The following is a 144179-nucleotide window of genomic DNA, read 5'->3' as shown; positions in this document are numbered from 1 at the left end:
TCGAGATGATGCGCTTGAATGTTTATGAGCTATCATATAATTTTATCAAAAACATATTTTTAATATATGTATATTTTTTTATTTGCAATCTTGGTTTTTATTCTTTGTTTTAGTGACGGCACTTGTATCTTTTAGTTTTTAAATGGGTAAGCTACTTCAATTGAACTAGTTATTCTAAAGGGTATGTTCAGCATATGACCCTTTACATAGGCGTTATCTATGGTTACATAGAGTGTATTTGGTTTCAATAATTCTTTGAGATTGATATTCCCAATATAAATAAGGGGTGAACTAAATGCACCTCCTTTTTTATTTTTCGTACCCCTCTTTCCAAAATATGAGTTTAAAAATTGTCAATTTCACCCCCTAAAAATCCTTTTTTTTTATAATAGATGCGAAAGTTAGGGACTGTGAAACCAATGCTAAATTTATTTTATTTTAATAAACATTTTGTATACATATAATCGAAAATAGATAGCCATTTACATCACTATATTTTTATAACAAATATATGTTTAATACTCGATTAAACATCACTATATTTTTATAACAAATATATGTTTAATACTCGATTAATACAAGAGCTTAGAATTCTGATTACAACTTTTGTTCACTGTGAATTCATAAAAAAATATAAAAAAACATTATCATTTACTGTGAGAACCATAGTTACACCTTAATTATCGTAAATATATGATCTTTATTATGATCAAAGAAAAAGGAAAAATATGTAGTAATACAATCTTTTAGAATGAGAATGAAGACTCTGTATATTTGCATCAACTATTCTAGTCATATACTATTCTAGTCATATACTCATGGCTGATTTAATAGTTTTTTTTTTTTTTTTTTAAATTAAGATGAATAATGAAGACCTAAAGTTTTAGAACACAACACACACACACACAACATATATATATATATATATATATATATATATATATATATATATATATATATATAGAGTAAGGTTAACATACAAAAAGCCTTATCATACATCACGTAGGAGATAATGGTAACCGTTGGATCAGGGGTATAATCACGCATGGGACCACATGGGACCACATAATCACGCATGGGACCACATAATCACGCATGGGACTATAATCACGCACGTTCTATGATAATAACGCACGTTATATTTTTTGTCATGTATGTTAATGTAGGTTAAGCCCTGAAGTACATTATACTTTCTCTCTCTATATATATATAGGATAAGGATCATGTGAGAAGTGATAGGCTAGTTGAGAAACTTGAGAAGCATTCTGGACCACACATTTTTCTAAGCCTTTCGTAATATACCCATATGTATAGTTTAAAATTGACTATATACATATGTGTATAACTCAATATACATATATGTATATAGTCAATTTTAAACTATACATATGTGTATATTACGAAAGGCTTAGAAAAATGTGTGGTCCAGAATGCTTCTCAAGTTTCTCATATAGGGTGGACTTCTCTTAGGATCCCTACCCTATATATATATATTTCAAATTATGATGAATAACGAAGACCTAAAGTTTTAGAACACAGCATATATTAAAATTGTTTACAAAGAATTATTTTGGTCATGGTTGGGGAATGGACCTGTACGTTCCATATATACTCAAAAATTCAAATTATAGAAAGTAGATAAATCCTTAAAAAAGTTTGAGACGTTTCCTAATGTAATTTTATAAAAATCAGAAAACAAAAGATCTGATTGTATTTTTTTAAAACTTCAGGGGGGGAGTACAAACAGTAAAAATAAGAATAACGGAGGTACATTTAGCAACACCCTATAAATAAGAGCACAAGCATATTTACAGGAGGTAATTACAGAGATTGACTATTGTCTATATATACAACTTTGACTAAATTTAAATATATGCATTTAAATATTATTTACGAGTAGGTGTCGTTATACGCCCCCGCAAGATGGAGGTTCCATCGGAGACTCCAATATTGGATCGCAAGGATAAAAACGGAGCTCTTGAAAGAGGTTTTGTAAGCACATCTGCTAGTTGGTCGGTAGTGTTAATATTATGAACTTTTAAGGTACCCGCAGTCACTTGTTCACGTACAAAATGATAATCTAAAGCGACATGTTTCATGCGCGAGTGATACATCGGATTGGCACAGAGGTAGGTTGCGCCTGTATTATCACAGTAGAGCCGAGGAGGACCTTTAATTGATAAACCAAGTTCCCTTAGCATATTTTGTACCCATAGTAGTTCAGCCGCCGCATTTGCAAGAGCCTTATACTCCGCTTCTGTAGAGGACCGGGAAACCGATTTTTGTCGGGTTGATTTCCATGATATTATGTTGGACCCAAGATACAAAATATAGGGTGTGATCGATCGACCAGCAGTGAAGACCCCTCCCCAATCGGAGTCAGAAAAGGCATTTAGCTCCATAGACGACTTTTTGTTTAAGAAAAGACCATGATATAATGTACCCTTAAGATAACGAAGCAATCGTTTGAGGGCTTGCCAATGAGTTTGTGTCAGAGAGTGCATGAATTGTGACAATCGATTCACCGCAAATGAGATATCGGGTCGTGTAAAAGCAAGGTACTATAACGAACCAACAAGTTTGCAGTACAGTGTTGGATCAACCCGTGGGGTACCATCATCGAGGGTGAGTGTTTCTGAGGAACTCAAAGGTGTAGTGACTATTTTAGCACCATCCATGCGATGGAGAGTGATGAGATCAAGTATGTGTCGATGTTGTGAGAGGAACAAACCATTGGTGGTTGGAATGATCTCAATACCAAGAAAGTGACTAGGGTATCCCAGATCTTTAATGGAGAACCACTTTGCAAGAGTAGTGACAAACTGATCAATGAACGGGGGGTGATTGCCGGTAAGAATAATGTCATCAACGTACACCATGAAGTAACAAGTAACACCTTCACGATTATAAATAAAGAGTGAAGCATCGGCAAGCGACTTGTGAAAACCCGACTCAAGAAGAAAGGACGTGAGAGCTATGTACCATGCTCGTGGAGCTTGTTTAAGCCCGTAGAGCGATTTTTTGAGCTTACAAATATAGTTCGGGTATTAAGGATGAACATAACCCGGTGGTTGAACCATGTAGACTTCTTCTTGCAACTTGCCATGTAAGAAGGCATTATTGACATCAAGTTGCCTAAGTGACCAACCTCGGGATAGGGCAATAGAGAGAACGGTTTGGATGGTCACGGGGTTTGGTTACGAGACTAAAGGTATCAAAATAATCCTTACCGTATTGTTGAAGGAATCCTTTTGCAACTAGTCGGGCTTTGTATTTGCCAACGGAACCATCCGGGTTTCATTTGATGCGAAACACCCATTTACAACCGATTGGTTGACAAGATTGCGAGGGAACGAGCTCCCATGTATTATTGTGGAGTAAGGCATTGTACTCGTCATCCATGGCTTTCCGCCAAAGAGGATCTTTGGAGGCTTGGTTGTGAGTAGTTGGTTCAAGCGCTGGTGGAATAGGATGAAGAGTGGTATGGTTCACAAAGGTGGAATTATAATATTTTGGATTAGGTTTTCTGTTCCTTGGTGGGAGTGGAGAGGAAGGGGATGGTGAAGGCTTGGCTAGTGGTGAGACAGAGGGACTTGAAGTTGATGAAGAAGTGGGAGTTGAGGTGATCGAAGTGGAAGATGGGTTTGGTTCTGTTGAAGAGGGAGTCGAAGTGGGAGTTGGTGAGTTAAATGCCGAAGTGGGTGAGGAGGGTGGTATAGGTGAATTAAAGGAAGGAGATTGAGTGGAGGTGGGATGTGTGGGTGACGTAGAGGAAGGTGATGTTGGTGAAATGGGGACATGTTGCATGGAAGGTGTTGGTGAAGAATGCATGGGATGAATATGAGAATTGGTGGATGGATCCACATGCATGGGACTGGAAGTGTATTTAGTAGATGATAGGAAATCATCTACTGTATGGATTTTAGATGGAATTTTATGTGAGTTTTTATAAGGAAATTGGTCTTTTATGAACTCCACATGTCTAGAATGATAAAGACGATGTGTGTTTGGGTCAAAGCACTTATAAGCAAACTTGGACGATGAATATCCTAGAAAGATACATGGTTGAGACTGTGGGTGAAGTTTAGAGGGCGAGTAAGGTCGAAGCCACGGGTAACAAAGGCAACCAAAGGGCTTGAGCTTGGTATAATTAGGTGATATGCTATAGAGAGAAACGAAGGGGCTTTTGGATGAAAGAATGGGCGTTGGAAGGCGATTAATGAGGTAAACGGCGGTTTGGAAAGCATGGGACCAAAAACTGATAGGAAGACCCGCATAGTGAAGTAAAGCAAGGCCGGTTTCGACAATGTGTCGATGACGGCGCTCGGCCACGCCGTTTTGTTCGGGCGTGTGTGGTGGTGTAGTGTAATGTGAGATACCCATGGATTGAAGGAAAGGAGCAAGTCCTTGGTACTCCCCTCCATTATCCGTGAAGATGGATATAATTGGTGTTTGGAAAAATTTTTCAACAAGAAGCTTGAATTGTGGGAAAATTTTAGCAACATCAGACTTATATTTCATGGGAAATAACCACATGTATTTCGAGTAATAATCAACAAACACCACGTAATATGAAAAACCGTCGATTGATTTTTGAACCGGCCCCCACACGTTCGAATAGAGGATTTGTAACGGTTTAGAAGCGATAAAAGTATTTTGTCCAAATGGCAACTTATGACTTTTATTGATGGCGCATGATTGACAATGCAATGTAGAACTAGACAAAGATTTAAAATGAAGACCTAAGTCTTTACAAATATTATTAAAAGTGCGTAAACAAGGATGTCCAAGTGTAACACCCTCGCTAATAATTAACTTATTTCGTTTAATTTACGAAAACGAACATGTAATATTAGTTACATATACATGGAAAATACAGGTTAATTAAAACTTTTCTAGATTTAAAAATATTACATCATGACTAGTATAAATTTGTCGTTTAAAAATAACGACAACACTATGTGCGGAAGCTTGTAACTTGATTGTGTTCGGCCCTTCTTTGAGCTTGATCGTCCTCCGGTACTAGAACTTTACCTGCAACTCATAAAACATGAGTTAGATTAGTCATATGTAGCATAAAACGTATTTAAATGGGTTCGCGATGCATAAAAGATTAAAATAAACAATTTTCGCGCATCAGGCACCCTGTCGCGTCGCGCGACGGCCTAAGCCCTTCCTCGTCGCGTGGCGCGACGCCTTGATTTTTCCAGAATGTTGCAGCTTGTTGCTGCATTTACCCAGCTATACTTATTTACCAAAATGCTAACTTCAAAGTATCATAACTTTCAATCTACATGTCCGTTTTACACGATTCTTTTTCCTACGTGATCGTAATTTAATTCTCCATCATATGGAGTTATATAACCCAACGTCTAAACTCATAAAATATTAGATTTCAAGCCCTCGGCTTGAAACTAATTTATAAGGAATTTTGACCCGTTCAAGTTAAAAACTACCAACTTGTTTCTAAATAATAAAAGTGCATACACCAATGTATTTAACTCAAAATCTCTAGCTCGGGTTCATAACTTTTTGTGAATTATGAAACTAGTACACAAGCTATACGCATGAGTCCGTTTTGACCCATTTAGAGTATTTTTATGCATTCAAGCATCTAACTCATTCTTTTCATTTCACACTTCGTATTCCCATATTTGATTAACTAATTATATTCCACCACAACTAATTTTTTTGTGGCGTATTTAACAAAATGAACCCATTAACCCATTATCGTATATTTTTTTTTACCATTCGGTTAATCATTTTACGCGAATGACCCATTCTTAGGAATTTGACCAACGAAAGTTTATGCCCATACTCCTATGCGTATCTAAAGGGTTACATAATCATAATATAAGCTCCTAAACAACCTCTAAGGGTCGTTTGCCCAGTTTACCCATTAAAGGCTTTTTGGTCAATTTTAGTCCCTCCTTTTACGACGAATGACTTTCACTAATTATTTGACCAAAATCGCATTTTTAACTATAACCTTATGTATGCGTACCTGTCTCGGATCAACTTATAGACCCGTTTTATACCTTACTCTTTATTAACCGCTACTTATGGCGACGCAATTATCCACTTCCTGTTCACTCCTGTGAACCTACAACTTGACAACCAAACGTTAGTCGATATTTGTCAAATGGTGTTATTATCACCATTTGACCCATTTGGCTTACACGACCAAACATTTATATTTATAAAAAAAATCATGGTTCTTAATTACCTATTCACACATCCGACCCATTTCGGATTTTTTTTTACCACAAGATCCTTTTTCCATTAACCATGGTTTTGATCGTTTTTATTCGTTCCGACTCATACTGTTTCGTATCGGAACCGATATTCGGATACAATCTGTTGTCATATTTATCACCTAGAAAATAAATACGTACATTTAAATTGGGTGTAAGCTTTACTTACCCCGCGTCCGCGTAAACATTCTTCGCATCCATGATCCGTTTGACCCGTTCCTTTCCAAGCTCCCACCTAGCTTGTTTAGAGTTAACTTGTGATCCCCTAAGCTGGGTGATCATGATTTTAGTTAAAGCCCCAATTTCCTAGCTTCATTTCCTTTGATTTGGCTGAATTTCTTGTGATTTAGGGTTTTGATCAAGAATCCCTTTTTGCTCCTGTGCGACCAGAATGTGTGTTTGGGGTTTTTGATTTTTGTTTTAATAATAATTACTTTCACACTTAACCCTTTTAGTCCCTCTAGTTTCTAAAGGTTATAAAAAGGTTACATAATCAAGCTTCTTCATTATTTTAAAACACTTAACTAACTAGGTTGATATTCCTAGTTACTTAGTGGGTTCCGGGAGTTATAACCCGTTTTATTTTAAGTCCCGTTAACTCGGGCTTCTTATAAACTTACTTTTCTCAAAGCCTTTATTCTCCTTTTAATTAATATTAGGATTATTTGTTTAAATCCTAATATTCACCTGGTTAATTTTACCATTAACGGTATTTTACCCGTTCATTATTATTAACGTGTTTTAATCACCAATCCTGTTTTCGGGGTGTTACACCAAGTGTATGATGCCATTGGATTGGAGAAGCCGAAATGGTAGAGTTGACTTGAGGACTTAGAGGTACACGGTTGATGTAGTACACATCATCAATGTTCTCTCCCCGCATGAGAGGCGCCCCCGTTTTGAGATCCTTCACAAAAAAATGAGAAGGGAAGAATTCAACAGATATACGGTTAGTACGACATAGCTTTGCAACAGAAACAAGATTTCTTTTTAAGTTAGGAACACAAAGTATGTCAGGTAAATGTAGTGTGTGAGTGGAATTAGAGATATTGGACGAGCCAGTGTGTAATATGGGAAGAGTTGTACCGTTGCCAAGTAAAATCTCATCCGGACCACCATACTCGGAAACCGAGTGAAGTGAGGATGGACATGAAGTGAGATGGTGGGAAGCACCACTATCAAACATCCAAGACTGAGGTGTTGGCGATGACTGAGAGCCAGAGAAGGTTGCATTTGCCATGGGACTTGATGGGGAGGTGTTGAAGGTGATATGGTTCTCTGTTAAAAACCTTTGGAGTTTTCGACGCTCGCGTATGTCATGACCCGGAATAGAGCAAAATTGACAAAAAAGATTGGACCTATTGTTGTTGTGACTTGAGAAGCCCATTGGAGTATTGGGTGGTCGCCATCCTCTTGTTTCTGGAGGATTTGGTGAACTGCGGTTGTTTCGGTTTACATCCGAGGAGACCCGAGATTGGGGGCGACCCAAGTGTCATTGTGAGAAGTTCGCGGTAGCCATTAAAGGAGCAGCAGTGGTGTGAATTTCTTTAAGGGATCTTTCATGATCAACTAACATGTCAATGAGCTCCGGGTATGTGATCGAATGTTGTCGAGTTTTAAGAGCGACATTGAGTTGACTATATTCTTCACCGAGTTGGCTAAGAATATGAACAAGGAGATCTTCCTCGTTAACTGGACTGTCACACCCCCAAAATCCACACGCGGAGTACCACCGCTTGGAGGCGTGACTGACCAGGATCAAGCCACCAATCATATTGAACATGTAAGTAATAAGTAAAAGTAAATGTATGTAACACCTCGAAATTTTGTGTCCAATGATGTGTTAACACGTGTCATTAGATTACACGTGGCATCTATCATAAATAAAGGACTAATTTTGACAAACCTTGAAAGTATATAAATTCGAGGGTTATAAATGTCAACAAGGGTAAATATACTGTATAGTAACCCTAAATAATGCTTGAACCATCAAACGAATAAATCATAGATCGTACAGAAGCGAAACGCGAAAGAAAGTGAGAGATTACAAGCTACAGGGGTTAACCGTGTCAACATGTTTAATTATACCTCTGAGTGACCCTCTGACGTTCCCAAGGCTTTGTAACGGTATTATACACTCACTAAAATATAATATATAAATTTCGCGAAGTTTCGTTATGAAACGAGAAAGTTACGATCGAATTCGTAGGAGAAGGGTTAAAAGCGTCAAAAATGAAAGTTAAGGCTTTCTGAATAATTAATAAACTAACCGGGGACTTAACAACGCGGGTAAATAACACGAGGTCCTTAGTTGTAATTAACCGAGGGCCAAACCGCAAAGTTACCCCTTCAAACCCGAAAGGTCAGGTAAATCATTACGAAAGATTTCGTTATTAATTACCAGGATTTTGTAATCATTACAAAAGATTTTAAAAACCTGAAAAACAGACCTCTCGCGACCCGCGTGAAGGTTAGGCTTAAGTTGAGGCGGGCCGCGAGCCCCCTAAGATACGCGTCTGATATTTGAAACTCAGGCGACCCGCATTAAACATGCATGGAACTCCCATGCGGGCCGCGTGGGACGCCCAGATGCAGAAAGTTGTAACTACATGCCTTTTGGAGCCTTTGAACGACCAACAACCAATAAATGAGGCATGGGCACCCTATGCTCGACCCATATCACTTAGGGGCACCTGCCATTCATCCAAGGGCACTTGTAGACCCTTGTGTGATGATCTTGGACCTTGACATTGGCTATAAATAGCAAGGTTATGTCCATAAGTTCATCACAACTCAAAACACTTCTATCTGATCATTTCAAGAGCTTCCAAGTCTTCTTCTCTGCTCTATAATCAGCTCTCAACTTCTGTAAGTTGCCTAGATCAATTGTAGTTCATTTTATGCTTAGTAAATGGCTAGAAACCAAACCGTCGTAAATACGGTTTGACTTTAAAATAAATCAGTGATGGTTCAGTCTTATGACGAATCAAAAGTAGTTTGAGTTGGTATTTATGTGGGTAATAAACCCCTAAAAGGTTTCCCTCTGATCACCACTCTAACTATGTCAAATATCGAGTCAAATGCGCACTTAAAAAGTCAACAGAAAGTCATTTTGCCGTTTTCTACATAATCTGTAATGTATACGTTATGAAACCTGTTTTGATGTTCATAAAACATGATATTAAGTATATAAACTTGTTTGCGCTCGTTTGAATCGACCATTTGCTATATTGACCCGGTTCGGAGCCGAATGTCGCAAAAGTTTGACTTTTGCTTTGACTTCAGTTCTGACCCGTTTTAGTGAGGTATAGATATACCTTAGGACTCTCTTAGGACCAGGTTACATGATGGTATAAACCTCTGTGATCGGTTCATGAGTTATCCGAGTCTTTTGCACATTTCCGTTAATCGCCTAAAAGTTGACCGTAACGCCATTTTGAAAATAAAACGAGTATTCCGGACACGTGAACGGACCAGAACCTTGCTTATTAAATTATAAGCATGTCCTTAAAGTTTCACGTCAATCCGAGGTCTAGAATGAGAATTATGCTAAATAGCGCAATTAAAGTAAACTTTTGTAATAAACGGCACAATTAGCATAACGCCCATCTAAACCAAGATTTCATCACCAAAACTTTTACCCACTGTTATAAATTAATATTTTGGGAATTTTAAAGATTTTTAATAATTTTTACCTTACTCATAACCTGCGGTTATGGCTACGGTTCGGTAAATACCGAATATGCCCTTTTCGGCCAAAACATGAGTTCTACAAGGTCTTTTGACCCGATTCCAGTTGCTACGGGTTTTAAATAATAAATAAAGTATTTTAAGCTTTATAAGCTGTTCGGGAAACTCAGATTTCCTGTAGAACTCGAAAAGCCCTTTAAAAGTCTTTAAAATGACCGAAAAACCCCTACGGGGCGTAATATTAACTTAAACTCGTTACGGGCATCACGGAAGGTATCCTACTGATACCACAACCTCTTTAAGGCATATTGACTTAGGAAATAAGCGTAAGACTCCCATGGTAAACCGTTTCGCCGATTGCGCGCACGGTTCGGCTTATGAAACTAGTTTTCATAATTTAGCCGATACGGGTCAAATTATATTATTTGAACCCCAAAATCCAGAGTGTGAACCTTGAACCCATATAAAACAAGTCTCTGAACTTGTTTGGGGCAGAATCACATTCCATTCTCGGTTTTCGCCTTTTCGCGCGATTAAACCATATTTATATTCCGAAACCAACCGGTCTAGGCTACGGCCAATATAAGGACCCGTTAGGATTCTAAGAGGTTAATTAAAACCTTCGTTCCAGATTAGGAGCCCTGGTAAAAGCTATCAGCGATTTAATCGAACTAAGGATATATACTTGCAAAGGTAAATACTTTAACTTATTTCCCCTATATGGGCTTGGGTTACGGTATATTAATACCGCTTGATTGAGCATTATATTCTTCCATCGCTTAGGTGGTTAATTAAATAATATGATTGGCTCATTTAAACAATTTTGTTTCTTAAAAGCCTTTGGGGGGTTTAATGACCGTTGTCCCGGATATCCTTGGCATCATTTTACGAAATGGCCACGACCATCGACATCCCGGTGTAGGCGTACACCCGGTATATATTGTCGACATTAAATTAAAAGACGTAGCCGTTGGTTTTTATACTACGGTTTTACGCAATGTGGTGTGTCTATAAATCTTTAACCCGGCACGACCCGGGCTACTGAACACATAAAAGAACATGTAAAACATTCACAAGATTTTAATAATTTTCCTAAGTTATAAAAGAGTTTGTGCCTTGTGCATTCAAATCAATTTTAATAAACATTTTCAAATGTGTCAGTTGAATGTATTTACCAGTGTAAACTGACGTATTTTCCCCAAAAAGATTAAGTGCAGGTACTATTCGAAATGGGCTGGTATTAGCTTCCTAAGCATCACGAATAGCCTCGCAAACTCGATGCCGTATCTGAATGAACAATATTTTATTATTATTTTGATCCGCTGTGGATATATTCGACTTCTGTAATACATTTGATATTACAACCAGAGGTTGAAGTATATATTTATCTTTAAGCTTCCGCTGTGCATTTATATAATTGTGTGGTTTGACTATATTGTTGCCAACATCGTCACGGTAATCCCCCACCGGGCCCACTGGTGAGACACGTGGAAATCGGGGTGTGACAATGTAATTCAACCAAACCAATATGAAAGGTGTTCATAACATAAGTGCAATATCAATGTTTAGCGGAAGCATAAAAATAAACCCAACATAAGTATGAATATGTAATGTCAAAATGTTTAATCAAAGCATTCACGATCCTTGTCCACAACGACCGCGCCTCCCAGTGCAAGCTCCATGTCTACCTAACGACCTGCAAGGCATGTAACAGAGAGTCAACAACTAGTTGAGCGAGTTCACAGTGGGTTGTTTAGTAATAGTGTTCATATCGTAAAACGTTTGTTTGTTTAGTAACCCATGTATCGTTATAATTACATCGCGGCCCTCCAGGCATGTTTGCGAAGATTAGTGGGGGTTTCCCATGTATTGTAGACTAGTTTTATTTGTATCGCGACCCTCCAGGCATGTTTGCGAAGTTTAGTATCAGTATTGCGGCCATTCCAGGCATGTGTGCGAAGATCAGTATCAGTATCGCGGCCATTACAGGCATGTGTGCGAAGAGTAGTGGGGGGCTTCCCCATGTATCACTAGTCTAGCAGTATCTATAAGTGACCTTTCCCAACCGAGGTCAGTAGTGCGTAATTCCCGTAATCATGTAAGTACAATCAGTCAATCAAACCCATTCCCTACCCCGGGAATCCCATGCCTTAGTAAGAGTGTGAACTCACCTTGGTTTGCTCGGTATGCTAAGTTAAGTGCTCACAAATAATCAATCAAGTCCTATAGTATGCACGTATACTAAATCAGTTCAAGTTTAGACAGTTCCACATGAAACCGAAATCTCTAAGTGTACGGGATAGTTAACATCAAGTAACACGTAAACAGATAGTCACCTTCATATCATTCATGCTTCACATAATTGTCTTTCACAGTTTGTGCTAATGTGGTTATTAAATAACACAATTGTGAGTTATCATTCATAACGAAGTTAATAACTCAACAGGGTTTATAAACATACATTAATAATAAACTGACAGTGTAGTTAACTAACAGAGTTAACCAACAAATAAAGTTAACAATTTAACAGGAGTATACATGCTTAGCAAAGTTTGTATATTTAACAGAGTTGACACTAACTGAACCAACAACAAACTCGGACCTAACATCTTAAATAAAATTCTGACCTTATAAACATCAAATACTCGGACCATGAGTTCCCTTTATAAAATTCGGACCAACAATCAACCAAAACTCAGACTAGAGAATCAACTTGTAAAATTCGAACCATGCTTACTCACAAACTCGGACCAATCCACCACCAATAAAAGTCGGACCAAACACCCCCTTATAAAAGTCGGACCGGACACCCCCTTATAAAAGTCGGACCGAACACCCCCTTATAAAAGTCGGACCATGTATCTCCTATAAAAGTCGGACCTTTCATCATCATAGAGTTCGGACCATGCATCATCCTAAAACTCGGATTTTGTGACTTCACAAAACACTGACACAAATCTTCGGACTAACAATCATGCAATATTAAAAACCAAATCACAGTTTTTCAATGGAACAGTTACGTTGCAGGATACGATCAAAAACCCTAATTTTCATACATTGGCAATGCTGTAACCAAATCAACAATCAACCAATTCTAACATATCAGGCATCCTATTGTCAAGCATTTGATTACACAACTATTTACAAACCATTTCACAATAATCAGGATAATCAATAAACACAGAAACGTTGTTTGGAGAACTAGGGTTTGCATGAATCAAATAACCAATGATTAACAACAAATAATCATTAAACGTTTACCTTAGATTGATTCTAGATGGATTGGGAAATCAAGATTGATGCGAGAGAACTTGTGTAGCCAAGAATGATGAGAGCAATGGTTGTAGAGAGAATGATTTGAACTGCCGTATGATTGGAATTGGTGAGAATGATTAGGGTTGAGAGGTTTTGTTTTATTTTCATTATTAACACTAAACACCCCTAAGTATCATCCTTTACACAAAACACACACACCACATATAATTTACAGTTTCATCACCAAGTTCATGTATTTGTCAAATCATTCGTAAAATAACACATAACCATGCAACAATCACAATACACTTTATCATATCACAATGTATACAGTTACAAAGCAAACAAATTGTGTAAGTAAACAACTAGACAAACAGTTAACGTGCAATAAATGCGAAAGTGGAATCTCGGAAACTCGAGTTGTCACATGGACTTTGAACAAGAGCTAACTCGTCAGCAATGGATCGTATATCGTTCAGAAACTCGACAATTGATCGATTTCCTTTTGGATTTTTTGCCAGTTTCGATTTCAATGAGATGATCCTTGATCGAGAAGAGCTAGCATAGGCGGTCGTTAGACGATTCCAAGCCTCTTTTGCAGTGGAGGCAGATGCAATCAATGGTTGAATCGCGTCGGTACATGAACCGAGAATAGCGGAAAAGACGATTTGGTCTTGACGAAACCAAGCCGTGTATTCAGGATTGGTTTTGGTTATATTGTTGTCAGTGATAGTTTTGGTTGGTGGATCAATATCACCAGTAATGTGGTCTTCGAGTTTGAATCCAATGAGGGTGGATTGAACGTGTGTGCGCCAGACGGGAAAGTTCGTAGGTGTGAGTTTGATGGGAAAATGGTTTGTGGCAATGATTTGGATTAAGGGTTTTGAGGTTGCCATTGGATTGATTTGGTGAGGAAGAAGAGCAGCAACAACAAGGATCGAATGACTCGCAAGAGCTTTACAAAAGCTCTGATACCATATGGTTACACAGAGTGTATTTGGTTTCAATAATTCTTTGGGATTGATATTCCCAATATAAATAAGAGTACAAGCATATTTATAGGAGGTAATTACGGAGACTGACTATTGTCTATATATACAACTTTGACTAAATTTAAATATATGCATTTAAATATTATTTATTAGTAGGTGTCGTTATATTACCTTATCCATCTTTAATCCACCATCCAGAACCACTACCCTAAGTGTATGGTCATGACCCAAACCACTATCCCGTTTATTTTTTTTAATATATTTTTGTCTCAAAATCATTAAATGTGAGGGCCGTGGTAAACATGGTTCAATCCACGCGAACCACCATCAATTAAGGAGAGAGATGGTGTACCATTTGATTAATGATCCTATATGGCAAATAATATATATATCTGTGGTAGTTCGACTGAGAGGCCGGTATGGTTTGAGACAGTGGTAGCGGTGGTTTTAGGTGTGGTTGGTGCGTGGGTTGTCGTGGAGAAAAATAGATGATAAGAGTACAGCTTTATATCTTGATTCTCCATAAGTAATTCATAAATAAAAAAATTAAAAGACTGAATAAAATTATTGAATATTAAAGATTTATAAGGGTACTAATGTATGTAAGAATAGTGTAAACAAAATGGTGAATAAATTTCAATTTTGCTCTCGCAATGTGTTATAATAATGTTAAGAGGTATTTTGCAGACAATTTTGGATTGATTCGTACTTGGGGCTTTCCTTCGCTAATTGTTTAAAACATAATTGTATTTTAGTTTCTTTTAGACATGGAAATCGGACAATGAACTAAATCAATAATCTCTAAGTTATATAAGAATAAATATCGGTTTATTACCCGATACGTCGTTGTCATAAGAATCCTGGTACCGGTAACAATATTATCTGAACTGGTACCGATATTTCTTTTTATGAGCTTCTTTTAATTAGTTGACTCGATGTAATTTTTTTTTCATGCCATGCAGATACCAGACACTCGCCTATTAGTCCTGACAAATTACAATTTTGCCCCCAGGTCAAGATTACAATCTTGCTATCGTTTTTGTGTTTTTAGCAAAACTAAGGTAATTTTTTGTTTTAATTGGTTGACTCGATGTAACTTTTATTTAGATCGTGTTATAAGTAGTCTGTACAAGTAAGCAAAAATAGGCGTACATATTATGAAAGTGAGCAATATTCGGCTTAATGCCCCCGCAACGCGGGCGGGGCAAAAATTAGTACACTACAATTACAATGAGGGGAATAGTGTCAGACAGACTGTCTGACACATCCTCATTGGTCGTGATTATTTTATTTTATTTTCGAAGCTTCCACTTTGCTAAATATGTGTTTAGCCCCTTTGCTTTTAAAAAAGTTTTCCTTTTATTGGTTAACTTTGTAATATGTGTGGTTAGTCCCCCTGCTATAACTTTAGTAGTGTACATGTTTAATCCTTCTACTTTTATTCCTTTTAGTGATTGATTGTGGCTTTTTGCATCTTACTTTTAAACCTTCAACTTTGGTAATATACATGTTTAGCCCCTGTGTTTAAAAAAAATTCTTTTTATTGATTAGCTTTGTTCATATGCGTGTTTAGTGCCCCTGATTTAACTTTGCTTGTGAACATGTTTAGTCCCTCTACTTTTATTTCTTTTAGTATTTCATCTTTTAGCCTTTTCCCAATGCTACTATGACGAACCCATCTGGAGGAATAGTGATCGTTTGCTATTGGCAGACAAACACTATTAATCTTGGACTTTAATAAAGTTACTCTATGACGAGCGTATTTTTACCTATGTCTCGATGTAATTTTTATTGAGATTGTGTTATGAGGGGTATGTTCAAGTAACGGAAACATAGGCATACATGTTATCAAACTGAGATATATTCTGCTTACCGCGTAACACTAGTTAAGTCACAATTGAAACATTGATCAATGAATGGATAATTTGTTCATGGTTTGATTATACGCATGGGTTTCTTGCAAGAAGCATGCATGGGTTTGTGAGATGTTTATACGTTTAGTGGAGGTGTTAATCAATAAAAGGAAGTAAATGAAAGGTTCAACCAAGGTTGGGTTTTGAAAGCTTCTAGCTGTGTAGGGAAAATAGCGAGTGTTCTTTTCTATAGTAGGTAAAAAACCAACATATCAGCAGGGTCAGAAGTGGGTTCATTTAGCAACAAAAAAAGACAGAATAACGATGGCTTGTCGTGTTGGCGATTGATAGCAACGAGTGCATATCAATCAAGGAAGTTTTTCATGTAAAAATCCGATTAAGTTTACTTTCTTTTTTGTTTTTCACAAGGGAAAAAGACGTCAAACGGTGGTTTGGGTCAGCAGGTGTCACGGGGAGTACTTTTAGGAAGGCGGTGGTGAACGGTGATCAGTTCACTTCGGTTTCGTGGTGATCAAGTTATATATGGTGGGGAAATTTAACCTAAATTTGATCGTTATTATTAGTGTTAGTGACTCTTTCTCGCCAAGGAGTAAAATCGCAGCATGGAGTTTGATTTTTGGTAGAACAACCAATGGGCAACGAAAGAGCGAGGGGCTTAGGGATTCGTTTGGCCACTGGGTGACAGATCAACCAGTGGATTGTTATATTTCGTGGTGGTTGATATTAGCGAGGTATATCAAGGAGGAGTATAACATGGTCGTAAAACAACAATCAAAGGAGGGTTTATGTAACACCCAGTTTATAGTACAAGATTAATAATAACAATATGCATTCGATTTCCAAATATTTGAGAGTTTACAAGAACTTTTAACGTTTTAACCATGTCGAGACACATCATACATGTATTATTGTTACAAAACCATATTCAAGAAGATAGCTACCATTAGTTTACATAGTTTTTAGAACAAAAGATCGGATGCGGAAGCGTTCTAAAATGAGTGTTCGGTTCGACTTGTTTGCTTGATCACCATCCTTTTTCTTGAGTACCTGAAACTAATGTTTTAAACAAGCATTAGTGTTATTAATGATGGGAATTCACGTATTCGGATTAGGTCCGAAAACTTATTCAAGAAAATGAAATAAAAATTTCATCAAGCTGGGCTCCACCGTAATTTACGGTGTCACCGTAAATTACGGTGGGTTCTGGGCATTTTGGAACCTACCGTAAATCAGTAGATCCCCACCGTAGCATTTGGTGTCACCGTAATTTATGGTGGGCCCTGCACTTGTTTTCTTGCTTATTGATCTTGAGCATTCAAGTTCCGTTTTGCAGAGAAATGACCTTGAACAGGTTTATCACCCACCCAAGGCTAATTACCCATATTTGGGACTATTACCCGTTATCACTTTTTTCTTTCCCATAAGGGATCGCTCACGTATCAATCTATATGATTAAATCCAAGCTTTCGTATTTGTCATCTATACTACTAGTCACAATTACCAAATCAAGATCATAACTCCTATACAAGGAGTTTAAACTTCACAACTAACATAGCATGTCAAATTTACAACTTATGCAATGGTTGTAACCATGCATTAAGTGATGGTGTCTAGCTTCATGTTTATTACAAGACTTGTTTTGACCCGTTTGGGTGCTGAATTAAGCACCATCCAGGGCATGCAAGTATCCATGTTTGTCACTTGTTTTGACCCATTTTACTTGTTTAAGACACTAGTCATTTTCGTGACATATTGGTAAATCTTGGTTATCATGTTTCAGAATTGACTACATAAAACTAACAATTAGGTATAATGTAACGAAACAATAAATTTCGTACCTTTAGAGCACACCTTTTTCCCGTGGATTCCTTTCGGCTTGTCCGCTTGACGATCCGGACTCTTTGCCTAAAAATTACGGTTTATAACATGTTTAGAACTCTTTTTATGACCACAATCACATCATCATGGACCATTATCAATTCTGCGTTTTTATCCAAATTTTACATTTAAATCCTCACTTAGGCATTTCAACAAACACCTAGTGGGTCAGATTTTTCTACATTCATAAACAAGTTCATGACTTGCGATTCAACATCTAATTTCACTATAATAGTAATTTTTGCATGCATCTTGACATCATCTTTTCAGAACTTATTTCCTAATTTCAGATTATGCTAAAACAAGAGTTATAATTTCAGCATTTAACAAGTTTCTTGAAGTTCACTAATCACCTACAATGGTGATTGTGAAATCCTACAAGTCCTATACAAGGTCATGTCATGAAATCCTCTAGGGCTTGTTCCTAATCCTCATAAGCCTTCTAATTTCACCCATGCATCAGTAATTAAGCTGAATTTTTTTTTCATGTTTCACATTTAACCTAGAATTTGTAATGCAACAAAATTACTAAATTTCACATACCTTTTGATCCTTACAACGAGGTGTTCACTAATATGTGATTAAAACTCGATTTGGAACAGATTTGGGGCTTCAATTGAAGGGATTTTGGTGTAAAACTTAGGGTTTTGGAGAACCCCTGTCGCCCCTCCTCTCTTGATCGACCAGACACACCAATTTTGGTGTGTTTGGTTTGGTTTTGTTATTATTAGTAACTAGCTTTTCAAATTTGACAAGTTTAGTCCCCCAACCTTGTTTTGTTCTTAAGTTAATGTGTTTTAACCCTATCATGCATTGTTTTCAAGACTTGAAATTTAACTAGGTCAAGTTCCTAGTTGGTAAATTCTCGTTTATAAACTCTTTGAATTTTCCAATTTAAGGATTTATATTTTCGGGGTGTTACAAGTCCACCCCCCTTAAAAGGGTTTCGTCCCCGAAACCAAATTACGTACCAAATAATGTAGGGTGGAGTCGTCGCATCTCTTCCTCAGACTCCCATGTAGTGTCTGACCCTTTTCTTTGCTCCCATTTGACTTTGACTTGGTTTCTCATCTTGTTCCTCAAACTTTTCTCCTTACGATCTAAAATCGCAATTGGTTTTACTGCATAGTTGAGGCTGTTATCCACCTCGATATCATCGTAGTGTATATGAGTAGTTTCGTCGGCCAAACATTTTCGAAGATGTGATACGTGGAATGTGCTATGAATTCCACTCAACTCTTCGGGTAATTCAAGTCGATAAGCTACTTTACCAACCCATTCAGTGATTCTAAATGGCCCAATAAATCTTGGGCTTAACTTTCCCCTTTTTCTGAATCTAATAATACCCTTCCATGGGGAAACCTTTAGCATGACCATATCGCCAACCTGAAATTCAATTGGCCTATTTCTTTTATCTGCGTATGCCTTTTGCCGGTCTTGAGCCGTTTTCAAGTGTGCCCGAACTATGTCGATTTTCGCATTTGTAGCTCGGATTATATCAGTAGGTGCTAGCCCTCGCGGACCCACTTCTCCCCAACATACCGGAGTCCAACATTTTCTGCCATATAATAGCTCATACGGGGCCATTTTAATGCTCGCGTGATAGCTATTGTTATATGCGAATTCGACCAAGGGTAAATGGACATCCCAACTACCTCCAAAGCAATAATGCAAGCCCGCAGCATATCTCCCAACGTTTGTATTGTTCTTTTGCTCTGCCCATCCGTTTGTGGATGGTAAGCAGTGCTAAGGAACAATTTAGTTCCCATCTGTTCTTGGAATTCACGCCAGAATTTCGAAGTAAACCGAGTATCTCTGTCTGACACAATGGATATCGGTACCCCATGCCTCGCTATGATTTCATTGGTGTAAACCTCCGACATTTTCTCAGATGTATAAGTCTCACGAATCGGAATAAAGTGAGCGCTCTTAGTTAACCTATCCACGACTACCCAAATAGCATCAAAACCACGACTTGTTTTAGGTAGTTTGGTCAATAGGTCCATCGTAATTTGCTCCCATTTCCAAACCAGGATTTCTAACGGTTGAAGTTTACCATATGGTTTTTGGTGTTCCGCCTTGACTTGTAGGCACGTCAAACACTTTTCCACGTACTTCACGGTGTCCCGCTTCATTCCGGGCCACCAATAGTTTTGCTTCAAGTCATGATACATTTTGGTCGCTCCCGGGTGAATGGAATAACGGGATTTATGAGCTTCATCAAGTAGAAGCTTCTTAACCCCACATGCGTTAGGGACCCAGATTCTATTAAAACGAGTCTTTAGGCCGTGACTGCCCACCTCAAGGTCTTTAACTTGGCCGATAATTCTTTCCTTTTTCCAGTTTTCCGCCTTTACTGCTTCATCCTGTGCTTCTCGAATTCGTTCTAGTAAACTTGAAGTCACAACCAGTTGCATTGATCGTACCCGTATCGGGGTATAATCTGTTTTGCGACTCAGCGCATCGGCCACTACATTGGCCTTACCGGGGTGGTAATGTATTTCGCAATCGAAGTCTTTGACGGTTTCCAACCACCGTCTTTGCCGCATGTTTAATTCCTTCTGGTCGAAGAAATATTTCAAACTTTTATGGTCGGTAAAGATTGTAAACTTTACTCCGTACAAGTAATGTCTCCATATCTTTAAGGCAAACACCACCGCCGCTAATTCTAAGTCGTGAACCAGATATTTATTTTCATGAATCTTCAATTGTCTCGAGGCATAGGCGATGACCTTGCCTCGTTGCATTAACACACACCCGAGCCCCAATTGAGAAGCATCCGAGTAAACCACCATGTCATCAGTCCCTTCCGGTAATGTCAGTACCAGAGCGTGGGTCAACTTTTCCTTGAGTCTTTGGAAAGCTTCCTCTTGCTTAATGCCCCACACGAACTTTTCCTCCTTACGAGTTAATTTGGTCAATGGCAAGGCAATTTTGGAGAAATCCTGTATGAATCTCCGATAATATCCCGCAAGCCCTAAAAAGCTTCGGATTTCCGAGGGATTTCTTGGAGGGCTCCATTTCGACACAGCTTCTATCTTGGACGGATCTACTAGTACTCCATCAGCACTAATGAGATGCCCAAGAAACTGTACCTCCCGTAACCAGAAAGCACACTTCGTGAATTTTGCATACAGCTTCTCTCGTCTGAGCGTGTCTAATATTTCCCGCAAATGACACACGTGCTCGGCTTCACTCTTTGAATATACCAAAATGTCGTCGATAAATACAATTACCGACTTATCTAGCATGGGTTTGCAAACCCGGTTCATGAGGTCCATGAAAGCCGCGGGTGCATTGGTCAATCCGAAGGGCATTACAAGGAATTCATAATGCCCGTACCTCGTACGAAAAGCCGTCTTTGGTACGTCCTCCTCCTTGACTTTCAATTGGTGGTAACCAGATCGGAGATCGATTTTGGAGAACCAACTTGCTCCTTGTAGTTGGTCAAATAAATCATCAATTCTTGGAAGTGGGTATCGATTATTCACCGTGAGTTTGTTTAACTCCCGGTAATCGATACACATGCGCATACTGCCATCCTTCTTTTTCACGAATAAAACTGGTGCACCCCACGGGGACACAGTCGGTCGGATAAACCCCTTGTCAAGAAAATCCTGAATTTGAGACATCAATTCTTGTAACTCCGACGGTGCAAGTCGGTATGGCGCCTTGGCCACGGGTTTCGCGCCCGGAATCAACTCGATTCCGAACTCTACCTCCCGTTCCGGCGGTATCCCCGGTAATTGTTCCGGGAACACATCTTCATAATCCCGCACGACTGGTACATCCCCAATTTTGAGGAGCTCTTTTTCTGTTTCGCTTGCGTATACCATAAAGGCCTTGCATCCATGTTTCATGAGTTTATGAGCTTCTAGCATTGTGCATATCACCGGGTTACCTCCCTTTTCTCCGTATATCGTAACTTGTTTTCCGCTAGGAGACGTTAGTTTTATTTCCTTTCGGAAACAAACCACTTTCGTGTGGTAACGGGATAGCCAATCCATTCCCACTACCACTTGAAATTCTCCCATCGACATCGGGATCAAGTCTATTGCGTATTCCTCGTCATCAATGTTCATTGTACAGTTCTCACATACATCACAAACAATAAAGCTTTTGTTATTACCTACCTCTACTTCTAAGGGCATAGGTAATTTTGTTAGAACAAATGAAGGGTGCCGAATAAACCCATATGAAACAAAGGATTTATTCGCACCAGTATCAAATAACACACGTGCGGGAATTGAGGTTACAATAAATATACCTGAGACCACGTCAGGTTCGACCTTTGCTTCAGCAGCGGTCAGTTGGAAAGATCTTGCTTTGGCTTTCGAGGCTTCACCCTTCGAGTCTTGCCCTTCTTTCTTTCCAACCAATTCCGGGCATTCCGATCTTTTGTGACCCGTTCGGTAACAGTTGTAACAAACGATCACTTTCTCCGGGCATGAGATAGCCATATGTCCCGTTTTTCGACATATGGGACAAGGCTTATCTTTGAAGCGACATTCGCCCTTATGATTCTTGCCACAGATTTTGCAACTTGGTGTACCGCCATTTGCATCTGATTTCTTCGTTGTTTCATTCGTTCTTGCTTTCTTGGTAGGGCTTGGATTTACGTCTTGTGCCCTTCGTTCACCCCGCTCTATACTCTTTTTCAGCTCGATCTCCCTTTCCCGAGCGGCATTGACAATCTCGGTAAGGGTCTCGTACTTTGAAGGGGTTATGAACTCCCTATATTCTGCGCTTAGCATGTTATGGTAGTAATAAACCTTTTGCTCTTCGTTCGTTATCAGATCGTCACAGAACTTCATTTTATCCATAAACATCCCCGTGATCTTGTCTATGGATTCACCCTTGTGTCTGAGTTGCATGAACTCTTCCTTGATCTTGTTTATGACCGCTTTGGGACTATGGTGTTTAAGAAACGGTGTCTTAAACTCTTCCCATGTCATGGTCTTAGGCGCTTCACTTCCAGTTTCCTTCTTCTTGTTATCCCACCAGTCTTTTGCTTGGCCTCTTAATTGACCCGTACCATAAGCCACGTAATCGTTTTCATCGCAGTGAGTTCTTTCGAACACTCACCAATCCATCGTTGGCACACAATTGGATCAACCTCCCCATTATATATGGGTGGTTTACAAGCCATGAATTCCTTGTATGAACAAGGCTTTCGTCCTCCAGATTTTTCCTTTGCTAGTTTCGAATTATCCTCTAGATTCTTGATTCTCTCTTCTACCACTGATAAAACAGTGTTTTGAATTTTATCAATGAAGTTTGACAAACTGTTTTCGATCGCCTTTCCAACCTCTTCGGCAATCACTATCCTCATTTGTTCGGTGACTCTTGGCACCGTATCATCATCTCCATCCGCCATCTTTAATACTGAAATGTTTACACACATTGTTAAACATTTCATTTGTAACACATGTTTTACTTGTTTTGATTTAGTCAAGTTCGTGACTTGACTCAATCATTCTTGTTTCATGCCTTTCTTGTGTTTGAGTGTGTTTACACACTCTTGATTCTATTGTTCTTGTTTCATGCTTTTCTTGTGTTTGAGTGTGTTTACACACTCTTGATTCTATTGTTCTTGTTTCATGCTTTTCTTGTGTTTGAGTGTGTTTACACACTCTTGATTCTATTGTTCTTGTTTCATGCTTTTCTTGTGTTTGAGTGTGTTTACACACTCTTTTCCATGCATATTTGTTTGTGATTTAATTCTATTTTATCAAAATTTACTTACACAATAATTCTTACCGGATGCTTGATCAAGCTTGAACCGAACGCTTATTGGCAACCTTGGGCTCTGATTACCAACTTGTAACACCCAGTTTATAGTACAAGATTAATAATAACAATATGCATTCGATTTCCAAATATTTGAGAGTTTACAAAAACTTTTAACGTTTTAACCATGTCGAGACACATCATACATGTATTATTGTTACAAAACCATATTCAAGACGATAGCTACCATTAGTTTACATAGTTTTTAGAACAAAAGATCGGATGCGGAAGCGTTCTAAAATGAGTGTTCGGTTCGACTTGTTTGCTTGATCACCATCCTTTTTCTTGAGTACCTGAAAACTAATGTTTTAAACAAGCATTAGTGTTATTAGTGATGGGAATTCACGTATTCGGATTAGGTCCGAAAACTTATTCAAGAAAATGAAATAAAAATTTCATCAAGCTGGGCTCCACCGTAATTTCCGGTGTCACCGTAAATTACGGTGGGTTCTGGGCATTTTGGAACCTACCGTAAATCAGTAGATCCCCACCGTAGCATTTTGTTGGCCACCCTAAATTACGGTGTCACCGTAATTTACGGTGGGCCCTGCACTTGTTTTCTTGCTTATTGATCTTGAGCATTCAAGTTCTGTTTTGCAGAGAAATGACCTTGAACAGGTTTATCACCCACCCAAGGCTAATTACCCATATTTGGGACTATTACCCGTTATCACTTTTTGCTTTCCCATAAGGGATCGCTCACGTATCAATCTATATGATTAAATCCAAGCTTTCGTATTTGTCATCTATACTACTAGTCACAATTACCAAATCAAGATCATAACTCCTATACAAGGAGTTTAAACTTCACAACTAACATAGCATGTCAAATTTACAACTTACGCAATGGTTATAACCATGCATTAAGTGATGGTGTCTAGCTTCATGTTTATTACAAGACTTGTTTTGACCCGTTTGGGTGCTGAATTAAGCACCATCCAGGGCATGCAAGTATCCATGTTTGTCACTTGTTTTGACCCATTTCACTTGTTTAAGACACTAGTCATTTTCGTGACATATTGGTAAATCTTGGTTATCATGTTTCAGAATTGACTACATAAAACTAACTATTAGGTATAATGTAACGAAACAATAAATTTCGTACCTTTAGAGCACACCTTTTTCCCGTGGATTCCTTTCGGCTTGTCCGCTTGACGATCCGGACTCTTTGCCTAAAAATTACGGTTTATAACATGTTTAGAACTCTTTTTATGACCACAATCACATCATCATGGACCATTATCAATTCTGCGTTTTTATCCAAATTTTACATTTAAATCCTCACTTAGGCATTTCAACAAACACCTAGTGGGTCAGATTTTTCTACATTCATAAACAAGTTCATGACTTGCGATTCAACATCTAATTTCACTATAATAGTAATTTTTGCATGCATCTTGACATCATCTTTTCAGAACTTATTTCCTAATTTCAGATTATGCTAAAACAAGAGTTATAATTTCAGCATTTAACAAGTTTCTTGAAGTTCACTAATCACCTACAATGGTGATTGTGAAATCCTACAAGTCCTATACAAGGTCATGTCATGAAATCCTCTAGGGCTTGTTCCTAATCCTCATAACCCTTCTAATTTCACCCATGCATCAGTAATTAAGCTGAATTTTTTTTTCATGTTTCACATTTAACCTAGAATTTGTAATGCAACAAAATTACTAAATTTCACATACCTTTTGATCCTTACAACGAGGTGTTCACTAATATGTGATTAAAACTCGATTTGGAACAGATTTGGGGCTTCAATTGAAGGGATTTTGGTGTGAAACTTAGGGTTTTGGAGAACCCCTGTCGCCCCTCCTCTCTTGATCGACCAGACACACCAATTTTGGTGTGTTTGGTTTGGTTTTGTTATTATTAGTAACTAGCTTTTCAAATTTGACAAGTTTAGTCCCCCAACCTTGTTTTGTTCTTAAGTTAATGTGTTTTAACCCTATCATGCATTGTTTTCAAGACTTGAAATTTAACTAGGTTAAGTTCCTAGTTGGTAAATTCTCGTTTATAAACTCTTTGAATTTTCCAATTTAAGGATTTATATTTTCGCGGTGTTACAAGTCCACCCCCCTTAAAAGGGTTTCGTCCCCGAAACCGAATTACGTACCAAATAATGTAGGGTGGAGTCGTCGCACCTCTTCCTCAGACTCCCATGTAGTGTCTGACCCTTTTCTGTGCTCCCATTTGACTTTGACTTGGTTTATCATCTTGTTCCTCAAACTTTTCTCCTTACGATCTAAAATCGCAATTGGTTTTACTGCATAGTTGAGGCTGTTATCCACCTCGATATCATCGTAGTGTATATGAGTAGTTTCGTCGGCCAAACATTTTCGAAGATGTGATACGTGGAATGTGCTATGAATTCCACTCAACTCTTCGGGTAATTCAAGTCGATAAGCTACTTTACCAACCCGTTCAGTGATTCTAAATGGCCCAATAAATCTTGGGCTTAACTTTCCCCTTTTTCTGAATCTAATAATACCCTTCCATGGGGAAACCTTTAGCATGACCATATCGCCAACCTGAAATTCAATTGGCCTATTTCTTTTATCTGCGTATGCCTTTTGCCGGTCTTGAGCCGTTTTCAAGTGTGCCCGAACTATGTCGATTTTCGCATTTGTAGCTCGGATTATATCAGTAGGTGCTAGCCCTCGCGGACCCACTTCTCCCCAACATACCGGAGTCCGACATTTTCTGCCATATAATAGCTCATACGGGGCCATTTTAATGCTCGCGTGATAGCTATTGTTATATGCGAATTCGACCAAGGGTAAATGGACATCCCAACTACCTCCAAAGTCAATAATGCAAGCCCGCAGCATATCTCCCAACGTTTGTATTGTTCTTTCGCTCTGCCCATCCGTTTGTGGATGGTAAGCAGTGCTAAGGAACAATTTAGTTCCCATCTGTTCTTGAAATTCACGCCAGAATTTCGAAGTAAACCGAGTATCTCTGTCTGACACAATGGATATCGGTACCCCATGCCTCGCTATGATTTCATTGGTGTAAACCTCCGACATTTTCTCAGATGTATAAGTCTCACGAATCGGAATAAAGTGAGCGCTCTTAGTTAACCTATCCACGACTACCCAAATAGCATCAAAACCACGACTTGTTTTAGGTAGTTTGGTCAATAGGTCCATCGTAATTTGCTCCCATTTCCAAACCAGGATTTCTAACGGTTGAAGTTTACCATATGGTTTTTGGTGTTCCGCCTTGACTTGTAGGCACGTCAAACACTTTTCCACGTACTTCACGGTGTCCCGCTTCATTCCGGGCCACCAATAGTTTTGCTTCAAGTCATGATACATTTTGGTCGCTCCCGGGTGAATGGAATAACGGGATTTATGAGCTTCATCAAGTAGAAGCTTCTTAACCCCACATGCGTTAGGGACCCAGATTCTATTAAAACGAGTCTTTAGGCCGTGACTGCCCACCTCAAGGTCTTTAACTTGGCCGATAATTCTTTCCTTTTTCCAGTTTTCCGCCTTTACAGCTTCATCCTGTGCTTCTCGAATTCGTTCTAGTAAACTTGAAGTCACAACCAGTTGCATTGATCGTACCCGTATCGGGGTATAATCTGTTTTGCGACTCAGCGCATCGGCCACTACATTGGCCTTACCGGGGTGGTAATGTATTTCGCAATCGAAGTCTTTGACGGTTTCCAACCACCGTCTTTGCCGCATGTTTAATTCCTTCTGGTTGAAGAAATATTTCAAACTTTTATGGTCGGTAAAGATTGTAAACTTTACTCCGTACAAGTAATGTCTCCATATCTTTAAGGCAAACACCACCGCCGCTAATTCTAAGTCGTGAACCGGATATTTATTTTCATGAATCTTCAATTGCCTCGAGGCATAGGCGATGACCTTGCCTCGTTGCATTAACACACACCCGAGCCCCAATTGAGAAGCGTCCGAGTAAACCACCATGTCATCAGTCCCTTCCGGTAATGTCAGTACCGGAGCGTGGGTCAACTTTTCCTTGAGTGTTTGGAAAGCTTCCTCTTGCTTAATGCCCCACACGAACTTTTCCTCCTTACGAGTTAATTTGGTCAATGGCAAGGCAATTTTGGAGAAATCCTGTATGAATCTCCGATAATATCCCGCAAGCCCTAAAAAGCTTCGGATTTCCGAGGGATTTCTTGGAGGGCTCCATTTCGACACAGCTTCTATCTTGGACGGATCTACTAGTACTCCATCAGCACTAATGAGATGCCCAAGAAACTGTACCTCCCGTAACCAGAAAGCACACTTCGTGAATTTTGCATACAGCTTCTCTCGTCTGAGCATGTCTAATATTTCCCGCAAATGACACACGTGCTCGGCTTCACTCTTTGAATATACCAAAATGTCGTCGATAAATACAACTACCGACTTATCTAGCATGGGTTTGCAAACCCGGTTCATGAGGTCCATGAAAGCCGCGGGTGCATTGGTCAATCCGAAGGGCATTACAAGGAATTCATAATGCCCGTACCTCGTACGAAAAGCCGTCTTTGGTACGTCCTCCTCCTTGACTTTCAATTGGTGGTAACCAGATCGGAGATCGATTTTGGAGAACCAACTTGCTCCTTGTAGTTGGTCAAATAAATCATCAATTCTTGGAAGTGGCTATCGATTCTTCACCGTGAGTTTGTTTAACTCCCGGTAATCGATACACATGCGCATACTGCCATCCTTCTTTTTCACGAATAAAACTGGTGCACCCCACGGGGACACACTCGGTCGGATAAACCCCTTGTCAAGAAAATCCTGAATTTGAGACATCAATTCTTGTAACTCCGACGGTGCAAGTCGGTATGGCGCCTTGGCCACGGGTTTCGCGCCCGGAATCAACTCGATTCCGAACTCTACCTCCCGTTCCGGCGGTATCCCCGGTAATTGTTCCGGGAACACATCTTCATAATCCCGCACGACTGGTACATCCCCAATTTTGAGGAGCTCTTTTTCTGTTTCGCTTGCGTATACCATAAAGGCCTTGCATCCATGTTTCATGAGTTTATGAGCTTCTAGCATTGTGCATATCACCGGGTTACCTCCCTTTTCTCCGTATATCGTAACTTGTTTTCCGCTAGGAGACGTTAGTTTTATTTCCTTTCGGAAACAAACCACTTTCGCGTGGTAACGGGATAGCCAATCCATTCCCACTACCACTTGAAATTCTCCCATCGACATCGGGATCAAGTCTATTGCGTATTCCTCGTCATCAATGTTCATTGTACAGTTCTCACATACATCACAAACAATAAAGCTTTTGTTATTACCTACCTCTACTTCTAAGGGCATAGGTAATTTTGTTAGAACAAATGAAGGGTGCCGAATAAACCCATATGAAACAAAGGATTTATTCGCACCAGTATCAAATAACACACGTGCGGGAATTGAGTTTACAATAAATATACCTGAGACCACGTCAGGTTCGACCTTTGCTTCAGCAGCGGTCAGTTGGAAAGATCTTGCTTTGGCTTTCGAGGCTTCACCCTTCGAGTCTTGCCCTTCTTTCTTTCCAACCAATTCCGGGCATTCCGATCTTTTGTGACCCGTTCGGTAACAGTTGTAACAAACGGTCACTTTCTCCGGGCATGAGATAGCCATATGTCCCGTTTTTCGACATATGGGACAAGGCTTATCTTTGAAGCGACATTCGCCCTTATGATTCTTGCCACAGATTTTGCAACTTGGTGTACCGCCCTTTGCATCTGATTTCTTCGTTGTTTCATTCGTTCTTGCTTTCTTGGTAGGGCTTGGATTTACGTCTTGTGCCCTTCGTTCACCCCGCTCTATACTCTTTTTCAGCTCGATCTCCCTTTCCCGAGCGGCATTGACAATCTCGGTAAGGGTCTCGTACTTTGAAGGGGTTATGAACTCCCTATATTCTGCGCTTAGCATGTTATGGTAGTAATAAACCTTTTGCTCTTCGTTCGTTATCAGATCGTCACAGAACTTCATTTTATCCATAAACATCCCCGTGATCTTGTCTATGGATTCACCCTTGTGTCTGAGTTGCATGAACTCTTCCTTGATCTTGTTTATGACCGCTTTGGGACTATGGTGTTTAAGAAACGGCATCTTAAACTCTTCCCATGTCATGGTCTTAGCCGCTTCACTTCCAGTTTCCTTCTTCTTGTTATCCCACCAGTCTTTTGCTTGGCCTCTTAATTGACCCGTACCATAAGCCACGTAATCGTTTTCATCGCAGTGAGTTCTTTCGAACACTCACCAATCCATCGTTGGCACACAATTGGATCAACCTCCCCATTACATATGGGTGGTTTACAAGCCATGAATTCCTTGTATGAACAAGGCTTTCGTCCTCCAGATTTTTCCTTTGCTAGTTTCGAATTATCCTCTAGATTCTTGATTCTCTCTTCTACCACTGATAAAACAGTGTTTTGAATTTTATCAATGAAGTTTGACAAACTATTTTCGATCGCCTTTCCAACCTCTTCGGCAATCACTATCCTCATTTGTTCGGTGACTCTTGGCACCGTATCATCATCTCCATCCGCCATCTTTAATACTGAAATGTTTACACACATTGTTAAACATTTCATTTGTAACACATGTTTTACTTGTTTTGATTTAGTCAAGTTCGTGACTTGGCTCAATCATTCTTGTTTCATGCCTTTCTTGTATTTGAGTGTGTTTACACACTCTTGATTCTATTGTTCTTGTTTCATGCTTTTCTTGTGTTTGAGTGTGTTTACACACTCTTGATTCTATTGTTCTTGTTTCATGCTTTTCTTGTGTTTGAGTGTGTTTACACACTCTTGATTCTATTGTTCTTGTTTCATGCTTTTCTTGTGTTTGAGTGTGTTTACACACTCTTTTCCATGCATATTTGTTTGTGATTTAATTCTATTTTATCAAAATTTACTTACACAATAATTCTTACCGGATGCTTGATCAAGCTTGAACCGAACGCTTATTGGCAACCTTGGGCTCTGATTACCAACTTGTAACACCCAGTTTATAGTACAAGATTAATAATAACAATATGCATTCGATTTCCAAATATTTGAGAGTTTACAAAAACTTTTAACGTTTTAACCATGTCGAGACACATCATACATGTATTATTGTTACAAAACCATATTCAAGACGATAGCTACCATTAGTTTACATAGTTTTTAGAACAAAAGATCGGATGCGGAAGCGTTCTAAAATGAGTGTTCGGTTCGACTTGTTTGCTTGATCACCATCCTTTTTCTTGAGTACCTGAAAACTAATGTTTTAAACAAGCATTAGTGTTATTAGTGATGGGAATTCACGTATTCGGATTAGGTCCGAAAACTTATTCAAGAAAATGAAATAAAAATTTCATCAAGCTGGGCTCCACCGTAATTTCGGGTGTCACCGTAAATTACGGTGGGTTCTGGGCATTTTGGAACCTACCGTAAATCAGTAGATCCCCACCGTAGCATTTTGTTGGCCACCGTAAATTACGGTGTCACCGTAATTTACGGTGGGCCCTGCACTTGTTTTCTTGCTTATTGATCTTGAGCATTCAAGTTCCGTTTTGCAGAGAAATGACCTTGAACAGGTTTATCACCCACCCAAGGCTAATTACCCATATTTGGGACTATTACCCGTTATCACTTTTTGCTTTCCCATAAGGGATCGCTCACGTATCAATCTATATGATTAAATCCAAGCTTTCGTATTTGTCATCTATACTACTAGTCACAATTACCAAATCAAGATCATAACTCCTATACAAGGAGTTTAAACTTCTCAACTAACATAGCATGTCAAATTTACAACTTACGCAATGGTTATAACCATGCATTAAGTGATGGTGTCTAGCTTCATGTTTATTACAAGACTTGTTTTGACCCGTTTGGGTGCTGAATTAAGCACCATCCAGGGCATGCAAGTATCCATGTTTGTCACTTGTTTTGACCCATTTCACTTGTTTAAGACACTAGTCATTTTCGTGACATATTGGTAAATCTTGGTTATCATGTTTCAGAATTGACTACATAAAACTAACAATTAGGTATAATGTAACGAAACAATAAATTTCGTACCTTTAGAGCACACCTTTTTCCCGTGGATTCCTTTCGGCTTGTCCGCTTGACGATCCGGACTCTTTGCCTAAAAATTACGGTTTATAACATGTTTAGAACTCTTTTTATGACCACAATCACATCATCATGGACCATTATCAATTCTGCGTTTTTATCCAAATTTTACATTTAAATCCTCACTTAGGCATTTCAACAAACACCTAGTGGGTCAGATTTTTCTACATTCATAAACAAGTTCATGACTTGTGATTCAACATCTAATTTCACTATAATAGTAATTTTTGCATGCATCTTGACATCATCTTTTCAGAACTTATTTCCTAATTTCAGATTATGCTAAAACAAGAGTTATAATTTCAGCATTTAACAAGTTTCTTGAAGTTCACTAATCACCTACAATGGTGATTGTGAAATCCTACAAGTCCTATACAAGGTCATGTCATGAAATCCTCTAGGGCTTGTTCCTAATCCTCATAACCCTTCTAATTTCACCCATGCATCAGTAATTAAGCTGAATTTTTTTTTTCATGTTTCACATTTAACCTAGAATTTGTAATGCAACAAAATTACTAAATTTCACATACCTTTTGATCCTTACAACGAGGTGTTCACTAATATGTGATTAAAACTCGATTTGGAACAGATTTGGGGCTTCAATTGAAGGGATTTTGGTGTGAAACTTAGGGTTTTGGAGAACCCCTGTCGCCCCTCCTCTCTTGATCGACCAGACACACCAATTTTGGTGTGTTTGGTTTGGTTTTGTTATTATTAGTAACTAGCTTTTCAAATTTGACAAGTTTAGTCCCCCAACCTTGTTTTGTTCTTAAGTTAATGTGTTTTAACCCTATCATGCATTGTTTTCAAGACTTGAAATTTAACTAGGTTAAGTTCCTAGTTGGTAAATTCTCGTTTATAAACTCTTTGAATTTTCCAATTTAAGGATTTATATTTTCGGGGTGTTACAGTTTAATCCGTTTCAGAATTAAGGGGTGAATGAAAAGATAAATCTGATTTGGTGGATTATTCATAAAGTTTAAATGGGTTAAAGATGATTCAAGCGGGTTCAAGATAAATATAGTTTGGTTTAGTTATTTAAATACTTTGAATTATCTGTTTATGGTTTAGTTATTTAAATAGTTTGAATTATCTGTTTAGTAAGAATAGTGTTTGAGTTTGGTTAGGAGTAGAACGAATTTAGTATAAATAGATAATTATCATTATAATATGTATTTTGGTTTGATAATAAAAAGAGTCGAATGAGTTGTTTAATATTGTGTTTTTCCTGTTGGATCAAAGACTTGATTTCCAACACCTAGTACCAAGAAGATAAACAATAAAGTAATTACTAATAATTGTCTCTAAAATATTTCTCGATAAAATGTTATCATTCCTTTCCCCCTTAATCTTAATAAATATATGTTCTTCCTAGATCTTTGGTTCCAAATAATAATCTCATCTCTTCAGTTTTAATTCTTGGAGTTAAATGCCATTTTAGTCCCAATGGTTTGGGCTATTTTGCCATTTTAGTTCAAATGTTTGAAACGTCGCCATTTTAGTCCAAATAATTTCAATCATAAAGTCAACCATAAAACACACTTAACCTACAAATAACAAAGTGAAGATTACTAAAACGTCATATTTGTGGGTTTTGTGTTGTGTTTTGGATGATAAGGCTTTGATTATAGAATGACTAACATTAGTGTGTTTTATGTTGATTATAATGTTGTGTTTTATATTCATAGTTCTACGATTGTGTGTTTGAAGTTGTTATGGACTGTTAGGGTTTGGATATTGTGTTTTAGTGATCTTCACTCTATTATTTGTGGGTTTTGAGTGTGTTTTATGGCTGAAATTATGGTGTATTATGACTTTATACACTTTGTAGAAAAAAATGAACTTTGTAGCCGAACCCAGTTGGCTACAAAGTCCATTTTTCCTACAAAGTGTAAAAAGTCATAAAATATGATAATGTCAACCATAAAACACACTCAAAACCCACAAATAACAAAGTGAAGATTACTAAAACGCCATATTTGTGGGTTTTGTGTTGTGTTTTGGATGATAAGGCTTTGATTATCGAATGATTAACATTAGTGTGTTTTGTGTTGATTATCATGTTGTGTTTTATATTTATAGTTTTACGATTGTGTGTTTAAAGTTTTTATGGATTGTTAGGGTTTGGATATTGTGTTTTAGTATTTGTGGGTTTTGAGTGTGTTTTATGGCTGAAATTATGGTGTTTTATGACTTTGTTCACTTTACAGGAAAAATAAACTTTGTAGCCGAACCCCACCCTATATATATATATATATATATATATATATATATATATATATATATATATATATATATATATATATATATATATATATATATATATATATATATATATATATATATATATACACACTAGTCGTTTACCCGCGCGATGCGGTGGGAAACATATCACTTAGGTTGGTGAGTTTAGGGCTATGTACGGGGCGGTTCGGTTTTGAGCCATAAGCAAAACCAAATTCGCGATGCAACAAAAAACACAACACTTATTAGTAATTCTAAAGGTGTGCATGAAAAGGTCCAGTTCAGTTGGGTCATAACTAAAATCTAAATTTTCGGTTAAGGTACATCAAAATCGGTCATGTGAATTTAAAGAGTTTTAAAAGAATGTAAACAAACCGAAGCCAACACAAGCAAAACCATAAGCTCAAAACTAATCAAACCAATCTACGAGCCCGTATGGTCATTGTGGTGTGCATGTTCCGTCGGTTCGGCTATTTTCCTCAACCAAAGCCATCGGTTAGTCTATTTTATTAACCAATCGGTTTTCGGTTAATCAGTTTGGTTTTCGGTTAGATTGACAATTTTTTTCTCAGTTATTTTAATTTGGGTCATTAGTAAAACAACAGTTGGGCTAAAAGATTTGCTTAATAATACATGAAATTGAGGACTCAAATACATCAATTAAATAAAAAAAAATAGTTCTCAAATACATAGGAAATGTAATGTTATGTGTGTATTGTAGTTGTGTGTCCTCTAAATTAGTAAGATATTTTCTAACAAAAATGTCATAAGACGATGTCGGTAGCTTTTGTTACCAAAATGGAATAAAAAATCAAATAATTTTTCTTTTGTTGTGTTCTTGGGGATCATCCGATGATAATCAGAGTTAGACCACTTAGTGTTATTCAAAACAACATTGATCCGAATATATCATCTTTAAGTTAATTGTTGTTAATTGCTTTAAGTCCACTATGTATATTAAACAACATAATGGAGGGTATACTAACAGAAGGAGCATAATGAAGGGTATATTAACAAAATAAACAACACAAAACCATTCGTGGCAAATGTTTCTAACTACTCATGTTTCGATCACAAGTATATTAAGAGAAATCAGTTTAGTGAATCTAAAACAAAAACACCTTAAATTTATTTTCAATTACCCAAATATAAGATACTTTTAGAGAAGAAAACAACACTTTAGTCAAGCTATCAACGAATATGTAAAGAGAATATACAATAACAACAAAAATTAATAAAATACAAAAGCAACAATAAAGAAAATGGAGCTTAACGTGAACCCACGAAAATCCAAAGTCAAAAGTAAATCTATTAGGGCTACTTTGATGTTGATTCCTTATCGGGTCATGGTTAAGAAGTCATAGCTAATTTCGTTCTTCTCCCTCGATGTAAGCTCAAAGCTGGGTTCTCTTCCACACATGAAAGCCGCCCTATGCAAACATGGAAACACAATGAACGGGTCAGGCCGTTTGGCAATGAGTCAAAACACTGAACGATGAGAGAACACATTTTTTTCTATTCTAGATATCATAACTAAGATAAAAACTATATTGTTAAAAAATTATAGCATTTTATAAAGCGGTATAGGAGGTTTCTATGCATTTAGATACAATTTGAATGACTTATCAACTGTTTGACCCATTTGACATATTTCCTTTGTTAGTTAGAATCATTCAACTCCTAACTCATTTAACCCATCAGAGATTAATTAACAAGATAACGTAGATTGACACTTCAAATCATCCTTGTTACTTGTTAGACCATTTAGCCATCAGATCTTGAATTAATAGTCTCTGTCTAAAGACCATCCAAACAATAAAAGCATGTTTCAGTATGTTTTGACTAAACCAAACAAAATTAGACATTTAACCTCCTACTTTTGCACAACCAGGTCATTATAAGTATCCTTCACTATAAAAACAATTGTTGGTTCGCCATCTATTTATCCATTCAACTGTGTCATTAAAGCATATCCAGCCTTGGCAATTATGTGAAGCACCAGCAGGCAACACTTTCAAATTTTCAAACATCAAATAATAAAGACTGAAAAAATTGCTTCAAATGCATAACCGAAAAGCGGGTTAAGATTTAAAAGACTCACTATCATTCCTCATGTGCACACATGTAGAAATCATTGTCCCTGGGATGGCACACTTTGTTGTTGATCACTGGCCACTTCCTACCGGTAACCGACTCGCATACTTCCGTTCACCACAATTTGTGTTAACCTCACTTTGTCTTCAATCACTGGCCAGTTTATACCTTCAAAGTCAAACAAGCTAAATGAAGTAAACAATGGGCACCTGAAGGAAGGTGGCGGACTGGGCCAAAATAGTGTTTGATAATTGCGGCGACAGAGAGGTGATTACCCACATGTTATGGCCATTGACAAACGCTTACCACAACATCTTGTTCCGAATATTGCTTCTTACATCCGGCACGATAATCTTCCGCCGCCGCTAGATCTGAAGTCGTTGTCGGAACCAATACAAATAAAATGTAAAAAGCAACCTGTAACCTTCGAGTCTGGAGTTCGCATGTGCCACCATCATCCTCCATCGCTGTCCGGCGTCCGCAGTTCGCCGCCACCACCGGCAGTCACTATTGTCGTGGCAAATCACTACCAGAACTGTTAGAATTATCATTACAGTCCCCAAATTTACAAAATTTCTACATCAGTTGCTAGAACTAACAAGAATTGAAGCACGTGACCTACACAAATCAGAATAAAGTCGGCAGACTTACCTCAACCACCATCGACCCACTTGCCTCATTTTTCGGTACAGGTACCGGTACCCACTTTTCCCGTTTTTTTCGTACGGGTAACGTGTTCATCCCTAAATTGAAATACTTTTTGTAATCACATTTGACCCATTGAACGTATTTGAAAATTGCTTTTTTAATGTTTATAGTCAGTCAGTGAAACCCACAACCTGCACCAAAAAAATTACCAGTTTTGCTTTCATACTGAAACCCTAGCAACTCCAAATCGGTTCAATATATGTTGTGTAAGCAAAATATCACAATAAATATCAAACTATAGCTGATTGATTTCGATACACCACCTGCTCATTTGCTTCTCAAAACATCTGGAAGACTCAGACATGTAATTGGAGATGAACACAACTACGGGTAAAGCCATGGCTGCAACACACGGTTGCAGAGTGAGAACTATGCAACCTGGATATTGCCCCGCCAAGATGCTTCTCGGATCTTCTATGTACCCTCAAAATACAATCATCATCACAGTCTATTGTGTTATGTAACCCCGCTTTAAAGCATAATGTACAAGAGTAATTTGCCACTAAACTTAAACAACCTTTAAATCATGATGTACAAGTGTTTTAAGCACAAGAAACACATATGTAACCTCACAGGCTCAGCTTATGCATCATAGCCTCAACACTTTCAGTTCAGACATATTAAGAACACAAGCTCAGCTTTTGCATCACAGCCTCAAACACTTTCAGTTCAGACAGATTACACAAGCTCAGCTTTTGCATCACAGCCTCAAAACACTTTCAGTTCAGACAGATTAAGAACACAAGCTCAGCTTATGCATCGTAGACTCAACACTTTCAGTTCAGACAGATTAAAACACAAGCTCAGCTGCATCACATTATAACTCTTTTTAATAAACTTTTTGAATTTAAAGTAACAATTGATTTAAAGTAATGAATCAGGTTAAAACTCTAAACAGCTTTGCACTTGCATCAAATTATAACTCTTTTTAATAAACTTTTTGAATTTAAAGTAAAAATTGATTTAAAGTAATGAATCAGGTTAAAACTCTAAACAGCTTTGCACTTGCATCAAATTATAACTCTTTTTAATAAACTTTTTGAATTTAAAGTAAAAATTGATTTAGTTTTTTTTATGACAAAAAAAATTGAACAGTAACCTGTCAGAAAGACTTTCGAAACCTTTTTCAGAAACCTAACTCCTAATTTTACAGTTGAACAGTTGACAACCTTTCAAAGACTTTTCACAAAAAGTCTTTGAACAGTTGACAACCTTTCAGAATCCAAAATATTTTACTGCTATCCTTTTTTATTTTTTTTACTGACGATGACTGTTCAAATACAGCTGTAAAAGCAAACACTGTTCGGATTTGTCAGAAAGGAAGCATGCTTGGAAGTCTATAAATTCAACTACATTCATCACAATTCATCATAACTCTACAAGCACTCAACTTAGATACTAAAACCTTCAGTAACATAAGCATGTAAATCAGCTACAAACATACCAGATCTGTAACAAACATAAAGGCTAAAATCATTTTAAGCACATTATCTATCTATCTATGTCTATATCTATACTCTATACTACTTTAATAAGCATATAGGAAGGACAGAAATGGTCATTTGCCACTTTACAACCATTTGAAGCCCATTGTACAACCTTTAAAGCACAAAGGTGTTGAAAAATCCTTCAACACGCGGACCAGCTCATATAAACTAACCGGATGCATTTGACCCGTTTTAATCAAATGGATCCAATATATACTTTCTTTCAAAACATCTGGAAGACTCAGACATGTAATTGAGAGATGAACACAACTACGGGTAAAGCCATGGCTGCAACACACGGTTGCAGAGTGAGAACTATGCAACCTGGATATTGCCCCGCCAAGATGTTACTCGGATCTTCTATGTACCCTCAAAATACAATTATCATCACAGTCTATTGTGTTATGTAACCCCGCTTTAAAGCATGATGTACAAGAGTAATTTGCCACTAAACTTAAACAACCTTTAAAGCATGATGTACAAGTGTTTTAAGCACAAGAAACACATATGTAACCTCACAGGCTCAGCTTATGCATCATAGCCTTAACAGTTTCAGTTCAGACATATTAAGAACACAAGCTCAGCTTATGCATCATAGAGTCGACACTTTCAGTTCAGACAGATTAAGAACACAAGCTCAGCTTTTGCATCACAGCCTCAAACACTTTCAGTTCAAACAGATTAAGAACACAAAATCCGGAGTACACAACTCCTTTACCACCCACCGGCAACTGTAAAAGCAAAACTGAATCTTATCAGTAACATAGATCTATAACAAACATAATAAGCTACAAACTTACCAGATCTTTAACAAACAAAATCAGCTACAAACAAAATCAGCTACAAACATACCAGATCCGGGTTGTCAATATTCCTCTAAGAACTCAGATCTGCAAGTCGTGTAACCTCAGATCTGTCAATATTCATAAAAAATCCTCAAAAAATGACGGTAGATCTGAGGAATTTCAGCAGACAAAAGTACCTTGCTCGACGGTGGTAAGGTAGATCTAAGTCGATGGTATCTCCACCGCTCCATCTTCATCTATAACAGAAGAAACAAAACAAACTCAAAATCAGCTAGAAAAAAATCAGCTACAAACAAAAGCAGCTACAAACATACCAGATGATACTTGCAAGATAAACAGCTACAAACAAAATCAGCTACAAAAATCACCCTAACACGAACAACTCAACGGCGATCTGGTATCGGATGTAAAGAGATTCATCATAGAGAAACCCTAGATCTTGATCTTGGAGCGCTTGGTTTTGAAACCCTAGAACCGCGTCTGGTGAGAGAGAGAGAGAGAGAAGAAGAAGGATGGGGGCGGATGTGAATGAAATGAATATTAGGGTTTAGATTGAGTGAAAGAAGGTATATATTGGATCCATTTGGGTAAAACGGGTCAAAGAGATCCGGTTAGTTTGTATGAGCTGCTCCGCGTGTGTTGAAGGATTTTTCAACACCTTTGTGCTTAAAAGGTTGTACAATGGGCTTCAAATGGTTGTAAAGTGGCAAATGACCATTTCTGTCCTTCCTATATGCTTATTAAAGTAGTATATATATATATATATATATATATATATATATATATATATATATATAGGGCAAGAATAAATCAAAAACCCACTTGAGTTGATGAAACCCTGAAAACCCAATAACTACCATTGATTAAACAAGATGAATGGCTGTGATTCATTTGCAGTAAAAGTAATCACACTTTTACTGAAATAATAACAATAAGTACAGACAAGGGCATTTTCGGCATCGAGGACAAAGTCTGATTCTTTTGAAAAAAGTGTAATGATGATGACTAATTAATACAAAAAAGTTGTCAGAATAAAACATTGAAACTTACAAATATCTTGAAGATATAATGAATATTATATGTGGCTTTGTGTACTTAAACAAACAACAAATACATAAAACCAAAATAAAGTCAAACTATTACACCCTTATATTTATACTAGAATTAATAGCTAATTTATATCAAAAGATAATAATTCAACATAAGTTTCAAAAATGTTACACTTCTTAGTCTACTAAGGACTAAGATAGAACGTACTAAGTGTGTTTAAGAAATTGTTTACAACCCAAGAACAACAATTTAACAAGTTCAAACATAGCGGAAGCTTCGAAGTGGAGTGTTCGGTTCATCATCAAGTCGCTTGATTGCCATCCCTATGACCACTTAATTACCTACGAATCAACAAATAAGTCATTAGCTATGACGTTTATGAATGATAAGATTTCAAGATTTAACTTCACTTTGAAACAACAAAAGTTTAAAAGTTTTCCAGGCTCCACCGTAATTTACGGTGCCACCGTAAATTACGGTGAGTGCTGGAATTTCTTGGATCCACCGTAACACAGTAGAAAACCACCGTAAGTCATTGGCCTCTACCGTAATTTACGGTGACACCGTAAATTACGGTAGCACCTGGAAATCCATGTTTTTGTTTGTTTGAGCAATTCAACCAAAATCCCAACTCTCGGGTTTCAACATTCTGCATCATCAATGTAGTAAAAATCTGATATTTCTAGTACATCATAATATAACCACTACATACATCAATTTATCATGTTTGGAATGTACATCATGTTTTACTTGATTATTTGACCCGTTTGGCTTGTCTACGGAATTCCTTCCTTTATGACAACTACCAACGAGTTTAATTCGTTATTCAAACAAGTATTCAATACAACAATGCCTTCGCTTCAATTCAAAATAACTAGTAACTTTGATAATCAACTACAATGATCTAATTTCACATAATGTAACGAGTCATGTTACATACCTTGGCGCACGCCCTTCAAACGAGAATCACCACCGGCTTGTCCGCTCGACGTCCCGGTATCTTGTCCTATAGAGTTCATTTACAAAACATGTTTAGAACCCTCTTAGACATCATTTCGCATAACATACCGAAACATCTTAATTAAGCGTTAAAGCTTCAAATTTCTATTTGTCAGCCTTCTTTGAGGCATTTCTACAAACATCAAGAGGGCAGAATTTCTATATTATTCATATTCATGTTTATGGATTGCTTAATAGTTAACTTAACTTCAATTAAGCCATCATATATCATGTAAACATCACATCTTTTCTGGAACTATCTTCTAAGGTCGAATTTTACTAGTATAACCACTAAGAACCCTAGAATTCATCATCATCTTGTAAAACCCACAACCCACCTTCAAGGTGTTCATGGAGTTTTCTGAATTTAGTCATGATTTCACATGTAATTGGTTGAGTCTAACCTCTAAACACCAAATAGATTCTAAACTAACCAAATAACACTCATGCAACATCAATTTTCCAGATTTCACAACATCATGAGAAATTCAAGCAAAGAATTAACACAAGTTTTTACATACCTTGGAATCCTCTCGTGATGAGGATCACTAATCTATGTTTAGATTTCGTTTTTGATCAGATTTGAGCTTTCAATTTGATGTTTTTGTGAGTTTAGGGTTTTGGAATGGGGGTGTCGCCCCCTTCTGCTTTCTGATCGACCAACACTCCAAATTTTGGAGTGTTTGGTTACTAATTGTGATTTAGTTTTAACTTTTGACAATTCCAGCCCCTCAACTTTGTTCTACACATTATTTAGTAGGCTTTAACCTTTCATGAGTTATTTCAAGTCTATCAACTAACTAGGTTAAAAGTTTCTAGTTAGTAAACTCCCGTTTATTAATAATTTATAATTTTAACATAAAGTTTTATATTTTTGGGGTGTTACAAGTCCACCCCCCTTAAAAGGGTTTCGTCCCCGAAACCGAATTACATACCAAATAATGTAGGGTGGAGTCGCCGCATTTCTTCCTCGGACTCCCACGTAGTGTCTGACCCTTTTCTGTGCTCCCATTTGACTTTGACTTGACTTATTATCTTGTTCCTCAAACTTTTCTCCTTACGATCTAAAATCGCAATTGGTTTTACCGCATAGTTGAGGCTGTTATCCACCTCGATGTCATCGTAGTGGATATGAGCAGTTTCGTCGGCCAAACATTTTCGAAGATGTGATACGTGGAATGTGCTATGAATTCCACTCAACTCTTCGGGTAATTCAAGTCGATAAGCCACTTTACCGACCCGTTCAGTGATTCTAAATGGCCCAATAAATCTCGGGCTTAACTTTCCCCTTTTTCTGAATCTAATGATACCCTTCCATGGGGAAACCTTTAGCATGACCATATCGCCAACCTGAAACTCAATTGGCCTTTTTCTTTTATCTGCGTATGCCTTTTGCCGGTCTTGAGCTGCTTTCAAGTGTGCCCGAACTATGTCAATTTTCGCATTTGTAGCTCGGATTATATCGGTTGGCGCTAGCCCCCGCGGACCCACTTCTCCCCAACATACCGGAGTCCGACACTTTCTGCCATATAATAGTTCATACGGGGCCATTTTAATGCTCGCGTGATAGCTATTGTTGTATGCGAATTCGACCAAGGGTAAATGGACATCCCAACTACCCCCAAAGTCAATAATGCAAGCCCGCAGCATATCACCCAATGTTTGTATTGTTCTTTCGCTCTGCCCATCCGTTTGTGGATGGTAAGCAGTGCTAAGAAACAATTTAGTCCCCATCTGTTCTTGGAATTCACGCCAGAATTTCGAAGTAAACCGAGTATCTCTATCTGACACAATGGATATCGGTACCCCATGCCTTGCTATGATTTCATTGGTGTAAACCTCAGACATTTTCTCAGACGTATAAGTCTCACGAATCGGAATAAAGTGAGCACTCTTAGTTAACCTATCCACGACTACCCAAATAGCATCAAAGCCACGACTTGTTTTAGGTAGTTTGGTCAATAGGTCCATCGTAATTTGCTCCCATTTCCAAACCGGGATTTCTAACGGTTGAAGTTTACCATATGGTTTTTGGTGTTCTGCCTTGACTTGTAAGCACGTCATACACTTCTCCACGTATTTCACCGTGTCCCGCTTCATTCCGGGCCACCAATAGTTTTGCTTCAAGTCATGATACATCTTGGTCGCTCCCGGGTGAATGGAATAACGGGATTTATGAGCTTCATCAAGTAGAAGCTTTTTAACCCCACATGTGTTAGGGACCCAGATTCTATTAAAGCGAGTCTTCAGGCCGTGACTGCCTACCTCTAGGTCCTTAACTTGGCCGATAATTCTTTCCTTTTTCCAGTTTTCCGCCTTTACAGCTTCATCTTGTGCTTCTCGAATTCGTTCTAGCAAGCTTGAAGTCACAACCAGTTGCATTGATCGTACCCGTATTGGGGTATAATCTGTTTTGCGGCTCAGCGCATCGGCCACTACATTAGCCTTTCCTGGGTGATAACGTATTTCACAATCGTAATCCTTCACCGTTTCCAGCCACCGCCTTTGTCGCATATTTAACTCCTTCTGATCGAAGAAGTATTTCAAACTCTTGTGGTCGGTGAATATGGTGCACTTTACTCCGTACAAGTAGTGCCTCCATATTTTTAATGCGAACACTACCGCCGCCAACTCGAGATCGTGCGTAGGATATTTCTGTTCGTGTATCTTTAATTGCCTCGAGGCATAGGCTATCACCTTGCCCTGTTGCATCAATACACATCCGAGTCCCGATAATGAAGCATCCGAATAAACCTCCATGTCTTCAACTCCGTCCGGTAGTGTTAATACCGGAGCTTGAGTTAACTTTTCTTTTAGCGTTTGAAACGCTTTCTCTTGTTCAACACCCCAGATGAATCTTTCTGCCTTTCGGGTCAGCTTGGTTAGTGGTGACGCAATCTTGGAGAAATCTTGAATAAACCTCCTATAGTATCCCGCAAGTCCCAAAAAGCTTCTAATTTCAGAAGGGTTCTTTGGGGAATTCCATTTTGACACCGCCTCAATCTTTGACGGATCCACCAGTACTCCGTCGGCACTTATAATGTGGCCAAGAAATTGTACCTCTCGTAACCAAAAGGCACATTTAGAGAATTTTGCGTATAGCTTCTCTCGTCTAAGGGCTTCTAACACTTCTTGTAGGTGATGTGCGTGTTCAGCTTCACTTTTCGAATATACCAATATATCATCGATAAACACGATGACCGACTTATCCAGCATTGGTTTGCAAACCCGGTTCATGAGGTCCATGAAAGCCGCGGGTGCGTTTGTTAGTCCGAATGACATCACAAGGAATTCGTAATGTCCGTATCTCGTGCGGAAAGCCGTCTTCGGCACATCTTCTTCTTTGACCCTTAACTGATGATACCCCGATCTAAGGTCAATTTTGGAAAACCAGTTCGCACCTTGTAGTTGGTCGAATAAATCATCTATCCTCGGGAGCGGGTATCGATTCTTTACCGTGAGTTTGTTTAACTCCCGGTAATCGATACACATGCGCATACTCCCGTCTTTCTTTCTCACGAACAATACCGGTGCGCCCCAAGGAGACACACTCGGCCTTATGAATCCCTTGTCAAGCAGGTCTTGGATTTGGGACATCAATTCTTGCAATTCTGACGGCGCAAGTCGGTACGGGGCTTTTGCTACGGGTTTCGCGCCCGGAATCAATTCGATCCCGAACTCTACTTCCCGTTCGGGCGGTATCCCCGGCAAATCTTCCGGAAAAACATCTTCATAATCTCGTACTACCGGTACATCTCCAATCTTTCGTGATTCTCTTTCGGGTTCATTAGCGTATATCATAAATGCCTTGCATCCTTGCTTCATTAACTTGTGTGCTTTCAACATTGAGCATACAATAGGGTTGCCTCCTTTCTCGCCATAGATGGTGACGTGTTTCCCGCTCGGAGATGTCAGTTTTATCTCTTTACGGAAACACACGACCTTTGCATGGTGTCGAGATAGCCAATCCATCCCAACGACAACTTGAAATTCTCCCATCGACATCGGGATTAGATTTATCAAATATTCTTCATCATCAATGCTCAATTTGCAATTTTCACATACATCGCAAACAATAAAACTTTTATTATTACCTATCTCTACTTCTAAGGGCACAGGTAATTTAGTTAGAACAAATGAAGGATGTCGAATAAATCCATATGAAACAAAGGATTTATTCGCACCCGTATCAAATAACACACGTGCAGGAATCGAGTTTACAGTAAATATACCTGAGACCACGTCAGGTTCAATCTTTGCTTCAGCGGTTGTTAGTTGAAAAGACCTTGCCTTGGCTTTAGGGGCTTCACCCTTCGATTCCAGCCCATCTTTCTTTTCAACCAATTCCGGGCATTCAGACTTCTTATGACCCATTCGATAACAATTATAACAAACCGTCACCTTCTCTGGGCACGATATGGCTACATGTCCCGTTTTCTTGCATATAGGATAAGGCTTATCCTTGTAACGACATTCGCCTCTATGGCCCTTCCCGCAAATTTTGCAACTCGGTGACCCGCCTTTCGTATCAGATTTCCTTGAGCTCTCACTTGTTCGTGCCTTTTTAGTAGGGCTGGGATTTACATCATGTGCTCTCCGTTCACCCCTTTCGATACTCTTTTTCAGCTCAATTTCCCTTTCCCGAGCAGCATTTATAATCTCGGTAAGGGTCTCGTATTTGGAAGGGGTGATAAACTCCCTATACTCGGCACTCAACATGTTATGATAGTAATATATCTTTTGTTCTTCATTTGTCACTAGATCGTCACAAAACTTCATTTTGTCCATAAACGTTGCCGTGATCTTGTCTATGGTCTCGTTTTTGTGCCTGAGCTGCATGAATTCTTCCTTGATTTTATTCATAACCGCTTTAGGGCTATGATGCTTTAGAAATGGCGTCTTGAATTCATCCCAAGTCATGACCTTAACAGCTTCAATACCGATCTCTCTCTTCTTGTTATCCCACCAGTCTTTTGCCTGATTTCTTAGTTGACCCGTACCATAGGCTACATAGTCATCTACATCACAATGGGTCCTCTCGAACACCCCTTCGATATCACTTAGCCATCTTTGGCACACTATCGGGTCAACCTCCCCATTGTATATTGGTGGTTTACAGGCCATGAATTCCTTGTATGAACAAGGTTTCCGTCCTCCATGTTTTTCCTTTTCAAGTTTTGAATCGTCTTCTAATTTCTTGATTCTATCTTCTACCATTGATAGAACTGTGTTTTGAATTCTATCAATGAAGCTTGTCAGACTGTTTTCGATTGCCTTTCCAACCTCTTCGGCAATCACTTCTCTCACTTGTTCGGTGACTCTTGGCACCGCATCATCATTACCTTTATCAGCCATCTCTATTTCTGAAATGTTTACACAATTTGTTAAAACATTCCATTTATAACACATGATGTTCTTGTTTGATTCAATCAAGTTCATAACTTGATTTAATTGCTCTTGCTTTATTTCAATCAAGTCCACGACTTGATTTGATCGTTCTTGCTTTTGATTCAATCAAGTTCATAACTTGATTTGATCGTTCTTGTTTTTGATTCAATCAAGTTCATAACTTGATTTGATCATTCTTGCTTTTGATTCAATCAAGTTCATAACTTGATTTGATCGTTCTTGTTTTTGATTCAATCAAGTTCATAACTTGATTTGATCATTCTTGCTTTTGATTTCTTGTATTTAAATGGGCTTACTTGCTCTTTTCATGTATATTAGTTCATTTCTCATTCTTTACGTAATATAAAATTTATTAACAGAAATTAGTTCTTACCGGATGGTCGATCAAGCTTGAACCGAACACTTATTGACAACCTGTGGCTCTGATTACCAACTTATTACACCCTTATATTTATACTAGAATTAATAGCTAATTTATATCAAAAGATAATAATTCAACATAAGTTTCAAAAATGTTACACTTCTTAGTCTACTAAGGACTAAGATAGAACGTACTAAGTGTGTTTAAGAAATTGTTTACAACCCAAGAACAACAATTTAACAAGTTCAAACATAGCGGAAGCTTCGAAGTGGAGTGTTCGGTTCATCATCAAGTCGCTTGATTGCCATCCCTATGACCACTTAATTACCTACGAATCAACAAATAAGTCATTAGCTATAACGTTTATGAATGATAAGATTTCAAAATTTAACTTCACTTTGAAACAACAAAAGTTTAAAAGTTTTCCAGGCTCCACCGTAATTTACGGTGCCACCGTAAATTACGGTGAGTGCTGGAATTTCTTGGATCCACCGTAACACAGTAGAAAACCACCGTAAGTCATTGGCCTCTACCGTAATTTACGGTGACACCGTAAATTACGGTAGCACCTGGAAATCCATGTTTTTGTTTGTTTGAGCAATTCAACCAAAATCCCAACTCTCGGGTTTCAACATTCTGCATCATCAATGTAGTAAAAATCTGATATTTCTAGTACATCATAATATAACCACTACATACATCAATTTATCATGTTTGGAATGTACATCATGTTTTACTTGATTATTTGACCCGTTTGGCTTGTCTACGGAATTCCTTCCTTTATGACAACTACCAACGAGTTTAATTCGTTATTCAAACAAGTATTCAATACAACAATGCCTTCGCTTCAATTCAAAATAACTAGTAACTTTGATAATCAACTACAATGATCTAATTTCACATAATGTAACGAGTCATGTTACATACCTTGGCGCACGCCCTTCAAACGAGAATCACCACCGGCTTGTCCGCTCGACGTCCCGGTATCTTGTCCTATAGAGTTCATTTACAAAACATGTTTAGAACCCTCTTAGACATCATTTCGCATAACATACCGAAACATCTTAATTAAGCGTTAAAGCTTCAAATTTCTATTTGTCAGCCTTCTTTGAGGCATTTCTACAAACATCAAGAGGGCAGAATTTCTATATTATTCATATTCATGTTTATGGATTGCTTAATAGTTAACTTAACTTCAATTAAGCCATCATATATCATGTAAACATCACATCTTTTCTGGAACTATCTTCTAAGGTCGAATTTTACTAGTATAACCACTAAGAACCCTAGAATTCATCATCATCATCTTGTAAAACCCACAATCCACCTTTAAGGTGTTCATGGAGTTTTCTGAATTTAGTCATGATTTCACATGTAATTGGTTGAGTCTAACCTCTAAACACCAAATAGATTCTAAACTAACCAAATAACACTCATGCAACATCAATTTTCCAGATTTCACAACATCATGAGAAATTCAAGCAAAGAATTAACACAAGTTTTTACATACCTTGGAATCCTCTCGTGATGAGGATCACTAATCTATGTTTAGATTTCGTTTTTGATCAGATTTGAGCTTTCAATTTGATGTTTTTGTGAGCTTAGGGTTTTGGAATGGGGGTGTCGCCCCCTTCTGCTTTCTGATCGACCAACACTCCAAATTTTGGAGTGTTTGGTTACTAATTGTGATTTAGTTTTAACTTTTGACAATTCCAGCCCCTCAACTTTGTTCTACACATTATTTAGTAGGCTTTAACCTTTCATGAGTTATTTCAAGTCTATCAACTAACTAGGTTAAAAGTTTCTAGTTAGTAAACTCCCGTTTATTAATAATTTATAATTTTAACATAAAGTTTTATATTTTCGGGGTGTTACACAAACTTTCTCTCTCTTCCTGTGATATCTTGAAACTCACAAAAGTCTCTCTCATATTCCTCTCACATCAACATTTTATTTCTCTTTCATTCTCATATTAACCCTTAAAAAACATTTTATTATATATTAGAAAACGTAAGACATATGTTATATATATAAATTTTAGTTATTAAATGTATGCAACCTTTAATTTACATGATTTTATCTATAACATTAAAAATCAATGTTAAATACATCAAATAATTTATTTTTTTTAGAATTGTTAAATATGTAACTAGCAAAACATATATGAATATAGGATTTGTTACATTGCTAAAACCCAGTTACGTTGTGTTACATAAAAACCTTTCTAAAAAAATAGGAAATCTAATATACAAATATTTGAACATTTTTAAAAAAGAAACACAAAAAAACACCGAGTAGTTTTTTTTTTAAATGTTACAAATTTCAGATTACATAATATATATGTCCAAAAAAATGTAACATACAAATTTTCAACATATATTTTTTAATTATCAATTTATGCCACATTTGTAATAACACACTTTATTTCTGTAACATAAAATATTATATAGAAACGTAACATATAATTTTTACATGAGCAAATGCACTTTATTTTATGTAACGGACATTATTTCTGTAACACAAAAAAATGTAACAGGCATTTTTGTTTTGATTGATTGTTGCATTTCTAACACACAAAAAAAAATGTAACAACACACTTTATTTTTACAACAGTTATTTTCAATAACGTGCATTATTTATGTAACACGAAAAAATATAACATGCATTTTTTAATTATCAATTTATGCCACATTTGTAATAACACACTTTATTTCTGTAACATAAAAAATTACATTGAAACGTAACATATAATTTTTACATGATCAAATACACTTTATTTTCTGTAACGGACATTATTTCTGTAACACAAAAAAAATGTAACAGACATTTTTGCTTTGTTTGATTGTTACATTTCTAACACAAAAAAATGTAATAACACACTTTGTTTCTGTAACAGTCACTTTGTTTTTACAATAATCTGGGAAAAAATGTAACAACACACTTTATGTTTACAAACAGTCTAAAAAAGTATAACAATGCACTTTATTTTCAGTAACGTGCATTATTTATGTAAAACGAAAAAATGTAACATGCATTTTTTCTTTGATTGTTACATTTCGTAACTATGTTCAACATCAAACATCTTTTGAATCATCTTCAACATAAGTAATGTAACTAGCAATGTTACAAAATTTATATAAAAATATAACTTCATTAACAAGAATCCAATAACAACATATTTTTTAGATTCAATCATCATAACAATAAACAAGAAGGTAACTTACATTTTAATCCAATACATAAGAACTTAAAATCAAATTGTTGCTATTTTTCAAATATGAAAACAAATATTTACACAAAAAGTTGATAAAATCGGTAATAAAAAACACCATATCCAGAAAATAAGAAACTAAAAACATTCATCTTCTTGAACAAAAAAATAAAAAAAAAGTTGTAGATCTAAAAAAACAAAGATCTACAAAACACAAAAAATTGCAAATCTGAAAAAAAAAAAAAAACTGAAAACAAACATACTTATGGATCTTGAGGATTTTTTAGATCTTGAACACGTCATCTGAAACATAATCTTCAACATTGAACATCTTCAGCCGGATCTTGAGCATCTTTTAGATCTGGTAGCATCTTTCCGGAGCATCTTCAACTGGGGCATCTGGATGATGATCTTTTGATGTTTATATGTAGCCATGGAACCAAGCCACCATGTGATCCAAGTGTCAACCACAACCACCATCACCTCCACCACTCGAACCGGCTTGGACTCCGCTATTTGAACCGAAACATTGACCACCTCGACACCATTTTGTTGAGATTTTGTTGATACAATCATGGTATTTGATAAAATGCTATTAGATATAAAGAAGAAATTGAGGTGAAAAAGCATGAGGTCTCTCTCTTTCCGATCTTCATTGCCTCTCTCTCTCTCTCTCTGATCTTCTCTCTCTAATATTTCTCTCTCTAAGCATCTCTAGATTTTTACAACGTCTGTTTCTTTTATGTTATTTTGGGTTTTTATGATATGTGGCTAAGATTCAATCTTTTAAAAAGGGAAATTGAAAATGAAAAAATAACTAAAAGAAATACATGCATTTAATGCAAAAGTGAGAGAGTTGAAAAGGCCCATGTACATCTTTCAGTCAATGGATAAAATGTCAAATTTACCCTTGACTTCATCTTTGTGTACAAGTGATGTGGCTGAATCCTAGCCACACATGTGGGTTTCTTGGGTTTTCTTAACTGGGTGGGTTTTCCCATTATAATTAGCCTATATATATAGGGTATATAGGGGACCGCTAAAATGAAAACCACCTCTAGTTGTAAGAACCATGCGAAACACTTTATAGCCCTTAGATCAACTAGATGGATGGATGAGATTAAAAGTAGTTAATAGTAATATTAAAAGCTTTTTCTCTTATTATGTTTTTAATATTTTATTGTTAAAGGGTATTTAGGTAAAATTGCTTTTTTGTCTTTTTATATATATTATTTTTAAATGTCTTTTTTTTCCATTCATTTATTACTTATTGGTCTTAATAATTTTTTATTAATAAACTGATTTTTTGGTTTAAATACTTTTTTGAAATCAGATTTTTACGATAATTTTTTAAGATTAGTATAAAAAAACGTTTTGAAGAGCCGTTTTTTATGCCCCGTTCTTACGCCCGGCTTTTTCAGGCATCGTTTTTTTAACGCGCCGACGTTTACGTTAAAAACTTTACGCGCCGTTTTTTAACGTTTTACGGTTTACGCCCTGTTTTTTACGTTTCAATCGTCGTTTTTTTAACGCGCCGATTTTTACTCCGGGCTTTTTCAAGCGTCGTTTTTTTTACGCGCCGTTTTTGACGTTGAATTTTTTACGTTTTAACGCGCCGTTTTTTTTACGTTTTACGTTAAAGTTTTTTACGTTTTACCGCGCCGTTTTTTAGCGTTTTGCGTTTTTTTCGTTTTAGCGCGCCGTTTTTTTTTACGTTTTACGTTTTTTTACATTTTTAACGCGTCGTTTTTACGTTTTACGATTTACGTTAAAACTTTTTACGTTTTTTTTGTTTTACGTTTAAAAAGTTTACGTTTTTACATTTTACGTTAAACTTTTTACGTTTTACGTTAAAAAGTTTACGGTTTAACAGTTTTTTTTACAAAAACATTTTTACGCAACACGAACGCACACAGAAAACGCAAACTTTTTACGTTGTACGTTTTACGTTTTACATAAAACTTTTTATGTTATACGTAAAACTTTTTACGTTTGACGTAAAACTTTTTAAGTTTTACGTAAAACTTTTTACGTTTTACGTAAAACTTTTTACATTTTACGTTTTACGTTTTTACGTTAAACGTTTTACATTTTACGTTAAAAAGTTTACGATTTAACTTTTTTTTTAACAAAAACTTTTTTACGCAAAAACGAACGCACCCAGAAATTGCATACTCGGGGAGGTGACTCAGATATATCGTTATCATCATCGGCTAGAGGGGAAAAATACAAAAACATCAAAACAAAGTGTATCTCGAAAATAAAATGGGGTTTGGCTCAGATTAACGGATAATCAAAAGGCTGCAAAAGAGGGGTTGCAGGTTTAAAAAACCTACCCTCCGCTGTCCATGCCGTGCCATTTTTTTTTTTTTTTTGCATCCTCGCCACCCAATCGACCATATCAAAACCTACAGATTCAAAAGAACACAAATCAAAAACCACGAAACCCACCGCCACAGCACCAAACCCACTGCCACAATACCACACCCACCGCACATCGGAGCCGTCGGCCTCAAAACCCAACATCGGAGCCGTCGACATCAACCACTGCCACACCACCAAAAACCACCGCCTCCTACATTTAAAAAACCTCTATGCACAGTTGAATTGAATGTCCAGACTGCAAATTTAACAAAAAAAAACCCATAAAAATCAACATATTGAATTTAAAAAAAATCAACAACAGAAAAAAAAAACATAACATATAATATAATCAATTATATATAAACTTGCATGTTGATGAAATCATAGCAGAAACAATAAAAAGCAAACTATCATCACAACCTAAATTACAAAACCAAACGGATTCATCTTTTAAGTGTCAAAATAACCCAAATAACACAAATCCATAATTCTTTTAAAACATTCAGCAGTTGATACCCACATGCAGCCAAAACTGAACAAATTTCAGATTAAAGATTACCTTAAAGTCTTCAAAATTGGGGTCAGAATAGATAAAGAAGTAAAACCCAAGACAAACACCAAGAAATCAAAGGTGTTGGTGGTAGGTGGTAGTCGGTGGGTTTATTTGACCGGTGGTGGGTACGGCGGCGAGGTGATCGGAAATCAGAGGTGCCGGCGGTAATGGAGAAGGAGGTGGGAGAGGGGATAATCGGTGGTGGTCAGTCGGGGTGGGCACCGCTTTGCAAATAAATCGACCACCACAACCTGAGAAACCCACTTTATGCACCACAAAACCCACCATTTTTACCATGACCATCGGGAGACCATGACCGCCGCCGCTCACGGCGGTGCTGCCGTCGGCCCGTCGCCCATGGTGCCAGTCTTTCTCTCTCTCTCTCTCTTCGTGTTCAACCCAGTCGCAATCGCCCATGGTGTCGTCACCGGTGACCAGGGACCTAAGGGGGTGTGGGTGACCGGCCGAAGGTCCGCCGTCAAAACCCACCGTCAGCGTTAAATCCTCGCCGTCATAGATCTTTTGGTTTCAAAATCTTGGATTTTTAAGAGAGAGAGGTTTGAGAATAATGGTGATGGTGGTGATCTGGGTATTTAGAAAGAGAGAAGAACGAGTGAAAGATGATAAAAAATGGTGCTTGTCTCAATGTTAGTCAGAATTATTTAAAGAGGAGAGAGAATAGATTTGATGGTTTTTATTAAATGCATATATTACCCTTTTGGGTGTCATTATCTTATTGGTGGAGAATAGTTTTCGCGGTTTTTACAACTGGGGGTGGTTTTCATTTTAGCGGCTCCCTATATATATATATATATATATATATATATATATATATATATATATATATATATATATATAGCAATTTAACACTAACAATTCAGTATACTCTCCTACTATTAACAAATTAACCCTTTACAATTTGCAAAACACTAACAATTGTAGCAAGTAGGATCTGACTAAGATTTAAAAACTACCAACTAACAATTAAGACTTAAACACTAATAGCAGCAATAAGAAGAAAGACGAATGGTAAAACTAAAGTAGAAAGATACTAATATTGAGAAAATCGGTGATATATCGGCCAAATATTTGTCCAATATCGGTTAATATCGCTGATATTATCGGTACCGATCTTCTAACCGATATTTTGCACTAACATCTCACCAGGGGACCGATAACCAATATATCACTGAGATATCGGGATATTAACAACATAGATAATAATGATAATAATAAACAAAGTGACTGTACCTTGGTCACACGGGATAACTGTGACAACTCGAGTTTCCAAGATTCCGTATTCGCATTAATTGCACGTTAACTGTTTAGTTGTTTGCTTGTTTGCCTTGTAATTATACACACTGGATTATATGTTGAGATGTTTGTTGGTTATGTTATTGTGATTAAAGTATTTGATGATCTATCATGTAACATGTTTGAAAAACTTAAAACCTATTCACCTTGTACAAGCCCGACGAAACAAGTGTTTCGCCATAACTCACATCGACGAAATAAGGGTTTGTTTCGCCGTCCCTATCTCGACGAAAGGGGGTGTTTCGCCGGCCCATTGTTTCGCCAAAGCCCATTAAGGGGCCAGTCCGTTACGCAGATATTTATTGAGTATTTTGTTCATTCGTCGCACTCTAGCAAATAAGAAACCCTAAGGTCTCTCTCTCCTGTGCGACGGCAACTGCCATCTTTCACCATCATCTCTCCCTTGGATCCTTGCTAGTTCGCTGTGTAATCGGTTAGTGTATAGAGATTTATTAACCAATTCAACTTTTTGTCGTATTTGATCTACTCGATGTCATGATAGAATGATTTGATTGTTTCTGTATAATGTTCTTTGCATAAGGTTGTATGGGTAGATGGTTATGGTGATCCGTAGGTTGAGATTCAATTGTCTGATGAGTATGATACATGTAAAAATTAGGAATTTATAATCGGTATGAGATGACGTAATGATTCAGGTTTGCAATTCATAATCTGTTGGTGCTCGTGTATCATGATGTTAATTGTTTAGAACTGGTTAACCATTACAGTTTCGTTATGGCAATCTGGTAACATGTGATTCATGGATAAAGTTCTGATGTTGATGATCATTATGTAACGGCTGTAGACGATTAGGGCTTTCTGTGTTGAAACTGTTATATGCGACGTAACTGACATTTTTGGACGAAACGCATATCTTGACGAAACTGGCACGACGAAACATAGGGTGTTTCGCCGAGGGTGTTCATGACGAAACATAGGGTGTTTCGTCGAGGGTAATCACGACGAAACAAAGGTGTTTCGTCGAAGGGGAATCAAGACGAAACAAGGGTGTTTCGTCGAGTTGTTAAACAGTACAGTAAACTCCGTTAAGTCTGTTAGGGGATAACTGGGTTAGTTAACTGATGTTAGTTGATAACCATGAATTGCATGAGATTGAATATGTGCTATGTGTTATTTGGTGATCACTGATTCAACACCCACGGTGATTGTACTTAATACGTGAACTTCATAAATGTAAACAGATTATGTACACATGCATACCATAGGCCCGAACTGATTATTTGGAATCAAGTAGTTAATCAAACCGAGCAAACCAAGGTGAGTTCACACTCTTTCCAAGCATCGGATTCCCCGGTGGGTTGGGAATGGGATTTGTATGACTACCCGTACTTTCATCACTACTAGACTACATAACACCATCCTCGAATTAGGAAGGACGTCGGTGCTAAAACCTACGTAAAACTTACGTACTATTATCCTCGGATTGAGAAGGACACCAGTGTTAGAACCTACGTAAAACCTACGTACTACTTGTCACACCCCAACCGATAGCGGAATCATCGGGGCGTGGCACTGAGCGAAACAGATTTTCTAGAAGTTTCCACAACAACTATCATTACTATTTAGTTTAAATGATACGTCCCATACCGTATCCAAATAATAAAACAAGTTATTACAGATAAACATCTAGTCAAATATATTGTTCCGACAACTCAGATTCAAATAAAAATATAAACATTGTTCAAATGCTTCTAGAGACTCAATCTACAAGATCTACAGACAACTATGCTCTAGACGCTTATTCCTAGCTCGCCTTCCTAGCAGGTAAGCATCCTAATTGCCTGTCACATACGTTAAAATAAAGTCAATACATATAATGTAAAGGTGAGCATACAAGTTTGATAATAGCATATAGAGTTTGAAATAGTTTACGCAAAACCAGCACGTACACAGAGGAAAACGAAGCATGTTAATTATCGACATGGATCTATCGATACCAATGACTACGGGTTGACTGCCCGAGGAAGTTCGCAATACATGATTACCACCGTAATCCATGCAAGTAATGGTCCTTAACAACCCCCGCGAGAACGGGTGCTGAGTCCAAAACTATAGTACTATCGTCGTTAAGGCAGGTAGACAGCATTCCACGAGTAAACATAACAACAAGCATACATTTAGTCACGTAATACATGCGGTAAGGTTAGCGTTCAAATAATTGAGTAGTGTGTTCGATTGTGAATTGAAATAAGAAACGTATGTAACACCCAAAAGTGCTAAAAGCAAAAAAGGGGTCGAGTATACTCATAGTGATTGATGGATTGAAGGGAGCACTTGAGAGTACGGTTAGCCTGAATAATTCGATATCATACGATAAGCAACGCGTAAAACGAGTTTAAGTGTTGATGGGTCGAACAGCCTGGTCGATCGGACGGTAGGTTCGATCGGACGGGTTGTTCGTTCGGTTGGACAGTCCGTTCGGACAGCCTGTTCGGTCGGCCGGTAGGCTCGATCGGTTGGGTTGCTCGAGTGGATTGTTTCTTCCTTTGAGTAGGATGTGTTTGTGTATGATGGCTTGTCCTTTTGAGGTTTTCGTTGTAGTATTTGAGAACATTGAAGTATCCTTACCTTTCAAGTCGATCAATCGAATGAGCCGTTCGATCGGCCGGCTTAACCGATCGGTCAGGTGCTTCAATAATAAGTCCTCAGCATGATGTCACCTGATCGGACGGCATGTTCGATCGGGTGGCACCCCAATACGTCGAACGAGTTGAAAATCGATTAAGTGTTGAAGCATAGTATCTCATGATCCGAAGAGTAATTTAAATCAAACCGTAGCTCGATCGATTAGCACTTCGTTCCATACCAGACTTCATAAGTTTGTTAAAGTGTGGGACCAGGTGCTAGCCGAGTGGCTGGCCCGGTCGATCGGCTGACATGTCCGGTTGGTTGGTCTGTTCGTTCGAACAGCCTAACTGATCGGTCAGCATCCTGACCTGGTTGGCCTGCTCGCCTAATCACTTTGTTGTTCTGATTACTTGATGTGATATTGAGGTATCTTGACAATGAGTTGAACCATAGAACCTTCGTTCTTGCTTGTTTCCCCTGCTTGGACAGGAATCACCCAAGTCCGGCCGGTGAACTGTTCGGAACGGTAGTTTGATGTTTAACCCGAGGTCGGTGAACCTCATAGATAGAATCCCGAATCTCGAACCGCTCATCTACCAGAGTGATTAGTGAGTGGATTCAAGCTCCGTTTCTACCGGTTTTGAAGGCATTGAGTGTAAAAGAGTTGAAAGAAAGTTGGAAATCCATCTTTCACTCTTTTCCACCCAGAATCTGTTCAGATCTGTGGTAGATCTGTGTTTGTCTATGTGGAAATCAGTTAGATTCAAGCTATTCGTGGTGGATTGAGGTTAAAACATGAAGTTCTTCCAGAGCACCATGATGACATCATCCTAGAATGCTTGAATCATGATGATTTCACGGTTAAAAGTTAAGATTTGAAAGATAGAAAGGTGTAGGAGTGCGTGTAGATCAAGGAAGTACAAGATTTAGGATGAAAACTTACCGGAATCGGAAGAAATCTGAGAAAAGAAGGGGAGCACGAGCTGGTCGGTCAGAGAGTTTCCAAAAGTGGAAAGAATGACAATGACAGGGCTATTTATAGGCTTCCCAAAGAGGAAAGGGCTGGCCGATCGGCCAGGCATCCCGATCGGACAGCCTGCTCGATCGGACAGTCTGTCCGATCGGCTGGGCTGTTCGATCGGCTGAAGGCCTGATCGATCAACAGCCTGTCTTGAACGTTCGGTGCGACGATTTTTGATATTTTGATTTCGATTGAAGATGGTGCGAATACGATAGAGTTTCCTATTCAAATTACTTTTAGTCCCAATCACTGTATCTAACATACAATCATCCATATCTCGCGTAATCGTTTCTCCACCAATTGTCATAGCTTGAATTTTGATTGAGTTCGATTGAGTTTCGGGTTTCGATTCGATTGATTCGATTGATTCGATTGATCACCACACATAACATAAAGTATACATGCACAAGTAACACATAAGGCACACACACGTATAATAACAACCAAAGTTCGCGTAATTCGAGCTTCGAGTTCGATGATGATTCGATTAGCTTGATTATTGATTAGTTGACTTTATCGCATTGTTACTTCCTACTATTCAATGTCGTAGGTCGGTTCGCGTCAATAAACGTTCGATTATTATTTTGATTAACAACACTTACTCCACATACTACAACTAACAGAAAAAAAACTCCAACATAGAATAGATTAGTTATAGTCAAAGAAGTCAATCTTGACTTTGACATTTGGTAACACGGGGTGTTACAGCCTCCCCTTGTTTAGGGAATTTTGTCCCGAAATCAGGCTGAAAGCTGCACAGCACCGTGAATCACCTTGCCACTTGTTCTCTCTAGGCTTTCATTTGAACAACTGCGGGTATTTTGCCTTCATGTCGCTTTTGAGTTCCCAGGTGAACTCTGCGCCTCGTTTGCCCTCCCATCGGACTTTCACAATAGGAATGCGCGAGCGCCTGAGTTGCTTGGTCTGGCGATCCATGATTTCGACAGGCTTTTCCACGAAGTGTAGCGTTTCGTTTATCTGAAGGTCATCGAGAGGCACAATCAGATCATGCTCAGCCAGGCATTTTCGGAGGTTTGACACGTGGAAAGTCGGGTGGACATTACTGAGTTCTTCCGGTAGTTCGTGTCTGTAGGCGACTTTTCCGATCCTTTCCAGAATCTTAAAAGGTCCAACATATCGAGGCGCTAGTTTCCCTTTCTTGCCGAATCTGACCACACCCTTCCAAGGTAATACCTTTAGGAGTACGTAGTCGCCAACGTCAAATTCTAGGGGCTTGCGTCTTCTATCGGCGTAACTTTTCTGCCTATCCCGGGCTTTCGACAAGTTGTCCCGAATCTAAAGGACTTTGTCAGTCGTTTCTTGTAATAGCTCAGGACTGGTTAACTGCGAGTGACCGATCTCGTGCCATACAATAGGCGATCGACATCTTCTTCCATATAAGGCCTTGAATGATGCCATCTGAATGCTGGCATGATAACTGTTGTTGTACGAGAATTCGACTAACGGCTGGTATTTGTTCCAATTACCACCGAAGTCTATGACACACGCACGGAGCATGTCTTCAAGAGTGCAGATCGTTCTTTCAGTTTGTCCGTCGGTTTGAGGATGGAATGCAGTACATAAGTTAAGCGCCGTACCAAGAGCCGCTTGAAACGTTTCTCACAATCGCGAGGTAAACCGAGCATCACGGTCAGAGATGATGTCACGAGGCGTACCATGATTACAAATGATCTCGTCGGTGTAGATTCGGGCTAATCGTTCTACCTTGTAGTCTTCTCGTATTGGCAAAAAGTGGGCTGATTTGGTCAAGCGGTCAATGACAACCCAAATGCTGTCGTGACCTGATGGCGTGGGCGGAAGTTTGGTTATGAAGTCCATGGCTATACTCTCCCACTTCCATATAGGGATTGGCGGTTGTTCGAGTAAGCCAGAAAGTCTTTGATGTTCTGCCTTAACCCTAGCAGAAGTCAGGCATCTTCCAACATAGAGAGCTATATCCCTTTCATACCCGGCCACCAGTACTTGTAGCGAAGATCCTGGTACATTTTATCAGCACCGGGATGAATAGAATACCGAGATTTATGGGCTTCATCCATTAGAATCCTTCGTAACTCGGTTTGCTTAAGAATCCAAATTCGGTCTAGAAAATAGAAGATCCCATTCGATTTGCTTACTAGTTGCGCTCCATCGTGGTAGATTCTCTCTTTCTTCAGGGTGCGTTCATTAAACAAGCATGCTGAGCTTCGCGGATGAGGGCTTCGAGATCGTGCTGGGCTTGGGTATTACGGATACTGAGCAAATAACTCCGTCTACTGAGCGCGTCGGCAACGACATTTACCTTGCATGGGTGATAACGGAACTCGCAGTCGTAATCGTTGAGGAGTTCTACCCATCGGCGTTGACGCATATTGAGTTCTTTCTGATCAAAGATGTGTTGTAAACTCCTATGATCGGTGAAGATCGTACACTTGGTACCGTACAGGTAGTGTCGCCAAATCTTTAATGCAAAAACAACCGCGCCAAGCTCGAGATCGTTGGTTGTATAGTTCTTCTCGTGGATCTTGAGCTGTCGAGAAGCGTAAGCTATAACCTTGTCTCGCTGCATGAGAACACAGCCAAGGCCAAGGTTGGAAGCATCACAACAGACAATGAAACCGTCGTTCCCATCGGGCAACGTGAGAACAGGAGCATTGCAGAGCTTATGCTTGAGAGTTTGGGAAGCAGATTCTTGTTCAGTTCCCCAAACAAAAGACCTGTCTTTATGCGTAAGAGCGGTAAGTGGCACAGCGATCTTAGAGAATCCTTCAATAAATCGTCGATAATAGCCCGCTAATCTGCGAAAAGAACGGACTTCAGACGGGTTCTTTGGCGTAATCCAGCTCCTAACTGCTTCAATCTTCGCAGGATCAACGTGGATACCTTGACTATTCACGATGTGGCCCAGAAACTGAACCTCCTCCAACCAGAATTCACACTTGGAGAACTTGGCATAGAGTTGGTTCCCCTGGAGTAACTCGAGAACCAAACGTAGATGTTGCGCGTGTTCGGCTTTCGATTCAAATAAATCAAGACGTCGTCGATGAATACGATGACGAAACGGTCAAGATAAGGCTTACACACGCGATTCATCAGATCCATAAAAACCGCTGGTGCGTTGGTTAGACCAAAAGGCATAACAATGAACTCATAGTGGCCGTAACGAGTGCGAAAGGCGGTTTTGGGTATATCTTCTTCTTGAATGTGTAGCTGATGATGACCTGAGCGTAAATCGTTCTTCGAGAAACACGAGGCACCTTGTAGCTGATCAAACAAATCGTCGATGTGAAGTAGAGGGTATCGGTTCTTGATGATCAGCTTATTCAATTCCCGGTAGTCAATACACATCTTGAACGACCCATCCTTCTTTTTGACGAAAAGGACTGGTGCACCCCAGGGAGAGGTGCTCGGGCGAATAAAACCATTCTCAAGTAATTCCTGGAGCTGGTTCGAGAGTTCCCACATTTCGGATGGTGCGAGTCGATAAGGGGCTTTGGCTACGGGGTTAGCTCCAGGAATGAGGTCGATACGGAAGTCGATATCACGACTGGGCGGTAATCCGGGAAGATCATCAGGGAACACCTGAGGAAACTCACGGACCACTGGGACGTCTTTAACCTCTGTCTTCCTTTTCCTTTCCTTCTCCGCTACTACAATGTTGGCCAAGAAAGCTCTGTATTCCTTGTGGAGATACTTGCTAGCTTTGACACATGACATGAGCTTGAGACCCTTTGAAGCGGTTTCACCGTACACACATAACAAATCACCATTCGCTAGCGAGAATCGAATCATCTTGTCGAAGCACACAACTTCAGCATGGTTTTCGCGTAGAAAGTCCATGCCTACTATGATGCCAAAACTTCCGAGCTGCATCGGAATAAGGTCGATTAGGAAGATGTGATTGTTGAGCTTGAGGGTACAATCACGAAGAACAGAATTAACGGCGACAGTTCTTCCAGTAGCGACTTCAACTTCGAATGACGAGGGGAGAAAAGAACGCTTACGACTAAGGAGCTTCTCGAATTCAAACGACACAAAGCTGTTATCGGCTTCAGTATCAAACAAACATGATGCATAAATACCATTCACAAGGAACGTACCATTAACCACGTTGTTGTCAGCCTGGGCTTGGCGAGCATTAATGTTGAAGGTTATGGCACGGGCTGCTTGTTGTTGCTGCTGAGGCTGCTGGTGTTGCTGCTGGGGTTCTTGCTTCACAACCCTATTCGGGCACATGTTTGCAAAATGGTTAGGGTCACCACATGCAAAGCAGACTCGAGCGTTGATCGCGGGTGCTTGAGCTGCGTGTTGGCCTTGCGGGGCTGGAAGTAGAGCTTGATGAGCAGTGGCATGAACTGGGGCTTGACGGGGACCATAACGACAGTTGGCAGTAAAGTGGCCGTACAAGTTGCAATGCGCGCAGAAACGACAGGCAATTCCCACCGGATGATGGTATGAGCATGTCGGGTAGAGCGGGTGGGGACCTGTGTAAGCGCGCTTTGCTGGCGGAGCTTGAGTAACTGGTGCGGGTCGATGATGAGACTGCTGCTGAGCCGGTACGGCTTGCAGAGGAGCAGCAGTGGTTGTGACAATACAGTTCTTGTTGCTGGAGCTGTTGTTGTTGTGCTTCTTCTTTCGGCGTGATGACTTGGATGGTTGAGCAGTGGTGGTGTCGGTGGTCGATGTGGTGGTGGCTTGATGCAGAGACTTGGAGGGCTTATCCCAAAAACCAGATTTTACTCGCTTGTCATTGATCTCAGCGGCAAGCAAGTAAGTTTCCTCGATCGATGAGGTCTTTGCAGCATGAACGAAATCGGCAACATAATCGTGTAGGGCTCAAATATACTTCTTGATTGCTATCTCGGGCGTCTTGACTTGGTCGGGACAGATAATGCTGAGCTGTTTGAAGCGTGCAGTCAAAGCAGCGTTATCTTCGTCCTACTGCTTGATGTTCCAAAACTCGTCCTTCAGCTTTTGGCGTTCATGGGGAGGGCAGAATTCATCCATCATGATAGCTTTTAGCTCTTCCCAAGTCAGCTCGTAAGCTGCATCATTCCCTTGTTTGTTTCGTTCGGCCGTCCACCAGTCTAGAGCTCGGGACTGGAAGACGCCGATTGCGTTTAGGGTACGGAGATTTGCAGGACAGCCGCTTTGGCGCAGAGTGACTTCGATTGAATCAAACCATTGAAACATAGCCGTGGGGCCATCTTCTCCGGTGAATTCTTTTGGTCCGCATGCCTTAAACTGTTTGAAGCTAAAAACAGTCTTGGCAGCATCCATTGGAGCTTCAGTTCTCGACTCCTCAGAAGATTTGCTGACATTTTCATAGACATCGCTCACAGCTTTTGCTACCTACTTCGCGATGATAGCAGCAAGACGTCGGTCTCTCTTCTCTTGGCGGGTAAGTGGGGTTCGGTGTCCAGATGACGACATGGTCTGCAACAGACATTGTCGTAGGTCTCATACACAACAAATCGAATCTCACCTCACACGTCTACTACTTACTAAAGCTTAGGAACACGTCAAAACAAGTAAGACACTTAAGCACATAATCACGGTTCCACGTAATCACAGAAGCACATAGCACGTAGGCACGTAGGGCACATAATCACAGAAGCACATACATATTTAATCACAGAGGCAGTCAGAATACAGAAACCTATCATTCAACGCTCGCGTGTCGTTCGTATATTTTGGTCGCATATAGTATATCGAGTAGTATCGTATAATCGTATAGCAGGTCGAGTATAGTATAAGCGTATACCATAGCATAGTATCGTCGAAGTTCGTAGCGATTTGTCAGCGGAATGTAGCGAGTGTTGTGAGATCATCGAAAGCAAAAGGTGTTAAATCGAAACCAGCGATATCTCAAAACGCTAACAAATAAGCACAAGACCACATAGACTTCACATAAAACCAACGAGTATCAGAGTCGGCAGTTGCGGGCTCAGAATCGAAACACATAAAAATCGAGATGTAGATTGTCTGCGGCTACTAGACATTGACTACCCAAAGCGATTCGACTATTCTCAATGGACTTGTCGTCACGTTTCGATTTTTGGGATCGTGCTTTCGCCTCGATTCTTGGGCATCCAGCATGTATTCCCTAGGTCATACTCGTGAGTTCAGGTCGTTGGAGTCCGTCGAGGCTTTGGTGAGACGAGTAAAAGTTGGAATAAGTTACCAAGGTTTGGGTTTCACCCTTGGCTTAGCAATTTCTTCCTTGTTTTAGTGAAATTGAGGAGATTATTCATCAAAATATGGATTTCACTCCTGATTTGGTATAATTCTCCTCGTTTGTTATTAAAAAGTAATGAAGAAACTCTTTGATAGGTGAATAAAACATCATTGATCCAGCAATTTAGTCGGGAGTTTACGGTTTTCACACCTAATCTTGACCAAATCGCCTTCTCATTATTGAAAATTCGAGTGTGGTGGTAGTGTAGAATAGCAGGATTCAGCGTATATGCTTAGTCTGTTGGTTCCTAACTATAGTCCAGGTCTCTAAGACAGCAACCCGGACTAGGTCGTGTCTAGCCTAATTCCCTATAGTTATGGATCTGATACCAATCTGTCACACGCCAACCGATGGCGGAATCAACGGGGCGTGGCACTGAGCGAAATAGATTGTCCAGAAGTTTCCACAACAACTATCATTACTATTTAGTTTAAATGATACGTCCCATACCGTATCCCAAATAATAAAACAAGTTATTACAGATAAACATCTAGTCAAATATAATGTTCCGACAACTCAGATTCAAATAAAAATATAAACATTGTTCAAATGCTTCTAGAGACTCAATCTGCAAGATCTACAGACAACTATGCTCTAGACGCTTATTCCTAGCTCGCCTTCCTAGCAGGTAAGCATCCTAATTGCCTGTCACATACGTTAAAATAAAGTCAATACATATAATGTAAAGGTGAGCATACAAGTTTGATAATAGCATATAGAGTTCGAAATAGTTTACGCATAACCAGCACGTACACAGAGGAAAACGAAGCATGTTAATTATCGACATGGATCTATCGATACAATGACTGCGGGTTGACTGCCCGAGGCAGTTCGCAATACATGATTACCACCGTAATCCATGCAAGTAATGGTCCTTAACAACCCCCGTGAGAACGGGTGCTAAGTCCAAACTATAGTACTATCGTCGTTAAGGCAGGTAGACAGCATTCCACGTGTAAACATAACAACAAGCATTCATTTAGTCACGTAATACATGCGGTAAGGTTAGCGTTCAAATAATTGAGTAGTGTGTTCGATTGTGATTTGAAATAAGAAACGTATGTAACACCCAAAAGTGCTAAAAGCAAAAAAGAGATCGAGTATACTCACAGTGATTGATGGATTGAAGGGAGCACTTGAGAGTAGGGTTAGCCTGAATAATTCGATATCATACGATAAGAAACGCGTAAAACGAGTTTAAGTGTTGATGGGTCGAACAGCCTGGTCGATCGGATGGTAGGTTCGATCGAACGGGTTGTTCGTTCGGTTGGACAGTCCGTTCGGACAGCCTGTTCGGTCGGCCGATAGGCTCGATCGGTTGGGCTGCTCGAGTGGATAGTTTCTTCCTTTGAGTAGGATGTGTTTGTGTATGATGGCTTATCCTTTTGAGGTTTTCGTTGTAGTATTTGAGAACATTGAAGTGTCCTTGCCTTTCAAGTCGATCGATCGAATGAGCCGTTCAATCGGCCGGCTTAACCGATCGGTCAGGTGCTTCAATAATAAGTCCTCAGCAGGATGTCACCTGATCGGACGGCATGTTCGATCGGGTGGCACCCCAATACGTCAAACGAGTTGAAAATCGATTAAGTGTTGAAGCATAGTATCTCATGATCCGAAGAGTAATTCAAATCAAACCGTAGCTCGATCGATCAGCACTTCGTTCCATACCAGACTTCATAAGTTTGTTAAAGTGTGGGACCAGGTGCTAGCCGAGCGGCTGGCCCGGTCGATCGGCTGACATGTCCGGTCGGTTGGTCTGTTCGTTCGAACAACCTAACCGATCTGTCAACATCCTGACCTGGTCGGCCTGCTCGCCTAATCACTTGGCTGTTCTGATTACTTGACGTGATATTGAGGTATCTTGACAGGGAGTTGAACCATAGAACCTTCGTTCTTGTTTGCTTCCCCTGCTCGGACAGGAATCACCCAAGTCCGGCCGGTGAACTGTTCGGAACGGTAGTTTGATGTTTAACCCAGGTCGGTGGACCTCGTAGATAGAATCCCGAATCTCGAACCGCTCATCTACTAGAGTGATTAGTGAGTGGATTCAAGCTCCGTTTCTATCGGTTTTGAAGGCATTGAGTGTAAAAGAGTTGAAAGAAAGTTGGAAATCCATCTTTCACTCTTTTCCACCGAGAATCTGTTCAGATCTGTGGTAGATCTGTGTTTGTTTATGTGGAAATCGGTTAGATTCAAGCTATTCGTGGTGGATTGAGGTCAAAACATGAAGTTCTTCCAGAGCACCATGAAGACATCATCCTACAATGCTTGAATCGTGATGATTTCATGGTTGAAAGTTAAGATTTGAAAGATAGAAAGGTGTAGGAGTGCGTGTAGAACAAGGAAGTACAAGATTTAGGATGAAAACTTACTGGAATCGGAAGAAATCTGAGAAAAGAAGGAGAGCACGAGCTGGTCGGTCAGAGAGTTTCCAAAAGTGGAAAGAATGACAATGACAAGGCTATTTATAGGCTTCCCAAAAAGGAAAGGGCTGGCCGATCGGCCAGGCATCCCGATCGGACAGCCTGCTAGATCGGACAGTCCGTCCGATCGGCTGGGCTGTTCGATCGGCTGAAGGCCTGATCGATCAACAGCCTGTCTTGAACGTTCGGTGCGACAATTTTTTATATTTCGATTTCGATTGAAGATGGTGCGAATACGATAGAGTTTCCAATTCAAATTACTTTTAGTCCCAATCACTATATCTAACATACAATCACCCATATCTCGCGTAATCGTTTCTCCACCAATTGTCATAGCTTGAATTTTGATTGAGTTCGATTGAGTTTCGGGTTTCGATTCGATTGATTCGATTGATCACCACACATAACATAAATTATACATGCACAAGTAACACATAAGGCACACACACACGTATAATAACAACCAAAGTTCGCGTAATTCGAGCTTCGAGTTCAATGATGATTCGATTAGCTTGATTATTGATTAGTTGACTTTATCGCATTGTTACTTCCTACTATTCAATGTCGTAGGTCGGTTCACGTCAATAAACGTTCGATTATTATTTTGATTAACAACACTTACTCCACATAATACAATTAACAGAAAAAAAAAAACTCCAACATAGAATAGACTAGTTATAGTCAAAGAAGTCAATCTTGACTTTGACTTTGACTTTGACATTTGGTAACACGGGGTGTTACACTACTGTCCTCGGTTTGGGAAGGGCACCAGCGCTAAACCTACGTACTCGTTACGTACTACTGTCCTCGGTTAGGGAAGGGCACTTACGTAAAACCTACGTAAACTCAACTTACCACTGTCCTCGGATTGGGAAGGACACATATAGATACGACTAGTCTAGTACATACAACATGGGAAGCCCCCACTTATCATTGTAAAGGTTTGGGAACAAGGGTACTGGGTAACGCATGGTTATGAAACGAACTTACAATTTCTGCAAAACGAACTCATTAACTGAACAATCAACTGTGAACTCGCTCAACGTTGTTGTTGACTCTCTATTACATGCCTTGCAGGACGTTAGGTACTCATGGAGCTTGCACTGGGAGGCGCAGTCGTTGTGGGACATGGACAGTGGATGCCATGTTAATAACATTATGACATTTTGAACTTAGTACTTATGTTTGGGTTTTCACATTTATGCTTCCGCTAAACACTTAACTATGTTTTGTTTTGAACACCTTTTTATATTGATGGGTTGAACTTTATTTAATACTTGCAACGTTCAATATGATTGGTGGCTTGATCCTAGTCAGTCACGCCTCCAAGCGGTGATACTCCGCGTGTGGATTTTGGGGGTGTGACAGATTGGTATCAGAGCCATTGGTTATAGTGAACTTGGTTTTAATAAGGGGAGAAAGTTTTTGTTAAAACCAGACTATAACCAGAACAGTGCTCAACGATCCACAACGACGCTTCGCTCCACGTGCAAGACTCACATTTCTAGGTGATATGGTTTATGTTTTATTGCCTACTTACTAGTTACATAGAACTTTGCTCATGGTATGCTTAGATAAATGTAGCAACTATCGTTTGAAACACGTGTGTGCTTACTCTCTTTTGTCATCGCACTTTCGCGAACCTCTCTCACTCATGTTTCCCTTTTGTTATGAAGATCATGAGTGGACGTGTTAACATGACTCAAGCCCAGTTGACGGCTTTGATCAACCAACAAGTTGCTGCGGCACTTGCAGCCGCTCAGGCAGGAGGTATAACCTGCCATTATAACTTACTCTAGGATCTCTAGATCCTACTCTCGTGAACCAACTCTTGTGCTTAACTTTGTTTATTCTCACGCACACAACAGGTCAGAACGCCCAGCCACCTGTATGCACGTTCAAGACGTTTATGGACTGTCGTCCTAGCACTTTCAGTGGCACAGAAGGAGCCGTTGGACTCCTCCACTGGTTTGAAAAGCTCGAATTGGTCTTCGAGATGTGTGAGTGCCCTGAGGCTCGCAGGGTGAAGTATGCCACTGGTACTCTCGAAGGCATTGCGCGGACTTGGTGGAATGCGCAAGTTCAGATGCTGGGGTTGGCGGCTACAAATGCCACCCCATGGAACGATTTCAAAGAATTGATCAAGCGGGAATACTGCACTCGTGATGACATCCACAAGTTGGAAGTGGAGTTCTTTAACCTGAAGATGACAGGGTCAGAGATAGAGGCGTATACGAAAAGGTCAAACGAGCTGGCCATCTTGTGTCCAACTATGGTGGACCCTCCTATCAAGCGCATTGAGTTGTACCTTAAAGGCTTAGTACCAGAGATTCAAAGCCATGTGACCTCCGCTTACCTTGCTACTATCCAGGATGTTACTCGTCTTGCTCATCGTCTCACAGACCAGGCAGTGGAACAGAACAGGCTGCCTAAGCGCATCAGTGCTACTACCACTACTACTCCTGCTATTCCCAGTGACAACAAGCGAAAATGGGATGGGGATTCCAGCAAAGGTTCGACTACAGTTCAGTCCCAGGCACAGCAGCGAAAGACTGATGACTACCAGAGTCCTGGTCAGCAATCTTCTGGTAGTCAGGGGCAGGGTGGATATCGAGGGAACCACCCAAAGTGCAACAAATGCAACAGACACCACAGTGGTCAGTGCAACAGGGGACGTTGTCAGAGATGTCTCAAGATGGGTCATGAGGCTAAAGATTGCAGGAGCTCCCGGCCTGCAAATCAGAATCGCCAGCAGCAACAGCAAGCACCGCAGAATCAGCAACGGCAACAGTGCAACAGAGGATGTTTTCATTGTGGCGCTGAAGGTCATTTCAAACGACACTGCCCACAGTTAAATCAGAACCAGAATCAGAACCACAACCAAGGAAACGGGAACAATAACGGGACAACAATGGGGGAAACAATGATAACAACGGTGCTAGGGGTCGTGCGTTCGTGCTGGGTCAGGGTGAAGCAAGGAATGATCCTAACGTGGTGATGGGTAAGTTCCTTCTCGACGACTTTTATGTTACTGTTTTATTTGATTCGGGTGTTGATACCAGTTATGTGTCTCTAAAAGTTAGTCAAATGCTCAAGCGCACAGCAACACTTTTGAACACCAAGCATGTCGTAGAGTTAGCAAATGGTAGAAGTCTAGAGGCCACACACATAGTTCAGGGTTGTAATCTTGTCCTCGCTGGTCAGACTCTCTATCGATCTCATTCCTATAGTTCTGGGTAGTTTCGACATTGTCATCGGGATGGATTGGTTATCCCAACAACAAGCAGAGATCCTATGCAAGGAAAAGATTGTTCGTATTCCCCGTTCTGGTAAAGAACCTCTCGAGATTCAAGGCGACAAGAGTAGTGCCGTGGTAGGCATCATCTCCTTTCTTAAGGCTCAGAAGTGTTTGCGAAAGGGCCACACCGCTATTTTAGCACTTGTCACTGACGCATCAACGAAAGAGAATAGAATAGAGGATATTCCAGTAGTACGTGATTTTCCTCAAGTGTTCCTGAAGATTTACCTGGACTACCGCCTCACCGCCAGGTCGAATTCCAGATCGAGCTAGCTCCTAGAGCAGCACCAATAGCTCGTGCATCGTATCGCTTAGCTCCATCAGAATTGGAAGAACTGTCCACACAGCTACAAGAGCTCTTGGATAACGGTTTTATTCGTCCTAGCTCTTTGCCTTGGGGAGCTCCAGTGTTGTTTGTTAAGAAGAAAGACGGTACCTTCCGTATGTGCATAGATTACCGCCAACTCAACAAGGTGACCATGAAGAACCGCTATCCACTCCCACGCATCGATGACTTGTTCGACCAACTTCAAGGGTCGAGTTATTACTCAAAGATTGATCTGAGGTCAGGCTACCATCAACTGAGAGTCCGGGACGAGGACGTCTCCAAAACAGCGTTCAGAACTCGCTACGGCCACTACGAGTTTTTGGTCATGCCATTCGGGTTAACAAACGTGCCTGCAGTTTTTATGGATCTTATGAACAGAGTATGCAAGCCTTACCTGGATAAGTTTGTTATAGTTTTCATCGACGACATCCTGATCTACTCTAAAAGTCAGGAGGAACACGAGCAGCAGCTACGACTTATCTTAGAACTCCTCCGAACAGAACAGTTATATGCCAAGTTTTCGAAATGCGACTTCTGGCTTCGTGAAGTCCACTTTCTAGGCCATGTGGTAAACAAGGATGGGATTCACGTTCATCCGTCCAAGGTAGACTCGATTAAGAACTGGCCTGCACCTCGCACACCAACGGAAATACGCCAATTCTTGGGTTTGGCGGGTTACTACAGAAGGTTCATCAAAGACTTCTCGAAGATTGCGCAGCCACTTACTCTACTGACTCAGAAAGGGGTCACCTATCGTTGGGGTGATGCTCAAGAATCAGCGTTCCAACATTTGAAGAGTAGACTTTGCAGCGCACCTATTCTCTCATTGCCTGAAGGCACAGACGATTTTGTAGTTTATTGCGACGCATCAATTTAGGGTATGGGTTGTGTGTTGATGCAATGGGATAAAGTCATTGCTTACGCCTCACGTCAACTTAAAGTTCACGAACGAAACTATACTACACACGATTTGGAGCTGGGAGCTGTTGTTTTCGCGCTCAAGATATGGAGGCATTACCTGTACGGTACCAAGTGCACTATTTAGACCGATCACAGGAGTCTCGAGCATATCTTCAAACAGAAGGAATTAAACATGTGTCAACGTCGATGAGTCGAGCTTTTAAACGATTACGAATGCGTGATAAAGTACCATCCGGGCAAAGCCAATGTTGTGGCCGACGCTCTCAGTCGAAAGGATACTGCACCTAAACGCGTGCGAGCACTTCAACTTACCATCCAGTCTAGTCTTCCTGCATTATGGAAACTTACATTATGGAAACTTACGCGAGCTAGTGATGGATGAAGCACATAAGTCTCGCTACTCAGTACATCCAGGTTCGGATAAGATGTACCATGATATCAGAACTACGTATTGGTGGCCTAGTATGAAAGCCCACAGAGCGACTTACGTCAGCAAATGTTTGACTTGTGCGAGAGTCAAGTCGGAATATCAGAAACCATCAGGCCTACTTCAACAACCAAAGATACCACAGTGGAAATGGGAACAAATTTCCATGGATTTTGTTACTGGCCTGCCTAGATCTCAACGTGGAAATGATACCATTTGGGTGATCGTGGATCGACTCACGAAGTCTGCACACTTCTTGCCTATCAAGGAAACAGACAAGTTCTCTACCTTAGCAGACATTTACTTAAAAGAAGTGGTTTCGAGGCACGGGGTGCCAACCTCTATTATTTCCGATCGTGATGCACGTTTCACATCGGAACTGTGGCAAGCAATGCACAAATCCTTTGGCTCTCGATTAGACATGAGGACAACTTACCACCCTCAGACAGATGGGCAGTCTGAGCGCACTATTCAAACCCTAGAAGACATGCTCCGGGCATGTGTAATCGATTTCGGCAATAGCTGGGAAAAACATCTCCCGTTAGTGGAGTTTTCGTACAACAACAGTTATCACACCAGCATTCAAACCGCTCCATTTGAGGCATTGTACGGGCGTAAATGCCGATCACCTCTTTGTTGGGCAGAGGTGGGTGACAGTCAGATCACGGGTCCAGAACTTATAGTAGATACAACGGAAAGAATTGCACAGATACGACAACGAATGGCGGCAGCTCGTGACCGTCAGAAAAGCTACGCTGATACGCGCAGAAAACCACTCGAGTTCCAGGTTGGGGATCGAGTGCTACTCAAAGTCTCACCGTGGAAAGGTGTAGTTCGTTTTGGCAAACGAGGAAAACTTAACCCATGTTACGTTGGACCGTTCGAAATCATCGAAAAAATAGGCAAGGTGGCCTACAAGCTAAACCTACCAGCAGAACTCGGTGGAGTTCACAACGTATTTCACGTGTCAAATCTGAAGAAATGTCTGTCAGATGAGACCCTTATAGTTCCTTTGAAGGAGCTCACTATCGACGATCAGTTGTGATTCGTCGAGGAACCAGTTGAAATCACGGACCAAGATGTTAAGGTCCTCAAGCATACCAGAATACCTCTTGTACGAGTTCGTTAGAACCTACGTAAAACCTACGTACTACTGTCCTCGGTTTGGGAAGGGCACCAACGCTAAACCTACGTACTCGCTACATATGACTGTCCTCGGTTAGGGAAGGCCACTTACATAAAACCTACGTAAACTCAACTTACCACTGTCCTCGGATTGGGAAGGACACATATAGATACGACTAGTCTAGTACATACAACATGGGAAGCCCCCACTTATCATTGTAAAGGTTTGGGAACAAGGGTACTGGGTAACGCATGGTTATGAAACGAACTTACAATTTCTGCAAAACGAACTCATTAACTAAACAATCAACTGTGAACTCGCTCAACGTTGTTGTTGACTCTCTGTTACATGCCTTGCAGGACATTAGGTACTCATGGAGCTTGCACTGGGAGGCGCAGTCGTTGTCGGACAAGGACAGTGGATGCCATGTTAAAAACATTATGACATTTTGAACTTAGTACTTATGTTTGGGTTTTCACATTTATGCTTCCGCTAAACACTTAACTATGTTTTGTTTTGAACACCTTTTATATTGATGGGTTGAACTTTATTTAATACTTGCAATGTTCAATATGATTGGTGGTTTGATCCTGGTCAGTCACGCCTCCAAGCGGTGATACTCCGCGTGTGGATTTTGGGGGTGTGGCAATAACCTTCTTGAATCACACAAATTTCGTTGAACCGTTTAGATTCAACCCGTAATATAAACTCCTTTGATCGACTTTACACTGCTCCACTCGGGAATTATCGATTGGCCAGCTGGCCTAGAACCTTGATTAACACACAAGTCCCCTCTTGGTGTTCTGTACACGAGCCACAAATGTCTTCTTTCCAGCCTTGAATCTCCAAGCCAATAGGTTCTTCATTCGGATACTTATCATACACATGGTTTCTCGCAATCTCATCTCACTTTTACCCAAAATTTCAACGAACACACAATTCTTCTCTTAAAAGTCTTTCACGTAATTTGTAGTCTTCTTCTTTGATGATATCCATTCTTCTCAACACGTCTCAATCTTTGTCTTTAGTCTTGGCACCGATACCAATTATTGTAGCAATTGGATTGGTAACCACACTACTCATATACAAAAGAAAAGAACAAGAGACTATGGTGTACACTAAGTCACGCTTTTCATATAATCAAAACCACAAATAATAACCTAACAATTAACCTTATTTTAACTAGTAAACTAATACAAATATCTTTAAAATACTTACCGATAATTCCCCTAAAATTATCATTAACCTCACGAATACCCCCTTGAACATATAAAATATTAAGATTATATCCTTCACCATCATCATGAAAAGACAAGTTTGCAACCTAATTGGTTACAAGATGAATCTAAATATTGTTTGATTATAAATATATCACGTTTAATACAAAACAAATTTTAACTAATTTACAATATATTTCTTAGATATAAAATGGAATAAGATGTTTAAAGACCGAAACAATATTACATTACATTTGTATCATCAAATAAAAGAACAATGAAATAAATGAGAAAAAAAGGGTAATCAATAGGCTAAGCGTTCCAAGCTGTCATGAAGTAACCGGAGTTATTGTAGGACGTGGTCGTTTGCTGACCTGAAGATAACATATACCAAACATTTAGTAACTATTAAAAATATTTAACCTCTTAATTTTATACAAATTTGTACAGTAATAAGTAGAAAACCTAAAAGAAAATTAGTCTTTTATGAGCATTTTATCTCAATAGCTATGAATTACTAATGTTGCTAGCAATATGCTAAAGTATTTTTCGTTATAGATTAGTTAAATTGTTTTCAATGATATAGTTTTGAATTCAGTTTATATACAAACTTAAAAGGTTATGCAAAAAAAAAAAAAAAAAAAAAAAAAAAAAAGAAGAAGAAGAAGAAGAAGAAGCAGCAGCTTAAGCAGAGATTGTTGTAGTTTTTGAACATGGGGTGCTAACTAAGCATGGATGAGCAGTGCATACCATACTCACCAACGTGTGGAGAGGCGTTGCTTGAAGGAGCATGAGTGCAACCACGGACAGGGCATGGGGTGCCAACTAGGCATGGATGGGTGTTGCACGTCACCAAGGCGTGGAGGGCCATGGAAGAGCATGAGTGCATCCATAGAGAAAAGAGTCCATTTGAATATAAAGATTTATTCTTTAGTTTTTTCTTTTTTTTATTTTCTACCAATTAAAATACACTATATTAACTTACTTATTTTCATACTCACAATATACTATGACAATTCTTTCATGGGGCGAGTATGGATACATCTCCTGATTATGAGGCGACGGGGTGTCCCTAAGCAGGCAAAAGTTTTTATTCACATTCACATAACCACTACGGATGGTCTAAGGGCATTCGTAATGGTTTAAAGAATGTGAAAAAAGCGAAGCAAGGTAGACATCATGTATGCAGGAATGGTTCCCCCTCACACTCACTAAAGGTTAGTAAGGCTATTCATAATGGTTTCATTAAAAAAATAAAAAAGTTGGTGGCACGTCATTACCGCTTAGGTAGGATTGTTTTCACTCACGGTTTCCACTAAAGTGTATAATGGTTTCATTAACTAATTTAAACAAAGAACATAAAAATAAAGGGAATAAGGGTGAAGTGGTTAATTGCGAATGGGTGAAAAAATAGTTAAAAATGGTTTGTGTGTGACTTCAAAATAGTTAAAAATGGTTTGTGTGTGACTTCCTGCCCCACACCCATGAAACGACCCACCCACCCATCACCCCTTTTGGGATGATGTGGCGGTGGGCGCAAGCCCATGACACATTGTTTTAGTTAGGGATGTGTAATGGACAAGTTACAAGTATCATTATCTTATTAATCGAAACACAAAAAAAAAAACTAAAAATTAACTGAAGTTTGCTCACCACACTCGTTACGTGGCTCCCAAAAGGAAGGATCACGCCCCACTCACGGAACTACGACGCGGTGTTCAGTGGGCATGGTGCTGATATGGCCGAGGGGCTCTCATGTTGATCTGGCCATTACACATGATCCAACACGTATGGCGAGAAAATAGTAGGCTAAAAACATGTCGACTAGATAAGTGTGCAAACTAAAATTTAGTTGACTCATATCCGAACCGGCTATTTATTACACGTGTATTCTTTTGATTGTATGTTTTTATGGACCCATATTGTCCCATAGTACTTTTCTAGGTTTTTGTGTCGGGTTAATTATAGCTTGTTTAGAGCATCTTTAATGGTTGCCACCTCATCAAGTCTGGAAACCAAACCCACAAAAGAAATGAGCACAACCATTGGAGGAGTTTGATCATTGATGTTCGGTTGGCACATTGGACGCGTTCAGTTTGGTTTAGTGGGGACCGCACACTCACATGCAATAAAATATAATTTGTTTTTTTTTTTTTTTGTAAAAGTTGTGTGATGTGGAGGTTTGAAATAGTTTATTATTAAAGGAAAACATACGTTTAAAATGATTGAGATTTGAAATGATGTGGCAGATTTGAATTTTAGACTTTGATCACCGTTGAAGATGTTGCTAGATGGCTCCGCTTGTGTTGCCTTTTTCTGGTGGGTTCTTTGGCTAATTTTTTTAAGTCCAAAAAGTCATCGCCTATCTTGTTAAAATCATGGGTTAAGATTTGTCTGTTTTTGGTGATGTTCTCCTAAATTAAATACCTAAAAGTATTGACAGCAAGCCGTGCTTAGTAAACAATAACACAACTTTAGTCAAACACTCACTCAAACCCCAACCTTCAAATACAAAGGTAATGCATACCTATATGGAGAGCGAGAAGAAAAGAAAATATAGGGATCTTAAGGCTTGCATTACTAGTGAAGTGATTAAGTATAATATACTATAATAAAAAATAATTAAAAGCAAAAACTAATTAATTCATAACTTCTTGTTTATATAAAGATTTTTATAATAAAAACAAAACATTAATAGCATCTTTAGTTAGAACCCTAGCTAACCTTCAAAACAGAAAAAAAGATAGTAAATACCTTGCTAGTAATATGCACTAAAGTCGTTCATCATATGTTGTGGTGGATGAATCAAAGAAGCTTGTTGATCTCTTTCTTGTTTTAGTTTATCCGCATTTGGCAAAGGTCCATAGTTATTATACATACGAGGGTTATCACCATTACTATGAATGTTACTATGAATGTAATCCAACATCGACCCATTGTTCATCACATTGTTGTCACCATTCCATGATTCAAGCAAACGATGTTGTGCAGATTTACCACCATACATAACCCCCCCTTGGGTTAAGGGAACTGGTCTATGATGATGATGATGAATATTAGCTTGTTGGTATTGTGTCTTATAAGCACCAAGTTCTTCAGAAACCCTTTGGAACTCACCTAATGGCCCCAACACCGGATCTTTAAGCCGACAATTCGCTTCCCAAACGAGAGAATCCACAGCCTTTTTCGCATCTTCTCGACTCAAATCCTTCACTAGTTTCGTCACATTGCTAACCCCAAACACCTTATGAACCGCTTGAAAATCTTGGGTTTTATCCGCGGGAAAGAACGGTGCAAGAACACACTTTTCGGTGCACTTCTTTCGCTGGTGGCGGCACGACGCGCATGCGGGGACTCCGGTGGTTGGTGGGGGGGATGGGAAGGAGGCAGCAACCCTAATAGGGTTTGTGGTTGCACCATTGTGAGTCTTCTGCATCTTGTGATAGTTCTATATAAATCAAGAATTGAAGGAATTGAATCAAGAAAAGCTTTGAATGAAAGAATATTAATTGATTGATTTAGGGTAAAAAATTACAAATATGATTATTTACGTCTATATATAAACAAGATCTTGGCCCATGTTTGTTTCATATAAGTAAACAAGATACCTTACATAATTACACATTTATTTATGTAAAGAATGAAAAGGGTGTTTCTTGAATATAATAAAAAACTTGGAAAAGAAAAGTAGACATACCAATAAATTACAGTTTGGGGAAGAGAGATCTATAAATATTAAGCATGAAAAGATTGAGAAAAGTTTGTTTATAAAGTGTTTTAGGGTTTTTATGGGTAATTGTTGGTATTTCACATGAAGAAGACGTTTAATATTATTTTCTTTTTTATTAAAAGTAATTTTGGTTTTCTTTATAAATTTTGTTTCCCAATTTTTTATATAAATTCAAATTTGCTATTTGGATATGTTTAATGTTTATCTAAACTTTATCATGAATTCAAATCCATGTAATATTCAGTTTTTGATAAACTTTTTCCGTATGTTAGATAAACCTACATTAATCGCAACCGTGTTCGAACTTATAATAAGTTATTCGAACTTATAATAAGTTATAAAGATATTATAAAATTAAGTAATAACCCGTTGAATATATGTTCAACCAAAATTCAACTTAACCCCCTGGATTTTAGTAATGGTAATCTAGACCCGATATATTTACTTGTATGTTAAGCAAATACAATACAATACAAGTAAAAGAAATGAATCCATGTTAAAAAAACATATAATATACTTGAAATTAATTCGTTTAATGCTTGAAAGTAATCGAGTATTATGAGTCGAGCTTTATTGAGCTCAGACATAAATTGGGGCTTCTTAAAAAAGTGGCTTGAGTCTAATTAACCTTTCGATGTCGATTCGACTAGGTCCGTGAGTCTAAACAAGCCTATTAGTTGTATAAATATAATCTGTATAATTTTTTATATAATGAGTATATAGTTACATAATTAGTGTTATTATTATATATAATAATTTATCTTTCTATGGGGGTAGCCGTTGCCAAACCAAAAAAAATCCACATGGCTGGCCAGTGGCCACGCCAAGCTAAGTCACGTCACACCATACCCCTAGTTTTTGAGTATTACCTTGTGGATTCAACTCTCACCACATGTCGAGCAATGCCCTCAACCCAAGGCCCTCCACACCTCATAGACTTAACTGTAAAAATACATTGATATAATCATAATTACACCACCTTGATTCGTTTTTCAACTTTGTAAGGTCCTGGAGAGAAAAAGCTAAAGGGAATGAAACTGAGAGTTGATAATATATAAAGGGGAGGTTAGAAGTAAACAAGGCTGAGAATAAAATAAAATGAAGTTGAGTTAGTAACTTGTATGGTCATATGGATTGTGTCAACATAAGCAAATGAATGTTGTGCGTTGTTAGCTGCAGTATGTCCCTCTACTCGCCTAGATACCTGGAGCTGGCTCGGAGAGAAGTCTGGTCACTTTTCATTGGCCTCGGTCAAGAAGTTACTGACTGAAAATGGGGTGGATGTGAATATGGAGGTCATTAAATGGAGCAAGTGATTGCCTGCTAAATACAACATATTCATTTGGAGGGTTGCGTCATATAGGATACCTACCAGGTATCAACACGACAAATTAAGTCACAATTAATTGCAAATTATTCTTAGTCAACAAGCTTTGTAACCATTGCATAATTCTCTCCCTAGAAGATTTGTAACCATTGCATAATTCTCTCCCTAGAATCAAGCTCTTATAATTATTGTATTCACTCTTGTACCACTATATATTGATTTGTAAATAATGAGAATATCATCTTGATTCAATACAAACTTCTATTGTTTATATGGTATCAAGAGCCTAAAAGCTCCCTTGAGCCATCTCCGATCCAAAACTCGACAAACACCTTCTGTCCGCTTCCATTTTCTTTTCTTTCGATTCACCATGGCCAAACCAATCATCCACAACCGTCAACCCACTACTTATGACAATCGCTCAACACGCAACCCAAATCCACCCACAACTCGAAACCAAAGGCCATCTAGAACTACCAATACCAACACTCGCCCGACTCGCAACAACAACACCTATTGCTACTAGTGTAACATTCCCGGACATGACACCAAAGATTGTCGCAAACTTAGTCGTTTCCTATGAGAACACAATGTCTCGCCTCAAAATAACAACACCCCGGTTGTTAACTACACCACCCCTCACCCAACGGCTACAACCCCATCTTGGATGTGGGACACCGGTGCGTCTAACAACACCGCGAACAACAACCAACAATTTACCGTTCTTTCCGAATAGGGAGGACCCGATAAGATCGTGCTAGGTGATGGTAAAACTCTCCCTATAACTCATATTGCTCAAACAACTATTCCAACAAAATCTCGCCCACTTCTTTTAAATAATATTTTAATTGCTCCTAATCTTCGAAATAATCTTATTTCCGTTGCCAAAGTTTGTCGTACTAATCGTGTTTCTGTTGAATTTTTTCCTATCATTTTTTTGTCAAGGATCTACGCACGGGGGCGCGTCGCATGCGAGGAGTGAACATCAATGATGTCTACTATGGACCAATCTCCTTGTCTCCTCAAGTCAACAACACCTAAAAAACTCTCTTCTCATGTGGCACCACATACTTGGACATCCATCGCTTCAAGTGTTTAAGTCTTTAATTTCTAGATTGGGACTTCATAGTAATAAGGTGACCCATGAGTCTTTTCATTGTGCTTCATGTTCACTAAATAAAAGCCACAAACTACCTTTTGCCAAAAATTCTTTTGTTGCTAATCAACCACTACAACTTCTCTACTCTGACGTATGGGGTCACGTAAAAACGTCAATAGATGGCTTTAAATACTATGTCATTTTTGTTGACTATTTTTCCAAATACATTTGGTTATACCCAATCAAACGAAAATCTGATGTCAAAATTCTTTTTCCACAATTTAAGTCTCTTGTTGAAAAATTTTTAAAAACCAACATTGTTGCGTTATTCACTGATAATGGGGGTGAATATGTAGGTCTCTCACCATATCTTGTCTCTCAGGTATCTCTCATTACACGACACCACCTCACACACCGGAGCAAAACGGTATTGCCGAACGACGTCACCGACACGTTGTTGAATGTAACACCCCTAAATTTATTAAACTATATATATTGTTATACATGTATAAGTTGGAATATTAATCATAAAATAATGAGAATCGAAACTAGGAATAATTAACCTAGTTAAATTCTTAATTTAAAAGATGGGGAAATCAAAGAATTATAACCATTGTATTAACTTGGAAACTTGAGGGACTAATTGTGTAAATTTTGAAAGATATTTTGTTCAAAATCTGGATAAACATCAAAGACACACACTTTGTGTGTGTCTAGAACAATCAGAAACCCAGGGACGAACTCTTATTCTTTCAAAACCCTAACTCCTCTAAATTCACTCAAAATCCAAAAAATAAAACCCAATTGAAGGTGAATCAAGGCTGAATTTGTGATCCTCATACTTAGTAGGTCACAAGGTATGTTAAATTTTTAGATATAATGATGTTGGGATGATTTTGAATTCTCATAACAGAAATTAGTGGTAAATTAATGGATGTTATAGGTAAATTCTGATTTATTCATGTCATAATTCATGAGTTTCATTACTTGTCATATAAGGGTATATGGGTTTTTGTGAAGAATTCATGTAGTCTTGTGATATTGGATGTTGATTGATGGTTATGATGCAAATTATAGTGTGATTATAGTGTTCTTGATATATGAATCGAATAACTATGCCTAAACAAGGTTAAAGTTATTAATCATGAACATGACAATGTTAGAATACTAAGTATGCACACTAGATGTTCGATAAAATACTTGAATGAATTGAAATACTTGAAAAGTATGAAATAATCGTTTAATTGATTAAACAATAGTATGAGATATCGAATATTGAACCATGAGTTCTAAACAATATATTCGAATCAAATTTTATAGGTGATTTGGGTGGATCATCAAGTGGACAAGGCGGGTCGGATAACCGCTTAAAAGGAAAGCTTTGAAAAGGTACGCGGCTATTCGCTTCGTAATATCTTGTTTTAGTACTTTTATGCTTAGTTGTGGAATGATAATTAAATCGTTATAAAGTTGCATAATACTAAAAACGAAGGATTTCGTTTGTAGTATCCAAACACGAAAAAGTAGAAATGTCGAGAGTATAGAAATGAAGAAAGTGGTGGATTCCACTTAAAAGTTCACCGGGTTAAATTGACTCGGATACTATATGTTTGATTCAAAAAGGGCGATGGATTCGCTAGTGAAATCAAACGGGTCAAAATCACCTGTAACACCTCGAAATTTTGCGTCCTATAAAGTAATGACACGTGTCATAAGTTTGCACGTGGTAATAAATACTACAGAGGGACTAAAGTTGACAAACATAGAAAGTATGTGAATTCAAGGGTTCAAAATGTTAACAAGGGATAAATATACTTTACAGTAACCCTACATGATGCTCGTACCTTCAAACGAATGAATCATGGATCATACGGAACGAAATGTGGAAGAAAGTGAGAGATTACAAGCTATAGGTGTTAAATGTGTCAACATGTTTAAGTTGTACCTCTGAGTGACCCTTTAACAAACTCGAGGCTTTGTAACGGTAAAATATGCTCACTAGAATGCACGATGTAAATTTCATCAAGTCCCGTTATAAAATGAGAAAGTTATGATCGAATTCGTACATGAGGGGTTAAAAGCGTCAACATTGAAAGTTATGACTTTTCAGGTAGTAATAAACTAACCGAGGATTAATAAGTTGGGTAAAAGTCATGAGGCCCTTATACGTAAATAAGAAAGGCCCAAAGTGCAAAGTTACCCCTTCGAAACGCCAAAAGCCAGCTGCAATAATGTAAAAAGATTTGAAAAATCTTACAGCAGGTCTCAAGCGGGCCGTGTAAGAGTTACATTGAGCTTTTGAGGGCCGCGTGGACAGTAGAAAGATTTGGTTCTGTCAGAGAGATTCAGGCGGGCCGCGTAAAGGTTGACGGACCTTTGACGCGGGCCGCGTGAGATGGCAAGATACAGAAAATGCGGACAGAAGCACTGTTTGGTATTTTAACCGACTTAGAGCCATTATTAATCAGCATGGGCACCCCCTAAACGACCCCTAGGCCTCAGAGACACTTGTTGATGATCTGGTTACACTTGTAAACTTGTGTGTCATGATCTAATGCATCCATGATCACTATAAAAGGCCATTGTATGCAAGCATTGTAACCACACCTTCATTCAACACTTCTGATCATTTCTGGAGCTCAAGTGTCTTCCCTAAGCATCCCTGGTCGTGCATAGGACTTCAGTAAGTGTGCTTAACCCTTCTTAGTTAAGTTTTTGCTTAGTTTTAGCTTAAAATCAATCCGTCGTAATTAACGATTGACTTAACGATTAATCACAAATGGTCCAGTGATTAGTCGAATCAAAGATAGTTATATGTTGGTAATTATGTGGGCATTAAACCCTTAAAAGGGCACCCTCTGATTCCCACTCTAACTAGTTCAAATGTCGGGTCAAAGTTGCTTAGAAAAAGTCAACAGAATGCTAATTTTCGATTTAACGCATAATTAACAATGTAGATGGCATGTAACCTGTTTTATCACTCATATAACTTGATAATAAGTATTATAACTGGTCTAAGCTTGTTTGATCCGACCATTTACTGTTTTGACACGGTTCGGAACCGAAAGTCGCAAAACTTTGAATTTTGCTTTGACTTCAGTTTTGACCCGATTTGGTATGACTTAGATATGCCTTAGGACTCTCTTAGGACCAGGTTACATGATGGTATAACCCTCTGTGGCTGGTTCGTTGTTTGTCCGAGTCGTTTGCACATTTTCCGTTATATGCTTAAAGTTGACCATAATGCCCTTTTGACCTTAAAACGAGAATTTTGGATATGTGAAAGGACAATAACCTTAGTTACTGATTTCTAAACATGTCCCTAAAATTTCATGTCAATCCGAGGTCCAGAATAGGAGTTATGCTAAAAAGCGCAATTAAGGAAACTTTAATAATTAAACAGCGCAATTAGTATAAAGCCTATCTAGACCCAAATTTCGACACCAAACCTTTTACACACTGATGTAAAATAATATTTTGGGATTTTAAAAGATTTTTAATTATTTTTTTAACCTGCTCGTAACCTGCGGTTATGGCGTTGGTTCGGTAAATACCGAATATACCCTTTTCGGACCTAAAATGAGTTCTACATGGTACTTTGACCCGAATCCAATTGCTACTAATTTCATATAATAAATAAAGTATTTTGAACTTTATAACCTGGTCAGAAAACTCAGATTTCCTATATAACCCGGAAATCTCTTTTATAATCTTTAAAATGACCAAAATACCCCTACAGGGCGTATTATGGGATTAAACTCGTTATGGGCATAATGGAAGGTATCCTACTGAGATCACAACCTTTTTATAGCATATTGACTTAGGAAACCTATATAAGACTCTTACGGTTACCCGTTACGCCAATTACGCGTTCGGTTCGGTTTATGTAACTAGTTTACATAAATTAGCCGAAACGGGTCAAACCTTGTCGTTTTTATCTCAAAATCCAGAATGTGATTGGATTACCCATATTAAACAAGTCTTCAAACTTGTCGGGTCTAAATCACATTTTATTCCGGTCTTCGCTTAATCGTGCGTTCGAACCGTATCTTTCGTTAAAACTAACCGGTCTAAGTTTAAGCTTAATCAAAGACCCGTTAGGATTCTAATAGGTTATTATAAACCTTCGTTCCAGAATAGGAGACCCGGTAAAAGCTACTTGCATTAGCTGTTTGTGAATTATACTTGCAAAGGTAAATACTTTTAACTTATTTCCCTATACGGGCTTGGGGTACGGTATATAGAATACCGCTTGGTCGGGCATTTGACCTTAATCGATTAGTGGTTAAGTATTGTCAAGATGACCCGTTAAAAATTTTATTTGTTTGCTTAAAGCCTTTGGGGGGTTAATGACCATGTCCCGGATATCCCTGGCATCATCTTACGAGATGGCCACGACCTAAGCACGGGGTGTAGGCGTACACCTGACAGCTGCATATGAAAAATGGTATCTCACTTAAGGATTAACCTTGTGGGCATTATACTTGTGGTGTGTCTATTAGTCTTTAACCCGGTCTACGGAACAAGCTACTGAACGCAAAGAAACATGTAATTCGTTTACAAGTATTATATTAAAATAATTATCCCAAGTTATAAAAGTTTGTGCCACGTGCATTCAAATCAATTTTTATTAAACCTTTTACAAAAGTGTCGGTTGAATGTGATTACCAGTGTAAACTGACGTATTTTCCCAAAAGGTTAACTACAGGTACTAAACGAACTAGGCTGGCTTTCTCCTAGAGTCCACAATAAGTCTCGCAAGCTTGGACGTCAAACTGTTGAACAATGTTCCTATTTATTTTTTTATCCCCCGTGGATTATTTCAACTATTTGTGATACATGATATTACATTAACATTCAGTTGAAATATATCTATCTTTTGCTTCCGCTGTGCATTTATATATATTGTGTTGTTTGACTGTATTGTTGCCAACTACGTCACGGTAATCCCCCACCGGGCCCACCGATGAAACGTGTGGAAATCGGGGTGTGACAGATTGGTATCAGAGCCAACGTTGAGTGAATTAAACACTATCCTTTTGTGTTTAATCTCAATGACACAATTGCACATAATCGACTCTAGACAAGAACTTAGGACAATCCCGAATTGTTGCTTTAGTTGTCCTTTATTGTTTATTATTTATATCAAATTGTGAAAGCAGGAAATATGCCACCAGCAATCAGAAGAGGAGGAAGAGGCAAAGGGCCAATCACTACCCACAATGATCACGAGGCCGGACCTTCACACATGCGAGCTCCTTCCAGCACACGGAGTGCCGAACCTCAGAGGAACAGGAGGAACCTCTTTGAGCCCGCTAGACGGTCTACCTCACACAGTTCAACACCTTCCTACCGTCACTCTTTTGGGCCGAACTCAGAAAACGAGCCCAATAACCCTCAGCCTTCATATATACCTCTCCAGAGATCCCTTTCGCACCACTCTTTCCCGGCAAACTTTGTCCAAGAACCAGTAGGTTTTAACCCTCTAGGACCAGAGGACCACTTCTCCGAAGACAATGCAATGGACATGGACGAGGACACGGATCCTGTCGAACCTGCAAGAGGTACCCCCAACCATCCTATCGAGATCTCTGATGGATCATCCTTCCACGGAACACCCTATCAGGGTCCAGACAGTTATCAGGCGAGGTTCAACCAGTGTGAGTGGTACTTTACACCCTCTCACCATCAATCGCCTCATGAACAGCAACAGCAGCAGCAGGATCCCTCCGAGGATTCGCGTTTCGTGGCAGTCACGCCACCGCCTCCACCGCCGCCAGTTCATCAAGCACCTCCAGATCCTCCAAGACGTAGGAGAACAGGCGCGCGGATATCCGCACGAAGAGGGGATTTTCACTTTAGCACCCCTCGACACTCCAGTGGCAGTCATTATCCGCCACTGCATGAAGACCCACAAATGGGTGGACCTTCTAACCCAGCTGCAGAGGTGAATTCTGCACCAGTTGCACCACCTCCGCCACCATTTGGTTATGATAACCCGATACCTACATACGCCGGTTCCACAGCGTACAACCCGTTTGAGCAGCCAGCTCACACTCACTACAACTATATTGGTGTCGACCCATACGTAGAAGCGGCGGCAAACTACCACGCCCTTCATCCTGAGGTACCTTATGAATCACCTTGGGGAATGGGATACTCAACTCATGGGTATCCAATACCTGCTAGACCTCCGGCTCAGCACTTATCGCAGCAGTTGCGTTTTTCCCCACCAGAACAGGAAGAAATCCTCCACCGTCTAAACAGGGTGGAACGAGATTTTGAGCAAGAACGTAAGAACAACCGTGGATTCCTCAAAGGCCTAGCAAACTTGTTAAAAGGAAAGAAGAAGCGAGATCATTAGTCTCTATATGTACTATTGTATTTCCTATTTCAATCGAGTCCCTGTGTGGACATTTATCGTGTATTCAGTCCCTGCGTGGACTTGTCTTTCAGTCCCTGCGTGGACTTGCCTTTTCAGTCCCTGCAAGGACATCTATCCTAGTATTTGGTCCCTTTGTGGACTTGTTTTCTGTGTAACCTCTGCGTAGGTATTTCGTCTTTTAAAAAAGTCTCGTTTAGGACAGTGTGTAACCTTTTTATATGTATTGGAATGTTAAGTTTATAAATTTCATTTTGTCATTATATGCATAAATATATGAAGTAAATAAATCAAAAATTATTCCTTTTAAATTAATCTGCCTACCAGTTATTAAATAAAGAATCTTAACGGTATAACCTATCCTTCGTGTCATTATAAGACCCGACCAAGATGATAAGACCTGATTAAGAGATTCAAATCCCTGTTAACCTCTGTAACATGTTAACACTCCTGGCAGACGTGATTCACTAAAATCACACGTGTCATTTTTGCACAAGGATCCTTCAAGGGATTCCAAAACCTAACTTAATGATCTATAAATCATGGGTTTAAATCATCAATTAAGATGATCACATATCAAGCATCCATTAGTGATGTAGTGCCTACAGGCCATATTCATTATCATATAAGACAAAAGACAATAGTAGTCTATGACTCCCTGTCAGAAGAGGTAAAGAACTATGTTCAAACCTACGCACCTTGATTCTCTGAAATCATGGCTTAAAATTTTAAAACATCCCTGTGACTAGGCTTTTGTGCCACTAACAATATTGTTTACAATTAGGATAAATTATATTGAAATCCTAAATAAATGTGAGTAACAAATTAACCAAATATGGTCTATGTTTACCATGGTTAATGAATTGCCAGAAAGGGCAATTCCACAATAAACTCCCAAATAAATTATTTCCATTATTTTATGTAGCAGTTCAAGATACAAAAATGGCTGACTCGGACGAAATTAATAGTCATCCAAAGGAGAATGATAACGCCTGAATTAATATAACGGGTGCTGAACTGAAAGCGTTAGTAGACAACGCTGTTACAACGGCCTTAGAACGGCAGTATGAGGAATATAGCGGGTCTTGAAGTAGGACGCTATCCGCACCACATTCTAAGCCCAAGACTCATTCCGAGGCACATAGCAAGCCACCACCCTCCAAGAAGGAAGAACCGAAGAAAGATGATGATCGTCACTCTTCGAACCATCATAGTGTCCCGTCTCAAAAAGTTGTGTTGAACCAAGGACCCCGTGATAAGGGTTGCTCTTACAAGTACTTCGTTTCGTGCAAGCCCCGGGATTTTACAGGGGAGAAAGGAGCGATAGACTGCATGACATGGTTAGATGAGATGGACACGGTGGTTGATATCAGCGGGTGCGCTGAAAAGGATGTGGTAAAGTTTGTGTCGCAATCGTTCAAGGGTGAGGCCTTGGCCTGGTGGAGATCATTGATTCAGGAAACTGGGAAGATTCCACTGTATGATATGTCATGGGCACAATTTGTTGCCCTCATCCGAGACAACTACTGCCCTCAGCATGAGGTAGAAAAGATCGAGTCGGATTTTCTGTCATTAACTATGAAGAATCTGGATTGCCAAGCTTACCTTACGAGCTTTAACACGATGTCAAGGTTGGTTCCTTATCTGGTGACCCCGGAACCTAAAAGAATAGCTCGTTTCATAAGGGGCTTAGCTCCGGAGATCAAGGCTAGTGTGAAAGCCTCTCGGCTAGCTACATTCAAGTCAGTAGCTGATATATCCTTATCCCTCACGCTGGATGCGGTTAGGCTGAGATCGCTGAGGAACAAGGATGCCGAGAAGAGAAAGCATGATGATGACGACAACTCGCGTCGATCGAATAAGAAGCACCGTGGAAGCAATGACCACAAGAAAGGATCTGGTTCAAGGAAAGATGGGCATCAGTCTGGGGATAAGCCCAAGTGTAAGACGTGCCAGAAATACCATTATGGGAAGTGTAGACTTGACTCCAAATCCTAATCTCAGTCAGGACGTTGTGGGATTTGCAAGTCCACGGAACATAAGACCCTCTAGTGCAAGAAGCTGAAGGATGCAACGTGCTACAGTTGCAACGAAAAGGGGCACATCAAGACGAATTGCCCAAAGAATGCAAAGAAAGCTGACGAAGGGAAGAAGACCAATGCGAGAGTCTTCAGAATGGATGCAAAGGAAGCTGTGCAGGACGACAATGTGATCACAGGTATCTCCTTATAAATGATGTCTATGCAAGAGTACTATTTGATTCAGGAGCTGATAAATCTTTTGTAGACAATAAGTTTTGCAAATTGCTGAATTTACCTGTTAAGACTTTAAGTGTGAAGTATGAGGTGGAACTAGCTGATGGCACCTTAGAAACCGCCTCAACCATTTTAGAGGGATGTTCCATATCTATTAAGAACCACTCTTTTCCCTTGACCCTACTTCCTTTAAAGTTAGCTGGTTTCGACATAGTTTTGGGTATGGACTGGTTATCTCATAACCAGGCCCAGATTATCTGTTATAAGAAGCAAGTGGTGATCAAGACTCCGTCTGGTGAACCACTTACCATTCAGGGAGATACCCAGTATGGACTGCCTGAGCAAGTGACTATGCTCAAGGCTTCTAGATGTTTGAAGAAGGGTTGTGTCCAGTGGCGGATCTAGGATTCCGACCAAGTGGGAACGTTTTATAAATAGGCGGTAACGAAATCGAAAAAACGTCAAATTTTTCCAAATTTTACACTAAAAAAGTCAAAAATTTTCCGACCAAGCGGTAGCGGAGGCTACCCCATGGTTCTATATATATCCGCCCCTGGTTGTGTCATCTACATGGCACAAGTGACTATCGATGAGCCGAAACCCAAGATTGAAGATATCCCTGTCATTTCGGAATACCCTGAAGTTTTTCCCGAAGAACTACCCGGTTTACCCCCAGATGGAGTTCAGGATTGATATTATCCTTGGGGCAGCACCTGTTGCTAGAGCACCCACAGATTGGCACCAACAGAGATGAAGGAATTGAGAACACAACTGGATGAATTGCTAGCCAAAGGTTTTATTAGACCTAGTTCGTCTCCTTGGGGAGCAACAATCTTATTTGTCAAGAAAAAGGATGGATCGATGCGTCTGTGCATCGATTACCGCGAGCTGAACAAGGTTACTATCAAGAATAGGTATCCATTACCCAGGATCGACGATCTGTTCGACCAACTTCAAGGAGCAAGCTACTTCTCTAAGATCGACCTGAGGTCAGGTTATCACCAACTGAGGGTTAGAGATGAAGACGTACCCAAGACTACATTTAGGACTCGTTATGGTTATTACGAGTTCCTAGTGATGCCTTTTGGGCTCACTAATGCACCAGCGGCATTCATGGATCTCATGAACCGTGTCTGCAAGCCATACTTGGACAAATTTGTAATCGTCTTCATAGACGACATTCTGATTTACTCAAAGAACCAAGCTAATCATGAAAAACATCTTCGATGTATTCTTTCACTACTTCAACAAGAGAAGCTTTACGCCAAATTTTCGAAGTGTGAATTTTGGCTTCGAGAAGTCCAATTCCTTGAACATATGGTTAGTGAGCGTGGTATCCAAGTGGATCCCGCTAAGGTGGAAGCTGTCATGAATTGGCAAGAGCCGAAGACGCCCACAAAAATTCGCAGCTTCTTAGAATTGGCAGGATATTACAGGCGCTTTATTGAGAATTTTTCAAGGATTGCTGCACCCCTAACTTCTTTGACTAGAAAGAATATTAAGTTTAACTGGGTCCCTAAGCAGCAAGAAGCTTTTGATATCCTTAAACAGAAGCTGAGCAATGCACCTGTGTTGACATTGCCTGATGGAATAGAAGAGTTTGTGGTATACTGTGATACATCACACACCGGGATGGGGTGTGTGCTTATGCAGAAAGGCAAGGTTATTGCCTATGCTTCATGTCAGTTAAAGGTGCATGAAAAGAATTACACCACCCATGACTTGGAGTTGGGTGCCGTTGTATTCGCACTGAAGCTATGGAGGCACTATTTATATGGCATCAAATTTGTGATCTATTCTGATCACAAGAGCCTCCAGCACCTGTTCAATCAAAAGGATTTGAACATGAGGCAACGACGGTGGATGGAGACTTTGAATGATTATGATTGTGAGATAAGATACCATCCTGGCAAGGCGAATGTAGTCGTCGATGCCTTGAGTCGAAAGGAAAGAGTAAAGCCTATTAGAATCAAAGCCAAGAGCATCGAGATAAAGAACAGCTTGAATGAAAGGTTGTTAGCTGCACAGAAGGAAGCTGTGCTAGAAGCTAACTATCCTAATGAAAAGCTAGGAGTAACTGAAGAACAGTTATCCTACGGAAAGGACGGAATTCTAAGGTTAAATGGACGAATATGGGTTCCAGTTTATGGAGGACTAGGAGATGTTATCCTCCAGAAAGCCCACAGTTCCAAATACTCCGTTCATCCTGGAGCTGACAAGATGTACCAGGATTTGAAGGCAAACTTTTGGTGGATAGGCTTGAAGAAGTCCATAGCTACCTATGTAGCTAAATGTTTGACTTGTGCGCAAGTCAAAGCTGAACATCAGAAGCCGTCAGGTTTGCTACAACAGCCTGAACTTCCCGAGTGGAAGTGGGAAATGGTGATGATGGATTTTATCATCAAGTTGCCAAAGACAAGGAAAGGAAATGATACGATATGGGTAATAGTTGGTAGGTTGACTAAGTCAGCACATTTCCTACCCATTAAGGAGACTTATAGCTCCGACATGTTAGCCCAATTGTACGTAGATAAGATTGTATCTCTACATGGCGTGCCTGTGTCTATTATCTCTGACAGAGATACCAGATACACGTCACATTTTTGGAAAAGTTTCCAACAATCTTTGGGCACGCGCTTAAATTTCAGTACGGCTTACAATCCTCAGACGGACGGACAGAGTGAGCGTACAATCCAAACCTTGGAAGACATGCTTCGTGCATGTGTGATTGACTTAGGTGGTAGTTGGGATAACCACCTACCCTTAATCGAGTTCTCATATAACAATAGCTACCATACGAGCATTAAAGCTGCTCCTTTCGAAGCCTTGTATGATAGAAAGTGCAGAACGCTTGTTTGTTGGGCGAAAGTAGGAGATGTCCAGATGACAGGACCTGAAATAATATTTGAAACGACGGACAAGATTGTCCAAATTCGTGACCGTTTGAAAGCTGCCCGAGATAGGCAGAAAAGCTACGCAGATTTGAAGCGTAAACCTTTTAACTTCGAGGTAGGTGACAAGGTATTGCTTAAAGTATCACCCTGGAAGGGAGTGATGCGATTTGGTAAGAAAGGCAAGTTAAGCCCGAGATACATTGGCCCCTTCGAGATCATCGAACGTATCGGATCGGTTGCCTATAAGTTAAACTTACCGGAAGAGCTCAGTGGTATTCATAATGTTTTCCACATCTGTAATCTGAAGAAGTGTTTCGCTGATGAGTCACTGGTTATACCGCATACAGATGTACACATCGATGAAAGCTTGAAGTTTGTTGAAAAACCTGTGTCAATCGAGGATCGACAGGTTAAGAAGCTTCGAAGGAAGTATATACCGATTGTAAAGGTAAAATGGGATGCTCGTAGAGGTCCCGAGTATACGTGGGAGGTAGAATCCACAATACAAGAAAAGTACCCTCATTTGTTTCAGTAAATCTCGAGGTCGAGATTTCTTTTAAGGGGGTGAGGATGTAACACCTCGAAATTTTGCGTCCTATAAAGTAATGACACGTGTCATAAGTTTGCCGTGGTAATAAATACTACAGAGGGACTAAAGTTGACAAACATAGAAAGTATGTGAATTCAAGAATTCAAAATGTCAACAAGGAATAAATATACTTTACAGTAACCCTACATGATGCTCGTACCTTCAAACGAATGAATCATGGATCATACGGAACGAAATGTGGAAGAAAGTGAGAGACAAGCTACAGGGGTTAAATGTGTCAACATGTTTAAGTTGTACCTCTGAGTGACCCTTTAACAAACCCGAGGCTTTGTAACGGTAAAATATGCTCACTAGAATGCACGATATAAATTTCATCAAGTTCCGTTATAAAATGAGAAAGTTATGATCGAATTCGTACATAAGGGGTTAAAAGCGTCAACATTGAAAGTTATGACTTTTCAGGTAGTAATAAACTAACCGAGGATTAATAAGTTGGGTAAAAGTCATGAGGCCCTTATACGTAAATAAGAAAGGCCCAAAGTACAAAGTTACCCCTTCGAAACGCCAAAAGCCAGCTGCAATAATGTAAAAAGATTTGAAAAATCTTACAGCAGGTCTCAGGCGTGCCGCGTAAGAGTTACATTGAGCTTATGCAGGCTGCGTGGACAGTAGAAAGATTTGGTTCTGTCAGAGAGATTTAGGCGGGCCACGTAAAGGTTGAAGGACCTTTGATGCGGGCATCGTGAGGTGGCCAGATACAGAAAATGCGGACAGAAGCACTGTTTGGTGTTTTAACCGATTTAGAGCCATTATTAATTAGCATGGGCGCCCCCTAAACGACCCCTAGGCCTCAGAGACACTTGTTGATGATCTGGTTACACTTGTAGACTTGTGTGTCATGATCTAATGCATCCATGATCACTATAAAAGGCCATTGTATGCAAGCATTGTAACCACACCTTCATTCAACACTTCTGATCATTTCTGGAGCTCAAGTGTCTTCCCTAAGCATCCCTGGTCGTGCATAGGACTTCAGTAAGTGTGCTTAACCCTTCTTAGTTAAGCTTTTGCTTAGTTTTAGCTTAAAAGTCAATCCGTCGTAATTAACGATTGACTTAACGATTAATCCCAAATGGTCCAGTGATTAGTCGAATCAAAGATAGTTATATGTTGGTAATTATGTGGGCATTAAACCCTTAAAAGGGCACCCTCTGATTCCCACTCTAACTAGTTCAAATGTCGGGTCAAAGTTGCTTAGAAAAAGTCAACAGAATGCTAATTTTCGATTTAACGCATAATTAACAATGTAGATGGCATGTAACCTGTTTATCACTCATATAACTTGATAATAAGTATTATAACTGGTCTAAGCTTGTTTGATCCGACCATTTACTGTTTTGACCCGGTTCGGAACCGAAAGTCGCAAAACTTTGACTTTTGCTTTGATTTCAGTTTTGACCCGATTTGGTATGACTTAGATATGCCTTAGGACTCTCTTAGGACCAGGTTACATGATGGTATAACCCTCTGTGGCTGGTTCGTTGTTTGTCCGAGTCGTTTGCACATTTTCCGTTATATGCTTAAAGTTGACCATAATGCCCTTTTGACCTTAAAACGAGAATTTTGGATATGTGAAAGGACAATAACCTTAGTTACTGATTCTAAATATGTCCCTAAAATTTCATGTCAATCCGAGGTCCAGAATAGGAGTTATGCTAAAAACGCAATTAAGGAAACTTTAATAATTAAACAGCGCAATTAGTATAAAGCCTATCTAGACCCAAATTTCGACACCAAACCTTTTACACACTGATGTAAAATAATATTTTGGGATTTTTAAATATTTTTAATTATTTTTTTAACCTGCTCGTAACCTGCGGTTATGGCGTTGATTCGGTAAATACCGAATATACCCTTTTCGGACCTAAAATGAGTTCTACATGGTATTTTGACCCGAATCCAATTGCTACTGATTTCATATAATAAATAAAGTATTTTGAACTTTATAACCTGGTTAGAAAACTCATATTTCTTGTATAACCCGGAAATCTCTTTTATAATCTTTAAAATGACCAAAATAACCCTACGGGGCGTATTATGGGATTAAACTCGTTATGGGCATAATGGAAGGTATCCTAATGATATCACAACCTCTTTATAGCATATTGACTTAGGAAACCTGTATAAGACTCTTACGGTTACCCGTTACGCCAATTACGCGTTCGGTTCGGTTTATGTAACTAGTTTACATAAATTAGCCGAAACAGGTCAAACCTTGTCGTTTTTATCTCAAAATCCAGAATGTGATTGGATTACCCATATTAAAAAAGTCTTCAAACTTGTCGGGTCTAAATCACATTTTATTCCGGTCTTCGCTTAATGTAAACGAATGATAAGATGTGGTTCTTAGGACATATGTACCTTATTATCGGCACTTGAGTTTTAGTTTAATGTGTCGTAATGTAAACGGATGATAAGATGTGGTTCTTATGGAAGTTTTGAGCTTATAAGTACATTTTATACCTCATTAATGTAAACGGGTCGAATAATTTGAAACACTCCTACTGTATTGTGAACACTTCTACTGTACAGTGAAAACTCCTATTATTCAGTGAAAACCCCTACTGTTCAGTGAACACTCCTACTGTACAGTGAAAACTCCTATTATTCAGTGACACCCCTACTGTACAGTGAACACTCCTACTGTATAGTGAACACTACATAGAGCTGGAAAAATGTTGTTCTTTTATGTGTTTTGACTTTAGTACTTGTTAATACACATTATAAACATCAATGACTAATGTTTTGAAAAATTTGTGGATTATAGGTGATGGTAGCGAATTGCGGATGATGATCAAGTACCCGAAAGGATCGAACACACAAATGTCAAAGCTTCCGCAATTATAATAGTCCTTTTGAAACGAAACTTATGTGTAATAAGTAGAAGTGGTTTTGTTGAAAATATTTAAAATCCATGTAAATTATCGTTTTGTGGATATTTGGTAAAAGATACTTATAAAGTGATATATGTTTCAAGTAAATTACCCAGTGTTTTTAAAGGTCTTACAAGTTGGTAATCAGAGCCTCGTTAAGACAAAGTGTGTTCAGTTCAAAGCTTGATCAAGACATCCGGTAAGAGTTAATTATAAATAAGTCTAGATTTATAGAATTAGATAATGAAAAATATATGAAAGGTGTATGGGAGGAGTGTATGAATACGCTCGAACCCGGGGAAATACACTAAGTAAGAAAGGTAAGGCAAGATATGTACTTGACCGAACCTAAAAAGAAATACACATTACTTGTGATTAAGTATGTGTAATATAAATTTCCATGTAATAAGGTGGAAATAAATTAAATAGTTATTGATTAACTATTGTGAATATTTCAGTCAAAGAAATGGCCGGTGAAACCGGAAAAGGAATCAACATCTCGTGTAACTGAAGAGATGAAAGCTACTATTTCCGAGGAAGTCGGAAAAGCTTTAGAAGCTAGTCTACCGCAGTTCATTGATAGACTACAAACTACGCTTTTAGCGGTAATAGACGATAAGATGAATGAAAAGAAAGATGCGGGTAAATCTAAAGCGTGCCCATATAATAAATTTATGGCATGCAAACCCCCTTTATATCATGGTGAAGTTGATCCGATCGTTTGTCAACGATGGATTAGCTACATTGAAGGGGTATTTGAAAGGACCCATTGTGATGAGACTGATTTTGTGGCATACAGAACTGGTTAGTTAAGAGGCCAAGCCAAGGATTGGTGGGATAATCTGAAGAAGGAACAGGGAATTGAGGCCACGAGAATTATGACATGGGAAGAATTCAAAACACCGTCCCTTAGACATCATAGCCCGAAAGTTGTAATCAATAGGATTAAAGAAGAGTTTATTCAGCTAAGGCATAATGGTGAGTCGATAGAGAAGATTACAGGAATCTTTCTCGATAAGCTCAGGTTTTGCGATGAGCTGGTTCAGACTGAAGAACAGAAAATATATTATTACTACAACATGTTGAGCGCGGAGTATCGGGAGTTTATGACTCCTTCAAAATACGGGCATCTTACAGAGATAGTGAATGTCGCACGTGAAAGGGAAATTGAGCTGAAAAAGCAGATTGAAAGGGGTGAGCGAAGGGTGTTTGATAAAAACCCAATCCCCGCAAAGAAACAAAAGCTGAATGAAGCTCCGGAGAAAGGAGTTGACAAAGGGGGGATACCTCCATGCAAAATTTGTGGAAAGAATCATAAGGGCGAATGCTATTTTAAAAACAAACCATGTCCTACTTGTGGCAAAGTGGGACATGTGGTTGCAAATTGCCCGGGAAAGGTGTCGGTATGTTATAAATGTTACAAACCGGGACACAAAAAGTCTGAGTGCCCGGAGTTAGAGGGAACCAAAGACACCACTGATACAAAGCCTGATGCTCAGAAAGCAAGGGCAAGGTCTTTCAACATGACAGCCGCTGAAGCTAAAACTGAACCTGATGTTGTTTCAGGTATATTTCTTGTAAATTCAATTCCAGCACGAATTTTATTTGATACGAGTGCAAATAGATCTTTTATATCACATCGATTTATTCAACATCCTACATTCACGTTAACAAAATTACCTATACCACTTGAAGTAGAAATAGGTGATAATAAAAGTTTTATTGTTTGTGATATGTGTTGGAATTGTAAACTGAGCATTGACGATGAAGAGTATTTCGTTGACTTAATTCCCATGTCAATGGGAGAATTTCAAGTGGTAATCGGGATGGATTGGCTAGCTCGATATCACGCGAAAGTAATATGCAACCGTAAAGAGATACAACTAATGTCTCCAAGCGGAAAACATGTTACTACTATTTATGGGGAGAAAAGCTGCAGCCCTATAATCTGTTTTTTCATCAAAGCTTGCAAGCTGGTTCGACATGGATGTAAGGCGTATATGGCTTACATACATGATTCGACAAAAGAGGCTCCAGAAATCAAAGACGTACCAGTTGTACGAGAATTTAAAGATGTTTTTCCGGAAGATCTACCGGGTTTACCACCAGAGCGTGAGGTGGAGTTTGGTATTGAATTAGTCCCGGACGCAAAACCGGTAGCCAAGGCTCCTTATCGATTAGCGCCATCGGAACTACAAGAGTTGTTGTCGCAATTACAAGACCTTTTAGACAAAGGATTTATTCGACCGAGCGTTTCTCCGTGGGGAGCGCTAGTATTATTTGTGAAGAAGAAAGACGGAAGTATGAGGATGTGCATTGATTACCGGGAGTTGAATAAACTCACGGTAAAGAATCGATACCCGCTTCATAGGATCGACGACTTGTTCGATCAATTACAAGGTGCAAGTTGGTTTTCGAAGATTGACTTAAGGTCGGGTTATCATCAGTTGAAAGTAAAAGAAGAAGATATACCGAAAACAGCATTCCGAACGCGTTATGGGCATTACGAGTTTTTAGTAATGTATTTCGGATTAACTAATGCACCTGCGGCTTTCATGGATCTTATGAACCGCGTCTGCAAACCAATGCTAGACAAGTCGGTGATTGTTTTCATTGACGATATTCTTGTATATTCAAAGAAAGAAGCGGATCATGAATATCACTTGCGCGAAGTGCTTAAAACGCTTAGGCGTGAGAGACTTTACGCAAAGTTTTCAAAATGTGCCTTTTGGCTGCATGAGGTACAGTTTCTAGGACATGTTATTTATACCGAGGGGGTGTCGGTAGATCCGTCCAAAATAGAAGTTGTAACTAAATGGAAACCTCCAAATAATCCATCAGAGATTAGGAGTTTTCTAGGTCTTGCGGGTTATTATCGGAGATTTATACAAGATTTCTCCAAAATTGCAACTCCATTAACTAAGTTGACCCGTAAAGATGAGAAATTTGTATGGGATAGTGCACAAGAAGATGCCTTCCGTATCCTTAAAGAAAAATTGACCAATGCCCCTGTGCTAACGTTACCAGATGGGACTGAAGATATGGTTATTTATTCAGATGCATCCCAGCTTGGTCTCGGATGTGTACTTATGCAGCGAGGAAAGGTGATTGCGTATGCTTCAATACAATTAAAGATTCATGAAAAGAAATATCCGACACACGATCTGGAATTGGCGGCCGTAGTCTTTGCCTTAAAAATATGGAGGCATTATTTATATGGTGTGAAATGTACTATTTTCACTGACCATAAAAGTCTCAAGTACTTCTTTGATCAAAAGGAGTTAAATATGAGACAACGACGTTGGTTAGAGACGGTGAAGGATTATGACTGTGAAATTCATTATCATCTCGGAAAAGCCAACATAGTTGCAGATGCACTGAGAAGGAAAGAAGAATATTCACCTATTCGGGTACAGTCGATGCAGTTAATAGTGACCTCAGGGTTACTTGAACGAATCAAGGAGGCGCAAACTGAAGCTGTAAAAGAAGAAAATGTGAAAAAGGAAAGAATAGTGGGTCAGCTCAAAGACTTGCAGGATAATAGTAATGGATTGAAAACCCGTTTCGATCGAATCTGGGTTCCAAACACTTGCAATGTTAAAATTCATCTTCTTGATGAAGCCCATAAGTCCTGCTATTCTATTCATCCGGGAGCTACCAAGATGTACAAAGACTTAAAACAAAATTATTGGTGGCCTGGAATGAAACGAGACATCACGAAGTATGTGGAAAAATGCTTAACTTGTTTACAAGTAAAAGCAGAACACCAGAAGCCTTACAGTAAACTTCAGCCGTTAGACATTCCGGTGTGGAAGTGGGAACACGTTACTATGGATCTGTTAACTAAATTACCAAGAAATCACGTGGATTTGATGCTATATGGGTAATAGTTGACAGATTGACCAAGAGTGCTCATTTTATTCCAATTAGAGAAACATACACTTCTGAGAAGATGTCGGAAGTATACACGAATGAAATCATACCTCGCCATGGAGTACCGGTGTCTATCGTATCGGATAGAGATACGCGCTTTACTTCAAGCTTTTGGCGCGATTCAAGAAGAAATGGGTACTAAATTATTCATTAGTACCGCATATCATCCGCAAACCGATGGGCAGAGTGAAAGAACTATTCAAACGCTCGAAGATATGCTGCGTGCATGTATTATCGACCTTGGTGGTAATTGGGATGTTTATCTACCACTAACAGAGTTTTCATATAACAATAGTTATCATTCCTGTATTGGAATGGCCCCGTATGAAATGCTCTACGGTAGAAAGTCTCGAACCCCGGTGTGTTGGGGTGAAGTGGGTCCGCGAGAATTAACCCATAAAGATGTAGTCAGGATTACTAATGAAAAGATTGAAGTGATCCGGGCTCATTTAAAAGCTGCTCAAGATCGACAAAAGTCCTACGCAGATAAAAGTCGAAGACCAATCGAGTTTCAGGTTGGTGATATGGTTATGCTTAAAGTATCTCCGTGGAAAGGGGTTATCCGATTTCGAAAACGAGGAAAATTGAGTCCAAGATTTATTGGACCATTCAAAATCGTGGAACGGGTAGGTAAGGTTGCATACCGACTCGAATTGCCGGAAGAATTGAGTAGTATACACAACACTTTCCATGTTTCACAATTACGAAAGTGTGATGTGCACAAAATGCAACATATAAATTACATCAATTGTGGCATAAAACTAACCCTTTTTTAGTACTAATGTTGGAAAAAGTGTGCTTTTGTCTTCCTTTTGTATTTTCAGGATTAAATGAGCTCAAATAAACAAAAGAAGCAAAAGGGCAGCTAAATCTAACATAAATACAAGAAAAGGAACAAACGTGGCATGCCCAGCCTCCCGACAGCATCTTCCCAAGCAAAACAAGAGAACAGAAGGCGGAAAACACCCCGTGCTCAATGAGCACGGGGGCGTTCTCAAGTGTCAGCAGAAAAGACAAAGTGGTAGAAGCTTCCATCACCCACCACGGGGCCGTGCTCAGCGGACACGGGGCCGTCGTCAACTATAAGATTCGCGGAATCCAGGCAAATCTTGATAGTACAGATATGCTTCTGCACACGGGGTCGTGCTCAGCGGACACGGGGGCGTGGTCAACCAATGCAGACAAACTGCATTTAATGAAGAAAGAGAGAAGGATGGACACGGGGCCGTGCCCAATGGACATGGGGCCGTGCCCGAGCTTCTGTTCAGCCTATAAATAGGAGTGCTTTGAGCTCTTGCAACTCATCCCTTGGCACACCACATCTCTCACACTTCACCCACCACCCACCACCATCACAACACCATCATCCACCACCATAACAACACCATCATCCATTGTCCATCATAGAGTGTGTGAGTCGTCTCGGGATCCAAGATTGATCGTAAGAGTTCTTGACAATCAAAGGTCATGTTTGCCTAAATCTCTTACATCACTTGGTGAAGACAAGTGTTTAGTGTAATACTTTTTATTTTTAATCTTTTGCACTTTTTAATTGGTTATGTATTAATGACTTTAATAACTAGTTTCTTATGTTGAAGGTGATTCTTCCTTATCGTTTGTCTGTGGTGTCTTGGCATTATTTTACTGTCTATATAAAATAAAAGATTTTCACCATTCATATCTCCACGATCTATATGGAGGTATGTTGGCTACCTGGTCGGGGGTTAAGGGAACGGTTTGGTAAGAGTCTTGCCATTGTTCAGTGTATAGATCCTGCAAAGGACCTGGGTCAAATTTAGTAGGACCTCCTTCAATACCCAACGGTATTGGATGGCGGGGGTCCAAACTCTTTCACCCCCTCATAAGTTAAACTACTATTAAAACTTTAACCCGGCTACTTAGGACTGTATCCCTACTGACTCAGACTACTTAGCCGAGGGTAAGGTCGCCTTCAAAAGAGGGGCCTACCACATTATGCATTAATAACTTAATTAATTATCTTTCAATAATCCGACCCTTTAGGATTGTATCCTTGCTGACTCAAACTACTGGGTTGAGGGTAACGTCGCCTTCAAAAGAGGGGCCTACTACAATAACTAAGATAATCTCTTAAACAAGTGCAAAAGTGCGGAAATAATCAAAGGTTACACTACACACGAGTCGGATCCAAGTGATTTATCTTGTCTATCTGTTTTTACTTTTATTTTACTTTTCAGCATTTTAGTTAGTTTTATTTTTCTAGTTTAAAAATCTTTTTCTTACTTTTTGATTTGATTAGACGTTGAGGATAAACCGGTATTAAAAGCTCTTGTGTCCTTGGACGACCTCGGTATCTTACCAACACTATACTACGTCCACGATGGGTGCACTTGCCCATATGTGTGTTTAGTGTTAGTAAATATCGTATTTATAAATTTAAAACTTGGCTAAAAAGTGTAAAAAAGGCTTAAAGTATACACCTAAAACATATACACACCGACACGCATCAATAGTTCGAAATGATTGGTGTAAAAACCCGTTTTATATGTTGTAGTTGGTTGTTCTATGCCGGCCCTGTTTAGGTTTTCGATTGTGTTTAATGAAGTTTTCTTTAAAAAAAATTCAAACCTAAATGCTAACCTGATTGTGATCGTGTGTTTCTTTTCATGTGTTTTTGTGTGACGTATGTTTCATGTTAGATTACTTGCAATCTAGTTTTATAATAATCATGAATCAAATATTTGGTTTTAGTTTTCATAATGAAATAAACTTGAAAGATATTAACCCCGTTTGAGCTCCTCATGTATACAATCCCCTACTTAACCTACCTATTCATGTTAGTTGAGTTTTTTTTTTTTTTTTTTTTGCATGATTTGATAATAATCAACAAAATGGCGTTGTTGTTAGGGACCAATACACTTAGTGATTTAATTGCTTTGTTTGGTTTTGTTTGTTATCTTTTATTTTAGTTATGAATATGAATATGAATATCCAAAATCATTTTTCTTTATTTGTTTTTGTATTTGTTCGTTTTTACCTCGAGTATTCTATTTTGTTTGTGTGGGTTCTTAAAAAAAAAAAAAAAAAAAAAAAAAAAAAAAAAAAAAAAACATTTTAGAATCTCGAGTACTTTTATCTCACCATGGATAGAGCTAAATGTTCATGTATATACTGCAGGAGCCAATTTCACTTAAACTAATAACATTTGAAGTTCTTAGAAGGGTATTCAAAGTTTTTCAAGGATATCACCAAAAGAAATATGAAGCGTACACTCATATCACTCATAGTGTGCCTCATCTTAATTAAACTCTAAAAGATATTATCAGTAAAGAATGACTTACCGCTTTGTGTAAGAGTCAGCTTCCAACAACCATGACCCCGATGTGGCACATTTTTTAAGTTATATGGAGTATACTAGCTACTACAATGAATCCCCTCAAGGCCTCAACCAATTATGATCTTCATTTGTGTAACCAAGAGAATAAACTATCAAGTTCATCGAATGGTTACCAATAGAATCAAGGTCGGCGTCCTCACAAGACACAACACAATGTTGCTAGCCATGTTGAAAAATATCAACACAATTGTTTAAATGAATAGGAAAGGAATCTCACTTTAAAGAAAGAAATCCGAATGAAGACATTAGCATCATTGGAAGCCCAAGCTCATCAATTAACACTAGATGTAGTGCCGATGGTAGAAGAGTCCCTCAATGATGTGTTTTTCATGAAGTTAGAATGAGGTTGTGGAGAAAAATACCACACTGATTCCATCGATTGTTGAAAAACCTAGCGTTGAATCGAACATGATTAATGATTTATCACAAGAAGAGTCCTCCACACTGTTGCTCTATCCCTTGAGAGTCATCCTCCTTCAAAGATGACATGGCGAATGATGTGAAGGTCCATCCCATGAGGATAAAGCATCATCACACCCATTAGCCTTAGAATATTTCAACCCGACGTCCCGACCATGATATCATATTTATCCAATTATTGGATTAATTGAATATAATGTCACGAAGATGTATATGAGACCCGTGTGGCGTCCTCAGAATGGTCAGGGATCAACTTATTTTTCTTGCTTATATTAATGGAGTACTGACTATCCTAACTAATCAGGAGACTGACCTCAATTCCTGTAGAACTCTAAAATTGAATACCATCTTAAATACTTGTCTAGTCATTCAAGAGTTATATAACATTAACCAATATCCTGCATGTTTATTCACCATTTAAGGAGATTCGAAGTTTGAACCATCTAGGGGTGTGCAAATCACGGTTTGGTTCGAGTTTTACTTTTAACCATAACGATAACTGCCAGCTTCAGTTATAGAATTTCCTATACCATAATCATAATCGAAGTTTGAAGGTAAAAGTCAATAAAATACCGATACCGAACTGAAAGTACTGATCTCAAAAAAGCCAAAAAGCGAGTACCAAATTAGTACTGAAATTTAATCAGTACGGTATTATTCGGTACCAGTATTTTACGGTGTTAGTACCAAAATGCTTATCCAGTTAACTCGATTCGGTGATGATTCAACTATAGGTTAATTTATATATACTTTTAAAATTTGCACACATAGTAATACCAGCACTCAATTTCCATTTTCTAACATCCACGGATGATAAAAATACCTGAGTCCGCTGTGTATACCCGAAACTCAAAGCATTTGGGACAGGTATACCCGATGGGTGTTGGAAAAAACTTATTTCGTGGGTATGGGACGAGTATGAGATTAGATGATACCCGACCCGATTACCTGAAACTATATACTCGAAAACTTTTAAGTTTCATATTTATTTTCCATTAACTATTGTTTGATAATGTTTCATTCTTGTAGCTTTATTGTTTGAAAAATAAACTTTTGATTTGAAATATATATATATATATATATATATATATATTGATAACATTATTTATATTTATATGCTATGAAATACAAAATTATTTTTTGAGATTAATATTTTTATAAATTTACATTTTTTAATATGGGTTAGAATATTATAAGAAGTTTATTTGGGTAGGAAGGATAGGAAATAATCTTGTCCATCTATTTAGTAATCAAGAGTTAAGATTAAATGAGTAAAATTGAACCAAAAAAAGAGACGTGTGAGTTTGTGTAAGGGTATTATAGTCAATCCAAAGCAATAGTTTCTCTCTCCTCCAATCCCACCCCACCCGTTTTTTAAACGTTAATAACTATTTCATACGACATTAATTTTTTATAAAAATGAGCATTTTTTTATCTTTAAAACGAGTATACTATTGTTATACTTTTGAAAGAAAAAAAATTCGAAAACCCAGATACCTAAAACGCAATGAAACCTAAAAAAAGAATCTGCAGTTGCAGGTTATAAAATGCAATGGGTTTTAACATGGTCATGTTTATGTTTTAACATGGTCATGTTTTTGTTCCAACATTTTACACTCCATGTCTCTAAAACGTACACTCCAGGTCTAAAACGTAATAGAGTTTGACTTCTATTTAACATAGCCAGAGTTTTAACATGGTCATGTTTCTGTTCTAACAGGATCATGTTTCTATTTTAGCATGATCGTGATCATGTTCTTTAACCGAACTTACCTCACCTCTTCCAGGTCTAAAACGCAATTGGGTTTCACATGACCATGTTTCTATTTTAACATGATCATGTTACTGTGCAGGTCTAGTCTAAAACGCAATGTTGGTTTCACAACATGATCATGTTTCTATTTTAACATGATCATGTCAGTTACCAAACATGTTAATTATGTTTCTGTTTAACATGATCATGTCAGTTACCCCACCTTTCCATTCCAGGTCTAAAACGCGACAGGTCTAAAACACTTGGCTTTCACAACAACATGATCATGTTTTGTTTGTTTTAAACTTAAGTGAACTAAACTGACATGATCATGTTGTGAAACCCCTATTGTGTTTTAGACCACAGACTGAAAGAACATGATCATGTTTTACAGAAGCATGATCTTGTTATAACATGAAATTGGGTGTACACTAACCTGACATGATCAGATGATATGTATGTTATTTAGCATAATTTGATATATTATATAGATTTTTAAAACATAAAATTATAAAGGAAAATAAAAAATACATATACATGATAATCCCAACAGGTGTACTTGATACCCGACGAGTAATGAGTCAGATATGAAACAAGATTTTAGAACCGAGTATGGATATCACCTATACCCAATGATTCGTTGCCATCCATTTTCAACATATACAATTCACATGGCGGGAATAGTGGTTCGCAGCCATTGGCTGAAAAGGGCGGCCGGCCCTTCCCTATTGGACCAACCAATTTGTTATTTTATACACGCTTTAAAATTACGTTTTTACTCAGGAATAGTGTTTCTCTGCCATTGGTTCAAATGGGCGGCGACCAATACCCATTGGACCAACCAGTTTATTATTTTATACCCACTTTAAAATTATGGTTTTGTCCCCGTTAAAAATACAGTTATGCCCCAGCTTCAAAATACATTTACCCTTTTGCCCCGAGCTAAAAAATACGATTTCGCCCTCGGTAAAAAAATTACGCTTTTACCCTCAGCCAAAATTACGTTTCCGTCCCAGTTCAAAATAAAATTTTGTTTTTCCTCGGCTTAAAATTACGATTTTACACCAGTTTATTAATTTATACCCACTTTAAAATTACGGTTTTGCCCACAGTTTAAAATTATGTCTTTGCCCCCATTTCAAAATATAATTATGCTTTTGCATCCAACTAAAATTTACGATTTTCCCCTCGGTTTAAAATTACGATATCACCCTCAATTCAAAAAAATGTTTTTGCCCCCATTGCAAAATAAAAATATGGTTTTCCCCTAGCTAAAAATTACGATTTTACTAAAAAAATATGACTTTGCCTCCAGCTAAAAATCGTGTCAAAGAGCTGCCTAACACTCGCTTATTAGTCCTTATAAATTACTGTTTTGCCATGAGCTCAAAATTGCGATCTTGTCATCGTTTTACTTTTTCTTTCTAGCAAAACTATAGTAATGCTTTTTTAATTGGTTGAGAATTATTCGGTTATCGACCCGCGAAGCGAGAGGGTATCACCTAGTTAATTTACAAATAACAACAGTTGACTACATCCAAAGTCAAAGTAAACCTTCGTCCCCAATGCTCTAATGGAGGTCACCACCACTCAGTTCCCTAAAACCAACTAAAACTACTCACCCAATCCCAATGGACACAACAAATCTTCTACTTGTCATCAATCTCTGCATCTTCCTCAATCTCCATTTCTCTTTCTCCAATTCTTCAAACGTACCAATCGGAATCCACCCTCTAGGTTCTCTGTGTGTACGCATGCGTTCAAATTCCACATATTTCTCGCTCATTCTGATGTTAATTTGACCCTTGTGTTTGACAGATGAGAAGTACTTTGCTTCAGAGGTGATTCATTGCAAAGATGGATCGAATTCGTTCACTAGAGACCGTATTAACGATGAATTTTGTGACTGTGTTGATGGTACTGATGAACCTGGTAATTTTTAAACCCTAATTCATTAATTGTTGATTGAGTTAGTTTTTAGGGCAAAATTGATTTGACTTTGGGATGTATTAGTGATGTTCAAGGTCCTGTTCGACTGGTTGGATCAGCTGGACCAGCCAAAATGATTCAGTTTGGCTGTTTGGGCGGGTTTGATCCGGTTTTTAAAGTTTTTTCTATCTCAACATGGTTAGTTTGTACTGAATTTTAGAAAGTTATAATGACTGAATTTAGAAAGTTATAAGGACGGTTTATGAATATAATACACTTGGTTTAAAAAAGCGCGCTTGAAGCGCGCTTGAGGCGATGAAGCGATGAAGCGATCGGAAAAACGCTTTTTTGGCTCTGAAGCGATGCATTACATGAAGCGACCTGAAGCGAGCTTTAAGCGGTGAAGCGTTGAAGCTGTGAAGCGACGCTCCAGCCAATCAGGTCACCATTTGGGCCATTTTTTAAGCCCAACAGTCTTTACAAGGTACATATCGACCTTATAGCGATGATATAGCGACTTCCTATGTGAAATCCGGCGACAAATTCCGGCGACGGAGTTGCTTTCAGCCGGAAACCAGGAAGAAGGGGGGAAGAAGAAGAGAGATGCTGACGGTGACGGCTGCGTATATGTATTTTAGGTTTTTAGGGTTTTTATAAGTTAAGGTTTTTAAACATTTAATCCCTCTTATCTTTCATTAGTTTACATTCAGTCCCTAAAACTTCTAACTTTTTACTTAAAAAGTGTAAAGATAGTTTGTCTATTTAAACATTTAACCCCCTCTATCTTCAGTAGTTTACATTTGGTCCTTAAACTTTTTAATTTATGCATAAAAGTACAAAATTAACATTATAAAATACATATATATAATATGGATAGCTATTTTTTATACATATATATAAAATTAACATTATATATAATTATATATAATATGGAGCGCTTCGTATACGTGAAGCTCTCGCTTCGCGCTTGAAGCTTCGCTTAAAGCTTTTGGAACCAAAACGCTTCGGAGCGCTTCGCGCTTTTTTAAACCAAGATAATACATATGTATAACCGTATATTTCGAAAGTTGTAAATTATAGATTAATAATAAATCTAAATGCCAGGTTCGGTCTAATCGAATCGTTAATCTTAGCTTTTCAAACCATGAACTGAACTGTATAAATCTCAAACTAACCAAAACATGTTTTGGCGGTTCAGTGGGTTTCAACTAGGGGTGCAAACAAGCTGAGCCGAGCCTGAGCTCGACCAGGCTCGAGCTCGATTAACTTATGAGAGCTCGGGCTCGAGCTCGGCTCGATTCAAGCTTTGTTTTCAAAGCTCGAGCTCGGCTTGTTGGTATTTTCTCAAGCTCGAGCTCGGCTCATTTATTATCTATAAATTAATATATTAAATAAAAATAATATAAATAATAGACTTTTTAGGCTCGCGAGCTCGATAATTGAAGCTCGGGCTCGTTTACTAAATAAGTTTATTTTTAGGTTTGAGGTCGGCTTGTAAACAAGTTTAAATAAGCTCGGCTCGACTCGGCTCGTTTACACTAAGGCTCGATAAGGCTCGACGAGCCTAACGAGCTTCACATGCGAGGCTCGAGCTCGGGCTCAATAAACAAACGAGCTTTATTTTAGGCTCAAGCTCGGCTCGGGCTTGATAAGGCTCGGTTCGTTTCGAGCTTTTTCTCGAGCCGATCTCGAGTAGCTCGCGAGCCGCTCGGCTCGTTTGCACCCCTACTTCAACGGTTCATGAACACCCCTAGTATTATGCATGCTTACTTTGAGATTTAAGTTATTCTTGTGAGTTTGTTGATTCAAAATGTATTTGACACTGATGATCATCGTTCTTTGTTTGCAGTAGCTTACATTATCTGTTTATCTCCTTTCAAGGAGTTTTCTTTATCTTTATCTGTTTGTATATCTATTTATAGTCTGTAAGTATAGGTTATCAATGACATATGTACCGTATACATCCTGTAACTTTGCTCCTACGATCTGCAGGAACATCTGCTTGTCCTACTGCAAAGTTTTATTGCAGAAACGCAGGAAGTTCACCTCGGTTCTTATTTTCCTCACGCGTGAATGACCAAATTTGCGGTATGCTTCACTTACTTACTTGCATATCTTTTCTTTTCCTAAACCTGTTAAATGAACCAGCCATGATATTATAAGTGACGGGTTAAAATCCTAGTCATGAAATTCAACATTTTCATTGAGATAGTTTCTTTATTATCATTCTTTACAAGATTGTTGTGATGGGAGTGATGAGTATGATGGTGGCATCATTTGTCCTAATACATGTGTCATGGGCGGGCATACTGAATACAAGGCAGTAAATTATAATTCTCGAGTTAAAAGATTTGGTTCTCGTGGCACTAAACAGAAAGGGGCTGGTTCCAACGGGGAAGACACGAAACAAAAACTCCAAGGTATTACATGGCTCTTTATATTCTGTATATGATTATATTTACATATAATGAGTTTCATATACACTTGACTTTTGAGGTCAAATCATTCATGACTCACCTATCACATTGAAAATTGATATGGAATTAGTGTATATAAGTATAGATCTGTATCCAACTTTACACATATAACTGTTGTGTGTATCAGAACTTAAAGCTTACTTTTTTTAATGCATTTGGTTTTTTTAACTTTATTTATGGAAATGCATCCAAGTTTACACTTTTTTTTGCATTAAAAGGCGAGTTTTAAAGTTGGTCGCGTCAAAAGGTAAGTTTTGAAGTCTATATAATATACAATATCAATAGGCGTAAAGTTGGATACATTTACATGCTCTTTGTTCCAAAATAAATACAAAACTCCCCATTTTGGGGTTCATTACACGAAAATGAAATTTACAAAACATTTTCCTTTACAATGATAAAAAGGTGAAAGGTAATTTTAATATCTTATTTTCATCCTATTGATGTTGAATTGTTGAAATTGAAGAGTTGTTCATTTGACTTAAAAAGTCAAACGCTACACATTTTCATTTCTATTACTGACAGCAATTATGTGATTGCAGGTTTGAAGGTTTTGATATTCATACAGGTGATTCTTATCGCCTTTTTAGTCTTCCTTTGTCAGTGTCGTTGGCGAGCCAATTCCAGGAGGAGAATTCCTCGTTGATGAACGCCGATTATATTAGTTTTAGTATAACATTTAGTTAAAAATCTAGGATGGTGTGATTTCATAACAATCTTTATGTATACGTAGAGTTGGTTAGTTGTAGTGTAAAAGAGGGGCTGAAGACCCATTGTGCTGGACTTGCATAAACTCACAATTTTCGTCTGAAAGGATTGTTGTGGATATATTTTTCATACACATTAAGATAACACACATTTGCGGAGGTCCAATTCATGTTTTTCTCGAAGAAACTCACATTTACAAAGCAAATTTTGATGGTCGGAGGGTCAATGGAACCTCTTTAACCCTATGCAGATACTTGAGACCTAATAGACGAAAGTAGGGTATTTTAGTAATGTCATTATTTGACCTGCCGAATAAGCTTATATCTTACAGGGGTATAAATTTCTTTCACGACGTGAACTTTGAAACAAAATTCACGGGTTTTGATTTAGTCTAAACAAATTAGGGTCGAACCTGTGAACACTTTTAACTTACAGGTCATGTTCTTCATCTCCGTTTATTAAAATAAAATAAATAAGTAAATGTGATTTATGTTATAACTTAATCTCATTAGCTATTTTATGTCAAAATTTAGAAGTAAAAAAGGAAATGGGCATATAATTTTATATAGATTGGTATTGTCATTGTTGTAAATTTGTAATTTTAGAGTATTAATATATAAAAGTTATAACAAAATAAATATTTCAGGGGTTTAATGGGTTGTGTTTGTGTCAATCAGTAAAAACCCATGTAATGTATGGGTTCATGTGTCTGACATGATTTTTGGGTTTAGGTCGTGTCAAGTCTTTAGGTTTGTGTTGATTCGAATTGCAAATCCGCAGACACGACCCATTTAGCATCCTCTAATTATCATTATCAAAGTTGTCCAAACATGTTTAACATGATAATCTTAAAACTGATATACATTTTCCACTATAAACATTCCTTTACAAAACTATAATTTACACATTTTACACCATGAAGTTCTCTGAAAGAATCACCACTGAATCATTTAACGCCGGCTCACTCAACCGTCCTCGATGTTAAGATCGACAAAAGTACACCATGTGTCCGAGGAGTCGCATTAGCCCGACAAAGCGGACAATTATTGTGCGAAAACAGCCACATATCGATACATGAAACATGAAAAACATGTGCACATTCCGGCATGATCCTAACGTCTTCGTCTTCTTCAAACTCGCCCAAACAAACCGCACACGTCCCTTCTTTAAACTCTTTAGTGTACTTATGAACGGCCAACAAGGTCGACAAACCAATCGAGCTCAAACCATTTGAACCTGAGCCACCAATACTAACTGGGAGGGATAACATGTAGTTGGATTCACGGTTAACCCGGATTCTTGGACGTTGGTGCACATTTGTTGGTCTAGCCGGCTCGGTAAGGGCTTGATCAGTATTGCGAAGACAGTTAGCTGCTATGCAGTGGATAACACACACGAAAAAGAAACCAGAAAGGGCCCCGAGAGCCCCGACTAAGAGTGGGTCAACACCACCAGAATTCGAGCCACCCATAGCGGAGAGATATCGAGAGTTTAAACTTTAAAGTGGTTAATGGTATGGTAACTTAATGATTTTCTGCACTTAAAATGTGTGTATATATGTTGAGGATTTGCTGACGTGGATGGACAGTTGGACACGGTGTATTTGCTGGACTTTGATTGCAAATTTGGGGCCAACCAAAGGCTGTACTAAAGTGTTATGTGTATATGACCAGCGTAATATTTTATTGGTCAAGACAAAACAATAGCCTTGAAAGTTGAAACGAGTTGCTGAATTTTGACCAATTTGCTGAAAAGAGGCCCAATTTGAAAAATAGACTGAGAATTAAGAAGCCCAAATGCCGAAAGAACCTGCGAAGGCCCACAACTAAATGGATTTTTAGTAAATCATGTGGGGTTGGCGGAGAACCTGAGAAGACCCACAACTAAATGGACTTTTTAGTTGGTTAAATCATGTCGGGGTATTGATTATTCAATCTGAACACAACCCATGGTTTTTTTCATGTAAAAAACATCAATGTTCAATCATAAGTAGCACTCATCTATAAACATGTAACGTTAACATGACACGTTTAATCTATTTATCTAAATGTGTCAAAGTGTCAAATGAGCCGATGATGACTTGACACACACTAGTCAAGCTGTAAGACCATGGGGTGTGGTCTCAGGGGTGGACTCGGAGAGCTGACGTGGTCGCTTTCCCTGTCGAGGGAACACCGCCCCCCCCCCTCCTCGCGTCCATCCATCGGTGAGCTCGAGGACTCACCCCCGTCTTCCCCCGAAGCCACAAAAATCCGAACGTTTGAAAGTTAAAAAACAACAAAAAAAACTTAAATTAATTTTAAAATCGCATTTAAACACCATTTTCAATTTGAAAAACACACAATCTCAAATCCTTTTCCAATATCTTTACCAACCTTCATCTTATATAAAAAAAATCATGGATCCGAGTCGACCAAACCTGCCTCCATTCTTTCCCAACACACCCGCTACTCCCTCGACCCAACCTCCACACATATACCTCACGACACTAATGAATCCGTATACATTTTCCGATTTTAGTCAAGCCCGAAACGCTTGGCAAATGCAATACCAACAACACCACCATGCTATGCTATGCAAATGCAATCACAACCACTACAAACGCCACCGACATCCAAAGCGTACCAGAAGGAGATCGTGTGGTGCTCTAAAAAATGAAGGACAAGATCATGGAGAAATGGCTAGGAGGAAGTGATAGTGGGCTTTAGTTTTTTTTTTTTTAAACTATGTTTATTTAAATTATGTCTTTTTTTTCCTAGACTATGTAATTTTTTTTAATTAATGAAAACTTTTTATATTATACATTATACATTATTATTCTATATAACAATTGCTGTAGGATGTTATCTACAGTACAAAGTTTGTCCATGATTTGAAACTTAATTACCAAACTACCATTTTCCTACTTTTCAATTGAAGTAATGCTATGTGTATAGAGAGGAAAGGGTGGGATTCTATGGGTATCATCATGACTTTACAATACCTATTTGACAGTGTTTTGAAATATATCTTCAAACATTCGTTAAATTTTAAATATCAAATAAAATATTAAATATCAAATAATTTTTATATTTTTTAAAAAGATTATATTAGTTCATTAAATAAGTGGTATTTATCAGTTTTAAAACTATATATACGATCCATTGGAATAATCAATTGTGTCGATATAAACTTGAGTTTGTACGTTTTACATTGGTTCATGTGTGTCTTTTACTGCGTTTTACGTTTACGTAGCGGCATAAATTCGTATATTTGCTTTGCGATTTTTACCCGTTTTGATCGATATTTGCTTGCTACTTAGCGGGGGAGGGGGCTAACCAAAAGAATTCTCGCCGCGTAGCGTGTGGTGTTTTTGCTAGTTATATAACAATTCACGTCGATTGTTAGGAAGAGTGCTAAGCAGGTAGCTGCTGGCAGTAAATGATTGGGCCACCGTGTGTAAAAGGTTTTGGTTGCTCACGTGACTTTGTGTATTTTTTTCTTATCCTGCGTTTCGTTTTGTTTTCTTACCTTTACTTATTTATACAAGCGATGTTCATCATTCCGACGGCACCACAGCGGCACACCGCGGCGGTGCACCCAGAACGGTGGTGATAAACCTAGAGGTCAACAGCCGCACCCATAGCGGCGGTGACTTGGGTTTTCGAGCACCAGTACATGTTTTGAGGTGATTTTGGTGGCGAAAGACCACCATTCATGGCGTCCGCGGCTGACGATGGGCGACGATCGGCAGAAAAGATGATTCGCGGTGGTGGTTGTACGACTTGGTGGGTTGAAGTCCTTCGATTTGTGATGTGATTTAAGCAGTTGGCTTGATTTTTAGATGTGGGTTTAGGAGATGGGTTGATGGTGGGTCTGGATGACCCGAGAGGGTAAGAAATTATACAAAAGATTGAGATAAAAAAGAGTTCGATTACTGGTTTTTTTTTCTTTTTTACGGTTCTGATAAGCCGGAGATGGCTGAGATGGGACTATTTAGCCATTTTAATGTGTAAAGTGAAGATGATGATGTAATGGTGTGTGTGATATGATTTTCAGATCTTAAAAATAGTGTATAGTAAATAATGTGTGACTGGTTTAGCTTATCTGTATGGTTAAAGTTAACTCAGGTTGGTATTGCGTTGGGTTTTAAAAGTACAACACGCAGCTAAAAAAAACCTAACAAAACTATTACTCTATTAGTAAGCTGCATCTTTTGAAATTTTACTGAAACACTTAGTAAGCTGCATCTTTATGTGAAGTATCAAGAAGACACATAATGATGGTACAAAACTACAAACTTCATATACTAAAAGAATTCTAAACAAGAGCAATCTTGATTATCTATATGATTGCAATTTAAACCCAAGATGCAACCGTATAAAAGTAAAATGTTTTTAAATTTTTTCTTTTACTTGCTATACCTAGGGCTGTAAACGAACCGAACGAACACGAACAAGGCCTTGTTCGTGTTCGTTCGTTAAGGAAATAAATGTGTTCACGAACGGTTCATGAACACTTACCGAACGAGATTTTATGTTCGTGTTCGTTCATTAAGGAAATGAGCGTGTTCGCGAACGGTTCACGAACACAAACGAACACAAATAAATTTGGCGAACTCGACGAAGGATAAAGAAAGATGGCCCAGAGAGTAGCACTCGAACTTGAATCCTTTATTGTGGAACGGAGGTAGATTGTATTCGTGGATGTAAATAATGAGAAATAAAAGGGAAATGATGCATAAACAAGGTGAAAGTGGGTTTCCTAGTTTAATTGTTTGGGAAATAAAATAAATAAAAGTTTAATAATATAAAAAGTACAAATAAATATAAGAAAGTAAAAAGATCTTCAACTAAAACACAAACATACGAACATAAACGAACGCAAATCAGCGAATGTTCACGAACACGTTCACGAACACCTTACTGAACGTTCACGAACACAATCAAACGAACGAGACCTCTGTTCATGTTCGTTCATTTAACTAATCGAACGAAATTTCTTGTTCATGTTCGTTCGTTTATTAAACGAACGAACATAAACGAACTTCCCGCCGAACGATTCATGAACTGTTCGCTGAACGTTCGGTTCGTTTACAGCCCATACCCATTGTCAAAAAATTTTATTAAGTGAAAATGTGAAATGCAATTTGAGCCGCTGCAATGCAGCGGATGACCAACTACTTTCATACAATTTAGGTATTATGGAAAATGGAAGGGGAAGGGTGTGGAAGGGGAACCACACCCCATGTTTGGGGGATGATGGTCAGGTGGAAGGAAGAGTGATGTGGCGCTGAGATGGACTTGGGGGGGGGGGTGGTGTTGTTTGGCTAAGCTTATTTAACTCAAAAAGGATTTTTTATTAAAATGACTTATTGACTTATGACTTTTTGAACAAAAGTTTTTAAAAAAGTGTTTGGATTATCTTATGTGGTGGGAAAAGCCAATAAGTCATTAAGTTGTTTTTTAAAAAGTGTTTGGTTTAGCTTATTCATGTAAGAGTAAACTTCCATTTTGCTCACTGTGTTTGGTCGTTTTAATGGTTTTGCTCCAATCCTTTAAAAATAGTAATTTTACTCCAATAGTTTACCATGTTTTTTTTTTCCATTTTGCTCCCCGACTCTTAACTCAGTTAAATCATTCAAATAAGGGTAGGGGTATTTCAGTAATTTTATATATAAGTAATTAATTATATATTATTAATTCTTCCCTTCTTCCAAGAACTCCACTTCATCTTCCTCATTCTTCACCACCACTATTTCCACCTTTCACCACCACCACCATCCACTCCGAACCGCCGCACCCTTCCCCATTCTCAATGAACAAATTGAATGGCTCTATATCAGAATCATTATTCACCAATTTGCTCAATCTAGAACACCTTAATCTCACAATGAAGGGGTATGGTCCCAGATCTCGCGTCAGCACGACCGCGAGTGACCATTACCCTTATCAAAAACCCCCACCAGCAAGAACTTATCTGTGTTCGTGCAGGCATGCGCGAACACAGATGTCGAATCCAATCTGTCAAGAGATGGGAAAATAAAGATAGGCATAAGCGATGCGGCCTAGCACCGCATCCTATGAATATCTCCTTACCTGGTGTATGAAAATGGGTGTGCACATAGTGATGCGGCCTCGCACCTCATCCTTGAACGTTTTCATCAATACAAGGGAGCTGGACAACAGCAACAGTCACCACAAGTGGCGATGCGGCCTGGCACCGCATCCCGCAAACTTAGCCAAAGTGGGAATGCGGAAACAACGATAGTTACTGCAGACAGCGATGCGGCGTGACACCGCATCCTGCCCACAAGGCAAGTGGGACTGACACCACAGAGCAAGTGGCACCAATGACAGTCGCCTGTCAGCCCATACGTAAGCAACAGACAAACACCGTAGTAGGACGTGGCTTCATCTCCACGGCCGACAAGCCTGACGCACCTGCATAAGGGCGACGCGTCGTCAGTCTGTCAACTCAACCACCTCCTTCACTCCTCGGCTATAAACACCAACCCCAAACCAGGTTTGAGGTATCTTTTCACAACTCTCTCGCTACTACTACTATCACACTTTGCTTTCCAAGCAAATTACTGATTCTTACGCCGGAGAATGGTAACAAGGAGCACCCCCACCCCATCTAGCCTCATGTGCAGCGTAAATACGTGAGATGTCGTGTCTCGTCGGTTTACGTAAAAACTCTTTACCATACAATTTAATGACCGCGTTGCAAAAATATCGCAGACATTCACGGGAAGTTATGGCCGCCATAGCTAGGTATTCATCAAATTAATCGGGAGGGTTACCTGTCGCTAGTTGGCGAATGACGGACGTGCATTTTTGTATCGTCGTGAAACTTGGTTTGCCCCTCGCATCATAACCTTCTTGAAACCATTCTTCGGTTGTTTCGATGTCTCCAACAATCTTTAAAAATAATTCTTTTGGTAAACGAAATCGATCTCTAAACGTTTCGGCATTGTAGACCGGATTCTCCACAAAATAATCGTTCATTAACACTTCATTGGCATGTATACGATCACGATCCATCATCTTCTTCTTTGGGCGGGACGAAGTTGATTCAAGTTCATTACACATCGACACAAATATTTAAGCGTCTTATTGTCAGAAGACGACTGGGTATCGCTATCGCTGTCCATCGGAAACGTCGAATCCGTAGAAAAATCCATTTGAGAAATATAATTTGTGTTTGTGTTTTGGTGTGGGTGAAATGGTTAAAAGTTTTGAAGTATATATAAATGGTTTAAAGGTTTTTTTTATTAAACATAACCGTTAAAAAACGGTCAAATAAATGCCAATGGTCGAAATTAAAACAAGTTCAACGCGTGAACGTTTCCACGCATTTATATTTCCACGCGTTTTATTGTATGGTGGCGGCGGTGTGCAAATTGCCATCACAGATCCACCCCGCCTCCCCTAAACGCCTCAAACCGTTCGTGATATACTTAAAATTAATTCGGTTAAAGCTTGAAAGTAATTGAGTATTATGTGTCAAGCTTTGTTGAGCTCGGACATAAATTGGGACTTCTTAAAAAAGTGGCTTGAGTCTAATGAACCTTTTTTGATGTCGATTTGACTAGGTCCGTGAGTCTAAACAAGCCAATTAGTTGTATAAATATAATCAGTATAATTTTTTATATAATGAGTATATAGTTACAAAATTAGTGTTATTGTTATATATAATAATTAATCTTCTTCCTATAATAATAAATGAAAACCTTTTTTAAACATGTGTCACCTCATCTAATTTTCATATTTATCCCTCGTGTTAGATAACAATAAAATAACAAGGGATAATAATTTAAAATAAAAATTAGATAAGAATAAATATTAGTTTTTCTATACCATGTACTAATAAATGAAAATCTTTTCTGGACATGTGTTACTTCCTCGTGCTTTCTCACTTTATTTTCCTATTTATCTCTCTTTTGATTTATTTTGTTTTAATTTCTACGCTTAAGCAAATGACCGTTTTATTTTTTTAGTATGTTAATTTTGAATTAGCTTTTGAGTTTGGTATATTCAGATTATTGAATTTTAAAGATTGATGTTCTAGTTACCTTAATTAAGAAATATTGATAAAAAGTTATGGTTTATGCAATGGAACTCGATTACATGTCCTATGAATGGCGATCGTGCTATTGAGGAACAAATCTCATTTGAAAGTAAAATTGTCGCTCGAAGGTTTATCTCTAGATTTCGATTACTATCATCAGACAAAATGACTTCGTTTATATTGAAAAGAAGACAACTTCCTCTTCTCGTATATTTTGTCACTACAATAAATAAAAATCAAGGACATTCAATATGTAAGGTTGGTTTGTTTTGAAAAGACCTAGTCTTTACACATGGTCAACTATATGTGGCATTGCCTAAAGTAAAAAAATTAAGTTATGTAAACTTGTCCAGAAATTATTAAAATTATATAATTTCTATCCTTAAACCCGTGTAATACATGGGTCTAGTAACCTAGTATCTATATAATAAAAAACTTAATATGTGATATGTGTCATTTAGTGGAAGCATCTACTCTTTTAATCTACTCTTTTATTTTTCCAGTCTTTTTTTCAGACTAATCTTATATTACTAAATTAATAAACTAATGTCAAATTTTATCTTATTTTGAATTTTTAATATAATTCTTTTCTTAATCTAATAAGATATTATTCTTAAATTTAAATTGTTAGTTAATATATCTTTCTATACTAATAAATGAAAATCTTTTTTGAACACGTGTCACTTTCTGGTATATCTCTCTCTCCTATTAAATAATAATAATAAACAATATAATTTTGATAAAAATAAATATTTGTTTTCAACTATGAATTAATAATAACATATATTATACTATAACATAATCTTCACGCTTCTCTCTTATTTATTTAATATCATTTTCTCAACTATTACTTTTATTTTTTGGTTATTAATAACCATCTAATATTTCATTGGTCCAACTCCATATAATACATATGTTTATAAGCTAATAATAAATAATAATAATAAACAAAGTAAAATTTAATAATAAGTAAATAGCATATCAAAGTTCATTTTTAAATACATATCTTGACGATTATATGTGTTAACCGATTACATTATATTTATTCAATCCGCGCAAATACACGGATCGTTTTTTAAGATTTAACTTTTTTTTTATTATAATATATAAATATAAAATTATATTTATGCAACCCGTATAATACACGGGGTCCTACCTTAGTTTTTAAATAAAACAAAATATTTATCATGAAAGCCAAACTTTGTATTAATATATTATTTATTTTGATTTTCATTATTAAAAAGTTTATTAACTAATGGAAATTAGTATATGCGTAAGTATCTATTATTTGGTATAAAACAGTAGATTTATTCAACCCGTGTAATACACGTGGTTTTTTAAAGATATAACTTTTTTTTGTTATTTACTATACAAAATTACATTTATTTAACCCGTATGATATACGAGGTTTTTAAAAATATAACTTTTTTATTATTTGATATATAAAAATAGATTTATTTAACCCTTACAATACATAGAGGTTTTTAAAAATATAACTCTTTCTATTATTTAGTATACAAAATTACATTTATTCAACTCGTGTAATACACGAGATTTTAAAGATATAATTTGTTTATTATTTGGTATATAAAATTACATTCATTCAATCCACACAATACACCGGGTTTTTAAAGATATAACTTTTTATTATTTAATATATAAAATTACACTTATTCAACCCGTGTACTAAATGAGTTTTTAAACATATATTGTTTTATTATTTAGTATATAGAATTACATTTATTTATATTTATTCAACTCGTGTAATACACGTTGTTTTAACCTAATAACAAAAATAAATAATATAAGTTTTATTGTAAAAAATAAATATAATTACAATAAGTATATATAAAAGTAAAAATAAAATAGATAATATTTAAAAGATAACAAACGAGTTGGGCACATGACAAGCTCGAACTTGAAAAGTTATTAACTATCCAAGCTTGAGTTTAAATCATAGAGCTCAAAGGAGTTTAGCTTAAGCTATACCTACAATTGTGTATGCAAAGTCTTAACAACTAAAAATAATAATAATAATAATAATAATAATAATAATAATAATAATAATAATAATAATAATAATAATAATAATAAAAATAATAGAGCGGCTTTTTTGAACGACTAATTTTTCCAATCAGTCACTTCCTATCCTCCTTCAACTCTTTCACTTGCTGTCTCAGCTCTTCCGTATCTGCTTCATCGGCAAAACGCTCATGCCTATACTTGGCCCTTTCAATCCCAAACTTTGCTCTTTCCTTGGCAAGCTGATTGTTGAAGTTAGACAGCTGCCCGACACAGACTTTAACCTTCATCATTTCCTCATTCATCTTGGCTTGTGAAGAGAGCAATTGACCTTCAAGCTCATTCACTTTCACTTGAAAGGCTACCAAATCTTCTTGGGAAGTCTTAAGTTTTGCCTCCTTCTTTTGCAAAGTAGCAGTGACCTCATCGTTCTTACTAACAGAGGCAACCCAACGCTCAATGCAATCGGGAAGGGAAGTGACCAGGCGAGCAGCTTCGGTAATGACCCGGTAGGCAGAATCTTCATCCGACAACTTCGACAAAGCCTCTTTCTCGGCAGGAGTAGCCATGTTCTTCAACATATCATGGCAAACCTCACTACTATTGGTAGTGTCAGAAGTACGAATGTTCCATTGGGGCACAAAGATGGGTAAATTAGCCTTAAAGACCCCTTCCCCTTGACAACCTCCACCTTTTTCTTTTAAAACCATCTCCACCTTCTCTTCTACCTTCTCCTTCTTCTTCTCTTCAACAACCACAGATGAAACGGGTTCCTTCTCAACCTCACCAGAAACCCCTCCCCTAGGGGAAGTAGGCTTAGAAGAACCCCCTTTAACCTTCTTCTGAAAACAATCTTCGACGCCTTAACCTCACCAGAAACCTGAATAGCTTTCTCAAGAACAATCCTCTTGGTTTCATTCAACTTCTTTAAAACAGTAGATATCTATTGACCAGGAGCATCACCTGCCCCACCAGAAGCTTCCGGAACCTCCTTTTTAACAAGCTTCACACCAGTAATAGAAGCAATCACATTTGCATCATCTTCATCACCACTATCAACTGAGATAGGGTCAGAAGATTGAGGAGCAACGTTAGGAGAAGAAGTTGCCCTGATAGACCTACGAGTAGGAGCAGGTTGCTTCTTGGCAGAGGAGCTATCCACAATAGGCTGAATAGGAACACTTTCCAAATCCCCGGCGGTTCTAACATTCTCAGTGCGACAGACTATGGAAGGACCACCCCTAGGAATCTCCTCCTGTTCAATCTCCACATCAGATGGGTCGTTAAACAAAATATAATCCAAAGCACTCATCCCTGCAAAATAAATAAGGCACAACATGAGTATTCAGTAAATACATAAAAATAGGAGAAACATAACAATACATACCCTTCTGGTTAACAAAAAAAGACTAGTTCAAAACCAGAATCAACCCAATCTTGAAATATATCTTCAATTGAGCACATTCGTTAAATATTAAATATCAATTAAAATATTAAATATCAAATAATTTTTATATTTTTTAAAAAGATTATATTAGTTCATTAAATAAGTGGTATTTATCAGTTTTAAAACTATATATATACGATCCATTGGAATAATCAATTGTGTCGATATAAACTTGAGTTTGTACGTTTTACATTGGTTCATGTGTGTCTTTTACTGCGTTTTACGTTTACGTAGCGGCATAAATTCGTATATTTGCTTTGCGATTTTTACCCGTTTTGATCGATATTTGCTTGCTACTTAGCGGGGGAGGGGGCTAACCAAAAGAATTCTCGCCGCGTAGCGCGTGGTGTTTTTGCTAGTTATATAACAATTCACGTCGATTGTTAGGAAGAGTGCTAAGCAGGTAGCTGCTGGCAGTAAATGATTGGGCCACCGTGTGTAAAAGGTTTTGGTTGCTCACGTGACTTTGTGTATTTTTTTCTTATCCTGCGTTTCGTTTTGTTTTCTTACCTTTACTTATTTATACAAGCGATGTTCATCATTCCGACGGCACCACAGCGGCACACCGCGGCGGTGCACCCAGAACGGTGGTGATAAACCTAGAGGTCAACAGCTGCACCCATAGCGGCGGTGACTTGGGTTTTCGAGCACCAGTACATGTTTTGAGGTGATTTTGGTGGCGAAAGACCACCATTCATGGCGTCCGCGGCTGACAATGGGCGACGATCGGCAGAAAAGATGATTCGCGGTGGTGGTTGTACGACTTGGTGGGTTGAAGTCCTTCGATTTGTGATGTGATTTAAGCAGTTGGCTTGATTTTTAGATGTGGGTTTAGGAGATGGGTTGATGGTGGGTCTGGATGACCCGAGAGGGTAAGAAATTATACAAAAGATTGAGATAAAAAAGAGTTCGATTACTGGTTTTTTTTTCTTTTTTACGGTTCTGATAAGCCGGAGATGGCTGAGATGGGACTATTTAGCCATTTTAATGTGTAAAGTGAAGATGATGATGTAGTGGTGTGTGTGATATGATTTTCAGATCTTAAAAATAGTGTATAGTAAATAATGTGTGACTGGTTTAGCTTATCTGTATGGTTAAAGTTAACTCAGGTTGGTATTGCGTTGGGTTTTAAAAGTACAACACGCAGCTAAAAAAAACCTAACAAAACTATTACTCTATTAGTAAGCTGCATCTTTTGAAATTTTACTGAAACACTTAGTAAGCTGCATCTTTATGTGAAGTATCAAGAAGACACATAATGATGATGGTACAAAACTACAAACTTCATATACTAAAAGAATTCTAAACAAGAGCAATCTTGATTATCTATATGATTGCAATTTAAACCCAAGATGCAACCGTATAAAAGTAAAATGTTTTTAAATTTTTTCTTTTACTTGCTATACCCATTGTCAAAAAATTTTATCAAGTGAAAATGTGAAATGCAATTTGAGCCGCTGCAATGCAGCGGATGACCAACTAGTTTCATACAATTTAGGTATTATGGAAAATGGAAGGGGAAGGGTGTGGAAGGGGAACCACACCCCATGTTTGGGGGATGATAGTCAGGTGGAAGGAAGAGTGATGTGGCGCTGAGATGGACTTGGGGGGGGGGGTGGTGTTGTTTGGCTAAGCTTATTTAACTCAAAAAGGATTTTTTATTAAAATGACTTATTGACTTATGACTTTTTGAACAAAAGTTTTTAAAAAAGTGTTTGGATTATCTTATGTGGTGGGAAAAGCCAATAAGTCATTAAGTTGTTTTTTAAAAAGTGTTTAGTTTAGCTTATTCATGTAAGAGTAAACTTCCATTTTGCTCACTGTGTTTGGTCGTTTTAATGGTTTTGCTCCAATCCTTTAAAAATAGTAATTTTACTCCAATAGTTTACCATGTTTTTTTTTTCCATTTTGCTCCCCGACTCTTAACTCAGTTAAATCATTCAACTAAGGGTAGGGGTATTTCAGTAATTTTATATATAAGTAATTAATTATATATTATTAATTCTTCCCTTCTTCCAAGAACTCCACTTCATCTTCCTCATTCTTCACCACCACTATTTCCACCTTTCACCACCACCACCATCCACTCCGAACCGCCGCACCCTTCCCCATTCTCAATGAACAAATTGAATGGCTCTATATCAGAATCATTATTCACCAATTTGCTCAATCTAGAACACCTTAATCTCACACTGAAGGGGTATGGTCCCAGATCTCGCGTCAGCACGACCGCGAGTGACCATTACCCTTATCAAAAACCCCCACCAGCAAGAACTTATCTGTGTTCGTGCAGGCATGCGCGAACACAGATGTCGAATCCAATCTGTCAAGAGATGGGAAAATAAAGATAGGCATAAGCGATGCGGCCTAGCACCGCATCCTATGAATATCTCCTTACCTGGTGTATGAAAATGGGTGTGCACATAGTGATGCGGCCTCGCACCTCATCCTGTGAACATTTTCATCAATACAAGGGAGCTGGACAACAGCAACAGTCACCACAAGTGGCGATGCGGCCTGGCAACGCATCCCGCAAACTTAGCCAAAGTGGGAATGCGGAAACAACGGTAGTTACCGCAGACAACGATGCGGCGTGACACCGCATCCTGCCCACAAGGCAAGTGGGACTGACACCACAGAGCAAGTGGCACCAATGACAGTCGCCTGTCAGCCCATACGTAAGCAACAGACAGACACCGTAGTAGGACGTGGCTTCATCTCCACGGCCGACAAGCCTGACGCACCTGCATAAGGGCGACGCGTCGTCAGTCTGTCAACTCAACCACCTCCTTCACTCCTCGGCTATAAATACCAACCCCAAACCAGGTTTGAGGTATCTTTTCACAACTCTCTCGCTACTACTACTATCACACTTTGCTTCCCAAGCAAATTACTGATTCTTACGCCGGAGAGTGGTAACAAGGAGCACCCCCACCCCATCCTCCTTGTTATGAGTCACGGCTTGTTTCCTTGTGCAGGAGATCAACCTGCGGACGATCCAGTCAGCGATCCTCGGAAAGAAGGGATTAACCCTACTTGACAGGACCGGTGAGTTAACCCCACCCGGTTAACCATTGTTTCATCATTGGCGCCCACCACTACTCTTGGCACTTTTTTCCACATTCCTTTTTTCCAAGATCATGTCTGATCGTCTAAACAATACTACCGGAGATAGCCTAAACCCTGCAAACCCAGGGCCTGCAGGGACCATTCCTCCATCCCCTAATACTGGCCATATTGGCACATCAACGCAAGGGGGCGCATCCCTTACGCTCGCACAAGATCTGTCACAGTATGCTTCTGTGATACCTCCAGACACGAACCTCCATGCCTGGTATGACCAACAACAAGCTATGCTGGCCACAACATACAACAGAGCTTGCGCAGAAGTGCAAGTACCAGTCGGGCCTACCCCGGCGCCGCATACACCTGCGGGTCGTATTTTACAATACGACGGCAGGACCCCCACACACCCAACCTCCCGAAGTAGGCGTGAAGACCGCGGCTCCTCTTACTGTGAGGTCCGCACGATTAATGAGGATAATTTCTCATATGGGTCCCGCAGTAGGGGCCCAATACATAGCCGTCTAAGCCCTCAGGGCGAAAACAGGCGACAATCCACAGCCCACCGCGGCTCCGGCATCCATAGCCGGCTGGGACCACAGTCCCACCATGAAGGATATGGCCGTACCGATCCGGACGACCATACATATGGCGGGGAATCCCACACTACTAGCAGCAGACCGGGATGACGCAATTATGTTCCTCCCACTCAACCCCGCACCACATACCTCCGCGCTGCAAAGTGCCACCAGAGCCAACCCTACAGGCCAAAATTTGCGGCCGAAAACTCCAAGTTCACCCCGGAGATTGCCCACGCCGATGTCACCACCACTAAATTCCCATTAAACATTAGGAAATATAATGGTTCGTCCGACCCAGATGACCACATGAACATCTTCACCGGCGCAGGGTGTAACTACAGGTGGGACGAACCCACCTGGTGTCATTTTTCCCCCAGACCCTCACGGGTCTGGCGAGGGCTTGGTTCGATTCTTTGCCAGTGGGATCACTGGCCTTATTTGAGGACTTGCAAGCAAAGTTCCTCGCACATTTTAGCCTGTAGCGACGTCACGAACGTGATTCTATGGACGTCATGAACATCTGGCGCGGAGACAATGAATCTCTTGAGTTGTTTGTCGTCCGGTACAACAAAGAGTGCCTGGAGATAGGCGGCGTTGCAGACCAAATGGCACGCAACCATTTCATTCGAGTCGTCAAGGACGAAGAAATGGTTATGACTATCTCCGGCAAGAAAGGCTTGCCAAAGAAATGGGAAGACGTCATGGCTGCGGTCAAGACGTACGCCCAGACTCAGCGGTCCCTCAAGCCGCATGTCACAAAGGCACAGGCCCAAGCGGAAGGCAAGTCCTCCCGCCAAGAGCCCAAGCGCAACAACAAGCGCAATCGGGACACATGGAATCGTGGTAGCGATCCCAAACCATATGTCCCGCGCAATTACCAGCCCGACGCAAGGGCAACAATCAACGTCCAATGTGAAAACCGGGCGCCGAAGAAAGAATCTCGGGACCATAACTGGACCGAGATCAACCAATCGCTAAGCGACGTCCTCCTTACGGACGCGCAATTCCTGCGACCGGCCCAACCGATGAAGTCCAAGAAAAACCAGGATCTCACACTCTACTGTGAGTATCACAAAGACTCGGGCCACACAACAAACAACTGTATCAGTCTCCGATTGGAGATTGAGCGAGCCCTAAAGGAGGGGAAGCTGCAACACCTGTTGCCAGCCGCGCAAAAGCAAACCAAGCGCATCACCCCCCCACAACGAGGGCACCTCCACGGGTAAGAGGACCATTTATGTGGCCTCAACCCACATGATCAATGGAGGAAAAGGAAGGCCGCGCAAGGCGGCAAGAAGACCGGACAATGACTGGAAATACGAGCAAGTTGTCTTCCCAAAAGTCCAAGGGGGACCGCGTGACAGGCGCGCCGTCGTTATCACAGGCTACCTGGCTCACTACTGCACCGAGCAATTATTCATCGACCCGGGCAGTACTTCTGACATCATATACGAGCAGTGCTTCAACCAGTTCGACCAAGAAGAAAAGGATCGGTTGCAGGCGGTAGACTACCCTTTGGCCGGATTTGCGGGGGAAACCGTATTCCCCCTGGGCCAAATCACTTTTCCTGTGCGCCTCACCAACGGAAGGCACACACGAACGGAAGAGGTAAACGTCATGGTTTTACCTCACACCTCCAAATACGACGTGCTTCTCGGGAGGGAGTCCCAAGACGACTTCAACATGATTATGTCGGTACCCCACTCTGCTGTCGGTTTCCCAACGGAAACGGGGGTTGCGATAATCTACGCACGCAGAGAAGTCATTTCATCGGACGAGCTGCGTCCGACCAAGATAGCAAGGCCTACACCCAACACCCAACCAGAAAAATGGGTTCTTAACGCAAGACACCCAGAGCAAACAATCACGTTGGGCCACGCCTTGTCCCTCAGCATCTCCTTGCGGACCGTAAGCCTTAGCTCTTATGGTCCGTAACCGTTGACCAGAGACAAAATTTTTGCAAACTCTAAGGCTTTGTCCATATATTTCTTACAAGTCCGAATCTTGTGCTACTTTTCAGTAAAGGGGACCAAGTTTTCAGCCCTTTCATGTACTTGCACCATTTTGGCTCTTTGTGGAATGGTTTTAAATGTCGGAATTACCGAGAATTCACATTGGATCCTTATGGAGTTTTGGCCATGCATTCTAATTCAAGTTCACTTCTTTTATATCAAGAATTTTAAATTCCTGAATGTAGTAGTAACATTTTAAGAACTTAATTCCCTTATAAAAATGGAATTTATTTATTTAGGAACAACCGGCTAAATACATCAGATGTTTATCATAATGATTTAAGGTCTTGGGATTTATACCTTGGGTCGTTCAGAGGTATTTTAATAAACATGACGCCCTTTTTAAATCCTACCATACATCCTTTATTTGATCCGGGTACCTGACACGTTTGTCTTACATGACACGTGTCTTTATTTCATTGGGTATGATTTTACGAGGTGTTACATCCTCACCCCCTTAAAATAAATCTCGACCTCGAGATTTACTGGAACAAATGAGGGTATTTTTCTTTCATGGTGGACTCTAACTCCCACGTATATTCGGGGCCTCTGCGGGTATCCCATTTCACCTTGACAATAGGAACATGCTTCCTTCGAAGCTTCTTTACCTGTCGATCTTCAATCGACAAAGGTTTTTCCACAAATTTCAAGCTCTCATCTATGTGCACATCTGAGTGTGGTATGACTAGCGATTCATCAGCTAGATATTTCTTCAGATTGCAGACGTGGAACACATTGTGAATACCACTGAGCTCTTCAGGTAAGTTTAACTTATAAGCCACTGTCCCCACACATTCAATGATCTCGAATGGTCCTATGTACCTTGGGCTCAACTTACCTTTCTTGCCAATCGCATCACCCCTTTCCAAGGCGATACTTTAAGCAGGACTCTATCACCAACCTCAAACTTTAGAGGTTTTCGTCTTTTATCCGCATAGCTTTTCTGCCTATCCCTGGCAGCTTTCAGGCGGTCACGAATCTGGACAATCTTGTCCGTCGTTTCAAAGACTAGATCAGGACCTGATAACTGAGCTTCTCCTACTTCTGCCCAACAAATAGGCGTTCTGCATTTCCTACCATATAAGGCTTCAAAAGGAGCAGCCTGAATGCTAGTGTGGTAGTTATTATTGTCGGAGAACTCCATCAATGGCAGATGCTTATCCCAACTACCACCTAAGTCAATCACATATGCACGCAGCATGTCTTCCAAAGTTTGGATGGTACGTTCACTCTGCCCGTCCGTCTGAGGATTGTAAGCCGTACTGAAGTTTAAGCGCGTGCCCAAAGACTGTTGGAAACTTTTCCAAAAGTGCGACGTATATCTGGTATCTCCGTCAGAGATAATAGCCACTGGTACTCCGTGCAGAGATACAATTTTATCAACATACAATTGGGCTAACATGTCAGAACTGTAAGTTTCCTTAATGGGTAGGAAATGTGCTGACTGAGTCAGTCTATCTACTATCACCCATATAGTATCATTTCCTTTCCTTGTATTTGGCAGCTTGGTGATGAAATCCATCGTCACCATTTCCCATTTCCAAGTGGGAATTTCAGGCTGTTGTAGCAAACCTGACGGCTTCTGATGTTCAGCTTTGACTTGAGCACATGTCAAGCACTTAACTACATAAGCAGCTATAGACTTTTTCAAGCCTATCCACCAATAATTTGCCTTTAAGTCCTGGTACATCTTATCAGCTCCAGGATGAATGGAATATTTGGAATTATGGGCTTCCTGGAGGATAACTTCCCGAAGTCCTCCATAAACAGGAATCCATATCCTTCCATTTAATCTCAGGATTCCGTCCTTGCCATAGGATAACTGTTCTTCAGTTACTCCTAGCTTTTCATCAGGATAGTTAGCTTCCAAAACAGCTTCCTTCTGGGCAGCTAACAACCTTTCGTTCAAGCTATTCTTGATTTCAATGCTTTTGGCATTGATTCTTATCGGCTTCACTCTTTCTTTCCTACTCAAGGCATCTGCGACTACATTGGCCTTGCCTGGATGGTATCTTATTTCGCAGTCATAATCATTCAAAGTTTCCATCCAACGTCGCTGCCTCATATTTAAATCCTTCTGATTGAACAAATGCTGAAGGCTTTTGTGATCAGAATAGATCACACACTTAGTTCCGTACAGATAATGCCTCCACAGTTTTAGTGCGAATACAACGGCACCCAGCTCCAAGTCATGGGTGGTGTAATTCTTTTCGTGCACTTTCAACTGGCGTGAAGCATAGGCAATGACTTTGCCTTTTTGCATAAGCACACACCCCATCCCGGTGTGTGATGCATCACAATACACAATAAACTCATCAATTCCTTCAGGCAATGTCAGTACTGGAGCGTTGCTCAACTTCTGCTTTAGAATATCAAAAGATTCTTGCTGCTTAGGCCCCCAATCAAACTTGTTATTCTTGCGAGTGAGTAATGTCAGGGGTGCTGCAATTCTTGAGAAGTTTTCAATAAATCGTCTTTAGTATCCTGCCAATCCTAGGAAACTGCGAATCTCCGTGGGTGTCTTTGGCTCTTGCCAGTTCATAATAGCTTCGATCTTAGCGGGATCTACTTGGATACCACGCTCACTAACAACATGTCCAAGGAATTGGACTTCACGAAGCCAGAACTCACACTTAGAAAATTTGGCATAGAACTTTTCTTGATGAAGCAGTTTCAGAATGCAACGGAGATGCTTCTCATGGTCAGCTTAGTTCTTCGAGTAAATGAGGATGTCATCGATGAAGAAGATGACAAATTTATCCAGATAAGGCTTGCAGACGCGATTCATGAGATCCGTGAATGCGGCAGGTGCATTAGTGAGCCCAAAAGGCATCACTAGAAACTCGTAATGACCATAACGAGTTCTAAATGCCGTCTTGTGTACATCTTCATCTTTGACCTTCAATTGGTGATATCCTGACCTTAAATCAATCTTGGAAAAGTAGCTTGCTCCTTGTAGCTGATCGAATAGATCGTCGATCCTGGGCAAAGGAGACCTATTCTTAATAGTGACCTTGTTAAGCTCACGGTAATCGATACATAAACGCATTGACCCATCTTTCTTTTTGACAAACAAGATTGGCGCTCCCCATGGAGACGAGCTAGGTCTAATGAAACCTTTGGCTAGCAAATCATCTAACTGTGTCCTCAATTCCTTCATCTCTGTTGGTGCCAACCTATAAGGTGCTCTTGCAATAGGCGCTGCTCCTGGAATGATGTCGATTCTGAACTCTACTTGTCTATCTGGTGGCAAACCAGGTAGTTCTTCCGGGAAAACTTCGGGGTATTCAGAAATGACTGAAATATCTTCAATCTTGGGTTTCTGCTCATCAATGGTCACTTGTGCCATATAAATGACACAACCCTTCTTTAGACATCTGGATGCCTTGAGCATAGCGACCTGCTCAGGCAATCCATGTTGGGTATCTCCCTGAATGGTAAGTGGCTCACCAGACGGAGTCTTGATCACCACTTGCTTCTTGTTGCACACAATCTGGGCTTGGTTATGCGATAACCAATCCATGCCTATCACTATATCGAAACCGGCTAGCTTAAACGGAAGTAAAGACAACGGAAAGGAATGGTTCCTAATGGATATGACACATCCATCTAATACAGTCAAAGCGGTTTCTATAGTGCCATCAGCTAATTCAACTTCATACTTCACACTTAAGGCTTTAACAGGCATTTTCAACAACTCACAAAACTTATTATCTACAAAAGATTTATTTGCTCCTGAATCAAATAATACTCTTGCGTAGATATCATTAATAAGAAAAGTACCTGTTATGACATTATCATTCTGGATCACCTCCTGTGCGTTCATCTGAAAGACCCTGACATTGGTCTTCTTCCCTTCATCAGCTTTCTTTGCAGCTTTTGGGCAATTTGTCTTAATATGCCCTTTTTCATTGCAACTGTAGCAAGTTGCATCCTTCAGTTTCTTGCAATCTAGGGTCTTATGCTCAGAAGATTTGCAAATCCCACATGGCCTTCGCTGAGACTGAGATTTTGAGTCATATCTGCACTTCCCAAAGTGGTGCTTCTTACAGACCTTACACTTGGGCTTATCTCCAGACTGATGCCCGTCCTTCTTGGATCCAGACCCCTTCTTGTGGTCATTGTTTCCCTTGTGCTTTTTGTCTGAGCGTCGTGAATTATCATCATCACGCTTCCTTTTCTCGGCATCCGTGTTCCTCAGCGATCTCTGCCTGACCATGTCTAGTGTGAGGGACAAGGATATATCAGTTACAGACCTGAATGTAGCTGGCCGAGAAGCCTTTACGCTTGCCTTAATTTCTGGGGCTAAACCCCCAATGAAACGAGCTATTCTTTTGGGTTCCGGTGTCACAAGACAAGGAACCAACCTTGACATAGTAAGCTCGTAAGGTAAGCTTGGCAATCCAGGTTTTTCATCACCAATGACAGAAAATCAGACTCAATCTTTTCAACCTCATGCTGAGGGCAGTAGTTCTCCTTGATCAGTGACACAAACTGTTCCCAAGACATATTGTACAATGGGATTTTGCCTGTAGCTTGGATCAAGGACCTCCACCAAGCTAATGTCTCACCCTTAAAAGACTAAGATACAAACTTCACAATGTCTCTTTCAGCACACCCACTAATATCTACCACAGTGTCCATTTCATCCAACCAGGTCATGCAATCCACTACCCCTTTCTCCCAAGTGAAATCCCGGGGTTTGCAAGAAACAAAGTATTTATATGTGCAACCTTTGGCACGTGGTGCGTTATCAAACACTATCTTCTTGGAGGGAACACTGTTTTGGTTTGAAGAATGTCGATCATCATCTTTCTTTGATTCTTCTTTCTTAGGCTTAGGTTGGGTAGAGGGTGGCTTGCTGTGAGCTTCAGAATGAGTCTTAGGCTTGGAATGCGGTGTAGATAGGGTCCTACTTCGAGTCCCACTAGATTCACTATACTGCCGATCCATAGCCCTTGTAACAGCATTATCAACTAGTGCTTGCAGTTCTGCACCAGTCAGTTGCATCCTAGCATTCTCGCGGTTTTCCACCTGATGACTGTTTACTTCATCCGACCCGGCCATGTAGCTTCAATTGCTATATATAGAAAAATAATGGGCAAGGTTTTATTTAGAAGCTTTTACAGTATTTTATGATCTATTAACCATGGTTTTAATAGCCATTTTTGGTTAATTTGTTAATTATTTAAATATTCTCAGGACCTTTATTACAATCCTATAGTATAATTTAATAATAGCACAAAAGGGCATAGTCATATAGACAAATTTAATTTATAAACCAAGACTTTTACAAAGTCAAGGTATTAAGGCTTTAATCAAAGTTCATTGCCTTTTTCTAGACAGGGAGTTATAGGCTACTACTGTCTTTAGTCCCAAGGACATAAATTTTAGCCCGTAGGCACTTCATCCTTAAGGGATGGTTATATAATTAAGGAAATTTAAAATAACCCAATTAAAGGATGACCTATGTGATTTTATCGCATCACAGTTTGTCATGAATGTTAACATTCTTTCAGATGTTAACAAGAGTTGGAATCCTTTGTGTAGGTTCTACCATCTTGGCCATGTCTGCAACGACATATAGCCTAGGTTTTACCTTTAAGATTCTTTTAATAATTAACGCAGAACAGTCCTAAATTGAGATGTTAATGTGGATCTGAATCTAATTATGGAACTACCATCTTGGCCCTGTCTTATGATGACACATGGCTAGGTCTTGTCCTTTTTAGATTTTGCCATTTTAATATAATGGTAGATCTTTTAATAGGAAAATTATTTTCATTTATTTTATGTTTCATGTTCATGCACATAATAAATAACAATCAAAATTAAAATTTAAATTAAACCATCTCATTAATAATTCAAACAAGTACATTTTTGCCCTAAACGGGACTTCTACAAAATAACATGCCTACGCAGGGGCGAAACAAACAACAAACCCACGCATGGGTTAACAAAAAGACATGCCCACGCAGGGGCAGAGTACAAAAAGACAAGCCCACGCAGGGGTTGAGTACTGAAACAAAAGTCCACGCAGGGACTTGATTACAACTAAATAAAATAAATAAACAAAGGTCTCTAGTGACCCCTTCTTTTGGACTTCCCCTTGATCACGTCTGATAATCCCTTGAAGAAGCCTCAAGTGTTACTGCGCTCCGTTAGAATATCCCGTTCACATAGGTCCAATCTATCGAGGACCTCTTGTTGACGTTCCAGCGGGATTAGCTGCGGCTGCGGCGGCTGGTGATGCAGTGGTTGAGGAGGTGGCGGGTGCTGGTACACATAAGGTAGGTACCCAGTAGTCCAAGGACCACCATAGGGCCCTTCAGGGTGACGGGCATTGTAGTCCCACGCCTCCTGATACGGGTCCACATTAGCATAGTTGTAGCTGTTGTGGCCCGGTAGCTCGAACGGGTTATATGTCGCTGAACTGGCATATGCAGGGATTGGGTTATCAAAACCCAATGGTGGTGCCACAGGCGCAGAGTTTGCCTCCGAGACGGGGTTTGATGGTCCCTCCATCTACGGGTCTTCTTCTTGAAGTGGCGGATAGTGACTGCCACTCGAGGGCTGAGGAGTGCTGATGCAGACTCCTCCTCACACGGACATCCGCGCGTTTGATCTTCTCCACCTCGGTGGTTCCGGAAGCGGTTGCTCCACTGGTGGTGGTGGTGGCGGAGTGACTGCCACAAATCGGGAATCCTCGGGAGGATCCTGCTGCTGTTGCTGCCGCTACTGGTACGGAGACGAGTGTTCAGAGAGTGTAAAATACCAGTCCCACTGGTTAAACCTTGCCTGGTAGCTATCCGGACCGCGGTAAGGCGATCCATGAAACGAGGACCCATCCGAGATCTCGATGGGATGGTTTGGGGTCCCGGTTGCAGGCTACACGGGATCCGTATCCTCATCCATGTCGTTGCCACCCGAAAAGTGATCTTCGGGTCCTATTGGGTTGAAACCCACGGGTTCTTGAATGTAATTAGACGGGTTGAACCGGCTCTGAAAGGCGGGAGTGGGGTCGCCGAAAGAATGGTGCGAGTTTGATCACTGTAAAGGAATGAAGGATGCTTGGGGGTTGTTGGGCTCGTTTTCAGACTGTGGCCCAAAGGAATGAAAGTAGGATGGTGAGAAGCTTAGGGAGACAGATCGCCTCCTAGGTTCAATATACGTCCTCCAGGGCTCCTGAGGACTTGTGCTCATAGTGATTAAGGGTGTACGCCGGTGAGAAGGCCCGGCTTCATGGTCATGGCCCGTCACTGGGGCCTTGCCTCTTCCTCCTCTGTGTCGCGGCGGCATCTTTGAACCTGTTAACATAAATAAAGATAACAAACAAGAATATATAATTAAAGACAAAAATAAAACAAAATTAGAATTTGTCCTATCTTCTTTGTCTAGACTCGGAACTCGAGGAATGTGCAATTTGTGCACTGAGATTAAACACAAAAGGCTAGTGTTTAATTCACTCAGTGTTGGCTCTGATACCAACCTGTCACACCCCTATTTTCCACGTGTCACCGGTGGGCTCGGTGGGGGTATCGTGACGTAGTTGATATCGTCATGGTCAAACAACACAATATTTAAATGCACAGCGGAAGCAAAAAGATAGATTTATTTCAACCAAATAAAATTGTAATATCAAGTATCACAACAGTTGAAGCAGATCCACAGGCGGATCAAAAGAAAACGGAAACTTGTTCAACAGATTTAATTGCATCCAAGCTTGCGAGACTCTAAATGATGCTAAGGAGAGGCCAGCCTATTACGCGTAGTACCTGCACTTAACCTTTTTGGAAAAATACGTCAGTTTACACTGGTAAATACAATTTAACTGACTCATTTTAAAAAGGTTTAAAATTGATTTGAATGCACATGGCACAAAAAATTTTTATAACTTAGGATAATTATTTGAATATAAACTTGTAAAAGATTTACATGTTTCTTATGCGTTCAGTAGTCCGGGATGACACCAGGTTAAAGATCAATAGACACACCACATGGTATAGTCCCGCAGCGGTTAAACCCAAAACCGGCGGTTATACCTTAATATTTATTTATGCACTAACGGGTGTACGCCTACACCCGCATGCTTAGGTCGTGGCCATTTCGTAAAATGATGCCAAGGATATCCGGGACATGGTCATTAACCCCCCAAAGGCTTTAAGCAAACAAAACAATTTTAACGGGTCATTTCAATGATTTAACCTACATTTGATTAAAGATTCAATGCCCGACCAAGCGGTATTTTATATACCGTACCCCAAGCCCGTATAGGGAAAATAAGTTAAAAGTATTTACCTGAGCAAGTATAGTCACAATAAGCAAGTGCAAATAGCTTTTACTGGATCTCCTATTCTGGAACAAAGTTTATAATAACCTATTAGAATCCTAACGGGTCTTTCAATTTAGCCTAAGCTTAGACCGGTTAGTTTTAAAGAAAGAATACGGTTTAAACGCATGATTAAGCGAAGACCGTTTTAGAATGTGGTTTTGACCCGACAAGCTTGTATGCTTGTTTAATATGGGTAATTTAAACACATTCTGGATTTTGAGACAAAAATGATATGGTTTGACCCGTTTCGGCTAATATGTGCAAACTAGTTACATAAGCCGATCCGAACGCGAAAAGTGCGTAACGAGTAAGCATAAGAGTCATATACAAGTTTCCTAAGTTAATATGCCTTAAATATGTTGTGACATCAGTAAGATGTCTTCTATTATGCCCAAAACGATTTTAAACGCAAACGATGCCTCATAAGGGCATTTTGGTCATTTTAAAGGGTATAAAGAGTTTAATTTATAATCTGAGTTACAGGTCTAATTTATTTAGTAAATATACTTAATTTAATAAGTTATAACAGTAGGGTACCATATATATGTGAAATTTATTAATTATAACCATATTATGCACCGTAGGGGCATTTTGGTAATTTCACATAAGCCTAAAAGGTCAAAACTGGAAATCTGAGTTTAAGAGTTTTGCTTACTGTTATAATTTAAAAATTTACTGAATATATCAGTAGGTATCAAACCTTATATATATAAACTAGTTTTGATACATACTATGTCGTTAAAATGCTTAAAAAGGCAATTTGGAACCATTTCCGGGTTTTGTATAGAAAGCTGATATTTTTAATAATCCAGAAGGCTCAAAATATTTTATTTAACATATTGGATCAGTAGAAAAAGGTTTGGGGTCAAAGGGATTTATAAAACTCATTTTATAGCTCAAAAGGGCAAAACCGGCATTAACCGAAATAAGCTTAGAACTCTAAGTTATGCTCAGCCTAAAAATAAATAAAAATCTCCAAAACTCCCAAAATATTATTTTATATCAGTAGGTAAAAAGTTTGATATTAAAATTTGGGTTTAGATAGGCTATATGCTAATTACGCCATTTAATTACTAAAAAGGCTTTTAATTACGCTAATGAGCATAACTCTAAATCTAGACCTCAAACTGATGTCAAATTTTAGGTACAAGTTTATAAATCAGTAACTAAGGTGTCTACTCTTTTACATTTTCAAAAATCATAACTTAAGGTGAAAAGGGCATAATAGTCAACATTTAGGCGATTAACGGAAACTTGCATAATATTTGCACAACTAATGAACCAAGCCACATAATCACAGAGGGTTATACTAACATGTAACTAGGTCCAAAAGAAGCTCTAAGGCAATCCTAAACTTGGCTTAAACGGGTCAGAACTGAAAGTCAAAATATAAGTCAAACTATGCGACTTTCGGTTCCAAACCGAGCCTAAACTGAAAATTGTCGGGGTGAACATGTTTAGACATGTTCTTACATTAATTACCAAGTTATATTAATGATAAAACAGGTTGTATGGATCCTACATTGCTAATTATGCATTAATTTGAAATAAGGCTTTCTGTTGACTTTTTGTAATTAGCTTTGACCCGACAATTGACATAGTTAGAATGGGAATCAGAAGGTACCCTTTTAAGGGTTTGTTACCCACATAATTACCTACTCTTAGGTATTTTTAATTCGAGATTTGACTAGGTAATTATTGATTATTCTCGAAGTCAAACCTTAATTACGACGGTTTGACTTTTAGCTAATTAACTAAGCTAAACTGAATTAGAAGGGATAAGGACACTTACAAGAGTCCTAAGTATGATTAGAGACTTTTAGGAAAACTTGTTGAAGTCCAGAAAAGCTCCAGAGCAATGCTTCAAGTGAGTTGAATGAGCAAGTGCCAAGTTCACAACTTCAATTCTTTATATAGTGAACCCCATTGCACAAGATCATGCCAAAATAGTCTATATGTGTTGCAAGATCATCCCAGGTGTCCCTATGATGCCAAAACCAGTTGCAGGAGCCTCAGAATTCGAATGCCACCTAAGTAAGGCAGTGGAACCAGTTGAACAGGCAGCTGTCCATTTTCTGCTGCCAGCGACAGGCTTACGGACCGTAAGCGATTCCTTTGCGGTCCGTAAGCATCTCCTTGCGGACCGTAAGCCTTAGCTCTTACGGTCCGTAACCGATGGCCAGAGACAAAATTTTTCCAAACTCTAAGGCTTTGTCCATATATTTCTTACAAGTCCGAATCTTGTGCTACTTTTCAGTAAAGGGGACCAAGTTTTCAGCCCTTGCATTCCTTGCATGTACTTACACCATTTTGGCTCTTTGTGGAATGGTTTTAAATGTTGGAATTACCGAGAATTCACATTGGATCCTTATGGAGTTTTGGCCATGCATTCTAATTCAAGTTCACTTCTTTTATATCAAGAATTTTAAATTCCTGAATGTAGTAGTAACATTTTAAGAACTTAATTCCCTTATAAAAATGGAATTTATTTATTTAGGAACAACCGGCTAAATACATAAGATGTTTATCATAATGATTTAAGGTCTTGGGATTTATACCTTGGGTCGTTCAGAGGTATTTTAATAACATGACGCCCTTTTTAAATCCTACCATACATCCTTTATTTGATCCGGGTTCCTGACACGTTTGTCTTACATGACACGTGTCTTTATTTCATTGGGTATGATTTTACGAGGTGTTACAACACGTCGACTCACTATTGGTTGCAGAGCAGGTACGCGGTGACTATGCCGCAAAAGGGGATATTATGATCCTCTACCTCAAACAGGCTTTGCAACTAAAGTCAAAATTCACTTCCTTCAATATCCGCCATATCAACAGAAGTGAAAACAAACCTGCGGTTGCCCTCTCAAAAATCGCATCCACCAGCTTCCGACACCTGGCAAAGGAGATACGCATTGAGATTCTGCAAAATCCCTCAGTACCCCTGCGCCAATTCAATGTCATCCAGTACGGTATAACATCCTGGATGACACCAATCATTGCATACTTGCAATCAGGGGTTACTCCCGAAAGCAAGGCAGAGGCACGTAAATTGCAATACAAAGCGTGCCATTATCAAATGGGAGACGGTATCTTATACCGTAAACATACCTGGGGCCACTTCTACGGTGCGTCGACCCCCAAGATGCCACGTATCTAATCAAAGAGATACACGACGGAATATGTGGCATACACGCGGGCCCACGCATGGTGGTGGCCAAAATCATGAACGCCGGATACTACTGGCCCGGCATGCACCTGGACGCGGTTAAGGTCTTACGCAAGTGTTTCAATTGCCAGCGGCATGCTCCCAAAACCTTGTGCCCCAAGAACAACCTGATCCCCGTCACCACCGCATGACCATTTCAAAAATGGGCAATCGATGTGGTGGGACCATTCCCAGACGCACCAGGTGCGGTAAAGTTTATCATAGTGGCTGTTGACTATTTCACAAAATGGGTAGAGGCAAAACCGCTAGCCTCGACCACCGATATGATAACAAGGAAATTCGTTTGGGAACATATCATCTGCCGTTTCGGTTTACCGATGTGCATCGTTACCGACAACGGCACCAACTTCGCTGCCGAAGACTTTCAAAATTGGCTAAAGGAACTAAACATTGAACACATATTCTCCTCAGTAGCGCATCCTCAAGGGAATGGCCAAGTAGAGAGTATCAATAAAAGTTTAGTCGAAGGCATCAAGGCACGGTTGGGAACAGCCAGACGCGACTGGGTCGATGAACTCCCTAGTATCTTATGGGCCCACAGGACTAGCCCAAAGACAAGTAACGACGAGACACCCTTCAGCCTGGTCTATGGCTCGGAGGCGGTGATCCCCGCTGAAATAGGTCTCCTTTCACCCCGAATGTTGGCTATCAACAAAATAGACAATGAGGTTGAACGCAGAGTTGACTTGGATCTTCTAGAGGAAAGGCGTGAAAACGCAGCAATCAACGAAGCCAAGTACAAAACCAAACTTGAAAAGTATTACAATGCACGTGTTCGCATTTGTACCTTCAACCCGGGAGACTACGTCCTTCGCGACAATGAAGCATCTAATGCAGAACGCCCAGGGAAACTTGCCCCCAAATGGGAAGGACCCTACCTCATCCAAGAGGTCCTGGGCAAAGGCGCGTACAAACTACAAACTTTAGAAGGTGAACCTATCGCACGCACATGGAATGCACAACAACTTCGACGCTGTTACATGTAAGCCATGTTTTTATATTTTCCATGTAACCTATCGGGCCGCAGGCCATTTGTAAATAAATAAATTGTTAGGACCGGTTTTGACTCCGAAACAATTGCGAACCGAACGTGTGACGTGCGGAATCCGTACACGAACGTGACCGAACACACGAGACGTAATTTAATCGGTGATTCTATTGAATGATATGAAATCGTACAAAGCACCTGAATCATGATATCACTTTCTCTCTCTAGTTTCTCTCTCTAGGATCCAAGCTTTCCAAAGTCTTCAAATGAGCAAAGTGACAAAAGTCTCTAAGTCTAACCCTAAGACTTCTATTTATATGCCAACGGATATAAGGAAGTTCTCCTTATTTACAATCATGCCACCTTGCCTTTTAGTATCTAATATTACAATATAAGCCTAGAATTCTTCCGTTTCTGCTACGAACGGAATTGACGGAGGCGATAGACATAAATACACCAACAGACTCCCCCTTGGATCCTACCAGCCTTTCTTGGATCCTTTTATCATCCTCTAATCGGATGAATCTAAGGGCCCTGGTTCTCACTTCATCAAGATTTCTGCAAGGGGTCGTGACATGATTATCATAGAACAGTGAATCCCTAAGTAAACCCATTTTGAAGGCTTCTACAGCCGTAGCAATATCCAAATTAGGAATATCCAAGGATTCTTTACTAAACTTAGCGATATAATCTCTAAGTGATTCATTTTGACCTTGTGTTACCCTATATAGATCACTAGTTAATCGTTCAAACTTTCTACTACATGAGAATTGACTATTAAACAGATTAACTAGGTTAGCAAATGAAGTAATGGAGTAAGGGGGAAGACTTAGCAGCCATTTAAGAGCTGATCCTGTGAGTGTGGATCCGAAACCCTTGCATAGACATGCTTCTTTTAACCTCTTAGGAATTGGATTGATCTCCATCCTTTCTCTGTATTGAGCCACATGCTCTTCTGGATCCGTTGAACCATCATATAGCTTCATGGTTGGTATCTGGAACCTTTTTGGGATTTCTGCATCACAAAGAGGTGGTGCAAAACGAGATATTTTGTGGCTTCCATCTGGGATTTCAGGAATGGGTTTAACCACTCCTGGCACGCTGGATATCATATCCTTCAATTTCTGTAATTCCCTAGCCATAGCCTGGTTGATACCTGTATCCTGCATAAAGCCATGGTTAGTAGTATAAGAATTAGTCAAAGTGTTACCTCCCGGAGGATTCAAGTTTGGAATTCCATATGTGAATCCATATTGACGGGATTCTGGTATAATTGAGGGACCAGAAGAAGCAATGGTCTGCATTGGTATGAAGTAGTCCCCTAGATGAACATCTGAACTTCCAGGTTGTACACTCCTTAAGAATCCTTGATCCTGAAAGATGTTGGATCCTTAATGTGCTGTAAATGGGGGTCTTGGTGGATAATCCATGGATCCGAAAACCTGAGACGAGGATCCTTGAAGCTGAAAGGAGGATCCTTGAACCTGAGAGGATCCTTGAACCTGAGAGGATCCTTGAACCTGAGAGGATCTTTGAACCTGAGAAGAGGATCCTTGAACTGGCTGCGCCCCCATGTACCCTCCTGAACTGGCGAAGGATCCCTGATGCAGGAAAGAGGATCCTTGAGGCTGAGAAGAGGATCCTGAAGGTTGAAAGTAGGATCCTGGAGCCTGAGTCATTGCCAATGGTCTAAAACGCATTCCTGTTGATCCACCCTGCTATTGGACATCCGGAGCTGCAGAATGCTGGGAAGTTATGACCGGAGTGTCGAAATTTAGCGACCTCGACACCAGAGGAGAGTGATCCTCCACTGATTTCTTCTGTTTCTTGATGTCACCAATCTCCCGGAGGATCCTTCCGTTGGTCTTATCCTGCTCTTGTATGTGATCCCTCATCTGCAAAATCAAAGTAAAAAGATCACTGTTAGTAGGGCTAGAAGAAACAGTAGAAGTTGGTGGTTTTGGGAAGATGGGGCTTTGTATCTTCGCAGCATTTTCAGCATTCTTCTGAGATCCAAAAGGTGGTGGAGGCAAAGGTGGAACGCCCTGTGAAGAGGTGATCGCCGACATGGAACTCGAAGTGTTCTTTGCTAAAGAAGCTATCTGCTTGGAGATAATGAACACAATGGCAAAAATTTCTCAGAAATGAAGCACCAATTGCCCCACGGTGGGCACCAAACTATTTTGGTCAAAAATCAGTCTAGGATAATGCAACCAAATCTTCTTTTGTGAGATATGATGCTTGAATCAATGAACAAATGTATGAACAACTTGTAACTGAAATGAACAAGTGACACAAGGATTTATACGAGGAAAAAGCCCCTGATCAAGAGTTGATCTCCGGCATAAAAAACCTCGGGTGATGGAAACTACCGATCACCAACTATAATTAATCAAATGATCTTTACAACTCGGGATGATAACAAGCTTGTTACAAGGATCACTAGTGTGCAAAGTGTATGAAATCGCCAATAAGTTGCAGAGAGCTTGCGAGAGTGTATGTGTTTTCTCATGAGTCTCAATTCAAGCTTGTTATCCCCTTATAAAAATAGAAATAAACTAGCTAACTAACAATCCGCAAAAGGTGCTAGCTTCCCACGATCTCCATAACGTTCAAGTAGGCTATGCACGTGTGGAATTGTAAGGTATATTCCCCTGGAATCTCGGCAAGACCAAGTCCCATTCGAATACTCCTGCAAAACAAGCTCAAATATGGAAACAACCGTTAGTGTTAGGATAACAATGAGGATCCTGGATCCTTAATTCTGCAACGTCTTCTAAGGATCCTTAATTCAAACAGAATCGAGGGTCCGTGATCCTGGCTGCATTTGAGGATCCGTGATCCTTAGGTTTGGAGAATCCACCCCTAACAATATATATAAAATCCAAGAAGCAAAAATGGTTTCCTTTTACAACCTACATTTTTCGGCCAAGAATGAAAAAACCGAAAAAGTGGGTTTTTGTCCAAAAAAAACGTTCATCCATATGACATAATTTTTCAAGATACTTTTATGCATGTAAGAAAATAATCTTGAAAAACAAAAGGATAACCATATATAAAATCTCGGCCAAAGGGTTTTAACGAAACCCGAAACCCGAAAATTTCATATCCTATGAAGCATGCACTCATATAAGCGGCTCTGATGCCCTTGTTGGGTTTTTCACATGTTTATCAAAGTCCTTATAAAATAAAAACACAGCGGAAAATATTATTTAAAACATGTTACTTACAAGATATAAAACCCATTTTATATGTAAAACCCAATCCCCGGATCCATATACGAACATGCATGCTATCAAAAATTAAAATACAACCATAGAGTGTTTAGAATACTACCTTCCAAGGAGTAAAAGATATGAAGAAGATGATGCTTCTTGAACGGTTGCCTTCAAGTATAGAAGACCTCAAGCTTGTATACCCCAAGTCTTCCAACAAACACTTTGATTTTAGCTAGGATTTACACTTATGAACTCACTTAAAAATCCCTCATGGAAACCATCCTTGGCCGAAAATTAAGGGCTCCTTTTGGAGTTCTTGCACTTGATTTTCAAACTTGAAAAAGCCCTCTTAATCAACCATATGTTAGCTGAAAATTAGAAAATCATTTTTCAAGTTCTTGCACTTGAAATGATCTCCTAAAATGGCAATACTTTGGCCAAAAATTGTAGAGTGTTTTTACCATGTTCTTTTTCAATTTTGTCATACAAAATCATTATAAAAGTGTATGATATGTTGCCACACCTCTCACCCAATCATATGTTCACCTTTTGAGAAGAATTGCATGTTATTTGATTGGCCAAGAAAACACCTAGGGAAGACCCATGGGGGCGGCCCAATCATGTGTTTTACCAACCAAATTTTAATTTTCCTTTAAAATTAAGTCTTATATATATATATATATATGTATATGTATATTTTATAACTTTTAAAAAATATAACATCACTTGTTGCAAGACTTCATGCAAAATGTTAGTTAACCAATTAAATAACAAAATAAAATATTCTCCCAAAATAAATTATCCATATAATTTATTAGTTTGTTAAGTGCAATTATTTAGAAAACCAATTTCTAAATATTCTAATTGTTAATATTTATTTGTTTGATCATATCACAAATAAATATTACAAGTGTTTGTCTAGCTTGTATTTGGGTATGACTCGACTTGGATCATAACGTACCAGCCACATCAATTTAATATGTGTCTTGAGCATACAGAATTCAACAAGAAGAGGCTAATCTAGAAGTACAACAATTAGGTGAAAGTTCAGAATTTTGGACACTACATACTGATGGTGCATCCAACATAAGAGGCTTAGCATTAGGAATTCTACTAAAACTCCACAGGGGGACATATTACCCTAGGCTATTAGATGTGAATTTACTGCTACGAATAATGAAGCTGAGTATGAAGCGTTAATAACAGGATTAGAACTAGCTAAGGATATGAATATTAGGTGTTTAGAAGTATATGTTGATTCCCTGTTAATTACTAACCATTTCAATGGATCTTATGCAGTAAAAGGCGAAAAGTTAGCCGAATCTCTTGAAATTGTTAAAAAATTAGTAAGATATTTCGAAATATTTTCACTTGAACAGGTACCAAGGGAAGAGAATACTGAAGCAGATGCTCTAGCAAACTTAGGATCTGCTGTCAGGATACCGGAAGGAAC

General features: G+C 39.2%; 4 protein-coding genes and 2 long non-coding RNA genes across 6 annotated transcripts in view; 3 read left to right on the top strand and 3 right to left on the bottom strand.

The window, feature by feature from the left end:
* Positions 1-88, top strand: part of LOC110923268 (F-box/LRR-repeat/kelch-repeat protein At2g27520) — a 1566-nt gene extending 1478 nt beyond the window's left edge. The window contains exon 1 of the mRNA XM_022167413.2: positions 1-88. This exon is cut by the window's left edge and continues 1478 nt beyond it. The gene's annotated coding sequence lies outside the window, so the exon portion shown is untranslated.
* Positions 89-74223: 74135 nt separating this feature from the next.
* Positions 74224-77594, bottom strand: LOC110923154 (LOB domain-containing protein 2). Its single transcript, XM_022167328.2, has 2 exons — positions 76768-77594; positions 74224-74387 (listed from the first exon to the last, which is right to left on the bottom strand). The coding sequence occupies exon 1, from the start codon at positions 77447-77449 to the stop codon at positions 76772-76774; it is 678 nt and encodes a 225-aa protein (XP_022023020.2). The 5' UTR covers positions 77450-77594; the 3' UTR covers positions 74224-74387; positions 76768-76771.
* Positions 77595-80910: 3316 nt separating this feature from the next.
* On the top strand, positions 80911-95291 carry LOC110922462. The gene is made up of 3 exons (XR_002583178.2): positions 80911-81026; positions 81490-81558; positions 95078-95291. It is a non-coding gene; the product is annotated as an uncharacterized LOC110922462 (long non-coding RNA).
* Positions 93974-107189, bottom strand: LOC110922463. Its single transcript, XR_002583179.2, has 3 exons — positions 106872-107189; positions 100300-100302; positions 93974-93986 (listed from the first exon to the last, which is right to left on the bottom strand). It is a non-coding gene; the product is annotated as an uncharacterized LOC110922463 (long non-coding RNA).
* Positions 106196-109944, top strand: LOC110922461 (glucosidase 2 subunit beta). Its single transcript, XM_022166759.2, has 5 exons — positions 106196-106402; positions 106484-106597; positions 108587-108682; positions 108832-109014; positions 109614-109944. Exons 1-5 carry the CDS (start codon positions 106297-106299, stop codon positions 109715-109717), a joined length of 603 nt encoding a protein of 200 aa, XP_022022451.1. The 5' UTR covers positions 106196-106296; the 3' UTR covers positions 109718-109944.
* Positions 109945-110740: 796 nt separating this feature from the next.
* LOC110925210 (RING-H2 finger protein ATL51) lies at positions 110741-111250 on the bottom strand. The gene has a single exon (XM_022169177.1). The coding sequence runs from the start codon at positions 111248-111250 to the stop codon at positions 110741-110743; it is 510 nt and encodes a 169-aa protein (XP_022024869.1).
* Positions 111251-144179: the final 32929 nt, after the last annotated feature.

Source organism: Helianthus annuus, chromosome 17 (genome assembly GCF_002127325.2).
Source record: "Helianthus annuus cultivar XRQ/B chromosome 17, HanXRQr2.0-SUNRISE, whole genome shotgun sequence".
Lineage (NCBI taxonomy): Eukaryota > Viridiplantae > Streptophyta > Magnoliopsida > Asterales > Asteraceae > Helianthus > Helianthus annuus.
Note: the sequence above shows the minus strand (reverse complement) of the source record. Positions and strands in the feature narration are given on the sequence as shown.

Coding starts and splice junctions, on each gene's coding strand:
- LOC110923154 (XM_022167328.2), bottom strand. CDS start 77,449: ATGCAGAAGACTCACAATGGTGCAACCACAAACCCTATTAGGGTTGCT.
- LOC110922461 (XM_022166759.2), top strand. CDS start 106,297: ATGGACACAACAAATCTTCTACTTGTCATCAATCTCTGCATCTTCCTC. Junction 106,598..108,586: donor TGATGGTACTGATGAACCTG/GTAATTTTTAAA, acceptor TACGATCTGCAG/GAACATCTGCTTGTCCTACT. Junction 109,015..109,613: donor CACGAAACAAAAACTCCAAG/GTATTACATGGC, acceptor ATGTGATTGCAG/GTTTGAAGGTTTTGATATTC.
- LOC110925210 (XM_022169177.1), bottom strand. CDS start 111,250: ATGGGTGGCTCGAATTCTGGTGGTGTTGACCCACTCTTAGTCGGGGCT.